Source organism: Lygodium microphyllum, chromosome 5, assembly GCF_053477565.2.
Source record: "Lygodium microphyllum isolate KBCC chromosome 5, Lygodium_microphyllum_v1.1.10, whole genome shotgun sequence".
Lineage (NCBI taxonomy): Eukaryota > Viridiplantae > Streptophyta > Polypodiopsida > Schizaeales > Lygodiaceae > Lygodium > Lygodium microphyllum.
In genome coordinates, this window is record NC_141139.1 from 27,528,866 (window position 1) to 27,673,044 (window position 144,179).

The 144,179-nt window shown below is 40.3% G+C and overlaps 1 protein-coding gene across 1 annotated transcript; it reads left to right on the plus strand.

Moving 5' to 3' along the window:
• The first annotated feature begins 109,058 nt into the window (after positions 1–109,058).
• Positions 109,059–111,935, plus strand: LOC148035638 (uncharacterized). Its single transcript, XM_087677632.1, has one exon. The coding sequence runs from the start codon at positions 109,296–109,298 to the stop codon at positions 110,808–110,810; it is 1,515 nt and encodes a 504-aa protein (XP_087533758.1). The 5' UTR covers positions 109,059–109,295; the 3' UTR covers positions 110,811–111,935.
• Positions 111,936–144,179: the final 32,244 nt, after the last annotated feature.

Genomic DNA, 144,179 nt, shown 5'->3' on the forward strand with positions numbered 1-144,179 from the left:
ATCCTAAAAGATTCATATTTCTTTTTCACTAACAAGACTGCAGATGCATAAGGTGAAGAACTAGGTTTAACGAATTCCATTTCAAGAAGCTCCCTGATTTGCTTAACTACTTTTTCACGATCACACTTAGACAATTTGTAGGATGCCTTATTAATTGGATTTGAGTTGGGCTCCAAAACAATAGGGTGATCTATTGCTCTCTTAAGAGGCAATGAAGTAGGTACTTCAAACAAATCCTTGTACTCCTTAAGGAGAGCTTTCAAAGCTGGATGATTTGTTGAATTTTTGATCTTCAACCTCTTTATTCAGGTGCAAAACAAAAATTTGTGAGTGCCTCTTGTACTCCTGAGTTGTTGAATGGTTAAGTTGAAAATCTAATTTACTAGAGATTCCTTGCAAATGGATGAGGAGTCCATCAAAGATAAACTGCATATATAGTTATGGGAAATCCATAGCAAATTTTCCCAATGTCATTAACCAATCACACCCGAGTACAACATCTATGGGGCCCATTTCCAAAGTTATCAAGTTTACTTTTTCTTCATAATTTTTAGCCAGTTATAAAAAGAAACCTTTGGGCATATTTGAGTGCTAATTTTTTCTTTACCATTGACAATTTGAACTCTTATGGATTGTTGTAAATCAGTGGGAAGACAATTCAACTTATCCACAATGGACTTATTCACAAAATTGTGTACCGCCACTATCTATCAAGATGAACACATCTTTCCCATGAACATTACCCTTCATACAAAGTGTATTAGGGCTCCTAGAACTTCTCCAAGCATCCATGAAAATGGAACAATTAGTGGCAGCAAGCAACTCATCATGAGTTCCTCTCGGATCAAAAGGAACACTACCACCCGAATCAAAAGGAAAAGTGTCGATAGGATCATAAAAATGTTCTTGCTCAACTTCCTCCTCAACATCCTCCTCAACATCTTCATTTTCAGTGGTAGTTACAAATGCATTAACCTCATCAATGTCATCATCTGAATCTTCAAAGACTAACATACTATGAACCTTGGCTTTTGCATTTTTGTATACACACTTTGTTGCATGATCAACTATATAATTTTCTCCACATTTGAAACATAAGCCCTTTTCTTTCCTTTCTTTATATATGTCCATAGGAATGGACTTTGGATTCATATTAGCTCAAGTAGATCTAAACTTACGATCCCCTTGTTTAAAATCCACTCTTGGAGTGTTTGTTGTCTTGAAGCATTGAACGATGGATAAGTTGGCACTCTTAGGCTCCCACTTGGTGTATGATTATTGCCATAAATATTTCCAACTTGTCCTTGTTTTAAAATAGTCATTGACTGTCCATAACTAGACTAACATAAAGACTCCCTTCTATACTTTCTTCCATAATGTTTTGCAAGCTCAATAGCTTTGAAAAGTTTTTTAGGGTTTTGCACCATAACATCAGGTGATAAAGAAGGTTCTCTAAACCACACATATACTTGTGGAGCTTAGTCTAATCACTAATGCTCTCTACATATATGGTAAGATTGAGGAATTGGTTTGTATAATCCCATACACTTAGGCCTCTTTGCTCTAATCCATACCATCTCCGTGCTAATTTCTCTTTTTTAAGAGGAGAGACAAAGACTTCAGGCATAAGTGTCTTGAATGCATCCCAATTCTCTACAAGTATGTTTTCTTTCTTGATGTATCTCCACTAAGTATGTGCAAATCCTTTCAAATGTAAAGTTATAAAGTGAATCTTCATATCATCAATTCTAGGGAATACATCAAAATAGGATTCTAATTTTGAAATCCATTCCTCTAGATCGGATGGTGAAGATGATTGCCCATTGTATTTTGATCGGATGGTGAAGATGATTGCCCATTGTATTTTGCCAAAATGATCTTATCCTTCAACTCTTTCATGAAAGAGTTGCTGTCCCAAAATAGACTACTCATGATTAATAGGCATTGAACCTCCAAAATAAGATGGTACTCTTCCAATAGGTGGCTAAGAACAAGTGTAAAACCTTCTTGATGGTAGAGGACCTCTAGGAGGTTGGAAATTCAGCCCATAAGCTTAGGAATTAGCACCATTCAAACTATCAAAATGGTTATTATGCCTTTGTGAAGTCTCACCTACTTCATACTGACGGTTGGGAATGCCCCTTTGTCCAATGATACCATGACCTTGACCATTTTGATTAGGTGGCTAAAGTGGGACTGAAGGTTCATTGTTTGAATGAGCTTTCTCCTTAGCTTCCTTGGTTCTTCCCATTTGCATTTGTGTACATTGGGAGAATTGAGCCCTTATTTGAGTATTGGATTCTACTAATTTGTCAATTGAAGCCTTCATTTAGGTAGTGGAATCCACCAACTTCTCAATGGAAGACTTCGTTTGATTAGTAGATAATACCATATGTTCCACTCTAGATAATAGCTCCATATACCTTTGAGCATACCTATTCTCATGTTCACACATGGTATTATTAAGTGCATTGATTTCTCCTTGTATTTGAGGCTCTTCACGACTCTCTTGAGGTATATTTTCTAACATAGAATCTTTGATTTGCTGAGCATACTCATCTTGGGCCTTACTCTTTCCCTTATGACATGCCATAGTAGTGTAGTCTTGCAATACCCCCCTGTCAAAAAATTGGCTATAACTTGAGCTAGAAAACTTGAATTTCCAAACTTTTTAATTCATATCGGAGCCAAATATGCCTTCTTCAAGATGAGTTATAGTACATCATAAGAAGTTTAGAATAGAAAATTTTACAATTCAATCTCTAAGACTGAACTGTCCATGCCTGCACCCTGTTTTAACCTGTAAGTACCCTATTTCCACCCTATGAGAGAAAAATGGTAGTACCTAATGGTTACCAAACCATGTAGGAAGCTAGATAGGATTTGCAGGCAATGTGCAATACACTGCTTTTGTACTTCAATGATGAAGATGGTACCTATGATAACTTGTATATACCCTACAATGTCATGTAAATCCCCTTTTTCACTCTGTTTTGATCTTCAAGGTACTTGAGTCTTTGAAAGTGCTTCAATCTTCAATTATCCACTTATTGTACCCATGTGAGAGATAAAATGGCAAGACAAGCTCCCTACACAAGCTCCAAATCACTGAGACATAGGCAAAGTTTCCCCGAGTCGGTTTGTTGCACCCCTTCGGGATCTTTAATAGTGGGGGAGGGTCACCTCTCTATTGTCCCACTATCTCCCTCGGCATCCATGTTTTTTCTCAGTGGGAATATCAACATGGCAGTAGCATGCTACTCTAATCAACTAACGTGATATGCATTACTAAAATTTTCATTCAACTCTTTCAATGAAATGCAAGAGAATTGTAGTTTGGCAAAATGAATGGGAAGAGGGTCTTACCATGTAGTGACTCACTACTGACTTACCCTTTTACAATGGATTATGATATATTTTTTCCATGAATGAATAATCATAAGCAAATCAATGGATTAGAGTAAGAAATCTTATCAACTCAATTGCACTTTAATCAATTGGATTGAATATAATTTTGAAACTTCAGTCAAGAGCTTCTAATTCACTAATTAAATCCAATATGAATCAAGTAAAAAATTGCATTCCATGAGTGGACTAATTTAAGAAATGATTGGTTGAGATTTGATGGAAATTTTACAATTCTTTAATTTCTCAATCAATTGCATGAAGGTTGGGAATTGGATGAATGAGAGAGATTAAGGATTGAAGAGGAATAGCTTTTGTTAGTTTGGTGAATGCTTGAATGATCCTAAAGTGCTTGATGGAGCCTCTAGTTGCCCAATGTTGTTGAAATAATCTTCAATCATTGTGAATTTAATGCTTAGAAGCAATCTTGAAGCTTCAGAAGTTTGAGATTGAAGCATTAAACCCGTTTTCCCCAAATTTTAACTCCATAGAAGCTCTTGAACTTCAATCCTTGGCCATTTGTGCTCAATCCTTGTCAAGAATCTTTAGTAAAATGAATCCCGGGCTGAAATAACGAAGAATATTCAAGAAATTGAAGAGAAATTGAAGCTTGAGGTTAAGCTTTCACGACTTTCTATGGACTACATAGTTAGGGTTTCAAAAGAGCAAAAGAATGAGAAATAGAGCTTCATTTGAGAGTCCAAACATCACAAAGACTTGAAGTATATTGTGCTAATGATAGATTAGAAGCATCAATGCTGTTTAGGAGGTGAAGAAATCATGAAAAACATAGTGAAAAAGTCAATGCAAATTTTGGGTTGCTGTCTACACCACGTGGCATCATCCTAGCTGGTCAAAATGGTATGCAACCTATATAGTTTGATCCCTCCCGTATATTTTGATCCCTAGAAGCTTCATATACCATCCATTCTTGAAGAGAGGCAAGATTCATGGAGAATGATGAGGTTGAAGAGCTGAAGTTTCCAAGTCTGGTTAACTTCTATTTGACCATGTTACCTTCAAAATTGCATGAAAACTTGATGACAACCTGCTATTTTGTCCCTTCATTGCCATATCTATCCCAAAGATCTCCAGATTTAGTCTTCTTCTAACTATAGATGTCTTGCAAGCCACTGGTAGTCACTGTCCATGTCTTGTACCTATGTAGTACTTCTTAAAAATTGGCATTTATGATGAAAATTAGGATTGAATATGAAGAAAAAGAGAAGAAAAATGGATCAAAGACCAATGATTTGATACCACTTGTCAAGGAGAGGACTAGAGAGAGAAAGAGGAGAGAGAAGCCTATTGTAATGAGAGAAGAAGAAGTGTAGAAGAGAGAGAAAGGGAGTGAAAAGGAGAGAAATACTAGAAAATGAGAGAGAAATATTGAAAGAGAAGAGAAGCCATAGAAGCTATGAACAAGGAGGTGAGGTGAGAGATAGTAACGTATTAATGTTCCAAAAAAACCTGAAATATTACATGTCTCTCCCTTTTGTACATGTGTTAGTGTGACATGGTAATATTAGTATATCTACACTAAACATCTCTTCTTCCCAGCTTCTTACAATGACATTTGATTGGCCTTGATTGTATTTTCTCTACTGTTGGTAGCTCACTCGATCTCTTTTTGAATAGAAAAATCTACTATTAGACTTCTTACATGTCCTAGAAATAGAGTTGGCTAAAGGATATGCCCTCATTAGAGCATCCTCCAAATCTATAGGTCTCATTGCCTCCAATTGATCATTGATACATGAATTCAACCCTTGGCAATAATGCACCACTTGCTATTTCATTACATGTGAGGAGCATACGCTTATAAAGTCACAAAGTGAGAGTAGTACCCCTCCAAAGTCAATCTTAGTTGAAGGCCAAAAATTTGAGAGTCTAATAAGTAAGGGTCAAATAACGATTTTGAATGGCCTCTTTGATTTGGTTCCATGTAATAGTCTATTTAGAGACAATCTCATCCCAACATCACTATTTCCACCAAAGTTGAGCTTTCCTTGTAAGGCTCAACTGTACAATCATCACCTAATTAGCCGCACTTGTCCTAGCAAAGCAAAGAAGTAGTCCTCCATCTGCTTTATCCAAGTTGCAACATTAATGGCAACCTTTATTCCTTCACCATTAAATTCCGATGGCTTTACTTGTTTGAGTAGAAACTTCATTTCTTTTTTCTTTGCCACCAAGCCAGTGAGGGACAATAGCAGTTAAAGGTGTAGCAATGGAAGGAATCTAGAAATCATTATTTTCTTAGTATCAACGTAATTAACAATCTATTGGCATGAATAAAAATGTACGTCATAATTAAGAGACCATAAATATTCGTAATTATAAGTATCAATATCTTTTGTTAATTCAAACATGTCATCATATTGCCATCTTGACAAGAGTTCTTCCTAAAAAAGAGAGTACATATATTCCCACACCACTTAATCAATAAAAAAAAATAGGTAGATAAGTAGGTGACTGTCCCCATTCTTCATGTAAGGCCTAACATTCAAGGTCGACAGACTAATACTCTCGAGGAATAAAAATGTTTTCCATGGTGTGGAAAATTTCCTCCCTCAGAGAGATAGGACATTGATTTCCTTGTCGATAAACTATTTGAAACATTTTACACAATCATTGCAAATCATCATACACATGTTTCTGAACAACATAATTTATTCAAAATCTCAACACAAAGCTTATAAATATTTTATTAACTGATGATCACTTAATTCTTGGCCTAGAACTACATCCATATTTTCCTTAGATCCTATTCGTATATGTGCCCTATGAATTTCATTCCAGGATATTTTCTCAGGAAATCAGACCTCATGGTAGTTAGGCTCGGTAATAGACTTTACTTGTTCAATTATTATCTACCAAAATGTTTGAATATTTTACAATTTGTCAAAAGATATCAACTTGCTCTGATACTGCCACTAAATTGATTGCTTATTACGTATTCTCTATTTAATAAATTCATGTCAATAAATTAACGACTCACTTTTCTTTAAGTGTTGATGATGATCTAGCATGGCCATGAGACCATTTAGAGACCAATGTTCCTAGTGCATCACTTAATGTGGTGATTAGAGCACTGTGACGGGGATATCTGGTACATGCAGTACAAGTTATGAAGGGGGAAAGAAGTGTCTGCCAAGTGTAAGAGTGTACACAATAACCAAGGAATTACACATAAATGAAGATGGATTAAGTTCTAATAAGAGGAAGTGCATTAGCATTGTGCATATGTATTTATGTGTGCATTCAGGGACACCTAGGAACATTTACTTGTGTGTAATAAGCATTGCATTCATTTGGGGTCATCCTCCCCCTTACAAGTCAATGTTTAAGGTCTTTTCTTTCATTAACAAAGACAAGAGAGGTAATTCTCTCACTAAGAAAGACAAGAGACGTGATCCTTTGGAAGTGATTTTCTCTTTCTAAGGTCTAAAAAGACACAAGCTTTTGTATGAAAGTCAATCTTAAGGTTGAGGCCCAAGGCAATTTAGTGAACTCTCCTTAAGGTGGTTGCATGGACCACAAGTTAAGAGTGCAGTTTGAGAAGTTGTTCTTTTTAAAAAAGACATGGTGAATCCATTTTTAAAATATCTCGCAATAGAAAGACGATCTCTAAAAATGGGCCACTTGGGTTATCGAAAACAGTGAGATCTACAACTTTCGTGTTGGACATTTTTTCATCCAAACAACGCACATAGAGATATCTCAAAATTAGTGCTCCAGAGTAGGTCCTGGAATAACTACATCTAGCATGAAGATTAACTCAATTCTCTCTCCAAGAAGAGAAGCTCTTGAAAGCCTATAATCGAGGAGGCTCTCCTTGGGTGTGAGGGAGGAAAAAGGAAGCATCACTTTGCATGCATCCAAGAGGAGAAGAGAAGGTGTAAGTGTTGCGGAAGCTCTGCTGAAATCAAGTTCCAAGAGGAGAAGAGAAGGTGCGAGTGCTGCGGAAGCTCTGCTGAAATCAAGCGCCTCAAGAAGGATCAAAAGGTGCCAACTTCCAAGTTGTGCAAGTGTTAGCCGGTTGTACACCGTGCAAGGAACCGTGATCTTATTTCCAAGATCTATAAGTAAGAATTGGCTTATGTGTAATGGAGGAGCTTGCTCCTTGTCAATAATATAACTCCACAAGGGGGGGGACTGGCCCATCTTCCAGTCCCTAGTGTGTTGCCAATTTCTCTACCTCTCTCTCTCTCTCTCCCTACATCTTTCTTATCTCTCATCTATTCTCCCTCTATGCCATCATAATATTCACCATATATATTTTAAGTATATAAGAAAGTTGAGCGTGTATCTCGAATCTTATAATAGATACCCCGTGCGATGTACCCACTGTTATGCAAATGGTAATGCTTTGCGGTCGTTTAGGGTCTTTATTGCCGTCCATACTCCATTGGAATATTTGAACTTTGATCGGACTAGGAAACCCTAGGTCCACCTCGCAGCGAAGCATCTTGCCTCATCACATGAGGATCAACTTGAAAGGACTCCTAAAGACCTAACAATCTCTAACAAAAACCTAGCAGCCAATTAGGATGATCACTTTTTAATCTATTGAAATTGAGGGTGTTGCTACACTTGGTTCAAAGTAGGTGAGAGAAGAGGGGGAGTGAGACTCGACCCCTCTAACCCCTAAGACAATGCTTGATTTGGTTCTAAGACCAAACTCTAAAAACTAGTCAGCATAATGGGATCTAGACTTAAATAATTCCTTGTTAGGAAAGCACACGACTCATTGAGTCCACCCAACCACCATTGAACACCTTCTGTTGAGAAGAGACATTTGCATGCTTCCCTTTTAGAAAAATGAGATCTACTTTACTTATCTAACAAAGCATTCTATGACACAGTTAGACATTTAAAAGTAATTTCTTTCATTATTCCTTAACACAAGGTTTGTTACACATCTTTGGTAGGCACAATACAAAAACAAGGAAAATAGCCTTTTCCAAACATATTATAAAATCATATGTATTATCAACTCATAGATCTTTGTATAAACTCCACCCTCAAAACTAAAGAAGTGATAACCAACCCATAAATTCCATACTCCCAATGCTAAACCACATCAAATAGTACGAGTTTCTTCTCCTTTATCGGATTGACTACATATTCTAAATATTTTCTAGACTAGAGCCCCTCATGGTTACATGTCACCATAGGAGGGAACCTTTTGTATTGGACCATCCATCCTAGGTGTTGGTTAGACACTTATAGGTGGATCCAAAAATAATTCTAGCTTATACTTGAGCCCTAACAATTGACCCTACGGGGAGTGCAACTACTTATACATCCCTTTATCTAGGAATAAATAGAAAATGTTTTATTAGTGAAAGTTACAACCACAATCACTTTTCAAGCAAAAATCAACTAGTTCTTTCCAAGAAAATAACATTGTTTTTCATGTGGCAAATCATTTTAATTCATTCATCAGTGATGACAAGACAATCTATTTTTCAATGGACTCTAGAGTACAATTCATAGAGTTAATTATTTGATTGACTCGAGAAAACTTAGGGCCTTCTTTATCAACTAGAATTTCTCATAACTCTATCATCTTTTTCCCCAATTATATACACAAGTTTTCACTTTTTTCCCTAAGACCTAGAACACTATGATCATTCAAAGTCACTTTGAGCAATAAGTTTTTGTTCACATCCTAGGTTTTAATAAGATAAGTTCTTGGTGGTTGTGGTTTTTCTAGAGAAAAATATTCGTTAAGGAAAACTAGAATTGCTATCATGATCAAATATCCCTATGCTTTTAACGGTAGGGATATCTTTTATTTTATTAGAACAAAAAATTCCTAAGCAATTTGCAATCATAATGGAAGATTCTAAGTGTTGAACTACTAGTTATCAAAGCCACTTAATAATTGATTCTAATATTAATTTATAAATTTCATGTTGATGGGTCCTTCCTAAGGCAAAGTCTTACACAAAGAAGTGAGTAGGAATTCCTAGGCATTATATGCTCTAAAACATTAGTGTGTCATTTTTATTTATGATCTCAACTTTTGTTAAAATAATTAAATATATAATTTAAAAAATTAAATCTAATTAGGATATTATAAAAACATAAATGAATTTTTTCTAATACATTTGAAATTTCTCCTAATGTATCTATAATTATATGAACATGAAAATTTCTAACTAATTTTTAATAAAAGAACCTTGGGACCAAACTATTAAAAATGCAATCCTATCGTTCTTTTAAATTTACTGCCTTTGTTTATAATAGAATGCAAAAAAAAAAAACGTTTAAAAATAAAATTGGAAGCTAAGCTATCATTTTTAAAAAGTTCTATGATGTTTAGAACCTTATTTATTCAATTTTAAGTGTAAATTTTTTTAAAACTATAGATGGACCTACTACAGGTATTGGAATTGATGTTATCGTTACTCGTCCCCTATAATAGGAGTTGAAGAGGATGGGCCCGCTACGTTGGACCTCCTTTGCTCGAAGGTCCTGCCATATTGATGCACTTGAAAATAAGTAGAGTAAAGTTGATTTAGGATAAAGAAATAAGGATTCACCTTGGACGCATGGAGTTGGTCTAGATGCTCTTACTCTCTTTCACTTGCTCACGAGCTCATTGGCATAGCTTTACCTTTTGATCCACACCTATTCTACAACTCCCTTGGCCCCTTTATTTATGGGGAGGTGAGATGTGCTACCTATGTCATCAAGCTTGTGAGTGTCATGTGGGGACATTAGTATAGACTTGATTTTTAAAAGATTTAATGTGTATCATTTGGTAATATTTTAGATTGTTTAGCTAAACATAAAATTATCATTTGGCATATAATATCTAGATATTTATACGTTAAGTGTCACTAAAAATGGATTTTAAATAAGAATAAAAAATTATTTTTTGATTTTTCTATTAAAATTTGTGGATGTATAATATGTTAGCTAGAGGTGACGAGAGGTACAAAATATCCCAAATTTTTCTACTCAAAAAAATAAGTTTAAGGGACAGTACTCTGACTAACAATACTTCCTCTCCGTCTCCTATCATTCTTTTTCTTGCTTTTCTTCTTTGTCATCTCATCTCTCTCTGCTTCTCTTTTTCTATATTATTTTCTTCTCTCTCTTTCTCCCTCTCCTTCTTTGTTATTATTTTTTTGTTACAATTGTTTGCATGAGGCCTTACAAAAAATGGGTCCATTACACATAGTTCTGCACCATCAATTAGTATAGTCAATTACACATTGTTTGACTTAGTAGGAAACTTTTTTAATATCGTATCTTATTTGTACTTGTTGTATACTGTATTGTGTGAAAAAAGAAAAAGAAAAAACCAGTAAGAAAATGTTTTGGCCTCCATCTCTCCTTTTGTGTTCTTGAGTGAGCTTCCTCTTGTATGTAGGGTGTGTGTTTGGCATAGTAGCTTAAGCAAGTCTCCCCACCACACATGATTCATGATATGGTATCAAAGCAACACCACTAAGAGAGGCTAGTTTTGATGGCTGAAGTAAAGGAGAAGAAGCAAGGATTTGAGCAAGTAAGAAACGAGTAATAAGTTATCCCATTCTTCCACTCTTTCTCTTGGTAGATAGCACATGTGGAGGCACCGGAAGCAGGACATAGCAAAAATCTCAGGTTGCTATGAGATTTGGTTAGCGACTAGGGCACTATATATATGTTGCAAATGGGCCCTTTAGAGCATTCCCACTACTTTTTTAGACATCTAAGACCATTTTAGGCCCCATTTTAGATCCACAAGATTGTGGATAGAAGTTTCAAGGTATATTACAAGTTTGATTATGTCGAGAAAGAGGGTGCACATGTCATAGATTTCAAATCAGAAAGTTTTGAGGTATTTTCTTGGAAGCAAACATAAGTTTTATTTGCTAATAGATTACAGATTACGCGTATTATTGAGAAGTTAGTGAAAAAGATTGCTTCATGTATTGTTTTATGCTTGTTGTGAAGGGTTACATAAGACTTATTATTTTGTATCAATTTTGTGATAGTGGCATAGAATAATGGAAAACCTATCACTGAGAAGCTAGAGAAGAACAACTACCCATTATGAAAGTTTCGTGTGACAAAATTCCTTATTAAAAAAGGCCTCTATGAGTCCAAAGCTAATATATTGGCTATTTGCAATCATTACATGTAGCTTGGATAATATTTGAAAATATATTTCCAGTAAAAATAAAGGCATGAAATATTTAACTCAAGCAAGAGTTGAATACTTTGAAGAAAGAGAAGATGTATATAAATGAGTATGTTTTGAAAGTGAGAAGCATTGCAAATGCCTTATCACCTATCGATGCAATGCCTAATGATGACGATGATTTGGTTTCATCTACTTTGGGTGGCCTTAATAATGAAAAGGCTTGGAAATCCTTAATAACTTCTATATATATATGGGAGCCAGTTCTAGTTTTTGATAAGTTAGTCTCTCTCACGATCACTAAAGAGATTGATATAAAGGGTGAATTATCTAAAAGAAGTGGTGAACATGTCCAAGCATTTTACTCAAGTTTAGGAAGGTGACATTGTAGATCCGCTTCAAGAGGCCATTGTATGGGACATGTTGGTGATAGCATACAAAATAAGTTAAATAAGCAACTCGATGAAATATAGGTTTCAGGAGGGATTGTGGAAACTTTAGAGGCAGGGGGAAGCTCTAGAGAAAGAGCTGGATGACAAAACATAGGTTCTAGTAGTTTTGCTATTGTTTGTCATTATTGTAGAAAACATGTCATATTGTAGCCCATTGTTATGCTAAGAAGAATTATATCCACAGTGGTAAACATCAAGGAAAGTATGCATCGTCTTCCAAGTTGGAGACAAAAATGAGCATCTATTTTTTATGATGGATGATGTTATAAGAAAGGGGACACATGATGATGTGTCCTATGTTGATTCAAGTGTAGCTAATCATATGACCAATTATGCTAAATGATTTGGGGAGATGTAGGATTTACAAAATCCAAGTTATGTGCAAACATGTGATGATTCATGCCACCCAATCTCACACATTGGAAAAGTTCATTTGTCCTTGCATGATGGTTACACAAAGAGCCCATCAGATGTATTACATGTGCCATCCATTACAATGAATTTAGTGTATGTTGATCAAATGGTAGAGCAAGGGTTGCAAGTCTAATTTAATGCAAGATGTTGTTTTGTGAAAGATTTTAATGATAAGTGCAAGTTGGTTGTAAAAGGAAGTAGAGTTGGCCGCATGTTCACACTTTAAATACTTGAATTCTTGCTATGAATGCTATCATGTATGTTCAACAAAAAGGAGTGGTTAAAGACATTGAAATATAACACAAACATATTGGATATGTAAATATACAAAGACTGAAATTAATGCAATCCAAAGGGTTGGTTATAGGGTTGCTTGTTTTTAGAGTTGCAGAATTTCATAAAGTGTGTGAAGCATATTAATTTGGTAAGCAGGCAAGATAACATTTTTTACATGATAGAAACGTGAGTAGGAATATACTCGATATTATGCATATAGATATTTGGGGGCCTATACAAAATATATATCTCAGTGGTGGTAGCAAATATTTTGACACATTTATTAATTATTGTTCAAGAAAGTTGTGGATTTATTTCATGAAAGAAAAGAGTGATGTATTTGAGCACTTCAATACTTTCAAAGCTACTATTAAAATAGAAAATGGCTTGAAAGTTAAGTGATTGAGGTCAGATGGAGGGGGACAGTACCTTTCTAATGAGTTCAATGACTTCTTAAGATCTCATGGTATAAAAAGATAGTTTACTTTGTGGGTATACCTCATAGAAAAATGGGATTGTAGAAATAAAAAATAGGCATATTGTAGAAGTTGCATGGGCATTGATGATGAAAAGAATATGCCAAAATATTTTTGACCTAAAGCTATTCATAATGCTATCTATATTTTAAATGGAACTCCCATAGCTGCAATTCAAGGGATGATCCCCAAAGAATGCTTTATAGGCAAAAAGCTTGATACATCACACTTGAAAATATTTGGTTATATTGCATATGTTCATGTGTTAGTTGAGTTGTAAAAGAATCTTGATCCAAAGAATAAAAAATGTAATTTTACTAGACACTCTTTGGAGCAAAAAGGGTATCATTGTTATAACCTTGTCATAGGCGAGTTTAGAGTTAGTAAGGATATTATGTTTTATAAGATGAGCAATTGATATGCATTTCATGGTGATACATTGGATGATGATGATGATGATGATAGTTATATGTAGAAAGAAAATCAAGAATCATGGAGCCTTAGTGGATCAGAAACACCATCTGGTACTACATCGATAGTTAGCCCTTGGTCTAGCCCTTGGTATGGGAGACTGAGTAGTCCCACATATTTAGGTGTATCTACTAGTGTTGTAGGGAAAGATGAAGGGAAGAAGAAAGTGTTAGATGGTAATGATGCATCTATTTGTCATTTGGAGTTTGATGGAGATTCTACTACACAGAGAGTTTGGATGATGAGATTGGTATTCCTTTAGTGAGGATATTAGGTGTACAGAGATCACATGGTAATGTAAAGGCTTCATTAAGTGATCCAATGGTACATAGGTCTAGTAGGGTTTGATACCTTATTAAAAGATTTGGTTTTGAAGGTTATTCAGCTCACCATTATACTTATATAGTAAAGGTGATTGAGGATGTTGTACCCACTTGTTTTGAGGATGTTGTTGATCATGCTCATTGGAATGCAGCAATGGATGAGGAGATGGCTATATTAAAAGCCAATAAGTCTTGGGATTTGGTACCCTTGCCTAAGGGCAAGAAAGCTATTTGTTGTAAGTGGGTTTACAAAATCAAGCATAATGTGAATGGTTTGAATAGCACGTATAAGGCTAGGATGGTTGCAAAAGGCTATGTTCAAACATATTGTAATGTTTTTACCCGCAATAAATTAAAAATCATCTTCTCAATTCACAATTCCCCTCTCCCCCTACAAAAAAAATAATTAAGACAATGAATGTGTTAGTTATGTACCTTAGAGTATATATCCTAATACTTAAAATGAAACAAAGCATATATATTATATAAGCTTATTCATTAGAAAACGGTAGACTATAAGCTATATAATAGATTATCGAACATCGACGTAATCAATGACATCCTCATCATTGCAGACGTCAGCATCGTCCTCACTATTGCATTGCAGACTAGGAAGGATAATACCCCCCAAAAAATAAATTACACGAAAGAAAAATTAACGTGCCTTGATCAGCACCCCCTTGCAAAATTATAAATTGAGGGCATGGGTATAACCAGAAGGGAACAAGAAGGCAATCATTGATGGGGACGAAACGATGATCGAGAAGAAGGAGACTCTACTCCATCGACTCGAGAGGAGGAGACTCTACTCATGAGACGAGGAGACCCTATTCAACCCAATGAGAGGATATGTTGAAGGTCTCTCGTCCTGTTCTGCTCTCTAATCCATGAAGAGAAGACATTGAAGAACCCTATGCTATTCACTTAGTAAATTATAGGCTAGAAACTGTAAGGAGAACTATGAAAACCTAGAAGTCAATCGAAATCATGAGGAATTTTAATGTTAACCCCATTTAAAAAAAAAAAGACTAGTGAATTCAAGACGAGTTTACTAAGAACAAAACCCCGAAGAAACTAGCCAAGGATATAGTTTTAATCTAGGAGCTTTGATAGAAAATTTCAAAGATCAGAAATAACTCTAAGTTAAAGAAACTAACTTAAGGCCAAGAAACTTGGGTTACAAGAATGTCATCATAAACCTTAAATTGGGAAGTTAGAGACCCCAAAATCTAGATACCCTAGTTAAATTCCAAGGGAAAGAGCTCACTGCATGAAATTCAAAGGTCAATTACTACAAGATTAATCATCACTTGAAAGTTGCATGATTGATTGAAGTCATAACTACTTGAAGACATCAATCTTGTTTGTGATTTTCTAGATTAGATCCTGATTGAATTAAGTATTGGAACATATAAAAATTGAGGAGCCCTATACCTCCCCCAAGGATAGGTGTTGAATCCCCATACCAAGAGGGGATGTTTTTTTTTACTGCCATGGAAGCATGGACCGGCTCCAATGGCAAGAGGTCTCCTAGTAGGGATCGTATTAAGTAGGAGGTGGTTAGGGTGCCAGGGAGGTTGTGGGTAGTAAATCCTTTACATGCCTACGAACTACTTGGTCCCTTGTATGACTTGAGTTCTACTTGGGACACCTAAAAACACTAGCCTTAGGTGGATTTGATCTTGGTGACGCATAGATGTGTCGGATGAGGCAACACGTGAAATTGTAATTTTTCTTGTGTATATGGGTGGGAGAACACACATTATGGAATATAATCAATGAAATTTTTTTATTCTAATTGTATGTTCGTGAGTAAATTACGCGGAGTGTGCATTAAAGGATCTTTAATTAATGGAGCTGTTTCTATATGTTTCATATAATGTGGTAGGTAATTAAATAACTAAGAACTTCCATAGAGGAAAGTGGATGGATGGATTCCCAGGCGAATCCAATCCTATGGTAGGGTGGTCTTGGTTAGCCGAGAGGTTTCCCTAAAAACACATGCTAGGAAGAAACTCTAGGAAGGGCCGATTCGCTGACTTACCTGGGGTTTGGTCTTAGAAGCCAAACTGTTAATTATCTTAGGGGAAAGGTATAGCGGGCGGCTGTGCTAGAGCACTACAAGGGATTTCATAAATCCTTCACTTGCTATTGAAAAGAAGTGTTGTACTCCATGAACCAAGGGTAATGGTAGTCGCTCCTTCTGGACAAGAAGCCTCTCGAAGGACACCTTTGGATGTGAGCTAGTTGTTGATAGGTGATTTTTAGGTCAATTAGGAACCTTCAGGTCAGTTCTCCGTGGATAACGGAAGGATGTTTCCCTTGCGAGGTATACCTAGGGTTAACTAGTAGAACAAAATCCTATCATTCGGGTTAGAGTACAAATAGCAAGGGTTGGAAGGTAAACTCTGGGAAAGTACTAAAACATTATCCATCACATAATCAACGCTTGGTACGTTACAACTGGTATCAGAGCCAAAAGAAATCAATAACTTGGAAATTGTAGCCTGAGATATGAGTTGTTTTTCCCTTCTCTTGCTAATATGTGTTTTTAATCTTACCCAAAGAAACGAAGATTGGGAGTGATTCCTAGTCTTTGGAGCAATGTTTACATCGGCAATGCATTCTGCAGATTATGGATTAAGAATGCAAGTAATGCCGATTCTGGATCGCATCTACGATCCTTCTCCACTATTCCAGGAAATGCGCTAGATGATAAGTGGTGGATATTGCTATATCGACACAAACCGTCTTGCCTTCCTTCAGACCAATTTGAAGAGGATAAGATGGATGGAAAACCTTAAAGTCGTGAAGGTTTATTTATTCTATGAAGTCAGAGTGAATTCAACATTATTCACTAGAGGCTGGGAGGTTAAACTAAATCGATATTTTACGAGGATGCAGAAAAGGTCATCCCATCAGACCAAGTTATGGTTGTTGGTCACTCTAAACGTCACAACTACATCAAAGATGGACTTCTTGATCTTCCTCTAAAGTATCAATTTTTAGATATCCATTCTTCAAAGCTCGATTATTACCCAATGGATGTATTCGAATGCCATGCTTAGATTGGAAGAAAGAAATCATCTCTCTCAACAAATAACTAGCCATCTCAAATAAACCATGTATTTTTTCCTACGATGAAAGAAATTGTTTTGTCTATCCATTGTATATGAAATTGGTTGCCATTCTAACAACTATATATATATATATATATATATATATATATATATATATATATATATATTCCCTTAAGTCTTGTGCAAATTATTTAGTTGATAATGATTTTTTTCCAAGACGACGATGCTTGGAAGAAATTTCTAGTGCTTCGTGCTATGTTCACATACACTATGCATTCTGCAGCTTATGGATGGCAAAAACGTTTCATGACTATCTTAGAAGGGATATACAGTTTCTTTCCTTCCTATCCTGAGTGGTGGTGAAGGAGATACAATACAGACTATTACATTGAGTCTAATCGTCTTGATTATCTCCATGTTAACCTAAGACGAGCTCAATGGATGGGAAGCCTGGAGCTCATAGAATTATTCCTTTTGAAGATTCTGATCCAAATCCCATTCATCATATTGAAGGACATCAGATTCACTGAAATCAATATGTATACAAAAAATTAACCAAGGTTATTCCAATTGATAGGATTGAAGTCGTAGGTTGAGATCCTCAAGAGGGATATCTGAACCCTTCTTCGAAATATTGAGTATTGAATGTATATGTTGAAAAACCATCTTATGAGTCAGTAGATATATCTGAAATCCATGGTTAGATTCCTTAAGTTAATTCAAAAAACTCTATCATGATGTAACCTTCTTTGAAAATGTAATATAAAGTATTTCTTTCCTTCTGAAATGATTTCTCTTTTTGAAATGATATGAGCAAATTGTATGATAACATTTGTAGAGCTGACTAGAGAAAATTTTATGATACCACAGGAAATTGTTCCTACTCTTAATGTTGTTGAGATCAAAGCAAATCAAACCACCTAAGTTTGATGGCAAAGGCGAAAACATCGAGGCTAAAACGGAAATATGGGTCGAGTCCATGGAAGATTATGTCATTGCTGTTGGAATTGCCCGATCTAATTAAGCGATGATTAGCAAGTTAAAGCTAGCAGGAGAAGCCCTGATTTGGTGGAAACAATGGTGTAAAGACCAAGGAATCTCCGAGGCGTTTGTTAGTTGGGACGCATTAAAGGATGCAATGCAAGGCCAGTATCTTTTGCTAGCATACTGTACACAAAAGATAAATGAATTCGTTAGTTTAGAGTAACTTGGAATGATGTTGGAAGCCTATTACTTGAAGTTTGTAACACTTCTCAAGTATGCACCGTCTATGGATATTGCGTAGAAAGTATCCAAGTTTTGCCATAGATTGGATGATCCCCTGAACACACGTTTTGAAGAAATGCATCCATTTGACCTCCAAGACGCATTGATAAGAGCAAGATCGATTGTGCAGGAACTCTAGTCCAAGCCAAGAAATAATAAGCCTTGGAATAGTAAGTTCCAAAATAGAAATATGTCTAGGGGCTATGCAAAAAGGGCCCAAGGTCAATTCCAATATGTTAATAGCAAGAAGGTTAAGATGCCTACGATGGGAAGCTTTATTCCATCTATTGGTGGTAATAAGGATACTTTCAAGTGCTATTATTGTAACGAGCCTAGCCACATCCAAAGGCGATGCCCAAAACTCGGATAGAACATATGCCAAAGGCAGTTCCGTAATGACCAGAGTCGGTGGACAGCCACAAGTAGAGGAAGAGTTGCTGACATAACCCTCAAGGAAGTAGAAGATGATGAAGGTCCCACCTTGGAAATTGACATGGAGAGAGCAAGAGTTTACACCTCTCTCAACAAGAAGGGACCAAATCGACAGTTTTCAATGATTCAAACGCCATCAAGCTATAATGGTAAACCCTTTAAAATTTTGATTGATTGTGGAAGCACATATTCATTCATATCACCAAGGTGTGCTAGAAAACTAGGCATAGACACAATGCATGCACCTAGACTAATAGTTGAGTTAGCTGATGGAAAATAAGTTTTCTCAACATAGCAAACAAGTAAGGTGGAGTTTAATCTAGGTGGCAATTAGACCAACATGCATTTCAGAGTGATGAACTTGGGAACCTATGAGTGCCTATTAGGAATGGACTAGTTAATTTCCAATGATAGTCATATTCATTGTGGAAAGGGCCAAGTCACATTCTTGAATCATGTAGGACAACAAGTGACCACACAAGGAGAAGTAGGGAAACCAAATATTCAATTAGTGAAAACTTCTCAAATCATTAAAGGTTTAAGAAAAGGCTTGCCTATATACCTAATCAAATTAAATAAGATTGAACATGATAAAGAAGTCGGAGATGAAGCGTCATGGCTTAGGGAATATGTTGACATATTTCCTGAAGAATTAACTAAACTTCCACCACAGAGAAAAGTCGACCATGAAATCAAGCTAGTACTAGGAACTGCACCAGTTGCAATATTGAATGTCCATTCCAAAAGCCATAAAACTAAAGGAATAACTTAAACAACTCTTAGATCAGGGATACATTAGACCCAGTAACTCACCCTGGGGAGCTCCGGTGTTATTTCAGAAGAAGAAGGATGAAACTCTCCATCTTTGCATTGATTATCAAGGGCTAAATCAGGTAACGATCAAGAATAAGTATCTGATTCCAAGGATTGACGAACTACTTGATCAATTACAAGGAGCGAAGATTTTTTGCAAGATTGATCTTAGATTAGGGTATTACTAGATTAGGATCAAGGAAGAAGATATTCCAAAAACCACTTTAGCACAAGGTACGGTCATTATTACGAGTTTATCGTAATGTCATTTGGATTAACAAATGCCCCTACTACCTTCAATAGATTAATGCAAGATATATGCAGACCTTATCTTGATGATTTTGTCCTTGTATTCTTTGATGACATCTTAACATATTCCATGGATGAAGGAAGTCACGAGTCACAACTGCGGACAGTTCTTGAGACAATGTGGACTCACAAGTTGTATGCTAAGAAGAAGAAGTGTGCGTTCTTCAAGAAGCAAATTGAGTATTTGGGGTTTATAGTTTCAGTAGAAGGAATTTCAGTAGATCCGCCAAGCTAAGGTTAAGGATGTACAAGACTAGCCGCCTCCAACCACTATAAGCGAAGTTCATAACTTTTCGGGTTTAACAGGATGGTATCGGGTCTTTATCAAGAATTATGCCTTGATTGCTACACCCCTCACCGACCTACACAAGAAGCAGGTTGCCATTCAATGGACCCAAGTTGAACAGTCTAGCTTGGACAGGCTCAAGTTAAGCTTAGTCATGGCTCTAATCCTCAAACTACCCGATCTTAGCAAAGAATTCAAAGTAATGACCGATGCGAGTTCTCTTGCCTTGGGATGTGTACTCATGCATGAAGGACATCCAGTAGCATATTCCTCTAGAAAATTGAAGACTCATGAGAGAAATTATGCTACTCATGACCTGGAATTACTTGCAATTATTCACACTCTTAAGGTATGGAGATATTATTTGCTCGGGAAGAAGTTTTCACTGGTAGCCGACCATAAAAGTCTTAAGTGGATCTTCGCTCAACCTGATTTAAATATGAGGCAACATTGTTGGATCGAAGTCCAGATCAAATATAGACCAGGCAAAGAGAATGTAATTGCAGACACTTTAAGCCACAAATCATTTCTCAATGCACTTATCTTAGAAGAACCTCTTAGAGCTCAAACACTAGCTACGTATTTCTTAAAGTCAAGAACTTAAGACGAAGATACTATGGGAAGCTCATGATTCCCCATTCTCAGGACATCTTGGCTATGCCAAAACTCTAAATGTAGTTAAGAAAAGCAATCATTGGGAGAAGCTCAAAGGTGACATACTTAAATATGTAATCGAATGCTTGAGTTGCCAACGAGTAAAAGCCGAACGAGTTAAGTTGCCATGAAAGCTGCAACACTTGATATTCCTCAGATGAAATGGAAATTCATCAGTATGGATTTTGTAGTTGGATTACCCTTAGTTTAAGGAGGATACAACTTGATCATGGTAATTATGGACATGTTGATTAAGGTTACCCACCTTATGCCAGTCAAAACTAGCTACAAAGCCTTAGATATTGCCAGGTTATTTGTCAGGGAAATCTTTAGACTTCATGGACTACCAAAGAGAATTATTAGCGATCGTGATTCTCTATTCAATTTGCATTTTTGGAAGGGATTATTTGAAGCTCTTAGTACACAGATTTATTTAAGTACATCTTATCACCCTCAAACTGATAGGCAAACAGAGCATGTAAATCAGGTCATTGAAGATATACTTAGGGCATATTGTTGTAAAGAATCTAGACGGTGGATATAATATCTACCTTTTCTTACAATGCATCCTATCATCAGAGTATTTAGATGACCCCATTTCAATCTCTATATGGATAAGAATGCCTAACTCCGATAAACTTCTCCCACCCTATCTTGAATGTTGAAGCTTCTAAGAAGATGCTTGAAGAGATGGATGAACAAGTCAAAACCATCAAGCAAGATATACGAGCTGCCAAGGATTGGTAGAAAGCCTATGTTGACCTAGAGAGACAAGAACGAATCTTCTAAGAAGGGGGCATGGTTTTTATCCGTGTACACCCAAAGAAGAGTTTTTTATCCTTGGAAAAATTCAAGAAGCTAACCCCAAGATATTGTGGTCCTTACAAAGTCATAAAGGCTCTTGGACCTAATGCTTATAAGCTGCAACTTCTTGAAACCCTAAAAGTGCATGATGTATTCCATGTAAGTCTCTTGAAGCCCTATGTAGCCAATCCTGATCATATTCTCAATGATCAACAAGTTGTAATGCCAAGCCAAGGTATAATTGAACTTCAACTTGATAGAATTTTGGATGTAAAAGAAAGAATCCTTAGGAATAGGACCCTTAGAGAATATCTATTCTAGTGGAAGGATTATGTTGAGGAGGATGCCATGTGGATTGATGAAGAAACCCTACGTAGACAACACCCCCAACTTCTTTCGAGATGAGGACATCTCGGTTCCTCTAAGGGAAAGAGGATGTAATATTTTGATCCGCAAGAAATTAAAAATCATCTTCTCAATTCACAATTTGCCTTTCCCCCTATAAAAAGAAAAGACAATGAGTGTGTTAGTTATATACCTTAGAGTATATATCCTAATGCTTAAAACGAAATGAAGCATATATCTTATATAAGATTTTTTGTGAGAAAACGACTGATTAAAAGCTATATAATAGCTTGTTGAATGTTGACATAATCAACGATGTCTTCATCATCACAAACGTCAGCATCATCCTTACTATCACATTGCAAACTGGGAAGGATAATAACCCCCCCCCCCCCCCCCCAATGAAATAAATTACATGAAAGCAAAATTAATGCGCCTTGATTAGCACCCCCATGCAAAACTATAAATTGAGGGCATGGGGATGACCAGAAGGGAACAAGAAGGCGATCATTGATGGGGATGAAACGATGATCGAGAAGGAGGAGACTCTACTCCCTCGATTCGAGAGGAGGAGACTCTACTCATGAGACAAGGAGACCCTATTCAACCCAAGGAGGGGATACATTGAAGGTCTCTCATCCTGTTCTACTCTAATCCATGAAGAGAAGATGCTGAAGATCCCTATTCTATTCTATCAATCTGATAGAGGTCATACCTCTACTCTTGTCCCTACTCTCTCGAGTAGAGAGAGAGATCATACCTATTCTCTCGCTCTTGCTCTATACTAGAGAAAGAGCTACTCTTGTTCTTACCCTTGCTTTCCAAGGAGAGAGAGAGAGAAGTATTGCTCTCCGCAAAGCAAGAAGAACCATCCGCAATGCCTACATTATCTAATCCCACAATAACCATTATCATCATTGAGAGTCTTACACCTTTGCTAGCCAGTATTATTGTCGTGTTATTGTACTTCTACAAATGATATCTCTGTCATGGTCCCAAAGAGAAGGAATTCAAAAGTAGGAATCACAAGTAGCCCTGCTAACGTGGAAGCAACGGTTGGAGTTGCGAGTGCGGGAGTTAGTAAAACAGAGTCAGAGTGTAGACAACAACCCTTTACCAATCACGATACCACAAGTTTTTCTAAAAATTTCTATTCAAATCCAATAGGAATAAGATAAGTTTATTAAGAAATATAATGATCTTAGAGCATTCACTTGGTAAATTATAGGCTAGAAACTGTTAGGGAAACTATGAAAACCTAGAACTCAAAAGAAATCATGAGGAATTCTAGTGTTAACCCCATTCAAAAAAAAAAAAGATTAGTGAATTCAATATGAGTTTACTAAGAACAAAACCATGAAGAAACTAGCCAAGGATATAGTTTTAATCTAGAAGCTTCGATAAAAGATTTCAAAGATCGGAAATAACTCTAAGTTAAAGAAATTGACTTCAAGCCAAGAAACTTGGGTTACAAGAATGTCATCATAAACCTTAAGCTGGGAAGTTAGAGACCGCAAAATGTAGATACCCCTAGTTAAATTCCAAGGGGAAGAGCTCACTGCGTGAAAGTCAAAGGTCGATTGCTATGATATTAATCATCACTTGAAAGTTGCATGATTGATTGAAGTCATAACTGCTTGAAGACATCAATCTTGTTTGTGATTTTCTAGATTAGATCCTAATTGAATTAAGTATTGGAATAGATAAAAATTGAGGAGCCCTATACCTCCCCAAAGGATAGGTGTTGAATCCCCATACCAAGAGGGGATTTTTTTAAATTGGACCGGCTCTAATGGCAAGAGGTCTCCTAGTAGGGATCCTATTAAGTAGGAGGTGGTTAGGGTTCCAGGGATGACTCTGGCTAGTAAATCCTTTATCCGCCTAGGAACTACTTGGTCCCCTATATGGACCGAGTTCTACTTGGGACACCTAAAAACGCTAGCTATAGGTGGATTTGATCTTGGTGACGTGCATATGCGCTAGATGAGGCAACATGTGAAATTGTAAATTTTCTCCTGTATGGGTAGGAGAACACACATTATGGAATATAATCAATGAATTTGTTTTATTTTGATTGTATGTATGTGATTAAATTACATGAACGAACAAGTGTGCATAGAATGATCTTTAATTAATGGAGTTGTTTTTATATGTTTCATATAATGTGGTAGGTAATTAGATAACTAGGAACTTCCATAGAGGGAAGTGGGTGGATGGATTCCTAGGCAAATCCAGTCCTATGGTAGGGTGGTCTTAGCTAACCGAGAGGTTTCCCCAAAACACACGCTAGGAAGAAACTCTAGGAAGGGTTGTTCACTAACTTACCTAGGGTTTGGTCATAGAACCCGAACTGTTAATTATCTTAGGAGAAAGGTACAACAGCTGTGCCAGAGCACTACGAGGGATTTCATAAATTCTTAGCCTGATACTAGAAAAAAGAGAAGGACACCTCTGGATGTGAGCTAGTTGTTGATAGGTGACTGTTAGGTCAATTAGGAACCTTTAGGTCGGTCCTCCATGGGTAACGGAAGGACTTTCCCTTGTGGGGTAGACCTAGGATTAACTAGCCGACGATCATTCTGGTTAGAGTAGAGATGGCGATGGCTAGAAGGTAAACTCTGGGCGACTACTAAAACGTTATTCGTCATGTAATGAAGGCTTGGTACGTAACACATATGGCAGAGATTATGAAGAGACATTTAGTTCAATTGCTAGGGTGGCAACTATTAGATGCGTGATTGCTTTGGCAACATCCAAAGGTTGGAGTCTATAACAAATTGATGTTAAGAATGCCTTCTTGCATGGTGAATTGCAAGAAGAGCTATATATGGAGCAACCAATAGTAGGTTATAAGGATTTAGAGCATCCTACATATATATGTGCAGGTTAAAAAAGGCACTCTATGGGCTGAAGCAAGCACCTAGAGCATGGCGTAACAAGATTGGAGAGTATCTTATCAACATTGGCTTTTATGTTTCTAATGTTGATCACTCACATTATGTGAGAAAGGGAGATACATGTTTGGTTATCATAGTCATCTATGTGGATGACTTGATCATTATATGTGACAATGATAGTGGGATTGCAAAAGTCAAGAACCATTTGAAGAAGAAGTTTGAAATGAAGGATTTGGATGGGCCATGGTACTTCCTTGGTATTGATGTGATTAAATGTGATGAAGGTATATGGTTTTCCCAAAGGCAATATAGCTTAGATATGCTATCCAAGTATGGTATGATAACATGTAAGCTTGTTTCAATGCCATTGGAGCAAAATGTGAAGTTGAATGCTAATGTAGGAGATGAGATAGAAGACCCTACTATGTTCAAGAGGACAATAAGGAGTCTAATTTGCTTTTACATGACTATCACAAGGCTAAACTTGAGTTATACTATTGGCCTTGTTAGTCAATTTATGTAGATGCCTAGAAAGCCTCATTTGGATGCAGTTAGATGCATATTGAGCTATATGATGTCCACTTTACATTATCAGCTTTTTTATAAGGCAAGTAAGGATATGGAGGTATTTGGATACACAAATACAGATTGGATTGGTAGCATGTTTGATCAAAGATCTATCAGTAGATTTATGTTTTTTCTTAGTAGTGCACCACTTACATGGAGCAGCAAAAAGCAACCTATGGTTGCTTTATCAAGTAGTACAAAGGTCGAGTACGAGATATTGCTATGGCAACATGTGATGTGGTATGGTACAAAAGTTATTGGGTGATTTAGATATGTAGAGAGATAGTCCAAGTGTCATTCATTGTGACAACATGAGCAGCATATAGCTAGCCAGAAACCTAGTGTTCCATGTTGGGGCAAAACACATTGAGGTGCATGAACACTTTGTGAGAGAGAAGGTACTTGCATGCGAGATTGACTTGGTATATGTCAAGCACATGGGATCAAATAGCTGACATTTTCACAAAGGCATTGGGTAATAAAGAAGCTTCAAAAATTTCGAAGATTACTTGGAGTTGTAGGGATACATTTGAGCTTGAGGGGGAGTATTGAGATGGCAAGCTCAATACGTGCAGAGATTGATGATGGACCACCTTGTTAGATCAGTCAACATATCTACACTTAGCATGTCGGTGGTCATTATGATCCCCACATGTCCATTAACTTATCACTTATTATATTTAGTTTGTTGCACCTACATACAACTAGCATAGTTATAGTACCGATCGATTATTATAGTTAGTTACCCACCGTCTGACTTAGTAGGCCACTTTTCTTTATACTGTATTTTACCTATACTTTGTGTACATTGTATTGTTGAAAGGTGAGAAGGATCGAAGCTTGCACGCGAGCTATGGCGGGAGAGCAAGAGCAAGAAAGAGAGAGACAAGAAATGGGAACTCCAACAGTCACGATGTGTGACCGGGCCTTCATTTATTCAAACTGTCACTAAAAGAATAAAGAATAAAGTGACGTGACGGGCGCCCGCCACCTGCAGTGTGCAGTGGCGGGTACTGTCAGTGTAGTAATACACGGGGCGGCACGGCGGAGGCGCCTTTACCCCCAACAACCTCCCACTTAAAGGCGAATCTGCCCTAGTGAGAGAGAAAAGAAAAAGAAAAGACAGTACAAATGTACATAGGTACAAGGGATGAGGAAAGGTGACATCTCATCCAACGCCCATCAACCTCCTGAGGAAGGCAAAGCGCTCAGTAGTGAGGCTCTTCGTGAGCAGATCTGCAGGATTCTCGTCAGTGGAAATCTTGACAAGATCAACAGACTTGTCCTCCACGACACCACGTATGAAGTGATACCTCACCTCAATGTGTTTCGTCTTTGCATGGAAGACCGGATTCTTAGCCAACTGAATGGCACTCATAGAATCCGAATGCAGTGTAGGTGTAGCATCAATCCCAAGGTCAGCAACTAGACGGCCTAACCATATGGCCTCCTTGCAAGCCTCAGTGGCTGCAACATACTCGGCCTCAGTGGTAGACAAAGCCGTACACTTCTGAACCCTGGACATCCAAGAGACAGCCCCTCCAGCATAGGTGAATACATAGCCAGAAGTGGACTTCCTACTATCTGCATGTCCTGCATAATCGGAGTCAGTGTACCCCACGACCCCTGTATCCTCGCTGCCATAGCAAATACACATATCTGCTGTGCCCTTCAGGTACCTCATGATACCCTTCACGGCATCCCAATGTCTGTTGCCAGGTGTAGCCATATAGCGTGCCACAACACCAACTGCATGCGCAATATCTGGACGAGTGGCTATCATGGCATACATCAAACTGCCCATGGCTGAAGCATAAGGGATCTTGGCCATCTCGGCCCTCTGCTCATCTGTCTGCGGACAATCGGCCTGTGATACCTTCACATAAGAAGGTAATGGACAACCAATAGGCTTTACGTCCTGCATGCGGAAGCGTTCAAGGACTTTATGAATGTACTCCCGCTGTGAGAGATACAAAAGCCCCTGATGCCTATCGCGCTTAATGCGCATCCCAAGTATATGTGAGGCCTGTCCCAAATCCTTCATCTCAAAGCTCTTCTTCAGCTGAGATTTAAGAGCATCTAGCTCATCATGAGCTTTCCCTGCTATCAGCATATCATCAACATAGAGTACCAAGATAAGCAAACTGCCATCACGGGCTTTCTTCGTGTAAAGACATGGATCCATAGCACTCCTGCTGTAGCCCTGTGACTGCATAAAGGCATCAAACTTATGATACCATTCCCTAGGTGCCTGCTTCAAGCCATACAAGCTCTTCTTCAACTTGCACACTAGGTGTTCCCTGCCAGGTTCTGCAAAGCCCTTAGGCTGATCCATATAGATCTCATCATGCAAGTCCTCATGTAGAAAAGCCGTCTTGACATCCATCTGATATAGATCTAAGTCAAGCTGTGCAACCAAAGCCAAGACTAAGCGCAGGGTGGTCATCTTAACCACAGGAGAGAAGACCTCATCAAAGTCCACACCATGTTCCTGCTTAAAACCCTTTGCTACCAATCTAGCCTTGTATGCCGGCTTGGGGTGTCCAGGGGTACTTTTCAGCTTGTACACCCACTTGCATGGCAAAGCCTTCTTGCCCTTAGGCAAGGCAACCAAATCCCAAGTCTCATTCTTATGCAGGGAGTCTATCTCAGACTGCATAGCCCTCTCCCAGGAGTGACTGTCACCCCTGCGCATAGCCTCATCATAAGTGAAAGGCTCTCCTGCATCTGTAACCAAAACATAATGCATAGAGGGCTGAAATCTGTCAGGTGGACGTCTGTCTCTAGCAGACCGTCTCACCGCAGGCTCTGCTGCCTGTCTAACTGCCTGTCCAACACCCTGGCCCTGTGGAGGAACTGCTGCAGGCTGTACTACTGGCTGTGCTGGAGCTTTAGGCTCCTCCTGAAAGATCACTCTGCGGATCTCAACCACCTTCTCAGGTTGCCTGTGCATCTTGTCTTCATGGAAGACGACATCATGGCTGCGTACTATTTTTCGTGCCTGCGGATCCCATAGGCGATAGCCCATCTCTCCTGACTCACCATAGCCAAGGAATATGCATTTAATGCTCTTTGGATCCAATTTACTCCTCTTGTCCTTGGGCACATGGCAGAATGCCTCACATCCAAAGACACGGAGATGCGCATAAGAGGGTGGCTTACCAGCCCAAACTTCCTCTGCAACCTGGAAATCCAATCCACTGGAAGGCGATCGGTTTATGACATGCACTGACGTACTAACTGCCTCAGCCCAAAAACTCGGGGGTAGGCCTGCATGGCTAAGCATAGAGCGCACACGCTCCTGAATAGTCCTGTTCATGCACTCAGCCAAACCATTCTGGGGTGGGGTGTAAGGGGCGGTCAACTGACGCTTAATACCCCTGTCATCACAAAACTGCTCAAAAGCATGCGAGACATATTCTCCCCCATTATCTGTCCTAAGGCATTTCAGCCTATACCCAGTCTGGTTCTCAACAAGAGCAAGCCATCTCTGAAAAACTGCCAAGACATCGGACTTCTGCTTTATGGGATAAGCCCACACTTTCCTAGAAAAATCATCAATGAAGGTAACGAAGTACTTCGCGCCACCCATAGACATGCAAGGCATAGGCCCACAAACATCGGAATGCACCAATGCCAAGGGCTCACTCATGCGTGGCCTATTCGATTTCTTATGCGTAGACCTATTCTGCTTACCATAAAGACAATGATCACACGAGTCAAAACATGCATAATCCAAAGGTGGAAGATACTGCAAACCAGATAACATTTTCATTCCTTTCAAAGACATATGCCCCAAACGGGCATGCCAAAGTGATACATGTGGGATAGAGCCCACTGCCAAAACATGGTCTACAGAAGACCCAGATACAACAAGAGGATAGAGGCTGCCAGCCTTGGCGCCTCTAGCAAGCACAAGTCTGCCTTTGGTAATCTTCCAGGCAGAATCCCCAAAACAGACATGAAATCCTGCATCATCCAACTGTCTTGCAGACATAAGACTACGCGTAAGCGCAGGTACATGACGTACATCCCTGAGCAAAAAGGAACTGCCAGTGGAAAACTGCAACTGAATATCTCCACAGCCCACAATATCAAGAGACCTGTCATCTCCAAGTCTGACTGATCCAGATACAGTACGGTAAGAGTGAAACCACTCACGGTAAGGCGTCACATGGAAGGACGCACCTGAATCCAATAACCAGCACTGTGCATACATACTAGGTGTCTCAGTCAAGTGTGAAGCATCAGAAGAACTAGCTGCAAGTATAAACTCATCACCACCATCGGACTCTTCAGTCTGCGTGACATTAATTTCCTCAATCTTGACGTTGGACTTCGCAGGTACTATGCTGCGATCAGAGGACTTCTCCTGCACTTTATCTTTCCCCTTATCCTTGCGCTTCTCATTGCGCAACTCATGACACTGTGGTCTAATATGGCCCTTTTTCCCACAATGATGACAAGTGACATTTGCATTGCGTCCACGCGACTTACTACGCGACTTGCCACCACGAGATTTAGACCGACCCTTCTGCGAGTCACGGCCTCGGCCATTACCACGGTCATACCTGTCATTCCTGCCTCTAACTGTCAAAGCATGACTACCACGAGAGGCATCCAAGTTTTTGCGATTCACCTCTTCCTGAAGAAGAGCACTCTCAACATCTGCCAATTTTAGAGTAGCACTAGAGGCACAAAGGGCAGTGCGGAATACATCCCATGACTCATTCAGAGTTCCAAGCAAGAAAAGAGGAGTTACTTCCTCTCCAAAGGTGATATCCTGCGAAGTCAGGTTCTTCAGTATAGCATGGAACTGGCTCAAGTGAGCAGACATAGTCGCATTATCCTTCATGCGCAGATCCATAAGCTGCTTCAACCAGTACATCTGACTCGCCGGACTTTTCTTATCATAAAGATTCTTGATCTTATTCCATAGATCCCATGCACTCTGTGCTTCCTCAAATACATTATAATGTACCTGTTCAGTGAGAGACAATACAATCGTGGACTTGCATAGCTCATCAAGTTCAAGCCAGTCGTCAATGTCCATAGTTTCAGGCTGCTCCCCACTCAACCGAAGTGGCTTAATCTGAGATTTCTGCACCAAAACCTGCCATATTTGACTCTTCCAGTAAGAGTAGTTGGTACCATCCAACTTTGTAATGTTAAAGATGGCACTATCATGCGAAGATGACGCCATTATGCAGGCTGGAAATGCCCAAACAGTCCAAAACTGCTTGCTGTTTTACTGCAGAAACTGCCCAAAAATGACCAAAACGGGGTCCAAAGGGTGAGCAAAGTGTGCCAAAAGTTGCTGCCCACTTAGTACTAGGTGCGGTACACCAAATCAGGATATTTCAGCATGAAAAGTACACCTCAGTCCACCAATAACTGCTTGCTGTAATAAATTGCAGGTATGCAGTCTAGAGAGCAAACTGTCCCAAAATAGGATCCAATGTCAAGCAAACAATGCTAGGTCCACAGCCGGCATGAAACAGACATAAGCAAGGCCAATGACAGTGAAAAGAACATGAGCTCAACACCAAGCATGTCAAAATAACATCTGCCAGTGAAAGGCACACCCCCAGACACTCTAGGCAAAGTGTTCCTGTAATTGCCAAAACCTGACACAAATAGGTATCTGCTCAAAGAGAAAGATCCAAATATGAGACTCAGCTCATAAGCATCCTGTGAACCAAGAGTACATCAATGCATATCCATAAAGATCGGAGTATGATCCCAAAGTCTCAATGTGTATGTAGCTGCTCAAGACATAAACTGCTCCAAATACATGTAAGTGCTCCAATAGCATGCAACTGTCAAAGGTCAAGAAAGCATGTAAAATGCTCCCACTGGCACAAAAGGCGTACAAAGCGAGCTTAGAAGCTCAAACAACCCAAGAGAAAGCACCAGTGATAAGTGACCCTGTCAATGCATCAAGTGCATCCGAGAGAGCATGACATACATGAAGCACCAGTCGTATTAACCATGAAGCAATACATAAGCCCAAATAAGCTCTCGGTCAACTCAATGACATCCAAATAGCAACCAAGATCAGTGATCAAGTAAGCCGGGAATGCTCAAATACATCCAAATCCAAGCTCCAAATGTCGGTATGGCATACACGAACCAAATAGCATATGTCACGAACCAAAGCATGTAATGCAAAAGCCTAACTGTCAAGCAGAGACATGAGGCATAGGCGGTCCACGAGCATGCCGAGTCGGTCCAAATGCCAGTGAAGACGGAGCTAATGCGAAGCTCAAAAGCATCCCATAATCTCATACATATGCTCCAAGTCGTCCCCAAATGTCAAAGATATCATGCCAAAGCTCAAAGCATACATCCGGTATCGGTAGGTAAGTGCCAAAGCATGTAAAGTACCTTCAGCCCATTGTTATTCCAGCATGTATTTACTGTTCTAAACAGTAGATTTCAGCCCCAAATTCAAGCCAAAATCATGGTCAAACCAAATGCATACATCCCCAATACATCCGGGTAGGAAGTAGACCGCATACGGGCATCAAACAAGGTAACCGGAGTAGAGTATAAGCATTAAATGCCAATGCCAAGTGTGGCTGCCCTGTTTCCAGCACTATATAACAGTAAATAACAGTCCCAAATCAGCCAATATTTCAAGCCAAAATCATGGCATAATCATGTGCATACATTCCCAAGGCACTAGGCATCATGTAGACCGCATACGGGCATCAAATAGCACAACCGGAATGGAGTATAAGCAACAAATGCTAATGCCAATGGTGCTGCCCTATTTTCAGCCTGTTATGACAGTTTATGACAGTCCCAAATCTGAAGAAATCAGCCCCGAAAGATCAAGACCAATACCCAAAGCTTGAACGACATCAAACATGAAGTCTATAGCCCTCTTGATCAAGGTAGAGAGCAAGAAGCAATGGCCAAGTGTGGAGCTGAAGTAGATGAGTGCTCACAGCCTGGAAAAAATGATGCAATCTGCCCTGTTGGTGCTGAACTTGCTGTTGCTCCACATGGGCTGAAAAGGGGGTAATGGGGGGCTCAATGATGGCCCAAGGTAGGCACATACCAAGCCATGAAGGCCCAATGCAAAGGGGAGGGAAGATATGAGCTATGGAGCTCAAGAAGAGTGGCTGCCCTTTGTTCCTGCCCTGTTTCAATCTGAGAATACACTCAAATGCCTACAAATGCTGACGCAATACCTCAAGGGCAAGGCCCTGATGAAGCTCAAGAAGGCCAGGATGGAGCTCGGGAAGCCGGGGAGAGTCGGGAGCTCAAGAGGTCGGCTATGGCTGCCGGGATGGAGACCCAATGCGTGAAGCGAGTCGATGGGAAGGTCGGGAAGCACCGAGTCGAGCTCGAGCAAGAGAATGCCAAGCTCTGATACCAGTTGAAAGGTGAGAAGGATCGAAGCTTGCACGCGAGCTATGGCGGGAGAGCAAGAGCAAGAAAGAGAGAGACAAGAAATGGGAACTCCAACAGTCACGATGTGTGACCAGGCCTTCCTTTATTCAAACTGTCACTAAAAGAATAAAGAATAAAGTGACGTGACGGGCGCCCGCCACCTGCAGTGTGCAGTGGCGGGTACTGTCAGTGTAGTAATACACGGGGCGGCACGGCGGAGGCGCCTTTACCCCCAACAATTGTGTAAAAAAAGAATGTGAAAAAACCAACATGAATACACTTTGGCCTTCCATATCTCCTCTTTTGTTCTTGAGTGAGCTTCCACTTGTGTGTATGGTGTGTGTTTGGCATAGCAACTCAAGCAAGTCTTCCCACCATGCAATTCGCGACACAAATGCTCCTTGATGATGTGGGAATATAGATATATAGAAGAGCTATCATTCATTATGACAACATGAGCAACATATAGGTAGTGAGGAACCCAATTTTTTGTATGCATATGAAACTTATTGAGGTTCATTACCATGTTATCAGAGAGTGTGTCTTCGCTAGTGACATTGATCTTACATATATGAATACAAAGGAGCAAGCTACAAGTATTTTCACCAATACCTTAGGAATAGAAAATCTTTGATGATTTTGAAGCTTACTTGGAGTATAGGTCATGGAGTTGAGCTTGAGGGTGAGTGCTAAGATATCAAACTCAACATGAGCTAACACTCATATACTTGGATGACCATTTTCACATTCATATATCACTAGTGTGATTGGTACTTGGATCAGCATATGCTTCTAGTGATACTTTATAAAATTGGACATCAAGTTAGTCCACCTACCCAAGTTACAAGATATTGATCTAATCATATTTTTAGTTAATGTGTTAACACTATGACAACTTGTATATTATGTATAGTGTACTCTTTATTCTAGTAGACTATCATAGTGGAGAAAAAGAAGAAGAAGAAAGATTAGGGTTTTTAGCATTCTACTTGTATTCATTTTCTATGTGTTGTACATCTTGCAAGAGCTCTCTCTCTCTCTCTCTCTTTTCATTGAGTTCCCTATAAAAAGAATAACATGTACCAAGTAGCTCACCAGTGAGCTTGATTAGGAGCTTCCATAAAAGAGATCTCCAATGCCAATGCCACCACAAAAGAGGTATTTGCTCTAGTATGGATGAGCGAGATCAATGATCGTCGAACAAAACACTTGTATCATGTAGCATTTGGAAAGGATCTCTAGTAGTAACCAACTTGAACTCAGGATCCACAAGCATTAAATAGGCCAACACTATGGTATGCCAAAGTTTAAAAGAAGATTGGAGACATACATGTGTTGAGAGATGAAAATGCCCTTTGCCTGAAAGGTGAGAAGGATTGAAGCTTGGTTGGAAGAGCTATGGTGGGAGAGCAAGAGCAAGAAAGAGAGAGAGACCAAATGGAAACTCCAACAGTCACAACGTGTGACCGGGCCTTCCTTTATTTAAACTGTCACTAAAATAATAAAGAATAAAGTGGCGGTGATGGGTGCCCACCACCTGCCATGTGCAATGGCGGGTACCGTCAGTATAGTAATACATGGGTGGCTAGACAAAGGCGCCTTTACCCCCAACAACCTCCCACTTAAAGGCAAATATGCCGTAGTGAAGAGTGAAAAGAAAAAAAAAAGATAGTACAATGCACACATGTACAACAGGATGAGGAAAACTGTCATCTCATCCAACGCCCATCAATCTCCTGAGGAAGGCAAAGCGCTCAATAGTGAGGCTTTTCGTCAGAGCAGATCTACAAGATTTTCATTAGTGGAGATCTTAACAAGGTCAACAGACTTGTCCTCCAAGACCCCACATATGAAGTGATACCTCACCTCAATGTGTTTCGTCTTCGCATGGAAGACTGGATTCTTGGCTAGATGAATAGCACTCATAGAATCCGAATGCAGCGTAGGTATAGAATCAACTCCAAGGTCATGAACCAAACGGCCCAACCATATGGCCTCCTTACAAGCCTTAGTGGATGCAACATACTCAGCCTCAGTGGTAGAGAGAGCTGTACACTTCTAAACCCTGGACATCCAAGAGACAACACCTTCAGCATAGGTGAATACATAGCCTGAAGTGGACTTCCTACTATCTGCATGTCCTGCATAATCGGAATCTATGTAACCCACAACGCTTATATCCTGACTGCCATAGCAAATACATATATTTTTTGTGCCCTTCAAGTATCTCATGATACCCTTCACAACATCCCAATGTTTCTTTCCAGGTGTAGCCATATAGTGTGCCACAACACCAACTGCAAAGGCAATATCTGGATGAGTGGCTATCATGGCATACATCAAACTGCCCATAGCTGATGAATAAGGGATCTTGGCCATCTCAGCCCTTTGCTCATCTGTCTGCGAACAATCATCCTGTGAAACCTTCACATAAGAAGGTAATGGATAGCCAATAGGCTTGATGTCCTACATGCGTAAATGCTCAAGGACTTTATAAATGTACTCCCTATGTGAGAGGTAGAGTAGTCCTTGATGCCTATTGCACTTAATACGCATACCAAGAATGTGAGAGGCCTATCCCAAATCCTTCATCTCAAAGCTCCTCTTCACTTGAGATTTAAGAGCATCTAGCTCATCATGAGATTTTCCTGCTATCAGCATATCATCTATATAAAGTACCAAAATAAGCAATGAGCCATCACGGGCTCTCTTCGTGTAAAGACACGGATCCATAGCACTCTTGTTGTAGCCTTGTGACTGCATAAAGGCATCAAACTTATGATGCCACTTCCTAGGTGCCTACTTCAAGCCATAAAGACTTTTCTTCAACTTGCACACTAGGTGCTCCCTGCCAGGTTCTGCAAAGCCCTTAGGCTACTCCATGTAAATCTCATCATGCAAATCCCCATGCAAAAATGCAGTCTTGACATCCATCTGATACATGTCCAAGTCAAGCTGTGAGACTAAGGCCAAAACCAAGCGTAGGATGGTCATCTTGACCACAGGAGAGAAAACTTCATCAAAGTCAACTCTATGCTCATGTTTAAAACCCTTAACAATAAGTCTTGCCTTATAAGCCGGTTTGGGGTGTCCAGGGGTACTTTTTTTAGCTTGTACACCCATTTGCATAGCAAAGTCTTCTTGCCAGCAGGCAAGGAAACCAAATCCTGAGTCATATTCTTATGCAAGGAGTCTATCTCAGACTGCATAGCCCTCTCCCAGAAGTGACTATCACCCCTACGCATAGCCTCATCATAGGTGAGAGGCTCTCTTGCATGTGTAACCAAGACATAATGCATCGAGGGCTCAAATCTATCAAGCGGACGTCTATCCCTAGTAGATTGTCTTATGGTAGGCTCTGCTGCCTGTCCAACACCCTGGTCATGTGTACCAACTGCTACTGTAGGCTAACCATCTCACTGCACAAGCTGTACTAGAGCACGTGGCTCCTCCTGGAATATAACCTTGTGTATCTCTACCACCTTCTCAGGTTGTCTATGCATTTTGTCTTCATGGAAGACTACATGATGGCTGTGGATGACTTTCCGTGCTTGTGGATCCTAGAGGTGGTAACCCATCTTGCCTACATCTCCATAGCCAAGGAAAATGCATTTGCCACTCTTAGGATCCAACTTAGTCTGCTTGTTCTTGGGCACATAGTAGAATGCCTCATATCCAAAGACACGTAGATGCACATAAGATGGAGGTTTCCCAGTCCATACCTCCTCTCTGCAACTTGGAAATCCAAACCACTGGAAGGTGATCTATTGATGACATGCACAGTTGTACTGATTGCCTCAGCCCAAAAGCTCTATGGTAGCCTTACATGGCTAAGCATACTGTGTACACGCCCTTGGATGGTTCTATTCATCCACTCAGCCAAACCATTCTAGGGTGGGGTATAGGGGGTGGTCAATTGACACTTAATAACCCTCTCGTCACATAGCTACTCAAAGGCACATGACATATATTCTCCCCCATTATTAGTCCTAAGGCATTTCAGCCTATGCCCAGTCTGGTTCTCAACAAATGCAAGCCATCTCTGAAACACAGTCAAGACATCTAACTTAAGCTTAATGGGATAAGCCCAGACTTTATGTGAAAAATTGTCAATAAACATCACAAAATACTTTGCACCACCCACAGACTAACAGGGCATGGACCCACATACATCCAAATGTACCAATGCCCTGGCTCACTCATGCGTGTCCTACCAGGCTTCTTATGTGTATTCCTAGTCTGTTTGCCATAAAGATAATGATCACATGAATCAAAACATGCATAGTCAAGGGGGGGCTGTAAGTACTGCAAATCAAAAAGAATTTTCATTCCCTTCAAGGACATATGGCCCAAATGGGCATGCCAAAGAGATACATGTGGGATGGAATTGATTGACAAAACATGGTCAATAGAGGACCCATTAACTACAAGCGGATAAAGGCTGCTAGTCTTGGCACCTCTAGCAAGCACAAGTTTGCCAGTGATGATCTTCCAGGCAGAATCCCAAATGAAATGTGAAATCCAACATCATCAAGTTTCCCTACAAACATAAGATTTCATGTAAGCATAGGTACACGACGTACATCCTATAACAGAAAAGTACTGCTAGTAGAGAACTACACCCGTACATCCCCAATGCCAACAATAGCAAGTGAGCTATCATCACCCAAGCGAATTGAACCAGAGATAGTATGGTAGGAATGGAATCACTCACGGCATGGTGTAACATGAAATGAAGCACCAGAATCCAAAAGCCAACACTGCGCATACATAGAGTGAACTTTGGTCAATGGCGTAGCATCACAAGAACTAGCTGCAAGTATGTACTTCCTATCGGAGTCATCAGTCTGCATGACATTTATCTCCTCAATTTTCACACTGGATTTTGCATGCATAATGTTGCGATCAGAGGACTTTTCCTATACTTTGTCTTTTCCCTTCTCTTTGCGCTTCTCACTGCGCAACTCGTGACATTGTGAGCATATGTGATCCTTCTTGTTCCGATGATACCATGCACATTAGCATTTCTTCCATGAGACTTATTGTGAGACTTATCGCGTGACTTAGACCTAGACTTCTACGAGTCTATGCCACGTCCATACCCATGATCATTCTTTCCATTACCATCCTTGCCTCTAACGGTCAAAGCATGCAACACACGAGAGGCATCCAAGTTCTTATAGTTGATCTCTTCCTGTAGAAGAGCACTCTCTACATTAGGCAAGTTCAAAATAGTAGTAGGAGCACATAAGGCAGTGCGGAATACATCCCATGACTCACTTAGAGTCCCAAGCAAAAAAAATGGAGTAACCTCATCATTAAAGGTAATGCCTTGCGAAGACAAGTTCTTGAGAATAGCATGGAATTGGCTCAAATGAGCAAACATTGCCATATTCTCCTTCATGGACAAGTCCATAAGCTGCTTCAGTCATACATCTGACTTGCCGAACTTTTCTTGTCATGGATGTTCTTAATGTTATCCCAAAGCTGCCAAGCACTCTGTGCTTCCTCAACCACATTGTAATGCACTTGTTCAGTGAGAGACAAAATGAAAGTGGACTTGCATAACTCATCAAGCTCATCCCATTTGTCATCAGTCATAGTTTTAGGCTTCTTGGCATGCATCCTTAGTGGGTTTATCTGCGATTTCTACACCAATACCTGCTAAATTTGGCTCATTCAATAGGCAAAATTCATACCATCAAGCTTAATGATGTTGAAGATAGCATTGTCAGTGGAAGAAGATGCCATATTGCAATCCAAAACGGTGCATACAGTTCAAAATTGCTTGCTTTTTTTTTGCTGTAAACAGCCAAAATATCACCAACACCAAGGCAAAATGACCACAAATTGATAGCTGATGATGTTGCCCACCAAGTACCATCAAAAGTACATAAAATCAGGATGATTCAACATGAAATTTCCATGTTAGTCCATGCACAATTTCTTACTGTAATAAATTACAACCAGGTATAATGAGAGTAAACTATAGGCAAAATGAATGTACCAAGTCAACCACTGATGACTGTCAAAGCACTATCAGCATCAAGCGGGCATAAATCAACATGTGACAGTCATATAGACATCGAGAAAACACCCAAGCATGTCAAAAGAATTCATCAGTAAGCCAGCACACCCCCTATGTAATAGGGCAAAGTGTACACAACACTGGCAAGACCTGACACAAAGAGGCTTATGCTCAAGGAGTGCAAAGCCCAAATCAGCCCAAGTACATCTATGAGGGCCATCGCATATCAACCATGCAACATCCAAGTGAATATCCCAGTCTCAAGTATCCGAATGCTCAAGTAGCATAAACCGCTTGCTCAATGTCTGTCAAGTGTATCAAGATGCTCCCATTGGCATAAAAGCCATAAATATCAAGCAAAGAGGCTCAACAAGGGCATATGATAGCACTAATGCCAGAAGATCCAAGATCAAGCATCAATAAGACCGTATGAGCATATAGGCCGTGTAGCATCCATAGACATCAAGTACATCCAAATTGTATCTTTGGAAAGCCAAGAAATAGCCAAAGTAAGCTCCATGCAATAAAATGTCAAGCCAAAGCAAGGCTCAGTAGCATCCAACTCCAAACAATGTAACTGGCATGCAGTAGTGGCATAGGCCAAGCATGTCAAGACCGGTCAGACATAAGCAAATTACATGCCATAAGTACATTAGAGATGAAGATCCAAATGCTATGTGAAGCAAGCTTAAGCTCAACCAGTGATTTGAGACCAAATCCAAGCTCTATGTCAATCCCTAAGAGTCACTACATCAATGTATACATCCAAGACGTAGCCCGAATGCAATAGGCATATCCAAACATAAGAAAAAGAGCTTCAGCCCTGAATATTCCAGCAACAAATAAACATCCAAAACTAAGCAAACAGTGGCTTAATCCAAGCTCAAAACCATAGATAAACCACAGGCATACTTTCTCATATGTATAGGCACCAATCGAGCATAATCGGGCATCCAATGACTATGTAGCATGAGTATAAAGTGTAATGATAGAGGACTGTCCTGATTTGGGCTACCTGTGGACTGTGTAAAATAGTCAATGACTGAGTAAATTCAACCCCAAAAGCATCTCATATCATAGGTATATATTCCCCTAGCATTTGGGGAGCATTCGGGACCAACCGAGCAACCAATGTGAATGCCAACCAAGCATAAACATAAAGTATTGATGCAACATTGTTTGTGGCTACCTGTGGACTATAGAAAACAATCCTGGACTGAGGTAAATTAGTCCACAAATCAATGCCAATGATAACCACCAATGTCGAGCATAAAGGGGGTGTTCCCAAGTGCCAAATGAAGTGTTTTCAAGTTGCAAATGAGTGCCAAGTTAAGGATCCCTAGGAGCTCCCTCGTGAAGGGAAAAGTCACCGATAAAGAGTAGGCATCACAAGAAGCAAGAGGACATGGCTACCTTGCTTCACAAAACCTGTGGACTGAAGTAAAATAACAAAAGAGAGCTCCAATAGCTCTAAAGGAATGCCTTGAGGGTGCCAAAATGGGCCGAGTAGGTGCTCGAGAAGCCGGGGAGTGATGAGAGCTTGAGAGAGTCAGTTATGGTTGTCAGGAAGGAAATCCAACGAGTGTAGGTAATCGATAGGAAGCTGAAGGAGTCACAAACCAAGTCAGAATGCTTGAGCAACCATGCTCTGATACCAGTTGAAAGGTGAGAAGGATCGAAGCTTGCTTGGAAGAGCTATGGTGGGAGAGCAAGAGCAAGAAAGAGAGAGAGACCAAATGGGAACTCCAACAGATAGAATGTGTGACCGGGCCTTCCTTTATTCAAACTGTCACTAAAAGAATAAAGAATAAAGTGACAGTGACGGGTGCTTGCCACCTGCCGGTGTGTAGTGGCGGGTACTGTTAGTGTAGTAATACATGGGCAGCTAGGCAGAGGCACCTTTACTCCCAACACTGCCATATGATAGAACTCTAAACCAAATAAAAAGTGAAGGATCTTGAGGTCTGTGATGTCAAATTCATACCACAAGATCTCTCAAGTCCAATCAATTGCTTGTGAGTAATTTCCTATGATAATCAAGTCATCCACATCCAAGATGACTAAAAGACATTTGTCACCCATAACCTTATAATAAATGTTGGGGTCATGATCTAATCAATGGAAGCCACTTTGTAAGAGAAACACATCAACACTCTAGTACCAAGCCCTAGGAGCTTGCTTCAAGCCATAGAGGGCCTTTCCCAATCTATAGATATGATTCTCCTTTCCTTGCACAAGAAAATTAGAAGGTTGTGAAACATAAATCTCCTATGCAATTATGCCATTTAAGAAGAAAAAATTCACATCCATCTAAAAAATAAGCCAGTGATGATGGGTTGCAAGAGCCAATATAGCATGAATAGTAGACGTATGAACTGTAGGTGCAAAATTCTTTGAATAATTCAAACCTATATGATGTGCAAAACCCTTGATATCTAGCCAAACTTTATACTTTTCCAAGGAGCCATTAGCTAGATATTTAAACTTAAACATTCACTTCACACACCAATCACCTTCTACTTATGTGGACATGGAACCAACTTCCAAGTTTGATTACACTCAATCAGATTGAGCTCTTCTTGCATGTAACAATACTAAACATCTCATCAACTCTAGTAGGATCATGATCCTAAAGAATCCATGATATAACCTTCACACAAAGTGAACTATCCCACTAGGCCTATATCATGCCTAACCATCATGAGCTTGAAGGGGTCATAGGAAAGTGAGTAACACTTGTATACTCCATCATCCATTGATACTATTGAGGAATGGTAATAGGCTCATCATGCTGCAAGGGAGATTGAGAGGTCTCCATTACCTGTAATGTAGCTATTTGGTAAAGGGATTCCCTCTTATTGTGTAAAGCTACATCCCCATCGTCAAATGAAAAAGGTTCCTTCTCAAGTCTCCCAAAAGACACCTAAGGGGATGGGAAAGGAGTAGAAATACTCAATGAAGAAGGAATAGAAGGAGCTACCAAGATGGAAGAGGAGCAAAAAGGGGAGAATAAGGGGATATGAGAGGAGTCAAAGACCTTTTAAAGGAGGGGTACCAATAGGTAACCTAGAAGGAAGCGGTAGAGCTAATGGCGCGGGGGGGGGGGGGGGGGGGGGGGGTCAATCAATGGGATCATCCAAGGCCACAACTTGTAGAAGGAGGGGATAGAGGGAGAGGAGTCAAAGACGAAGGAGGGGTACCAATAGGTAACCTAGAATGAAGCAATGCAACTGATGGTGGAGGGGTCTGCCAATGACAAAGAACCACGTGTAGAAGGAGCACTATTAATGGCCACAACCTTATCAAAGTTCACATCCTTGTTCACATCAATGTTTCATGTCTTTGCGTCATAAAGCTTGTATCCCTTCAATATCATGGTCTAATCCACAAGATAAGCTTTTGTGACTTTGAGTGAAATTTGCTATCTCATTTCTTCTTGTCCACATAGACATAAGCATTGCACCCAAAGATGTGAAATTGGACACAAAAGGCTTCTTCCCAAAGAAAGCTTCATAAAGAGTTGTATCTTGCAATATGGAAGTCAAAGATTTGTTATGTGAATATGCACCATTGTAGCAACTACCTCACTCCAAAGAGAGCAAGGTAGACTTTGATGTTCTAGGCCATCTCAAGCATGGTATGATTGAGACACTCCACTACATGATTCTCTAGTGGTGAGTTTGGATGGGAATAGTCCACTCGAATTTTGTGCTCCTTGCCAAACTTAGAAGAAATGTTAGAGAAAAACTTGCCGTTGTGGTTAGCATGTACATCTCAAACTTGAATGTCTTTTGCAGTTATAAATCCCACCCTCTTAGCTATTTGTCCAAAGAATAGAACATGTAGAAGAATGCTTAATGTTCATATCATCTCGGGTAAAGATCACATGAGTACCACTTCTTCTACAAAGTGTCCACTACAGAGCTCGTCATCATGGGAAGCTTTTAAGACAATCCTGATCTCATTTCTCGCATCACATCTTCACAACACTTCTTTGCCTTTCTTGTACAGAGTGCTACCTAACAAGGTGTAGGGGGTTGATTCCAACAAAAGCTTCTTCTTCTCACAACTGGAGATGCTAGGAGGATACTCTGTGTGACCAAGAGGTTGGCTATGTCTCCATACTAGGGAGTTATAGTTTCAACCAAGAAACAAGGAAGCATCATGGAAGCCTAGATCATCTTGCACCTCTTTGTTAGTCTAAGGTATTTGTGATAGATGATCAGCCCCATGACATGGGAGCAACCAAGTTTGACGATTGCCTCAAAGTCAAACTCTTGGAATAGAAGGAGCCACATCATCATTCAACCTTTCACATTTGCTTTATTCATCACAAAGGACAGTGCCTCATGGTCCACATAAATTTGAAATGCATCAATAATAGGTATGATCAAAATTTCTCTAAGGCAAACACCATTGTGAGGCACTCTAACTCCATCACTATGCAGTTTCTTTCTCGATTAGTGACCTTATGGCTTGCATAGTAGATAGAATGTTCTAGCTTTGAGGAGACTTTTGGAATAAGACCGCTCCTAGAACTTCTATAGATGCATTAGTGTGCACATGGAATTCCTTCGTCCAATTAGGAGGCTGCAGGATGGGTGCTTCAATCAGACACTACTTCAAAGTATTGAAGGCTTCATCACAAGCATCAATCCACATAAATTCTACATCTTTCCTCAGGAGCTTATGCAAGGGGGTTGCTTTGGTTGCAAAGTGTGCAATGAACCGTCTATAATAGCCCACATGGCCAAGGAATCCCCTCAACTATTTGAGGTTGGTTGGCACAGTTAGAATTGCAATCTTCTCAAACTTGGCAGGGTCTATTGCTATCCCTTGTGAAGAGACAATGTGGCCAAGAAGAACTCCTCCATAGCTAGGGTTTGAAGCTTGAGTAAGATCCCATTCCATGCTTTGGGAATGGTAATTATAGGTTGAGATAAAGGCTTAACCAAGCTATATGCAAGCTCTTATGAAGAAATGGCCTACTATCTTGAGAGATTATAGTAAAGAACTAAACAAAACCTTTCAATAAACCTTGAAATTTCCTTCCATTGTGCTTGCTCCAACTAGTAACCTTCTTCAAGAAGCTTTGAAGGCTATTGCATAGCCATTAGAGTAACCATTAACAATCGTGTTGATTAGAAACCCTTCAATAGCTAGGTAGCACAAATTTTTAGCAACATTATAGGCCATTTCAGTTTAGTAAAACTCCATAAATTGTTGCTTTATTAGTAGCAAATGAAGTGAGGAAGAAGGTTATGCAAGCCTTTGACAAAGGAGAGGTCTAGGTTGAGAGGTATGAGCCTTGGAGATCCATGGAGGTGGAAGAAGCTTGAAGAAGAAGAGGAAAATAAGGGTTTCTTAGAAAAGTAACCATAGTTTCAACCTTCTTCAAACTCTATGAGTATTACTTTGTCCAAAAATGAGTCCTCAATGAGATGATTTGATTAATGACCAAAAGATAATGGACATGTGATTTTTCACAACTTTATATACCCTGCATGTCCCTTCTCTAACACTTAGTCATATGCTTTGTTACATTTTATAACACTCAGATGTTGGTTTGATACTTGGAAAATATTCTTGGATCGATTGGAACTTGAATAGCTTGGCATTTGAAGGATTTATTGCTATAGCAAAGTTTGGATACCAAACATTGACATTGAATGTCTATGTATTGATTGCCCACATGCTATTCAAGTATGCTACAATGGTTGTGTTAATGCTTGGCATTGTTGTTTATGCTTGGATATGCTTATATTGAGCTCTACATCTTGGATTTGAGCTTAGTTGGTTATATTTTAGGCAATGGCTATTTTTTAGTGACTTCCACTTACAGTGTCGTGCCGCTATAGTGTGAAAACCCTGGAGTGCATCATCATCTTGCTTTCTTATTAATCTAGAGAGACAATGTCATATTAGTCATTAATGTCAGTGTCCATTGAAGGGGATGCAATGGCAGTGGAGAAGGAGAAGAGAAAGATGCGGGAGAGAAGAGCACACACAATGTAGGTGTTGTCAAGAATGATATGACAGCCTTATTGCACTATCCCATATATATGAATAAAGAATATGTGAGAGCGGAATTTAGGTGACGGGAAGTGCTTAAAAATAGCAAAAAATTATGAATATCAAGGGAAAAATATTCACTGTCAAAGGCGGCGGCTCGATCTAGGACGATTTTAAGCGTCAAGTGCTTGACGGGCGCCTGTACAACACTCCGAGAATTTTCATAATTTCTCCGTGCACCTATGCCAATCAGTGGAGTTGCCAGTCAGTGCGGGATATCGAGACAAGCTCACTGAAATTTTCAGACTGACGATCGGAGTCCGTATGCGGAAACTGGACGGAAACCAGCCGGGGTGCCCACAAAGGGGGCCAAACTTGAAATTTGAAGGGGTGTGATTAGTGGGGGGTGCCCTTTGGCCCCTCCACCCCCCTATTTTTTTCGTGGGGGGGAAGGAAGTGACGTGCATGCAACGGCGCGAAAAAAACGCCCCCCCCCCCATAATCGAGATGCCAGCCTCCATGTAAGGCATATGAGAGAGCACACAGGCTGACTACATCTATCCTACGCTCCGTATCGCCAGTCTCCGCTCCCCCAATGGTGGACTGTAGAGAGAGAGAGAGAAAATCAGTCTTTCTCTCTCCTCCTTCTCTCTCCTCTTAACCCCTGTTCGTGCGTGGAAGAGTAGAATGGAAATGGATGGCCGGATGGATGCCGATTCTTGACGAGACTGAAGGGCAATGCCAAATCATTGTAGATTGTTGATTCCAAGCAGAATTCATGGCTGGAAATCAGTCGTGGGACGTGCCAAATTTAATGGAAAAACCCGCAAGACACGGTAATAATTGTTTTTACAAAGAAAATGGCCTTTTGATGCAAATTTGGTTGATAAAAATGTGTTCATATGGATTGAGTTTTGAGTATGTCGTGCTTTGAGTTGTTTTCTGGCTGTTCATCATTTAAAAATCAGAAAAAACATGTGTGGGATGGCAGAAAATAGAAAACCGAGACACGAAAAACCATAAAAATGAGGGAAAATAGGGTTTTTGGGCTAAAAATGATGCAATAAATTAATCCACACCTACTAAAATTCTTTTTCTGCTGAAATGAACTAAGGGACACAGCCCATAAACTGAACTTAATTTTCAGCAATTAAAAAATGGGAGAAAATGGGGAAAATTGTAAGAAAATGCTGAAAAAAACCCGTAAAATGGGGAAAATTTATATTTTGGGCTTTGGAAAATTAGGAAAATTATGAGCAATGTCCGTGAATGTATATTAAGGCTGAGGCATGAAGATTTGCTTCAGATCAGCCTTGCTTCCGTGTTTTAGTTCGGTTTTTTTCCGCTTTTGTTATGAAAAATAATGGAAAAAGCCGTAAAATGACATGCAACGAAGCAGTACTAAAACGGGGGAGGGTAGAATAGATAAAAAGTGTCTAAATGCTACTTGAAATAATGGAAAAGTTGCTGATTTCTATGCATAGCATTTAGGACGAAAAATAATTAAAATTAAGAGCCTAGTAGCACGAGGATCACCTCGGTGCTAGGCCCATGCAACGAAGCACGATCGGTAGTTGGAAACCATTAAAAGGATGTTTTTGCACTTGTGCACAATAATATTTTGCTAAATGTTTGAGCACTAGGCATCCACCAAATGCATAGAGCATGAAAAGAATTTAAAAGTATCGGTGATCAGCTCCCGGACATGCATTGCAATTGGTTTTTAGAACATGACCTACGTTGAGAGGCAGTGAGGCACCCATGCGGTAGGTAGACGGGGATCCTAAAGGGGAAATTAAGTAAGGACAATGGTACATTCCTGGACACGTTTATTCGGTACCTTGAGCGACTTTTGTGCGATGTGTCTATTTGTTGAGCGACGCACTGAGGGGCCAATCCCCAAGGTGTAGGAGAGTCGCAGAGGGTTGACGGCATTCAGCCGTAGGAGGAACCCCATGTGTATGTGATTCGAGCCTTTTGGCTATGTGAAAGGAACTCCCTCTGAGGAGTAATATTGGGTTAGGATCAGTTGGACTACAACGTATTACAAACGCAATGTTTAGGAAGGCAGAGATTTTGATAGACGCTCCTGGCCGTGAGGCCGAGGGGTTGTCTTGTGCGTAGTGGCGAGGCCCGGCTAGTGCATGAGCCAGTGTCGACCCGTTTTTAGGTCCATCAGTGGTGCGTCTGCCGGGAGCCGCTTAAAAGTGGCGGTTCTCGAATCCTGGTTGTTTAGGGACCAACTAACAATTTATGCCAAAGGATACTGAGATTGATCCGTTATTTATTGATAAGCATCGTCTAGCAGAAATCCAAAAGCAAGAAAGAGACGAAAGAGCTAGGCGACGTGCTGAAATTTTTAGGAGATATTCCCCTAAGCGTAGCGGTGCTGAACCCTTACGAGGGAGTGGATCTAGTGGTCTTGGGGCCACAAGCAGTAAGTTAGGAGAAGGTGGAAGCTCTAGTGCTCCCCTTCCTGCCATAAGCCAGTCCACGTCAATTGCGGGAGGTGTAACCCCACCGTCCCCTATTCCTAGTGCAAATCCAATCCGCGTCATGGCGCAGCCTATTGCAATTCTAGCAAGAACGACGGATTTGCCGGCTCTAGGTTACCCGCTACCCATTTTTAATGGGTTAGTTGAGGAAGATGCGGAACTCCACATTAGGGAGTTTCAAAAGCTGATGTTTAATTGCCGCATCCAAGAAGAAGGACATTTAATGATGTTCTTCAATATGACTCTCAAAGGAAGAGCCGCTATATGGTATCATGGTTTAGAAGCCGGAACCATATTGAACATTGATGCATTTTATGGAGCTTTTCGAAGGGAGTTTGCCCCTGAAAGGGGTGGGCAATATTGGTTGCGTGTACTCAACGTGACCCGCCAAGAACCACACAAGGATATTCGTGCTTATGCGAAGAAGATAAAAGAGGTTTTCCGTAAGTTGGACACCTCTATTCCTATCCCCGCAGCTGCCCAATTGCAATATTTCCTTCATGGTTTGGACTTTAATATCCAATTGCAGTTGAGTAGTGTTCCCTTGGGGGATATAGATACTGCCATTACACGAGCACAAGAGGTGGAATCCCGACTACAAGCAGCCTATGCTTCTCGAGGCAATTCGAATATGGGTTTAGTATTGGGAAACAATATGGCAATGGCCAATGGCAGTAGTGCTCAAGGGATAGCGATGGCTAACCCTAATGGGAGAGGGAACATGATACAGAATGTGCCTTTATTACCAGCTCCCCCTAGCATATCGATGCCTACGAGCAGTCAAATGGCTCCAAGTGGTGGAAGCCAGGCGGTCAATTCTAACACCATGCCTGTGGTTCAACAACCAGTGCCTAATCGAATTGTTAGGCCGATGGAATGACATGGTAATGACCAAGGCTATGAGTCGAGTTCTTCTAATGTTCTTGGCGAGGTTAAGGACATGATGAAGCATTATACCGACATGATTACGGAGCAGTATCGGCAAATAGCCGTTGATGTCAACTTCCTTAAAAAACAACAAAATTTGATAGGAAGTAGATACCCAGAGGAGGGTGCACCTTCGAGGTTTAGTTGCAAATGGTGTGGTGGGCAGCACTATCCAAGGAATTGCCCGAATGTTTAAGTGCGACATCTGTGGAAAATCCGGCCATTTAGCAGCTACTTGCTGGAGTAAGATCAGTTCCCTCCAGCGAGGAAGTCGGCAACCAAGGCCTGTTAATCATCGTGCCCAAGGAAATGATTCCCAGCGAGAGGACGGGCCTAAACAAATACTTCAACGACCAAAGACTACAGTGGAGGAGCTACCAAGTGGTAGTGGGGTTAGTTTGATTGAGGTTGTACGCGTTAATGATGCTGAAACCTCTAATCTGCGTGCTGTTCTTACAAGAGGTCAAAAGGGTAGAGAAGCCGACAAGGATAAGCCTGTCGACGGAAACCCTAAACAAGGCGACAAAGGAACGCAAGTTTTGGATCCTGCCATGGAAGGGGGACCTTTGAAGCCCATAGAGAGTAAAGCTAATAAGGAACCACCAAAGAAGAAGGTGAAAGTTAAGAAAGAGGCAATAAAGCCGGTTCAGCGACCTAAAGAGCGGATGGTTTGTCGTGAAAAGCGAGCTCTATCGAACTATCATGAATTCGATTTGGCGAGCTCTCTTTGCGAAGTCAAGCCGGATGAGAATCTTTTACAACTTATTAAGCTTTCCCCACGGGTACGTAAGGAATTTAGAAAGATTCTACGTACCGGGTATATCGTAGAACCTTTGGGTATTGCATGAGTTGGTGATGACTGGTTCGAGCATGCTGAGAAGCATTGCCCAAGGGTTGCAGCCTATGTCGATGGGATATTAGTAGATTATGCCATTGTCGACACGGGATCATCTGTTAACATTATGAGTTCTGAACTGATGGAAAGGTTAGGTCTTGCGATCCAGAAAGATACCTCCACAATTCTCAGAATGGCAGATGATAGTTTGAGACAGCCGGAAGGCTGCATTACTAAGGTCCATGTCACTGTTGCAAATGTAGAATGCCTGTTGGACTTTAGGGTGATTCGTTTTGCAGGCCGGCCAAGTTACCAAGTATTACTCGGACGACCTTGGATCTTGCAAGCGGATTGCCAAGTAGATATACCTGCCGGTCGACTAATATTCGGCAGAGGTGCCCAGCGTGTGGTGGTTGATGCTTATCCTGAGTCCCCGCAGAGTGAGAGAGCTCCTCTGTCTTCTACAGAATTGGAGACATTAGAAGATTTATCTGGCAGTGAGACATCATCGAGTGATGAGTCCAAAGAGGGATCCACCACGGAGGACATCTATCAGATCACTTTGAATGAGCCGATAGAGGGCCAAGATCGTATAAGAGATGCAAATGTTATCGAGCTAGACCTTGGTACACTTGATGATTCGCGGCCAATCAAATTAGGTTCTATGCTCAGCTCAGCAGAAAGGGAGGACTATGTGGCCCTGATCCAGGAATTCCGTGATATCTTTGCCTGGAGTTATGATGAGTTGAGAGGCATTCCTCCTAGTCGTGCTGTGCATACAATTCCGTTGAAAGAGGGCAGTCGTCCGGTACGGCAGAAAGTAAGGCGTATGCCTTTTGAATTGAGGGACGGGCTGTTTGAAGAGCTACAGAAGCTTCGAAAAGCAGGTTTGATTTTTCCTGTGCAACACACGGAATGGTGTTCGCCAGTTGTGATAAGAAAGAAGAAGAATAATCAAATCCGATTATGTGTAGACTTTAGGGAGCTGAATAAGCAGACAGTTAAGGACTACTACCCGTTGCCATTTATTGACTAGATTTTGGATCAATTGGCGGGTAGGGAGATATATTCGTTTATGGATTGCTTTGCAGGATATAACGAGATGGCAATTGCAGAAGAGGATAAGTTGAAGACAACTTTTATCACTGTATTTGGTACTTTTGCGTACCATGTGATGGCCTTTGGTTTATGCAATGCGCCTGGTTCGTGGCAACGAACAGCAGATAAGACATTCAGTGACATATCCCCTGAAGAGTTGAAGGTGTTTATTGATGACTTAGGGGCCGCCACCATGAGAGTGAGGCAGTTGATCATTTTAAGAAAATGCTTTGAGCGCTGTAGACAATTTTGCATCGCCTTAAACCCACGGAAGTGTGTTTTTGGAGTACCTTATGGGCTATTGCTGGGTCATGTGGTCAGTTCGGTAGGAATTGCGACAGACCCCGAGAAGGTCAAAGTTATAGTTGCCATGGGTCCACCACGCACTCCGAAAGAGGTTCATAGCTTTCTGTCTTCGGTTGGTTACTACCGTCGATTCATCAATGCCTTAGCAGAAAGAACGTTGCCGCTTACAAATTTATTGTCCTTTAGCTGTTCGTTTGTATGGGGTGACCTTTGTAAGGTAGCATTCGAGGATGTGAAATAGGAGCTAGCAAGAGCGCCCGTTTTAAAAGCACCTAAAAGAGGTGAGGTGTTCTATATATTTTCGGCAGCCACCATGTATAGTATCAGTTGCTGTTTAGCCCAAATTTGGGAAGAGAAGTGGTACCACCCGATTGCTTTTGCTAGTCGGAAGCTAGGGGTATCGGAAATCAATTATACTTACATGGAGAAATTGTGTCTAGCGATGGTCTTTGGGACCAAGAAATTCAGGCATTACATTCTCTATGAGAAAGTCGTGCTTTATATGAAGGCGGAGGGGCTTCGATTATTGATGAATAAGCTACAGCCGCCTGATCGTTTAGCAAAGTGGTTGATCACTTTGCAGGAATTTGATTATGAAATCAAGAGTAAGCCACCAAGGTTGCAAGGCATCGTGGAATGTCTTGTGGACTTTAGGGAGCCGAAAGAATCTGTGGCTGAAGGTAGTGACATGGAGTTGTTATTTAAAATAGATACGGCATCTATTCCCTCCTGGTATGCTGCAATAACACATTATTTATCGACGGGAGAGACGGGATCCGAATTATCTAAAGCTGAGAGAAGGAAAATCAAGCAACAAGCATTAAAGTTTGCTTTGATCGCAGGTACATTATATCGGCAAGGGGTTGATGACATCTATCGCCGATGTGTGATGCCTGACGAGGTGCCATTCATTTTGGAAGAGTGCCATGATTCTGCTTGCGGTGGCCATTTTGCTGGACGGCTTACAGCACAAAAGGCGTTAAGAGCAGGTTATTGGTGGCCTGCCATCTTCCAGGATGCGTTTGTGTATGTTAAGAGATGCGATATTTGCCAATGACATGATAGTCGAGAGAATAGAAAACGACCACTCAACCCTATTATGGCGATACTTCCATTTGAGAAGTGGGGAATAGACTTTGTGGGTCCTATTACTCCGTCGTCGACTACGCAAAAGAGGTACGTCATTGTCGCAACTGACTACTTCACAAAGTGGTCAGAAGCACGTGCAACAAGGAAAGATGATGCTAAAGAAACTGCTAGTTTCCTTTTAGAGCAGATAATATGCCGGTTTGGTCCGCCGAAAGAGTTAGTGTCGGACCGCGGAACCCATTTCCTGAATAAGGTGATCAAAGGTTTGACAGAGCTGTGGCAAATCAAGCATAACAAGACAACTCCATATAATCCGCAAGCTAATGGGCAAGTTGAAAGCACCAGCAAGCAGCTTGTGGGCATCCTGTCCAAAATTGTGTCGGAAAAGAAACGAGATTGGGATAAAAAGTTATACGTGGCAGTGTGGGCCTATAATACGACCTTCAAACGGGCCACTGGCCATACCCCGTTCAAGCTAGTATATGGGGAGGAGTGTGTCTTGCCTTTAGAAATTGAGCTCCCGACTATTCGGTTCGCCATCAATCATTCTTTGAGCGATGAAGATGCACTTTTTGAGCGTTTAACGACACTGGCATATTTAGATGAGCTTAAGTTGCAGAGCTTATTGCATCAAGAAGTGGCGAAGCGCCGAATGAAGCAGCTACACGACCTCAAAGCCAAGAAATACACCTTCAAGAAAGGACAGCTTGTTCTGTATTATGATGCACGACGTGAATTATTTCCAGGCAAGCTAGAGCCCAAATGGGATGGGCCCTATAGAATCGTTAGAATAGGAAAGAATAAATCCACAGTCTTGTTAGTTGACCTGGAGGGGATAGAATTTAAAAATAAGGTTAATCTTAATAAGATTAAACCTTATTATTTCTGATTGCACTAATACTATGACTGCCTTGCAGGTCTAGGCGTGATCTATCAAACATCTGCAAGGAAATTGTGATAGAGGTTGATGGGTCGTCTGATCCCTTATTTAGAACACCCATATTTGGAACAAAGGTATCATCAGGGAAAGCTCATTTGGTGGAGCAAAGGATACAAGGTGGTTGAGCAAGAAGGCGGGACATTTATTTGGGAGATCAAGGTCTTCTGCCATCACTGCCTACAAATTTTGACGAGCATCCCTGTTGAATTCAATGATGATGGAGGGATGGAGCCTACAGTCCACCCGTTGAATATGCTGAATTTCGATTACCATAATTACGAGTAGAGTTTCGGATGGCGGGATATGTAAACCCTTTATGGACGTACACCTTGTACTTTGATGGGGCATCCAGGGGTCCATGCAAAAAAGGAAGTGTAGGAGTTGTCATTCGAGACCCCCGACGACGCATTGTCATGAAGTTAGCTGCTTATCTCGGGGCGAATTTTACCAATAATATGGCAGAATACAAAGCCCTGATTATGGGTTTGAATATTGCGAAGAAGGGTGGTATCCGCCAGTTGTTGGTGAAAGGGGACTCTTAGTTGGTTTTAAATCAACTCAATGGGACGTACATGGTACGAAACCCCATCCTTTGTATGTACCATCATACTGCCATAGCCGTGCTAGACGAATTCGATAGAGTGTCTTTTCAGCTGATTCCACGGAATTGGAATCAGTTTGCCGATTCTTTGGCTAATCTTGCGTATGAAGAGGACCTCTTCTTTAATTGTGGCCCTTGTCCCGATATATCTATCGATGGTGAGGCAGGACCCGGTCGTTTGTGGGGTATGCTTTCTAAACATGCCCTTTTTGGCAGATGATGGTTGATTTGGGTGATGCAGAGGGTAAGCAAGACTCATCTACCTTTATTATCTGGGATGCATAGACTGATTAGACGACATGTGATGCGAACACCTCTTGCGATATACGCAGGACGGATAGGTCATAATTTAATGCACCTAGTTTAGGGCTACGCGCCTTTGTTCCCCTGGGAATAGTATGCTTTGATGTCTATCATGGTTGTTTCCAGGTGGATGTTCTGTATGGTATTGTTTGATTTCATTAGGCCAAGAGGGCCGATTCAGTTTTGTAGCAAAGTCATGTCTGATTTCATTAGGCCAAGAGGGCCATTTCCCTGTCTAGTGCAGGTACGTTTAATTGGGTTTTGTTTAAGTGTTGTGCTGGACAGGTTTTGTGTTTCATGGAATTTGGTGGAGCCTTTGCTGCGATGGACGCTTCTTGTGGTCAATCCAGGTGATATTTCTCCTTTACGAGTACCTTTCTTTCCTGTTATATGTGTATTTGTACTTGTCGAGGGGATCCATTTTTGTTGGGAAGTCGGCAACCAAGGCATGAAGTTCTAGGTTTAGGCTAAGTATGTTTGAGGGAGGTCGGAGTAGTCATTGCCTCCTGCAAAGACATTGTTAGACATCGAAAGACCTGTGTTAGCAGGAAGTCCTAGTGGCTTTGTCCTGCTAGCCTGCTAGGCAGCCGTTCTAGGAGTTCTTGTTCATAGTGAGGCAGTTAGTGAAGCCTGCCAAAAGATAATAATGATGATGCCCAGAAACTCTGTACATCCTAAAAGATGAATATAAATACGAAGGTGTGTAAAAAGGGGTTCTAACCCCTCTCAAAGTAAAGAAAAGAAAAGAAATGAAAATGTGTAAGCAGTTGATCATCGCCTTGCGAAGGCCTGGTAGGTTCTTGGGGACGAATCAGACCCGGGGCCGATACCTTGTCTTCCTAGGGGTGGCTTCTTGCCAAATATAATACCGAAACAAGGACGGTTGGAGCGAAAATAAAAGTGTTGAGTGTTGAAATGACTTGTTTTTTGGCTGATTTTTGTTGTTTTTGAGAGCTGAATGGTTGATTTTATGGGATGATTGATTGATTTGGAAGTGGTTTGAGAGTGTTTTAGATGATAATGATTATGTTTTGGAAGTTCATGATGTTTGTTGATGGTTCTGTGATGTTCTGATAGGTTCTGATTGGTTCTGTATACCTTCTGTTTTGCTCTGTTTTGGTCTGTTTTGTTCTGATTGTCTTCTGTGAAGAGGAATGGAGTATTGATTGATGAAGAATGAGATATTGTGAAAGCTTATTGAATGTTTTGTGAGAGTTTGGAATGGGTTGAGAGTGAGTTATGAGGTTTTGATAACCTTCTGTAACCTTCTGTAGGTCTTCTGTAGAGCTTCTGCTTCTGTTCTGTCTCTGTTCTGTTCTGTACTGTAGCTGTTCTGGTACTGTTCTGTAGACTGTTCTGTATGCTTCTATAAGTGTTCTGTGGAATGTATGTGTGACTTTGGGAAAGTTTTCTAGCCTTGGAAAGAGGTGAATACAAGTGCAAAAGAGCTGAAAGAAGTGGAAGAAGTAGCTGCTGAAGACTCAAGAGAAGACTAGAGTGAAGTGACAGTAGTGAGATGTGAAGAGACACTGTAGTGGCTCTGGTGACTCTTCATATCAGACATACCTCTTGGGAGGGGTATCCATGACCTAAGAGTGATTATTGAGTGTGATTTTTGAGAGATTGTAGTGAGGATATGATGTATTATTGATAGAGTGAGAGAGAGAGAGTCAGAGATAGCCAATTCTATTCAAACAGAGTGATTGTATATGAGAGATTGAGAGAGAAGACTATGAAGATATTGAAGATGAATACTATGTGATGTATTTCCATTCAAAGATGGTGTATTTCTTTGCTTTCTTTGTTCTATTGATGGATTTTGTGAAGATGTTGAAGAATATGGTTGATTCTATTAAAAACCGTGGGAGATCTACATGATGCTGCATGAAGATTTGTTGTGCCTGGTGTTCTTTTCTTCATTGTGATCATATGAAACATGGTAAACAAGCTTGTTGATGTTATAAGATAGATTTTCTTGCAAGAGAATTCCCTTTTCCTTGGTGTTCCTCTTGGGGCTCCATGTTTTTGGTGCGCAGCCGGGGAAACTTGCCAGCAACAAGCACCGGAAGAGGCTGAAAATGAAGGAAATGGCATTGCCAAGAAGAGAAGAATTCAATGGATGTTTGTAAAGTTCTTTCTTCCACTGAAGAGTTGGAATTTCTCATAATCAAAGCCACTTTCCACAAGAAGTTCATCCCACAATGGCGGAAACATATCACCATCATGATGCATGCTCTATGTAGTGGACAGTTTCCTCTTCCTGTTGAAGCAGCAGAAACTTGCATCTTGGTGGCAAACTGTTTGGGAACAAACTGAAGAGCAGAAACAGAGAGAATGAACATCCATGGAAGATTTGGCATTCGTTGAGAAGTTTCCAGACAACATCAAGTGGGAGATTGTGAAGAAGCTTCAGGAGTCTTGGTCTGTAGAGGTTCACAAAGATAAGAAGGAAAAGAGTTGGAATTTGTTCGTGGATGCTCAACAGCAAGATACATGGGATGCTTGGTGTACTGATAATCTTCTGTTTGTTCAATTAGCAACCCACTGGAAGTTGGTAGACAGAGTGTTTTTCACAACATACACTATTGAAACCATCAGAAGCTGGCATTACTATAATGATGGCACCACCACAATGCTCAGACGTATGCATTTTTGACACCTTCAGAACCGAATACCTTCCTCTGTGCAGTGGCATGAAAGCAGAATTTAGGGACGTTGAAAAGAAAGAAGTAGAAGAAATGTTGGCAAGAGAGTCCTCCAGAGACTGAAGCCTTCTGTTAACCCTTTGTGGAGCACTAACAACATAGTGGAGTCAATCCCCTGATGAATGACGCAATAAAGAGGCAAGCGTTAGAACGAGTCCAGAGGTACGTGAGAAGAGAGAAAGCAAGAATCAGAGCCGAGAGCGAGCTCACAGCAGAAGCCGCCTTTGACGCCCTTGCGGAACTCTTTACAGAAGTCCCAATGGCACATCAAGCCCTTCCTCCTCCTGCTGGAGGTCCACTTCCAAGCCAGATCCGTCCTGGAAATATTGATGATAGACCAGCGAATGTAGTCCCATTGCCAATTTTTAAGGGAGAGTACAATGAAGACCCTGATCTTCATGTAGCAGAGTTTGTGGTAGCGTGTGTCGCTAACAATGCCAGAACCCCTGAGCATTGGTTAGCAATATTCCCTGCCACTTTCAAGGGCGCGGCGTTTCAGTGGTATGAGAGACAAGCAGCAGGAACTTTTGGCACATGGGACGACCTGAAGTTGGCCTTCCTCACTAAATTCAAGCGTGAAGGTTTTGAAGAGCGGATGAGAGAGGAATTTATGAACCTAAATCAAACCTCTGGAGAAAGAGTAGAAGCCTATGTCTCACGAATGGAATCCATCCTGAAGAGATGGACTAACCATAATCTAGATGATGGCATTCAGAAGGGGGTGTTTCTCAGAGGATTACAACCAGAAGTCCGTAAGTTTGTGGAGCTGCAAAGACCAGCCACACTACAAGCTGCAACAGAAGGTGTAAGACTGTACGATGAAGTGGAAGCTAGACTAGCAATGAATACAGGAAGAGGAGTCCTACCTCCTCTGGTGCCAGGAATGATATACCCACCAAATGCAGTCCCAGGGACTGTTCCCTACCCCTACCAACAGATGCCCTCGGTATCACAGTACAATGCACCAAATCCACAGTGGCCACAATCCATGCCTCAAATGATGGTTCAACCACAACAACAATGGTCCCAACCAATTTCTTCATTATCAAATCAGCAGCAACAGTGGAACCCTACCAACTGGGGTCAACAGCCAACAGTTCAAACAGGAGCACTGAATCAGAACCAGAACAGAGACCCCTCTGTACCAGCCCAACCCGTTTATGCAGTAATTACAGAGACTCCTCAAAACCCTCCTGCCAGTACGTCCGGAGGAGAAAGCTTGAAGGATTATTTATCCAACTCAGTTGCAAACATTAAAAAGGAGTTGATGGATGTGATTACAGAACAACTACAGACGCTGAAAGTGAATACCGCGAGCATATCCAACGTTGCAGGAGCAGGAAGAGATGTGATGCGGTCAAACACTTGGTGTGGTAAGTGTCATCAAGCAGGCCATTTAGCCACTGAATGTACACGAAAACCAACTATCCCTGGAGCCTTCTGTTCCTACTGTTTGCGGAAGAATCATACAGAGGACATTTTCTCTCTGAAGGAGATGCATGATAGGAGAAGGAAGGAAGAAGACGCAAGATTCAACCTGCTGGAATCCAAAATGACAACACAAGATATTGGACCCAAGCCTAGAGAGTTTGGTCCTAATTTCAGACCCAGAAGATTTCCTTCCCAAAGTTACAGAGGCATACAGTCTGGCGGTGGTCAGAGATCAGAAGTGGAGTGTTACAGATACGGAGAAAAGGGACACGTCTCACCAAATTGTCCAAATCCTCGAAGGTCAGTGGATTACAAGCCCTTATGCAGTCGATGCAAAGGAGAAGGCCACACTGCAAAAGACTGTCCAAGCCCAGCCCCAGTGAAAAACAGTGCTACTGATAGTCCAGCCAAGGCCCAAGAGCCTACCTCTAATTTGGTGGAATTGGAAGTTGCTGCCATCACGCGTGCAAAGCAGAAGGAACCACCTATCCAGAAAGAAAATAACCCCCCTGCCAGAACAGTGAAGTTCAATCTTCCATCAGAAGAACAGAACAGAACAGAGCCTAACAGTGCCGTACAGAGCCCTATAGTGCCACAGAGAGTTACAGAGACAGTTACAGAGACAGGACCAGAGGTCTAGGATACAGAAGAGGAGGAAGTGCCACAAGTGGCAGAAGAAGTTCCAGTAATTCCTCTGATGGAAGAAAGAGGGAAAATGAAAATGGGTGTTGCCCCATTCCCTAACAGATTAGAAAAGCCAGTGGATCCTATTAAGGAATACGATCTAGTTAGAGATCTAGATACCTTTAAACCAAACCTCACATTCCGACAATTATTGATGTTGTCTCCCAGTTGCCGGAAAAGATTCAAAAGTATACTGACAAAAAGACGTGGTTTAAGGATTGCTCCCTCAACAGTGACAAAGTCCAACAAGGCTCCAGAGCCTGTAAAAGAAGTGGACGTGGCTAATGCTTTTCTAGATCCGGGTACTCCAGAGACTGGTGTGTGGATAGAAGGCTGCTTCATTGCAAATGCTTTGATTGATGGAGGTTCATTAGTAAACATTATGACGGATGTGACGATGAAGGATCTAGGCTTACAAGGTGTGCAACCAACCCAATGGCTCATCAGACTAGCGGATCAGAGTAGAATCAAGCCTTTGGGCATTCTTCCATATGTGAAGACTACAGTGGCTGAAAAAGATTATTGGCTAACCTATCCGGTGGTGAAGCCAAACTCTTATGGTACATCCTATCCCCTGTTACTGGGCAGACCATGGCTTTTTGAAGCCCGAGCAAGGACGGATTAGTTCAAAGGAACCTTGACCTTGGGCAGAGGACCCAATAAAGTGGTGTTGAAACTGTATGGTTCTCAAAAAGGACATGGATCCACCTCCTTGGAATTATCTTCTGATTCCCCTAACGAGGCTACAGATGGAACATCAGCAGACGAAGATGCTGTCAAATAGATCCTTCCCAAGAAAATAATGGCACATTCCTTAACAGTGGATACTGTAAGCCGACTTCCAAAAGATGCAAAGCCATTATCAATGGGTGAATACTTCCTGCCTGAACCAGAAATGACTTCGGAAATCACTTCTGACAGTGAGATAGAAGCATGGATGTACTGCTCTCCCTGTTACATGGTCACAGCAGAAGCAGAAGCAGAGACAGAGGCAGGAGAGGAAACAAAGAATCTGTTCTTCTGTTACAGAGCTCCTACAGAAGTAGAAGCAGAAGCAGAGACAGAAGCAGAAGCAGAAGTAGAGACAGAGACAGAAGAGGATGAATATGATATGGACGAAGAAGGTGATGAAAGTGAGCCAGAAGAGTCTATCCCACCCGAAGAGGATACATTTGAGGAAGAAGTTCCAGAAGTATCAGAAGCCGATGAGCTCATGCTATGGGACAGAATGGCGATGGTACCATTTGGTCTGGTAAATGGATCTTCTCATATGCAAAACTTTTATAAGGGATGGATTAAGAAGAACAAGCCGTCTTTCAAGAGTGGCTCCTGCCGTCCTAACCCATCCTTGCCAAAGAAAGATGATGATGATGCACCGTGCCAACAAGCACCAGTCCCACCAACCCAACAGGCATCAGAGGGTCCCTGTTATGTGACGTTCCTGGATGTATCATCAGAAGATGAGTCTTCAAGCCAAGAGGTAATTAATTTTGAAACCAAACCCGAAACAGCTCTAATCCCATTCCAACGTCTTAAGGAGCAACCTAAGTCTCCACCAAAAGAAGAAGTGGGTTCTAGTGGGACATCAGAAGAGGACACCACTCCCTTGAAGGAGTCGGATCTCTACCCAGAAGCAGTCCACGGGACCTTCATCCGGGAAGTAGAAGGTGAAAGGCAGTTAACCTTTGTGGATGCAGATGGCACTGAACGCCACTTGAAGGTGGGTAGCAGTCTCCCAGAAGAGGAGTTGTTAACCTTGTACAACTTGTTGAAAGAAAATTTGGACGTGTTTGCATGGTCTTACAAAGACCTAAAGGGGATTGATCCCACAATATGTCAACATCATATTGACTTGGAGCCTGATGCCAAGCCAGTACGGCAACGACAGAGGCAAATGAACCCGAATTATTCCACATTGGTGAAAGCAGAGCTGCTGAAGCTTCTGGAAGCCGAGTTCATCTATCCAGTGGCAAATAGTGAATGGGTTTCACCCATCGTGGTTGTACCCAAGAAAAATGGCAAATTGCGAATATGTGTGGATTTCCGGAAGCTTAATTCCAAGACAAAGAAGGATCATTTTCCTATCCCTTTCACAGACCAACTGTTGGACACAGTGGCAGGACATGAACTTTATTCTCTTTTGGATGGATTCAGCGGATACAACCAAGTCCAAATCGCAGAAGAAGACCAATCCAAAACAACCTTCACCACAGAATGAGGGACCTACGCTTACCGAGTGATGCCATTTGGGCTCTGCAATGCCCCTGCTACTTTCCAACGAGTCATGATGGCCGCATTTCAAAATCATCTGCACGACTTCATTGAGGTATATTTGGATGACTTCTGTGTCTATAGTTTGATCCGTGAACACTGGGAACGTCTGGAACAATGCTTTGACCGATGCCGAGAGTATGGGATTTCCCTCAACCCCGACAAATGCATCTTTGGGGTCTCTTCTGGAGTTCTGTTGGGCCACATTGTATTCTGCACAAGGGATATCAACAGACCCTGCAAAGATTGAAAAGATTGCAGCTCTGGCAGCACCCACCAACCTCAAACAGTTGAGGGGATTCCTAGGCCATGTGGGTTACTACAGAAGGTTCATAGCTCACTTTGCAACAAAGGCAACTTCCTTGCGCAAGCTCCTGAGGAAAGATGCAGAGTTTACTTGGACAGAAGAATGTGACAAAGCCTTTCACACTCTGAAGCAGTGTCTGATTGAGGCACCCATTCTGCAACCTCCTGATTGGACGAAAGAGTTCCATGTACACACTGATGCATCAATTGAAGGCTTAGGTGCTATCCTCTGCCAGAAGGGCTCCTCGAAGTTGGATCAACCGATCTATTACGCAAGCCGAAAAGTCACTGATAGGGAACGGAACTATACAGTGACCGAGCTGGAGTGCTTGGCAATGGTGTTTGCCCTGGAGAAGTTTCGCCATTACCTCCTATCTACCCACTTTAAATTTTATGTGGATCATGAGGCCCTGTCCTTCTTGATGAACAAAGCAGATGTGAAGGGACGGATGGTGAGATGGCTCCTTCTATTCCAGGAGTTCGACTTTGAGGTGATTACTAAGCCTGGTCGTTCCCATGTTCTGGCTGATCATCTGTCGCATATCCCACAAACTGCAGACGAGGAGCAGGATGATCCAGACCTCCCTGATGCTTCCCTATTCTTGGTAGAAACTGTCACTCCCTGGTATGCGGACATTGCCAATCTGTTAGCAACCCAACAGTACCCTCCTGGTATTTCTAGTCGGGAAAGGAAGAAGCTCATGCTAGAATCAGCCCCATACACCCTGCTAGGCAGTGCATTGTACAAGAAAGGCAAAGATGAAATGCTCAGAAGATGTGTTGCAGGGGATGAGATTGGGATTGTTCTGAAGGCTTGCCACAACGAGCCATGTGGAGGTCACTTTGCAGGAGAAGCTACAGCCAGGAAGGCTCTGCTAGCGGGATATTGGTGGCCTACCATCCACAAAGATTCCTATGATTACTGTAAAAGATGTGATGCTTGTCAAAGAATGGGGAAACCCACCAAGACAAGTGCCATGCCACTGCAACCTATCCTTCCTTTGAAGCCGTTTGAGAAGTGGGGCATTGACTTCGTAGGTCCGATCGACCCTCCCACCAGAAGGAAACAGAACCGATACATCCTCGTATGTACGGATTATGTCACAAAGTGGTGTGAAGCTAAAGCCCTAAAGCGGGACGATGGTAACAGCGTGGCCTTGTTCATGTACGAGAAAATCATCACCCGTTTTGGTAGTCCCTTAGAGCTGGTAAGTGATAGAGGCACTCATTTCCTCAACAAAGTCATGGAAGAGTTGACAGAGTTGTATAAGATCCGCCATCGCAAGTCCACTCCCTATTACCCCAGAGCCAACGGCCAAGTCGAAGTCACCAATCGCATCCTCTGCTCGATTCTGACAAGAACAATTGCTGCACATCGTCGTGATTGGGATGATCGACTTACAGAGGCCCTCTGGGCGTACAGAACCTCCCATAAAGCAGCAACAGGACAGACACCTTTCTAGCTCGTGTATGGTACAGAAGTTGTTTTTCCTGTTGAACTGGAACTACCCTCTTTGAGAGTGGCTATCAAAGAGCGTTTGGGGGATGATGATTCACTGCAACGCCGTCTCCTGCACTTGGAATGTTTGGACGAAATTCGTCGGATGGCTCTACAGTGCATGGAAGCCACGCAGGCTCGACGTAAGGCTTACCATGACAATTTCATCAAGCACAAAGAGTTCAAAGAAGGTGATTTGGTCCTAGCTTATGATTCACGCTTTGGCAAGTTTCCTGGCAAGCTCCAGCAGCGGTGGATGGGCCCCTATAAGGTACTTGCAGTCAACCCTAATGGTTCTGTTCAAGTGCAGACCGTTGATGCCTCTGATGATCCCTTTCTGATCAATGGATATCGCCTGAAGAAGTACTTCCCTCCTTGGGGATCTTGACAATTACGGACACTTGATCCTTCCCCTCGTTGGCACGGCACTGTACTTCTTATGATGCTACTTTTGATAGCCGTTCTTCAATCACTCCTGATGAAGAGGACGCAACCCTCTGTCCCCTCAAAACCCCCTTCCAGCCTCGATTTCTTATCCTCTATTTTCCACCAGCGACAGTGGCGAGGTGGGTTCTGACAAATGGTCTTTCTACCATTCCCTTGCTCAATATTGAAAAGAAAAAAAAACATATCGGTCATGGGAGAAAAGGACTAAGGTCCCTGTCATGTCGACCTATTCTTCGAGAAAAGGTGGAAACACCCTCGGGAATAGGGGAAAATAAGAAAAAGAAAAAAAAAACAAAGAGAGAGAAAAAAAACAAATAAACAAATCTGTTATGAGAGAAAAGGAAGCAATTCCCTGTCATAGCAGGCCTCGTTCCAAGAAAAGGTGATAAACACCCTTGGGCGAGAAGCTGGCTGTGGAAAAGGTAGTAACACCCAGCAGTCCAAAAAGTGGATTCATTATTTGATATCCCTAGGATCCAATTCCGACGCTGCCTCCCTTGGTACGCTGTGTCATGGGTCTCTTTGCAAAGTGACTAATTGTCCTCTAGCAGACGACATGTTCTTATCCAATACAATGTTCGATTTGATGGCTACCTCCCTGGGTATGCCTCTTCAACAACTGATGATGCGATCTTCATCGACAACCCCTTGAGTGATGTGAGCTTTCATCCTAACCGGATGGGGAAGTGAGTACGGTTGCCCTCTGTATCTATCAACAGAGAGTGAGACAGAGGGTGGGGCGAGAGACCAATCTTTTCCCTTCAAATCAAATGAGAGGTGAGAAGTGTGAATGAAGAGTTGCACGCACGGGATGGGCCTCTCAATGCACAAAGCACAATTTGTTTCTGTGCACTGCACCATAAGGCTCCCTTGCCTTCATTCTTGCACTGTATGCCGGCACAGGGCGGGATGCACTGTTGCACCATCAACTGCGCACAAGGCATACACCCTTTGCACAAGTGACTGTGAGGATTACATCAATGGGTTTCAGGAAAAGGCTGCCCTCCTGTATCTATCCACAGAGCGTGAAACAGCGGGTGGGTTGAGTGTGGCTGGAGTTCTTCAATCAATTACCGAGAGGTGAGATTGAGGGACGTTACGACACTTGGAGTCAGGTATGTTCCACTTTCCCTATGCACCCACGGGATGGGTTTTAACCGTCAACACAAGACACATCACCCTGTTCTGTACACTGCACTGTAAGGCTCCCTTGCCTTCCTCCTTGCACTTATGCCAGACGGGTTGGACGCACTAATGCACCATCAACCGTGCACCCTGGCATACTCCTTTTGCACCATTTCCCCCTTGACGATTCCTCAACCGGGTATGCGATATGGGTTTAATCATTCTTCCTCAAGTGATATTAGTCATGGGGCGAGTGACTGATCTTTCATTCCAATTGAGTGACTGTGAGTTGAGTGTAGTATCCCTCATCATCATCGACGAATTTCCTGCGATTCCTTCCATCAACTACCTCCCTGCGTGCTGCCATGTGGTCCCTGCCATGACGGACGTGTGCCGAGAAGATGCCTTGGTCCCTCCAGCGCCGACAACCACACTGGACGTGCCGTCGACACTCAACCTTGATTCTTGACGAAACGGGCCAAGTTTTTCTAACCCTACAACTTCTGTTTCTTAGTGATGGTCATGTTTTAAGTGTGGGGAAGTTAGTGGATGGTCTGTGGCGTGGTCCTAGGTCCCTGTTGCTCAGTTAACCCTATCCGTTAAGGTCTTAAGTGTGGGGACGCGTCCCTGCGCGTCTATGTTGCATACCCCTCTGCATATGCCTTATCTTGCTCATGCATGTATACCATGACTTGCTTTTACCCTAATGGGATCCCTTTCCACCCATCCGGTTATGTTTCACCCACCCTTGGGGCTACTTCCTTGCAGTTTTCATTCATTCCCTGATTTTGAGGTCCTGCCATGTGAATGCACCCTACGTTCAACAAAGTCCTCATCCAACCTCATAGCCCTGTTCCCCCCATTGAACTGATCATTTTTCCTTTTTACCTACCCCTGTTCCGGTGCACGGTTTTTGAGTTATTAATTTTTGAAGCATTTTACGCAATTTAGACGATTTTCCATGTGAACGCACTTTTCTTGCTTCCGAATCATGCTCTGACGTCATAGCCCTGACTAGTGCTTTTCCCTTGACATTTTTCCTTTTTATTCCGCATCATTTCGATACATGGCTTGTCCGTTATTAATTTTCCGGGTTTTCACAACTTTTTCGTGTGTATTTTTGACATTTTTCCATGTGAACCTACCCTATCTGCATCCGAATTCCAAATTAATTTGACAGCCGTGTCCCCTGTGCCTTCCCCCACCTTTTTCCTTTTTCCTCCACCCTTTTTTGACTTCTGGATTTTTACTTATTAATTTTTAAATGAGTTTTCGGGAGTATTTTTGGAGTTTTTCACATGTGAACCCCTCCTATTTCCGCCGGAACTGCATTTTAACGTGATAACCCTGTGCCACCCCTTCCTGCGGACATTTTTCCTTCTTACTGCATGTCATTCCGGTGAATGGTTTGTTCGATATTAATTTTCGATCCCATTTTCGGGTTTATTTTTTGGGTTTTTCCCATGAGAACGCGTCTTATCTCAGTCGGAATTATGTTTTGATGTGATAGGATTGTCGGGCACATCTTTCTGCACAGTTTTCCTTTTTTCTGCACCTCATTCCAATGCACGGATTTTTCGATATTAATTTTTAAATTGCGTTTTTGGTTCGTTTTTTGTGTTTTTTGCACGTGACTGCCCTTTACCCCTCCCGGAACCCCCGTCCCGTATTTTCCTTGTTTTCCCCCTGTCGTCCTGCCCACTTTTTGTTTTTACGCTATTTCGTTTTGACGTCCGGATTGGGAGTTATTAATTTTTCTTTATTTTTACGTTTTTTCTCGCACCCGTTTTGCGCGTGAACGCACTCGTTTTCGCTTTTCCGAGTCTCCACGACCCCGGTCGTGTCCGCGTAACCCGTATCGTCTTCCCCGCGCCATTTCAATCCCTTCACGGCAAATTTTTTTACCCCACCCCGCGCACGCGCGCGGGACGGGGGTACGCGCCCTTGCCCCCCCACCCCTTCCCCCCACCTGCCCACCCCATGGCCGCCCCATGGGCCCCCCCACCCCTTCCCCCTAACTGCCTACCCCTGCCCCCAACCGCCGGTTTTTCTTTCTCTTTCTCTCTCTTTCTTTCTCTCTCTCCTCCTGCGTTCTCCTTCTCCCGTGCCTCCTTCGCCTCCTACCCCCCCGTGTCTCCCTCGCCTCCTACCCCCCCGTGCAACCCTCTTCTCCCTCGTCTACTCCCTCCCCCGCCGCCTGCTGCTCCCTCCCTCAGCGCCTGCTGCTCCCTCCCCCGCCAGCACTTCCTCTCCCTCGGCGCCTGCTGCTCCCTCCCCAGCGCAGCCTCCTCCTCCCTCCCCCGTCCGCCTCTCCTACTCCCGCCCGCAGCCCCTTCGCCACAGCCGCCGCCGTCGCGCCTCCTTCCTGTGGCCAGCCGCCGCCGTCGCCGCCGCGTGGAGCCGCCGTCAGCCGCCGAAACGTCCGCCACCACCTCCCTTCTCCTCCCCCACCCCCACCACCACTTCCTCTACCCTCCTCCTCCACTAACCCTCCTCAGGTTAGTCACTAACTTAATTTCAGTTAACTAACCTAATTAGTGTTAATTAACCCTAGTTACTAAACTAACCTAACTAGGTTCAACTAACCCTAACTTAACCTTAGATAGGTTGACTAACCCTAACCCCACCCCCTAACCCTAACTTACCCCTAGCTAGGTTAGTGTTAACCTAACTATAGTTACCCTAGACTAACCTAACTATAGTTACCCTACACTAACCTAACTATAGTTAACCTAGACTAACCTAATCATAGTCAACTTACTTAACTAACCCTTACCTGGTTAACCTAACTTAGTTGATTAACCTAACTTAGTTAGTTAACCTAGCCTAGTTGACTAACCTAAGCAACCTAGACTAACCTGACTAGACTTAGGTAGACTAACATGACTTACCCCACTAACCAGACTTAATTGACTTATGCTTAACTGACTTATTTGATTAATGTGATTTAGGTGACTTAATTAATCACTACATTAATTTTTCCATTAAAAATTTTCAGAAAAAAATTCAAAAATTCATTTTGCCTTTTGCCAATTTTTGGAAATTTGTCTGCTGGAAATTGCCTACCCTATAATTTCTGAAAATTCCACATTTCCTAAATTTACCCCTAAATTGCCAATAAATGTAGAAAATTCATTTAAAAAAGTGCAAAAAATTCTAAAATTTTCTAAAAACATTCTAAAAAATTCCCCTCACCTCCCTTGCTCATTTTCCATTTATTCAACCATAAATAATCACAACTAAAAATAAATATAAATAAATAAAAATAAAAAAACCAACACAAACCAAATCCACCCATCTACTAAGGTGTTGTGTTTGTTGTTTCATCAGTGCTCTTTACTTTTCCTTTACTGGAACTCTTCCGTGCGCATTCCTGCATTACATACACACCCCTTCCAGGTATTTATTTTTTGTGCTTTATTTATTTTTCATTTTCCCCTTAATCACAAATTAATTGTTAAAATAAACCCTTTAATTCACCCACAGTTTCCACGCGCATTCGCACTAAACACACATTTTTTTTAAATTAAAACTAACCAGCCGTTCACTTAGCACGCGCTACGTGCGCTACAGAGGCACTTTAACATTTTTTAATTAAAAAGAACCAGCCGTCACATGAGCACGCGCTGGCAAAAAAGCGCTCCACATCACCTTAATTTGTAATCAATGAATTGCATTTAGAGACCCAGTCGGGAATCGAAGTCCGGGAATCGAATAACTGCACCGCTTAACCTAATAATTGGTAACTAAATTTATAATAAGGAACCGTCGTTTTCTTGTTAAGGTTTATCACCTAATAAAAATTCGCCCATTTTTAATAAATGATTAAAATCAACCCTTCATTAAATTAATTCCCCCCTCACTGCACTTAATTCCCTTTTTTTTAATGAACCGTTTCGTGGGATGGGTATGCGTCGTCATTAATGTTATTTTCCATGGTCCAGTCTTGGTTCTATCACAGATGTCGTATTGATATGTGTCGGATGTGGTATTATTTTGGTTTCATGTCTTAGTTACGGTTAAGGGTATGGTATGCAGTTTTTTCTTTTATTGCCTAATACGGGGTTCAGGGTGTTTGTCTGATGCATCGCATGAAGCTTTCGGTCGCATTTGTCTCAAGGTCATGTCAAATTTTTTCTAGGATGTGGTTTGCTTGGGGTTAGTTGGTCGTGTCACGTCTTATTTGGTAATTCTCTTATCCTTGGTTTTTGTCTGTTGCTTTGCAGGCATTCTCCTTGATTGTCTGTGTTTGTGGTGTGTGTGTAACCATCTGAATGGCGCCTTCTCATGCTCCTCCCCCTATCCAGTACGTCCCACTAGTTAGTAGGGATTACTCGTCCCTACTTACTTTTGAGCCCCTCACGAAGGCGGGACTTGCTGCTTTTGTGGCCACTCCTTTTCCATTACTTCCAGAGGATCCGTCCTTATGTGATGAGTTCCTGGCCTCTTACAGCAAGAAGACAGGCGTCGTCCAGGGCATGTCTATGACTTTGACATCTCGCGGCTTAGGGAAGGCTCTGTCTTTACCCTCCAAAGGAGAACCTTTTGTGACCACTCGTCAGCTCTTCTCTAATGAAGAGATTCTCAAGCTGTTGCAGAAGCAGACAAGGGAAGTCCTTGATGTTAAGAAAGTGATAAACTCTTCAGGAGTTTCGTTTTCTATGATCACTGATCCCGTATGGAAGACGATGTGTCAGTTCCTTCAGGACAGGTTTATAAGCCTGCCAAAACGCCATCCCACTATTTGTCCAAAGAGCTTTTCACAGCTTCCAGGATGGTGCTGAAAGGAGTTGCTATTGATTGGAGCACTTACCTCCTTACTAAAATGGATCAGCATTTTGTCAAAGTCACCAGGGATAATGTTACCAATGTTACCTACGGATCATATTTGTCTGCCTTCTTGACCTATTCAGGTTTACAGAAGACTGTACCTCCACCTCCTCCATCAGATCCAGTACCTCCTCCTCCACCTTCAGAAGAGTCAGCACCTATTGACATTGAGGATGATGATTCTCCGCCTCCCCTGGTCATACAACGCAAACGCTTGAAGAGGGTAGCGGATAAAGCCCCTGTTGTACTTCCCTCAGTGCCTATCCCTGCTACTTCTGGCAGTGAACTCCCTGGGTATCTCACTTGCAATAACCTGTTCAGAGCACATCGAGAAGGATCCTTGGAGATCTCAGTTCCCTCCCTGAACAGTCTCGTTTCAGGAGATGCCATTCCTTTCCTCTGCAAGGATATTCAAAGTTCCATTGAGTTGTCAGTGACAGCCTGTGTTCAACAGCTGTACGCATCTTTCTATGAGGAGCTCATGCAGTCCAAAGACCAGTTGCATAAGGCAACATCTGAGTTAGCTTCTGCTAAAGATACCCTAGCAGATCTATTTAAGCAAATGGAACAGCAAACCCAACTGGTTGCCATCCAAAGCGATGAGATTTCTTCATTGAAGACCCAGTTATTCGAGGCTCAGTCACAGGTTACTAGCCTTTCAGCAGAGAAGGAGAGGATGTCCAGCGAAGCGAAAGAATTCCAAGTTCTCTTAGATGACAAGCTTTCAGCTTTACAGATGGCTAATGACACAGTGGCCAACCAAGCCTCCCAAATCTAGCAGTTGCAAGATCAGCTTGCAAAGTCCCACTCTGTTCCTCCAAGCCCTCCTGTTCCATTAATTCCTACTCTTTCACAGCAGGATTTGGCTGCCTTACAGAGACAGGCTACTTTGTGCCCTCTATTCTAAGATAAAGTGGAAAGATTACAGTCCAGAATGGACTTGTTATGGTCTACCTTTGAACAGTTTCAGGACTTTGTCCTACTAGACCATTCTTTCTTTGTCCACTACCACTTGCAGAAGTTGGTCTTCTATATGAAGCTTTCCACGATGGATTTACCTTTTCCAGAGGATGGCTGGAGTGGGGCTTGGTCTACTGAGTTGTTGACAGAGGTAGTCAGAATGGTCTTTGAAGATTCTGTCACGCCAGATACCATGTTGATGTCATACATGTATCTCCGAGGAGATTTGTTAATTCCAGATGAGGTAGATATGGCATGGTATGTGGGGGATGTGGTCTTACAGGCTGTTCTATATGTCAATCATTTGGAGTTGCGCATAGCTGATATGTTCCAGAGTTATTCCTCCAAAGTGGCTGATTGTCAGGATAGTTCGTGGCATCCCATGATTGATTCGGTGGTCCTCAATCAAAGACAAAACACAGCTCCTACCTTTGCCCAGAGTACTAACCAACTGAGGATGGATCTCTTAACTTATCTTTCCAAACATAATCCATTTGATGCTCCCTTCTTTGATGCCTATCAGAGACGATCTCTCTTAGGACCTTCTGTTCCTACCCTCCTCTATTACCAACAATTGGCTCACCGCTATGCTATATATTTTTCCCTTTGTCAAACTAATTCCACAGTAATTTTACCACTTCTTTTCCAACCTTCCAATTTCCCTCAAATTCCCATTTTCACTTACTGTTCCTTTATTGAGGATAGGGTATTTTCCCCTTCTCCACCCTGTTCTTCACCCCTCATAAATGTACCCTCTACATTTCCTATTTATCAGTTAACACCGTTCCTTAGTGATTCCTTACAAATTTCTGCCACTCCTTCTTTAACTTTTTCTTCTTTTTATGATTTTTCCTATCCTTCCCTTCATCCACTTTCCCTTATTCCACTACCCTCTCCTAACACTTCCATATCTCAACCACCTCAGTTGGTTAGTGACTGTGACGGTTTTGATAATCAGATTTCCAGAAGAAGGGGATGGAGTTCGGATGATTGCCTTACAGGACCGCAGATTAATTGGCCAGTAATTCCAGGAGAATGGACAGCTTCTAGTCAAGCTTATCAAAACTATGTTCATTTTGCCCAACAATATTCACAGTCTGCAGATCCCTCAGTGAGATTAACTGCTCACTTTGCTTGGTACCTGGCATATATGCATAGGCACTCTCATACTGATTCAAAGCCTATTCCAAAGCTGTGCATGAATGTCAATGTTAGCATTGATTCCCAACAGCTGGAGATACTGTATTTTCATGCCCTCTGTTTGCCTAGCAGATACTTGGTCTTGTTGGAAAGGATGTGCTGTCTCCAATTTTTCCAAAATCCTCCTAAAAACTTTGTAGATGAATCCTTATCTATGGATCGATTCCGACAACATCAATCTTTTAAGAGGGATCATCTTCATTGGATACCTTTCCAATGTATCGTGGAAGCTTTCTAATGAATAACTCTCTTTTTGAAGGAGTCATTCAGATGGTTGTGTTGTGTATTAGTGTTTGTGTTGTGAGTTCATGTATGTCAAACGAACGTGGTGGTTTCCTATTGGATTTTGTGTACGAGCTATGTTTTGGAGATTTGTAAAGATGGGGTCGTGGTTGGAGAGTTGAAGCTGATGCTGATGAAGAAGAAGCAAACTCTTATATCCTTTACAAATTTGTTGGGATTTTTAGTTTGATAAGAGGTGTTAATTTCAAAAGAGTTTTCCTTTCTTTGTATTTTTATATCAGAAACAGGTTATAAGTTGGGGTCGTGTTGGATGGATTCTTTGTGAAAAGATATTGAAGATCAAAGTTGAGCTCTTTTGAACTTGTATTCCCTTTTTCCTGGGTCGCGAGGACGCTTCCTTATTAAGTGTGGGGATATGTTGAGTGTTGAAATGACTTGTTTTTTGGCTGATTTTTGTTGTTTTTGAGAGCTGAATGGTTGATTTTATGGGATGATTGATTGATTTGGAAGTGGTTTGAGAGTGTTTTAGATGATAATGATTGTGTTTTGGAAGTTCATGACGTTTGTTGATGGTTCTGTGATGTTCTGATAGGTTCTGATTGGTTCTGTATACCTTCTGTTTTGGTCTGTTTTGGTCTGTTTTGTTCTGATTGTCTTCTGTGAAGAGGAATGGAGTATTGATTGATGAAGAATGAGATATTGTGAAAGCTTATTGAATGTTTTGTGAGAGTTTGGAATGGGTTGAGAGTGAGTTATGAGGTTTTGATAACCTTCTGTAGGTCTTCTGTAGAGCTTCTGCTTCTGTTCTGTTCTGTACTGTAGCTGTTCTGGTACTGTTCTGTAGACTGTTCTGTATGCTTCTGTAAGTGTTATGTGGAATGTATGTGTGACTTTGGGAAAGTTTTCTAGCCTTGGAAAGAGGTGAATACAAGTGCAAAAGAGCTGAAAGAAGTGGAAGAAGTAGCTGCTGAAGACTCAAGAGAAGACTAGAGTGAAGTGACAGTAGTGAGCTGTGAAGAGACACTGTAGTGGCTCTGGTGACTCTTCATATCAGACATACCTCTTGGGAGGGGTATCCACGACCTAAGAGTGATTATTGAGTGTGATTTTTGAGAGATTGTAGTGAGGATATGATGTATTATTGATAGAGTGAGAGAGAGAGAGTCAGAGATAGCCAATTCTATTCAAACAGAGTGATTGTATATGAGAGATTGAGAGAGAAGACTATGAAGATATTGAAGATGAATACTATGTGATGTATTTCCATTCAAAGATGGTGTATTTCTTTGCTTTCTTTGTTCTATTGATGGATTTTGTGAAGATGTTGAAGAATATGGTTGATTCTATTAAAAACCGTGGGAGATCTACATGATGCTGCATGAAGATTTGTTGTGCCTGGTGTTCTTTTCTTCATTGTGATCATATGAAACATGGTAAACAAGCTTGTTGATGTTATAAGATAGATTTTCTTGCAAGAGAATTCCCTTTTCCTTGGTGTTCCTCTTGGGGCTCCAAAAAGTGAGCGGGAGAAAAGGATTAAGTGTCGCCTTGCGAGGGCTTGGTAGGTTCTTGGGTGCCGAGACAGGTCCTGAGGCCGATGCCCTGTTCTCCTTGGGTCACTACGCTCAGCTCCCTCCTTTTTACATGCCCAAGTATGTTCATCCAATAACAACCCTAAAAGAAGAAATGTACTGAAAGGAAATACTCTTTGATCAGGCTATAGGAGTCCTCACCTTGCAGGAGCTCCTAGTTGTGTTGTCTTTAGTTGGTAAGTAGTGCAGACTACCATTTAGGGCAACCTCTTTGATAGGGTTTTTTAGTTTGGCTGCGTTGGAGCAGCTGGTTCGTGACTCACTTCGGATCTTCTATTAGATTATGCTAGGCCTATTCCTTGTGGATGTCATGCCTTGGTTCTGTCCAGGGGTAGGGGGAGCATTGTGCTGAGTTTTATTATATATTTGTTTTGTATCAGTTTGATGCTTCTTTGGTTGTTTATGTGCAGATATGTTCGTGGATTCGACGGGCTGAGTCGCCCTATCCCGTGGTCGCCAATGAGAGCGGAATTTAGGTGACGGAAAGTGCTTAAAAATAGCAAAAAATTATGAATATCAAGGGAAAAATATTCACTGTCAAAGGCGGCGACTCGATCTAGGACGATTTTAAGCTTCAAGTGCTTGACGGGCGCCCGTACGACACTCCGAGAATTTTCATAATTTCTCCGTGCGCCTGTGCTAGTCAATGGAGCTGCCAGTCAGTGCAGGATGTCGGGACGAGCTCACAGAAATTTTCAGACTGACGATCAGAATCCGTATGCGGAAACTGGACGGAAACCAGCCGGGGTGCCCACAAAGGGGGCCAAACTTGAAATTTGAAGGGGTGTGATTAGTAGGGGGTGTCCTTTGGCCCCTCCACCCCCCTATTTTTTTCGTGGGGGGGAAGGAAGTGCCGTGCAGGCAACGGCACGAAAAACACGCGCCCCCTCCCCCCCCCCCCCCCCCCCCCATAATCGAGATGCCAGCCTCCATGTAAGGCATATGAGAGAGCACACAGGCTGACTACATCTATCCTACGCTCCGTATCGCCAGTCTCCGCTCCCGCAATGGTGGACTGTAGAGAGAGAGAGAGAAAATCAGTCTTTCTCTCTCCTCCTTCTCTCTCCTCTTAACCCCCGTTCGTGCGTGGAAGAGTAGAATGGAAATGGATGGCCGAATGGATGCCGATTCTTGACGAGACTGAAGGGCAATGCCAAATCATTGTAGATTGCTGATTCCAAGCAGAATTCATGGCTGGAAATCAGTCGTGGGACGTGCCAAATTTAATGGAAAAACCCGCAAGACACGGTAATAATTGTTTTTACAAAGAAAATGGCCTTTTGATGCAAATTTGGTTGATAAAAATATGTTCATATGGATTGAGTTTTGAGTATGTCGTGCTTTGAGTTGTTTTCTGGCTGTTCATCATTTAAAAATCAGAAAAAACATGTGCGGGATGGCAGAAAATAGAAAACCGAGACACGAAAAACCATAAAAATGAGGGAAAATAGGGTTTTTGGGCTAAAAATGATGCAATAAATTAATCCACACCTACTAAAATTCTTTTTCTGCTGAAATGAACTAAGGGCCACAGCCCATAAACTGAACTTAATTTTTAGCAATTAAAAAATGGGAGAAAATGGGAAAAATTGCAAGAAAATGGTGAAAAAAACCCTTAAAATGGGGGAAAATTATATTTTGGGCTTCGAAAAATTAGGAAAATTATGAGCAATGTCCGTGAATGTATAGTAAGGCTGAGGCATGAAGATTTGCTTCAGATCAGCCTTGCTTCCGTGTTTTAGTTCGGTTTTTTTCCGCTTTTGTTATGAAAAATAATGGAAAAAGCCGTAATATGACATGCAACGAAGCAGTACTAAAACAGGGGAGGGTAGAATAGATAAAAAGTGTCTAAATGCTACTTGAAATAATGGAAAAGTTGCTGATTTCTATGCATAGCATTTAGGACGAAAAATAATTAAAATTAAGAGCTTAGTAGCATGAGGATCACCTCGGTGCTAGGCCCATGCAACGAAGCACGATCGGTAGTTGGAAACCATTAAAAGGATGTTTTTGCACTTGTGCACAATACTGTTTTGCTAAATGTTTGAGCACTAGGCATTCACCAAATGCATAGAGCATGAAAAGAATTTAAAAGTATCGGTGATCAGCTCCTGGACATGCATTGCAATTGGTTTTTAGAACATGACCTACGTTGAGAGGCAGTGAGGCACCCGTGCGGTAGGTAGACGGGGATCCTAAAGGGGAAATTAAGTAAGGACAATGGTACATTCCTGGACACGTTTATTCGGTACCTTGAGCGACTTTTGTGCGATGTGTCTATTTGTTGAGCGACGCACTGAGGGGCCAATCCCCAAGGTGTAGGAGAGTCGCAGAGGATTGACAGCATTCAGCCGTAGGAGGAACCCCATGTGTATGTGATTCGAGCCTTTTGGCTATGTGAAAGGAACTCCCTCTGAGGAGTAATATTGGGTTAGGATCAGTTGGACTACAACGTATTACAAACGCAATGTTTAGGAAGGCAGAGATTTTGATAGACGCTCCTGGCCGCGAGGCCGAGGGGTTGTCTTGTGCGTAGTGGCGAGGCCCGGCTAGTGCATGACCCAGTGTCGGCCCGTTTTTAGGTCCATCAATATGGGTGGTCATTGTATATGGGTAGACCCAAGGGCCTTTTACCCCAACAACCTCCCACTAAAAGGCCAGTGTGGCTGGGGAGTGAAAACAAAGAAAAGAAAAAAAAAAAAGACAAGGCAAGGAATCATGACATTTCACCCAATGCCCAATTGGCAAGCGAGCTATGCAAGAAGTGTCGGGAACCTCTGCAAAAAAAGAGTCAAGCATCCTCGAGTCCATGACATCTAGGAGATAAGCGATCCCGCAGCTCCATACAATGGAGAAATCCAAGAATGCTTCTCATGAAGCAAGCATAACTGATCAGTGCATGACTACAAAGCATTAGAGTCGCACATAGCATCAGCATGGCGCATACAAGACAACTAAGAGCAGTCAAACTCTCCAGAGGCAATCACTAAAAGAGAGCCAACATCCCGGAGGTTCATCCAATGAGGTCTCAAGACTACATGTGGCCTCAGCGAAGCAAAGACTGACATGCAAAACTACAAGAAAACGACTCTCATGAGCCTAAGGGGTCTAGCAACAGACCACCAGCATCCTGACCCTGATTACTATGCATAGCTACGTCATCTAGGCCAATAAGTACCTCATTTTCAACATAAACAGCTTGTTGTAATGGTACTGTAGTTACTATAAAATCAGCCATAAAGCACATTGAATGCTCATCAAGAGGCCTAAGAGGTGTTTGCATCTCATAGAAGACAAGATGACGGTTGCCTATGACCTAGTAGGCATCCAAATCCCATAATTTGTAGGCCTTAAAGTCACCATCTCCATAACCAAGGAGGATACATCTACCTGACATAGGCTCATGTGGCATACGTATAGATGCCTGATAGCCAAATATCCTCAAATAATCATAGGAGGGTTGCATGCCACTCCATGCCTCATGGGGTGTAATATGATCCAAGGTTAAGCACGACGTCCTATTAACCAAATAGACTACCGTCATAAGGGCCTTAGCCCAAAATCCATAAGACAACCCATCTGTGGTAAGCATAGAAGCAACCTTTGCCTGTAAGGTCAGGCACATGCCATGAGCAATCCCACAATACCGTGGGCACAAGAAATCAATGCTGTACTGCTGACAAGAGGTCCAAAAGCTAGGAGAGAGAGCATGACTCTCATAATCCATTTGCAAGCATCTAGGCTTGCTACCAGTAGAATCCATAAACTTGTCAAGCATAACTACAACATCCTCAATCTGCACTAAGGGAAAAGCCCAAACATGGTGGGTAGCATGATCAACAAAGGTCACAAAGCATGACGCTCCACCAAGTGACTGGGAAGGCATAGGTCCATATACTACACAATGGACAAGATCTAGAGGAGCATGCCTCGTACGATCGCCATAAGCCAAGGGGGCTCTGCAAGGACCAAGAGTACAATCAAGGCAAGCATCAAGATCTATAAGTGACATAGGAGGTAGCAATGAGTCTGAACAAAACAAGATCTCCATCTCTCTATGCTGCATATGGCCTAGGTGATAATGCCATAGCAATGCATGTGGTATCTGGATAATTGCAACCATAGAATCTCCCACATGAGAGACATGCACTAGGTAATGAGAACCAACTCTAGAACCTCTGGCCAAAACCAAGCAACCACGACAGATCTTCCATGACCTATCCTGAAGAGAAACAGAGTAACTTGCATCATGCAACTGACTGACAGAAATCAAGCTCTTACTAAGCATGGGAACATGTAAAACACCCCTAAGCATAAGTGAAATCCCATTAGGCAAAGCTAGGTGTATGTTCCCTATACCAAGAATAGCATAAGTTTGTTGAAGGTCCCTGTAAGTAGAGAACCATGCTATATGTGGAGTAACATGACAAGATGCCATAGAATCCAATAGCCAATTTGAGGCGTAGGCCGTATCACTGAGCAAGAAAGTTGTAGGGAAACTAGATGATAGGAGTACATGCTCAACTACATCATCATGGGTAACAACATGTACCTCACCACTAGTAACAATGGTAACACCCACTGCATCTTTTGTATCTCTGATATCTACTCATGTCGAGTCTATCTCTGTCTCTGTTGCTTTTTAATCCATCTGAAACATTTTCTTTTAACATGCCCAAGCTGCCCACAATGAAAGCATACATATGTAGAATAAGAATCTGTAGAAGACGATGCCATCATGAATAGGGTTATCCATAGCATCCACGGAGCTCAAGGAGTCGAGGTTGTGTCCCAACAGAGGGAACCTACTCATAAAGACAATCATCTGCAAGTACATCAGTCGTAGAAGCATATTGCAAAGGCTCATGAAACCTCAATGGATGGAAGGACATAAAGGCAACAACCAAGGATGCAAAAGCTTCCACATGAAGAAGAGTCGTAGCCAACTGCATGACATAACCAACCACAATTATGTAAAGCATAAGACATTTGTCATAAGAGCATACAGTATTCAGCCATGAAATCAGCCCATAACCATACACATAAGCATAGCTCTACAGTACATAATTCCATCTGGAAAAAGCCAAGCCAAGCCAAGCCAAGACCGACAAGACGCAAAAAAACCTGCAAGAGTCAAGCTCCAGAAAAAGCCTAAGTATTTGTACAACAACATCCAAATAAGTAGCTCTGTAAAGTACATGATAGTAGATAAAGTGCATAGCCCGGTAAGCATCAAGAGCAACTACTCTCTGACTTGTATGGTCAAAAGCAACCCAACTAACATAGAAGCTAGGCAACACAGAAGCAACAAAGCCATAACTGCTAAACCCAAGCATTGTCAAGAAGTCCATTGATCAAGGAGTAACCTGCAAAGAACCAAGCATCAATGAGCAATGAAATCTCAATAACCAATAGCCAAGATAATGGAGCAAGCACTAGTCAAACATGTATCTACATTCAAGTAAATCCAAGATCCTTAATCGGGGGATTAAGGGCCAAATAGCATCCAAGCTGCATAAGTGATAAGCCAAGCAAATGCAAATTGCTCCACAAAATTCTCAAATGAAAATCAATTCAAGCCCAAACATCTGCTATACTGCAGCCAAACCCAAAAGCATCCACATTAGACATTAGTCGCATAATGGATAGTAGGGGGCATAAACCTTGTCAAGTGAAATGGCAGCTACAAAGAAAATGACAGTGAACTAAGAATTGAGCTCTACTCTTTGCTCAAGAAGCATTCGAGAGCATAAACATCAAAGTGGCATCATCCAAATACATCAGCATATCATCCCGAGTAGCCAGGAGCACCCGTAGACCATAGGGATAACCAAACTGGAGGTAAAACAACCTATCAACCAAGGCAGTATAAATCCCAACCAACAATGAAGTGTCTGCACCCAAATTATTGAATGCTGAAATGACTAGATTTTTTGGTTGATTTTTGTTGTTTTTGAGGCCTGAATGGTTGATTTTTGATGGATTTTGAGTGATGATTGGTTATTTTGAAGTGTTTGAAGGTGTTTTTGGATGATATTGATTATGTTTTGGAAGCTCGTGATGATTCTTAGTAGAAATATGAGGCTTTGTGATGTTCTGATTGGTTCTGATACCTTCTGTTTAGCTTTTGTTTTGTTCTGATTTTCTTCTGTATGAAGCATGGATTGATGATTGATGAAGGTTCAGGTCTTTTGAAATATTATTGAATAGTTTTTGATATTTTGGGATGGTTTTAGTATGATTTATGAGGTTTTGATGTTCTCTGATGGCCTTCTGTTAACCCTCTATAGACCTTTTGTAGAGCCTCTATTCCTGCTCTGTTCTTCTTCTGTTTTGTTCTGTAGATCTTTTGTAAGTGTTCTGTGATATGAGGGTGTACTTTAGGAAATTTTTTTAACTTTTGAAAAGGATGAATCTAAGTTCAAAAGAGCTAAAAAAAATGGAAGAAGCAGATGTTGAAGACTTAAAGGAGGATTGAAGTGAAGTGATAATAGTGAGCTATGAAGAGATACTATAGTGGCTCTAGTGCCCTTTCATACCTCCCATACCTCTTGGGAGGTGCATCCATGACCTAAGAAGGATTATTGAGAGTGATTATTTATTATTATAGTGAGAAGATGATGTACTATTGATTGATTGATTGATTGAGAGAGAGAGAGAGAGAGAGAGAGAGAGAGAGAGAGAGAGAGAGAGAGAGAGTCAGAAATAGCCCATTCTATCAAAACAATGTATCTATCTATGGGAGATTGAGAGAGAGAACTATAAAGACAATGAAGATGAATACTATGTGATTATTTTCATTCAAAAATGGTGTATTCTTTTGTGTTTCTTGTTCCATTGATGGATTCTGTGAAGATGTTGAAGAGTATGGTTGATTCCATTAAATCTGTGGGAGATATCTACTATGTTGTTGTGTGAAGATTTGTCATTTTCCTTGTTGTGGTTCTCAAAAGAATGAAACAAAAGCTTGTTGATGTTACAAGATAGATTTTCTTGCAGTAGAGACCCCTTTTCCTTGATGTTCCTCTTGGGGCTCCATGTTTTTGGTACACAATCGGGGAAACTTGCCATCAACAAGCATCAGAAGAGACTGAAAATGAAAAAAATGCCATTGCCAAGAAGAGGAGAATTCAATGGATGCTTGCAGAGTTCCTTCTTCCACTGAAGAGTTGGAGATTCTTATTGCCAAAGCCACTTTCTACAAGAAGTTCATCCCACAATGGCATAAACATATTACCATCATGATGCAAGCTCTATGTGGTGGACTATTTCCTCTTCCTGTTGAAGCAATAGAGATGTACATCTTGGTGGAAAATTGTTTGGGAACCAAAGTGCAGAAACAAAGAGAATGACCATCCATGGAAGATTTGGCATTCATTGATAAGTTTCCAAACATCATCAAATGGGAGATCTTGAAGAAGATTCAGGAGCCATGGTCAGTGGAGGTTCATGAAAACAAGAAAGAAAAGAGGTGGAAGTTGGTAGCAATTAGCAACCCACTGGAAGTTGGTAGACAGAGTGTTCTTTACAACATATACTATTGAAACCATCAGAAGTTGGCATTATTATGATGATGGCACAACAAAAATCCTAAGAAGAATGAGTTTTGATACTTTCAGAATGGAATATCTCCCCCTTTGTAGTGGTTTGAAAGCATAATTCAGAGATGTTGAAAAGAAGGAAATAGAGAGATGTTGGCCAAAGAATCCTCCAAATACTGAAGCCCCCCTCTAATTCTATTCTATTGAGTACAGACCAACTAGTTGGAGCCAACCCCTTGATGAATGACATAATCAAGAGGCAAGCGCTAGAATGATTCTAGAGGTACGTGAGAAGAGAGAAGGCAAGAATCAAGGTTGAGAACGAGCTTGCAGCAGAAGCCTCATTTGACACCTTAAAAGTACTCTTTACGGAAGTTCCCATGGCAACTCAAGGTCCCCTTCCTAGTCAAATTCATCCTGGAAATATTGATGACAGGCCAACAAATGTAGTCCCATTGCCAATTTTTAAGGGAGAGTACAATGAAGACCCTAATATTCATGCAGTAGAGTTTATGGTAGCATGTGTTACTAACAATGTCAAAACCCTCGAGCATTGATTAGCAATCTTCCCTGCCACTTTCAAGGGCGCGGCGTTTCAATGGTATGAGAGACAAGTAGCATGAACTTTTGGCACATGGGACACATTCCTCACTAAATTTAGGCATGAAGGTTTTGAAGAGTGGATGGAGAGGAGTTCATGAATCTACGTTAGTCCTTTGGAGAAAAAGTAGAAGCTTATGTCTCGCGAATGGAATCCATCCTAAAGAGATGGAGCAATCATCATTTAGATGAAGATATCCAGAAGGGAGTGTTCCTTAGAGGCCTACAACCAAAAGTTCACAAGTTTGTGGAATTGAGAAGACCAGTCAATCTACAAGCTACAGTAGAAGGTGCAAGACTGTATGACGAAGTTGAAGCAAGGTTGTCAATGACTCCGTGAAGAGGAGTCTTACCTCCTCTTATGGTAGGAATGGTATACCCACCAAATGCAGTTTCAGGGACAGTTCCCTACCCCTACCCCCAGATGCAAACAGTGTCATAGTAGTACAATGCACCTAATCCATAGTGGCCGCAAACGACAATGCCTCAAACGATGGTTCAACCACAACAGTAAAGGCCTCAAATAGTTCCTCCAATGGCAACTCAACAAGAGTGGAATCCTACCCACTGGAATCAACAACCCCAAGTCTCAACAGGAGCTCTGAATCAGAATCAGAACAGAGGACCTCCTGGATCAACCCAATCCATGTATGCAGTAATAACAGAAGCTTTCGAAAACCCTACTACAAGTACTTCAGGAGGTGAAAATTTGAAGGACTACTTGTCCAATTCAGCGACAAGTATCAAGAAAGAGCTTATGGATGTGATTATAAAGCAGCTACAGACGCTGAAGGTGAATACCGCCAATATATCCACTCCTGCAGGAGGTGGGAGAGATGTGATGTGTTCTAATACATGGTGCAGAAAGTGCCATCAAGCGGGACATTTAGCCATTGAATGTACCCGAAAACCAACCATTCCTGGAGCCTTGTGTTCATACTGTTTGAGGAAGAACCATACAAAGGATATCTGCTCTCTGAAAGAGATGTACGAACGAAGACAAAAAGATGAAAATGCAAGATTCAACTTGCTAGAGTCCAAAATGACAATGCATGACATTGGACCAAAGCCTAGGGAGTTTGGTCCTAATTTCAGTCCAAGGAGGTTTCCCTCTCAAAGTTACAAAGGACGACAGTTTGGCGATGGTCACAGATTAGAGGTGGAATGTTACAGATGTGGAGAAAAGGGTCATATCTCACCGAATTGTCCAAACCCTAGAAGATCTATGGATTATAAGCCCTTATGTAGCCGATGCAAAGGAGAAGGCCATATTGCAAAAGATTGTCCAAGTCTAGCCCCTATGAAATCTACTTCTGATACCCAACAAAAGACCCAAGAACCTGCTTCCAATTTGGTGGAATTGGAAGTGGCCACAATGAGCAAAGAAAGGAGAACCTGTAGTTCCAAAAGAGAACGTTCCTTCTGCCAAGACTGTGAAATTCAACCTCCCTCGGGAAAAACAAAACAATGCAATCCAAAATAAGGAAGTACATAGCACTACAAAGCCACAGAGGGCTACACAGACAGTTGTAGAGATAGGACTAGAGGTCCAGGAAATAGAGGGTGCAGAAGTACCTCCTCGGGAAGAAGAAGCATAGATGTTACCGCTCCTGGAAGAAAAAGGAAAGATAAAAGTGGGTGTGGCCCCATTTCCCAGTCGATTGGAAAAGCCTGTGGATCCTATCAAAGAGTATTATTTGGTCAAAGACCTAGACACCTTTAAACCAAACCTAACATTTCTATAGATGCTGATGTTGTCTCCCAGTCTCCGAAAAAGATTCAAAAGCATCTTGACAAGAAGACGCAGCCTAAGGATTGCTCCCCCAACAACAACAAAGACCAACAGATCCTCAAAACCTATGAAGGAAGTGGATGTGGCTAACGCCTTCCTAGATGCTGGAACCCCAGAGATTAGTGTATGGATAGAAGGATGCTTTATTTCAAATGCATTGATTGATGTAGGCTCATCAATAAACATAATGACGGATGTGACAATGAAGGATCTAGGTTTTCAAGGAATTCAACCTACACAGTGGCTCATGAGATTGGCAGACCAAAGTAGAATCAAACCGTTGGGCATCCTCCCATACGTAAAAACAACCCTTGCAGGAAGAGACTATTGGCTGACATATTTGGTGGTCAAACCAAATTCTTACGGGACCTCGTACCCTCTGCTATTGGAAAGACCTTGGCTTTTTGAAGCAAGAGCAAGGATGGACTGGTTTAAAGGAACCCTAACCCTAGGCAAAGGACCCAATAAAGTGGTGTTGAAATTGTATGGATCACAAAAAGGCAATGGATCCACATCCGTTGAAGTCATAACGGACTCCTCCAATGAAGTAACAGATGGTACATCAGGAGAACAAGAGATTGTCAAATAGATCTTTCCCAAGAAAATAGAGGCACAGTCCCTAACAATGGGCACTATAAGCTAACTACGAAGTGAAGTAAAGTCTTTGTCCATTAGAGAATATCTCCTGCCTCAACTCAAATTGACTTCTGAAATCACCTTTGATAACAAAATAGAAGCATGGATGTATTATTCTCCTTGTTACATGGCAGTCGCAGAGTCAGAGACCGAGTCAAAAGCAAAGATAGAAGCAGAGACAAAGCTAGAGACAAAGGCAGAAATAGAAGCAAACACAGAGACGGAGGACATGTTCTTCTCCTACAGAGCCTCTACAAAAGCAAAGACAGAGCCTCTAGAGCTTAGGATGAAAATGATGAGAAAGAAAAAGAAGCAAATTATGAAACTGTAGTTGAAGAAGTTCCTCTGACAGCAGATGATCTTGTTGATGTACCTACAGAGACCTCAGAGGCCGAGGATCTCAGGGTGTTGGATGGAATGACCATGGTTCCATTTGGGTTGACCAATGGATCACAAAGCATGCAGAATCTGCATAAGCAATGGATCAAAGATATAAAAATTAAGTTCACCAATGGCTCCTGTCGCCCTAACCATCCATTTTGGAGAAAAGATAATGATGATGCCCCTTGTCAACAAAAGCCAAAGCCATCAGAGCCACGGCTTATGGAAGGCCCGTGCTATGTGACATTCTTGGACGCATCTTTTGAAGATGAATCCCTAATTCTATAAGAAATCACCACTCACACAGAAACAAACAAAGCTCTTATACCCTTCCAACAATCCCAATAGACAAATGAGTCATTTGTTTGAAAGGAGGACATTGGTTCTAGTAGAACATCAGACAATGACACTACTCCCTTGGAGGAGTCGTCTTTACCCAGAAGCAAGCCATGGGACATTTATCCGTGAAGTGGAAGGTGAAAGGCAATTGACGTTCTTGGATGCTGATAGTATTGAACGTCACATGAAAGTGGGTCTAAATCTTCCAGAAGAAGAACTAGTGGTCATGTGAGACCTACTAAAGGAGAACTTAGACGTGTTTGCATGGTCGTATAAAGATCTAAAGGAGATTGATCCCATAGTATGTCAACATCACATTGACCTAGAGCCATATGCCAAACCTATGAAGCAAAAACAGAGGTGCATGAATTTCAATTATTCTACTCTAGTGAAGGTTGAATTATTGAAGCTTCTTGAAGCTGAGTTCATTTATCGCTAACAATGAATGGGTTTCACCCATTGTGGTCGTATCCAAGAAGAATGGGAAACTTTGAATATGTGTGGACTTTTAAAAGTTGAACTCCAAGACAAAGAAGGATTATTTCCCTATCCCTTTCACAGACCAACTGTTGGACACAGTGGCAAGCCATGAGCTCTATTCCCTCTTGGATGGATTCAGTGGATACAACCAAGTCCAAATCGTAGAAGAGGACCAATCCAAAACAACCTTCACCATAGAATGGGGGACCTATGCCTACAGAGTAGTGCCATTTGGGCTCTGCAACACCCCAGCTACTTTTCAGAGAGTGATGATAACTGCCTTCTAAAACCATATGCATGATTTCATTGAGGTGTATCTCGATGACTTCTGTGTCTATAGCTTAATTCGTGAGCATTGGGGACACCTAGAGAAATGTTTTGACATATGCCGAGAGTATGGGATTTCTCTCAACCCCGACAAATGTGTCTTTGGCATCTCATCAAGAATTCTTCTGGGCCATATTGTCTCTACACAAGGGATCGCAACAGACCGGTGAAGATTGAGAAAGATTATCCCCTTGACAGCACCAATAAAACTCAAGCAATTGAGAGGATTTCTTGGCCATGTGGGCTACTATAGAAGATTTATTGCACATTTTGCAACCAAGGCAGCCCCTTTACACAAGCTCCTAAGGAAAGATGCGGATTTCCTTTGGACTGATGATTGCAAAGAAGCCTTTAATACCCTAAAATAGTGCCTCATCAGAGCACCCATCCTGCAGCCTCCTGACTGGACAAAAGAGTTGCATGTTCACACAAATACATCGGTCGAAGGGCTAGGCGTTGTCAACCAGAAGGGTTCTTCCAAGTTGGATCAACCGATACATTATGCAAGCCGAAAGGTCACTGATAAAGAATGAAACTGCATAGTATAGAGCTTGAGCACTTAGCAATGGTGTTTGCATTGGAGAAGTTTCAACACTATCTACTATTGACGCATTTGAAGTTCTACATGGACCATGAAGCCCTGTCTTTCTTGATGAACAAAGAAGATGTCAAAGGACGAATGATGAGATGGTTGCTTCTGTTCTAGGAGTTTGATTTTTAAGTGGTTGCTAAGCTTGGCTGTTCCCATGTCCTAGCCGATCATCTGTGACGGATCCCTCAAATTATAGAAGAGAAAGAGGATGATCCGGACCTCCTTGATGCTTCCTTATTTTTGGTTGAGACTGTAACTCCTTGATATGCAGACATAGCCAACCTCTTGGTAACTCAACAGTATCCCCCTGACATCTTGAGTCATGTGAAGAAGAAGCTTTTGTTGGAATCAGCCCCCTACACCTTGGTAGGTGGTGCACTGTACACAAAAGGCAAATATAAAGTGTTGAGAAGATGTGTTGCAGGAGACAAAATCGGCATAGTATTGAAAGCATGCCATGACGAGCCATGTGGTGGACACTTTACAGGAGAAGCGATAGCCAGAAAGGCTATGCTCGCAGGATACTAGTGGTTGACCCTCCACAAGGATGCCTATGACTACTGCAAGAGATGTGATGCTTGTCAACGAATGGGAAAGCCTACCAAATCCAGTGCCATGCCACTACAAACTATCCTTCCCCTAAAGTTGTTCGAGAAGTGGGGGATTGATTTCATAGGTCCCATTGATTCGCCCACCAGATAGAAGCAGAATAGATACATCCTAGTATGTACGGATTATGTCACCAAGTGGTGTGAAGCTAAAGCTCTGAAGCGGGATGATGGCAATAGCCTAACCCTGTTCATGTATGAGAACATCATCACCCATTTTGGCAGTCCCCTGGAGCTTGTAAGTGATAGAGGTATGCACTTCCTTAACAAAATCATGGAAGAATTGACAAAACTATATAAGATCCACACATTGCAAGTCCACCCCTTATTACCCCAGAGCCAACGGCCAAGTTGAAGTCACCAATCGCATCCTCTGCTCGATCCTCATGAGGATGATTGCCGCACATCGCCGTGATTGGGATGATTGACTTATAGAGACCCCTAGGTATACAAAACCTCTTATAAGGCTGCTACAAGAGAAACCCCTTTCCAGTTGGTGTATGGCACAGAAGCTGTCTTCCTTGTTGAGCTGGAGTTGCCCTCTTTGTGAGTGGTAGTCAAAGAACACCTCAGAGATTATGAGTCTCTCCAGCGCCGCTTGTTGCATTTGGAATGTTTGGATGAGATTCGGTGGATGGCCCTACAGTGCATGGAAACCATTCAAGCGCGACGCAAGGCCTATCATGATAGCTTCATCAAGCACAAGGAGTTCAAAGAAGGTGATCTTGTCCTAGATTATGATTCCCAATTTGGCAAGTTTCTTGGCAAGCTTCAACAATGCTGGATGGGTCCCTATAAGATACTTACTGGCTATCCTAATGGTTCTGTCCAAATGCAAGCCATCAACGCTTCTGAGGCTTCCCTCCCTAGGGATCTCGACAATCACAGTCGACCCACCCTTTCCCTTTTGGGTGTCACACTGTCTCTCTTTTCGTGCTTATGATAGCCTTTATGATCTTCCTCATGAGGCCATCTCATTTTGCTAGCCCCTCCCAGACACCTCCCATCCTTACTTTGTTCTCCCAGACACCCTCGGGAGTAGGAAATAAGAAAAAAAGTGAGAAAAAAAACAAAAAAAAAACAAACTGCTATGGGAGAAAAGGAAGCAATTCCCTGTCATAGCAGGCCTCGTTCCAAGAAAATGTGACAAGCACCCTTGGGCAGGAAGCTGGCTATGGAAAATGTGGTGACACCCCATAATTCAAGATAGCTGACTCACCAATAGAACTTCTTCAGATACAATTTCAAACCACCTCCCTTGGTGCGTTGTCCTTACAACTTCATTAGTCCGTCTAATCCTCTTTAATAGACGATCTTTCATACAACCCAATCGAAGTACCAGATGTGTTGGCTGCCTCCTTGGGTACGCCTCATCTTCAACACCCTTATGACAAAGCGATCTTCATCGACAAACCCTTGAGTGCTGTGAGCTTTCATCCTAACCGGATGGGGATGTGAGTATGGTCTGCCCTCTATATCTATCAATGAGTGTGACACAGAGGGTGGGATGAGTGACCAGTCCCTTCCCTTCAAATAGTGTTGTACGCACGGGTTGGGCCTCTCAATGCATAAACCACAATCTGTTCCTGTGCATTGCACTATAAGGCTCCCTGGCCTTCCTTCTTGCACCATATGCCAACACAGAGTGGGATGCACAATTGCACAATCAAATGTGCACAAGGCATACAACCTCTGCACAAGTGACTATGAGGCTTACATCAATGGGTGTAAGGAACAGGCTGCCCTCCTGTATTCTCCAACAGAGTGTCAGTTAGAGGGGGGTTGAGTGTGATCAATGTGTCCTCAAAACAATCATTGAGAGGTGCAAATTGAGGGATGTTACGACACTGGAGTAAGGTATGTTCTTGTTTCCCTATACACCCACGGGATGGGTCTCTACCACCATCACAAGCCACGCCACCCTGTTCTATACACTGCACGATAAGGCTCCCTAGCCTTCCTGCTTGCACCTATGCCAAATGGATGGAACACACAAATGCACCATCAATTGTGTACACTGGCATACTCCCTCCCAATCATTTTCTCCTTGTTCCATTCTATACTGAGCGCGAGTTATGGAATTCATGTTTATTCATTGAGCAATGTGCATCATGGGGTGAGCGACCGTTCTATCATCCTCCTACGTGCCCATGCGCTGAGAATTCTATTCTTCGTGACATTAATATCTAAATCGACGTACTCTATCAATAAAGTTACCACCTTGGGTGCTATTGTATGGTCCCTGCTATGTTAGCCGTGTTCTATGGCGTGCCCAGGTCCCTCCTGCTGCCCGACGATGGCTTTGATCTTCCTGCATCAACAACGACGGTTCCCTTCAACCATCTATGAAATGGGCCAAGTGTTCCTAACCCTACCTTTCTGTTTGGTAGTGCATGTTATGATTTAAGTGTGGGGACGTCAGTGCCCAGTCGGTTGACAAGTCCTAGGCCGTGTCGATCAATCTACTCTAACATGTAAGGTCTTTAGTAGTGTGGGGATGCGTCCTTGTGCGTCTGATGTGCATACCCCCTGCATCTGGCATTAACCAATCACGTGTGTCTACCCCGTACTAGTTTTGCCCAGATGGGGTCCCTTTACCACCCACCCACCCTTGTACCCCCTGTCGTCGAGGCCATTTCCCTTGCAATTGCTTTGCGCCCTACATTCACCATACTCTCGATCTAGCTTTATAGCCCTCTTCATCCCTTTGCATGACACACTTTTTCTTTTTACATCCCCCTGTTTTGGCTTACTATTTTTGCGTTATTAAATTTTGAAGCAATTCTCGCCAATTGGATGTTTTTCCATGTGAACACTTCCTTTATTGTTTTGGAATGCTGATCTGATATGCTAGCCATGTCCTTCGCCTTCCCTTGGATATTTTTCCTTTTACCCGCATGTCATTTCGACGTATGGTTTGTCCGTTATTCATTTTTTGCATGGTTTCGTGCCTTTTTCGCATACGTTTTTGAACTTTTTCCATGTGAACTTGCCCTATTCTCTTTGAAAGTCAATTCTAACTAGATAGCCTTGTCTGGACACTTTTCCTACACAATTATCATTTTTCCTCCACCGTGTTTTGCCCTCTGGATTTTTTGTTATTAATTTTGATTGGTGTTTCGAGCTCCATTTTCTTGTTTTTCCATGTGAACGCATCCTAACCCCATCGGAACTGAGATTTGATGTGACAGTCCTGAAGATTATTTGTGTCCTGACATTTTTACTTTTTACTTCCCTTCGGTCTGGTGCACTGATCCTTCAATATTAATTTCTGAATCCATGTGAATGGATCTTATCTTCATCAGAACTGTTCTGACATGATAGCCATGTCTGACATGCCTTTTTGCACATTTTTCCTTTTTTTTGTATTTCATTTTAATCCATGGATTTTTAGATATTAACTTTTGTATGTTTTTCAGGCTTGATTTTTGTGTTTTTCCCATGTGAACGCCCTGAATTGTTCCCTGACACCCCGTTGCCTTCTTCCACTATCTCCCCCTTGACTTCCGGCATAGTTTTCCTTTTCTCTGCATTTTGTTTCGGTGCACGGTTTGGGTTTCATGAAATTTTCTGGCTAATTTGCCTCTCACGTCGCGCGTGACCACCCATTTTTTTGCTTTTTACTCATGACATCACGTCTATTGTGTCATCTCGCACCCGTGCCGCCATGCCCGCCCCTATTGCTTCCCGTCACTGCAAATTTCTTTACCTTGCCCCGCGCTAATGTGCAGGACGAGGAGGGCAAGCTTCCTTGATTTAATTTTTTCTAATTTTCTTATTATTATTGTTGTTGTTGTTGTTTGTTTTTTTTTACTTTTTATTTTTAACATTTTCCCCTCCCTCCCCGATGGTTCCCTCCTCCCCCTTCTCCCCTCTCCTTCCTCTTCCCTGTTTCTCTCTCCTCGACCCCTCCCTCTCTCTCCTCTCTCTTCCCTCTCTCCTTGCTCCTACTCTCCTCTTCTTTCTTCTTCTTCTTCTTCTTCCTCCTCCCCCTCCTGCTTCTTCTTCTTCTTCTTCTTCCTCCTCCTCCTCCTCCTCCTCCTTCTCCTGCTTCTTTCTTCTTCTTCTTCTTCTTCTTCTTCTTCTTCTCCTCCTCCTCCTCCTCCTCCCTCCTCCTTCTTCTTCCTCCTGCTCATGCTCCCCCTCCTTTTCCTCCTTTTTCTTCTTGTTCCTCCTCCTCCCTTACCTATGCCGTCAGCCACCCGCTACCCGTTGGCCGCCATCCGCGGCCTACTGCTTGCCGTCAATGGTTGCCCCTTGCTCGCCATTCGCCTTCCGCCACCGCCACTTGCCATTACACCCCCAACCCCTCTCGCCCACCCGTCGTCCCCCTTGCCACCACCCTCCTTCCTCACCCCCTTGCCCACCAGCCCTGCCCGCCCAACCCCCTAACCTAACCCAACCCCCCTCCCCCCCCCCCCCCCCCCCCAACTTAACCCCACCCCCCATTCACCTAACCCCCGTTCCTCTAACCTAACCCAACAACCCCAACTAACCCTTCCCCCCTCCCTTCCCCTTAAGCCCCCTTTCCCACCCCCCCACTCCCCCCTCCCACCAACCCCTCTTAGCCCCCGTTCTTCCGCAGCAACCCACCAACAACCGCCACCACCACGCTAGCATCCTTTTCTCCCTCTACGTGCACCAACGGGTCCACACCACTACCTTCTCCCCCCACCTTATTTGCGGGTATTCACACGTCGTCGCGTGTTTGTGTTCGTGTTCCCATTCATGAGCTGCATGCAGGTGTTCACGTGTGAGGACGCGCATCTCAACTTGTCCGTGCGGTGGTGCGTGCCATCCGAGCACAAGCTGCTGTTCACACGCAACTCGAGTACCTCCTTTTTTTTTTATAGAAACCTATTTTAACACCCGAAAAAATATCTAAAACCCTAAAAAATCATAAATATTCAATTAAAACACAAAAAATAATTGAAATTATCCTTACTAAATTGGGAATTTTTTGGTTTATTTTGTAGGTTACAATGTAGAGAATTAATTACAAAAAATTAACAACCCTTAAAATCCTTCAAAATTCATTGAAAATTGAGAAAAAAATTAATAAAAATCCGAATTAAATAAAAAAAATAAAAAAATTATACCAATTCATTTGACTACTTTTGGAATATTTATAAGTTGAAAAAGCCTTGACACATGATCATCCTATTATTTCAATGCCAAAATGTTAAAATTTTGCCTAAATTCATAGAAAAATTGTTTTAAATTCCAAAAATAGACTGAAAAAATATTGAAAAATACATATCCATTGTTGAAGCTTGATGGTTCAATTCTCACTCATGGTTGATTGCAAAAAGCTAGTTATTAATTTTTTTAATCATTAAAAAAACAAACAAACAACGAGAATAAAAAACACATAATTAACAAAAATAATAATAACAACACCCCAATACTAATCAAAATTAACTAAACCAAATATGGCCCCACTAACCTTGCCTTGATTTTTTTTTTAAAATAAGGTGTTTCATTTTTTTTCAGTAGTGGCTTTTATTTTTTTTGTTGAACTCATTGCATCTTGGGACCCATCCGTGCACCCTCAGCCTCTTGAATACACACCCCTACTAGGTATTTATATTTCCTACTTTATTTATTTTTTGTCACCTCTTGACCACAAACTTCAATCACCCACTTTTCCACACACTCGTGCCAAACACACATTTTTCTAAACAATTAAAATGAACCAACCATTCACTTAGCATGCACTTCGTGTGCTACATGCATATCTAAAGTTTATTAAAATGAACCCGCCATCATAAGTGCACGCACTACATAAAAAGTGCTAAACACACCCTTAATTTTTAATCAATAAATATGCATTTAGAGACCTGAGTCTAGGTACCGGAGTCCGAGTTTCGTTTAAAGCACCGTTTTTTCCTAATAATTTGTAATTAACATTTTAAGAAGGAACCACCGTTTTCTTATTAAGGTTTACAACCTAATAAAATTGCACCCATTTTTAAATAATTTCTTAAAACAAACCATTCACTAACTTAAGTCCCTTCACTGTACTTTTTTCCCTTTTCAATAAATGCGCTTCGTGGAATGGATACGTGCAATCTTTCGAGCTGTCATTGCTTGCAAAAGTCTGGTTATGTCCTAAGTGGGTTATTGATGTATTATGGTTTGATTGTATGATATGATTATGGGTGCAGTCTGTAGTTTCCTTTTTTTGCCTGATACGGGGATTCAGGGTGTTTGTATGTATTGCATAGCATGAAGCTTTCGGTCGCATATGTGTAAAGGTAATGCCAAATTTTTCTAGGATGTGGATTGTTTGGGGTGGTCAGTCAGTTAGTCACATCTATGTGTGCTTATTCTGGTCGATTTTTTTTAATGGATATTCTGTTGTTTTGCAAGCATTCACTGTGATTGTCTATGTGTGTGGTGTGTGTAATCTATTTGAATGGCGACTCAAGCTCCTCGTCCAGTACGTCCCATTGGTATCTCACGATTATTCTTTATTGCTGGAGTTTGAACTTATTGGCAAAGCAGGCTTAGCGAAGTTTATCACACTCTCATTGCCACTCTTTCTAGAGGATACTGATACTTGTGATCAGTTTCTAGCCTCTTGTAGTAAGAGGTCCGGTCCTGTCAAAGGAATAATTGTCCAATTGACACCTAAAAGTTTGGGCAAGGCTCTATTCTATCTCTACCCTATCGGGGAGGCTCTTTCCCTACTGCTAGCAATTGTTCTTGAATGAGGATATCCTTAAATTGTTGCAAAAGGAGACACAGGATGTGTTGGATCCAAAGAAGGTTCTTACCACTTTTGGCATTAGTGTCTCCATGATCTCCAATCCTGTATGGAAGTAGCTATGCCAGTTCCTTCATGATAGGTTTATGCCTACCAAGTCACCCTCTAATTACCTTTCAAAGGAGTTGTTTACAGCTTCTAGAATGGTGTTGAAAGGCATAATGATTGATTGGAGTTCCTACCTTCTCTCCAAAATGAATCAACACTCTGTCAGAGCCACCAGGGGTAATGTAACTGATGTTACATTTGATTCCTACCTTTCTGTCTTTTTGGCATATGCCGCCCCTTTGAAGAAAGTTCCTACCTTGATAGTTGATCCACCAGATGCTCCTTCCCCCTACTGAACACTTTGATGTCATCATTGAGGATCTTGATTCTATCCCTCCTATGGTAGTTCAACAGAAATGCTTAAAACAAGTGGCTGAATCAGCCCCAGCTCCTCCTCCATTCTCCGATCCTAATCAATCTAGCAGCCACCTACCAACTTTTCTCACAACGTCGAATCTTTTCAGAGCACATCGTGAGGGTACTCTAGAGATTTCCATCCCTTCAAGACAACACTTGGTAGCTGGAGATGCAATTCCCTGCCTATGTCAAGATGTTCAGCGTTCTATTGAGCTCTCATTGTGACCGCATGTATCCAGCAACTCTATTCCTCTTGCTATAATGAAGTCCAATAGACCAAAGAAGACCTGACAAAAGCAAATGTAGAGCTAGCTTCTGCTCATGAACGCTTTTCTTATCTTTGTACCCAAATGGAGCAACAGACTAAGATAATTGATGCTCAGAAAATGGAAATTTCTAGTTTGCACACTCAGTTGGTTGACACTAACACCAAGTGGTTAATGTAACTAAGGAACAAGATAGATTGTTGAAGGAATCTCACGAGCTTCAAGCTTTGCTAGCTACTCAGACAGAGGAGCTTAAGATAGCAAATACCACCATAGCACAGAGCAAAAACCAAATTCAGCACCTTAACGAGCAACTGCTCCAATCACGTTCTTCTTCATAGAGCCCTATTGTGCAACCAGTTCCTTCTTTGACCCTTGTGAACTTGGCAGTTCTCCAAAAACAAGCCACGTTATGTCTGTTGTTTCAAGCTAAAGTGGAAAGATTGTAGTCCAGGATGGATTTATTATGGTCTACATTTGAGCAATTTCAGGAGTATGTTCCTCTCGACCATTCCTTTTTTGTCCACTATTAGCTGTAGAAGTTGGCCTTCTATATTAAGCTCTCAATGATGGATCTAGCTCTTCTAGAGGATGGTTGGAGTGGAGCCTAGTCTTCTAATTTTTTGACAGAAGTTGTCCGTATGGTCTTTGAAGATTCTATGATGTTGGATACAATGTTGCTGTCTTATATGTATCTACGAGGTGATCTGTTAATTCTAAATGATGTAGATCTAGCTTGGTATGTAGGGGATGTGATCTTACAAGCTACTTTATATGTCAACCATTTGGAGTTGAGGATAGATTTAATGTTCCATTGTTATTCTTCTAAAGTGGCTACTTGTCCTAACACTTTATGGCATTCAATGATTGATTCTGTAGTCCTAAACCAACGACTGAATAAAGCCTCTACTCATATGCAACACTAACCAACTGAGGGTGGAACTTTTAGCTTATCTTTCCAAGAACCATCCATTCAATTCAACATTCCTTTGATGCCTACCATCGATGATCTGTTTTAGGTCCCTCTGTTCCTAGCTTATTTTATTATCAACAAATGGCCCTTCGCTATGATGCTTATTTTTCCCTTTATCAATCCAACTTAGCAGCCTTCTTACTTCTCCTTTTCCAACCTTAGGGTGCTCCTCAAATTCCAATCTTTACCTATTGTTCTTTCATTGAAGATCAAGTCTTTTCCCCTTCTCTGCCTTGTCCTTCACCATCTATCCATATTCCTTCCACTTTTCCTACTTATCAATTAACACATTTCTTAATCGATTTGCCTAAATTCTCAGCTAATCCTACTTTAGCTTATTCCTCATTTTATGATTTTGCCTACCCATCTCTTCATCCTCTTTTACTCACTCCTCTTCCATCTCCTACTACTTCTATTTCTCAACCCCCTCAGTTGGCTAGTAGGTATGAAGGATTTGATCACCGGATTCCAAGAAGAAGAGGATGGAGCTCAACTAATTCTCTCATGGGACCACATATTGATTGGCCAGTAATTCCAAGGGACTGGACAACTACTAGTCAAGTGTATCAAAATTATCTCCATTTTGCCCATGGATCGTTTTTGTAATCATCAAGATTTCATCTTCTATGCTTCTTAATGATATATCTCTCTTTTAGAGGTGCCATTCAGATGGTTGTTTTGTGTTTGTGTTGTATTAATTTTTATGTGATGAGTTTGTGCTAGTTGAATATTGGATTTGTTTGAGAGCTCTCTTTTCGACTATTGACACTGATGGTGATGGTGGATGGAAAGCCTATGATGCAAAGTTGAGGAACCTCTTATCTCCTTTACAAATTTGTCATGACTTTCTATTGTTTATAAGATATGTTACTGGATAACGATATTTTCCTTTAGTTGTATTCTTTCTTAGACACAGGTGATATGTTGGAGTCGTGGTTGGGTGGATTAATGAAGATGCTAAAGAAGATCGAATTGAGCTCTTTACTGGACTTATATTCTTCTTTTCCTTAGGTCGCGAGGACGCTTCCTTTCTAAGTGTGGGGATATGTTGAATGTTGAAATGACTAGATTTTTTGGTTGATTTTTGTTATTTTTGAGGCCTTAATGGTTGACTTTTGATGGATTCTAAGTAATGATTAGTTGTTTTCGAAGTGCTTGAAAGTGTTTTTGGATTATATTGATTATTTTTTGGAAGCTCATGATGATTCTTAGTAGAAATATGAGGCTCTATTATGTTTTGATAGGTTCTGTTGAGGTTTTGATTGGTTCTGATACATTCTGTTTAGCTTCTGTTTTGTTTTGATTTTCTTGTGTATGAAGCATGGATTGATGATTGATGAAGGTTGAGGTCTGTTGAAAGCTTATTGAATAGTTTTTTATATTTTGGGATGATTTTAGTATGAGTTATGAGGTTTTGATGTTCTCTGATGACCTTTTGTTAATCCTCTGTAGAGCATCTGTTCCTGTTCTGTTATGTTCTGTAGATCTTCTGTAAGTGTTCTATGATATGAAGGTGTACTTTGGGAAAGTTTTCTAACTTTTGGAAAGGATAAATCTAAGTTCAAAAGAGCTAAAAAAAAATGAAAAAAGCAATTGTTGAAGACTCAAAGGAGGATTGAAGTGAAGTGGCAGTAGTGAGCTATGAAGAGACACTATAGTGGCTCTAGTGCCCTTTCATACCTCCCATACCTCTTGGGAGGTGCATCCACGACCTAAGAAGGATTATTGAGAGTGATTATTGATTATTGTAGTGAGGAGATGATATAATATTGATTGAGAGAGAGAGAGAGAGTCAGAGATAGCCAATTCTATCAAAACAATGTATCTATCTCTATGAGAGATTGAGAGAGAAAACTATGAAGACAATGAAGATGAATACTGTGTGATTATTTCCATTAAAAAACGGTGTATTATTTTGTGTTTCTTGTTCTATTGATGGATTCTGTGAAGATGTTGAAGAGTATGATTGATTCTATTAAATCCATGGGAGATATCTACTATGATGCTGTGTGAAGATTTGTCATTTTCCTTGTTATGGTTCTCAAAAGAATGAAACAAAAGCTTGTTAATGTTACAAGATAGATTTTCTTACAGTAGAGACTCCTTTTCCTTGGTGTTCCTCTTAGGGCTCCATAAATCAAAGCTCAATAGCTCTCAAATAGCATATCTGGGCATAAACCATAATGGCCAAGCATCAATACATCCAAAATGACACCCGAATGTCAACAAAGGGCATTATGCATAAGCCGTCCCTGATAAAACCTTGCTTCCCAAACAATGTACAACAGTAAATCCCTACATAAATTGAGCTATGGAAGCTTAAACCAAGTTCCAAAGCATCTCAAAACATTGAGCAAACATCCCCAAAGCATCTAGGCATCAAATAGCAAGCCTCGAGGGCATCACATAAGCTAAGAGCATGACATTTTCTTGATGTAAATCAACTCAGATCTATTGCAAAAAATTCTGTGATTAGAGTTTGGCAAATCTAACATTGCCATTGCATCCAAAGCGTGCCAAAACCCCAAGTTAGACTCTTACCTTGCCTAAATCGCGTTTCGGATGCATGAGATATGAGAAAAAATGGGATTTTTTAGTCGGATTTTGAAACATGCGCAAAAAAAACGTGAGTTGCTATTGTGGGGCCTGCTAGTTATCCTGAGGATAAGGGGCATATGGGGGCATACAAGGTGCCCAATGAAGACAAGGAACACTTGCAAAGAGCCTATGAGGGCCGGGGAGAGGCGAGAGATGAAATCTTACCTCGGGGGGAAGAAGCCATGGCTGGCATTGAAGCTCCAAGCTCTAGGTCTTCAATCCGAGCTAAAGTAATGCTGGGCCAAGCTCCACGATCAAGCTCTAAACCAAACCTCTGATACTAGTTGAAGGGGATGCAATGGCAATGGAGAACGAGAAGAGGAAGATGCGGGAGAGAAGAGCACACACAATGTAGGTGATGTCAAGAATGATATGACAGCCTTATTGCGCTATCTCATTTATATGAATAAAGAATATGGGCGGTCACAGTGGTACATGGGCAGACCCAAGGGCCTTTTACCCCAACATCCATATTATGGATGGTTCAAAATATGGGAGTTTTGGATCATTTTAGCCTATTTTTGATATTTTGGATATTAATTCTTGTAAATATCCTAAAAAGGTGTAAAAAACTTCTAGAATAGGGTGACCTGTAAAAAGCAAGTTGCTTTTCAACCAGTTTGGGAGATGTCATGCAAAAAGAAGGGCTCTCGAATTCACATTGCACGATTGCAATTTTCAGGCAACAAAACAACACTTTGAATAAGAGGAGAGAAGGAGCAATCTCCAAGAGAATTCTAATCAGGCATCGTGAAGTTTTACCCTCCCTTTTGAAGCCAACACAACCATTGAATTTGCCATCTGAGTAGCAGAGAAGAAGCTAGTGTTTGGTGCACATTTTTGGTATAACAAGGATGCCCATGAGATCTAATGCTTGGAGATTACTTCCGAGTAGTAGTAGACATTGTCTAGATAATCCAATAACCAAATGTCTTGGAGTTTAGCCATCAAATGATCAGCTCGTGACTACTATAATAACTAAGAATACACAGGGCTGAAGTGTATTTGGAGTTCCATACAAGGATATTGTTTACCTTCTCAGGTTCTATCAATACATGGGGCTTTTGGGAGAAGTACTTGGGCTTCTCCTACCAAGCAATCATCTAAACCTATTGACTTTTGGAGTGTTTGGACTCTTTGTCTTGGATGTATAACGGAGTTTACATGTAATACATGCAAAGTCTAAATCATTGGGCTTTGTCTTTATATTGTGTAAAGTCTTTGGCAGACTTAGCACAAGGTTTTATGATTGATTCATGTCTTGAAAATAACTTGATTTCCAACATTCTTGGGATTTATTTGAATCTCCTAGCTATATTTTTTCTTCTCTTCTATCACTTTTTCTCAACTACCTTCTCTTTTTTATCCCTAGTGGATATGACCCTTCAACTAAAATCCCTCGGACATTGGTGAACCCAATGTGAATGGTTGTCAAAAGGAAAGACAGGATGGGAGAACCTTCAAACACAGTTTCTAGTGATGGTTTATAGCAGTTAATGCAAAATATAAACATGCTTATGTAGGTATGACAATAACAATAGGTGATGCAAGCTTTTGCTCAAACAAAAATTATTGTGATGAATACTCTATAGGTAGTAGAGTGTGAGATGAAGTTGTTTAATGGCAGGAATGTATCTGCATATGTGCATGTCTATGCTTAAAAGATGGAGTTCTTTAGGGTGGCTCAACTTGCATGGAGCTGGTATTTTGTATGGATCACTATACATAAATTGAAAACCCCTTTGACAACAGGCTCAAAGACATATTGAAGGTATATGCTTGTGGATGTATACATAATGTATTTTGAGCACCTGGATGCTATGAGCTCTATGCATTGAGATTCCTTTGCTACTTTGAATACTTTGGATTTTCTTGAGTGGAAGTACTTGGCATTTTAATTGTAGATCTTGGTTCATTTGAGTCAGTGGGAGACTCTCTTATACTTTCTTGGTTTATGCATATTTTGTCACTACAGAGTTTTATAACTATGGGCTAATTTGCCTTTGACTTGGACACCTTGTATTTCTTATTATCAATGGGTTGTCAATGATGGTGGATACATGCTTGATATACATTGTGGTATGTATCTATATACTTGACACCTTGTATGTTTTGATAGCCTTTGGTACTTGGTGGTTCATGCTTTGATTTTACATTGTGCTTCGTGCTTTGTGCTTGTGGAAAGATGTCTTCCTCATACCATACTCTTTTTGGCTTGGTTTTGAGCATGATTTGCTACTAGCATAGTAGCCTACACTCTCTTTGTTTGGCAAACATAATGGCAGGTGCTTTAAATGCTTCCAATGATAGTGCTATCTTCAACATAGAGAATTTGAATAGCAATAACTTCTAGTATTGGAAGACTAAGATTTGGTAGGTATTGCTATGAAAGAAGCAAGTTAAGTTGTTGAAATTAGAGGGCATAAAGCCAAAACTTTATGATGTGGAGGAATGGGAAGAGCTTGATAAGCTAGGTAAGTCTACCATAATTTTGTCATTGTCAAAGCATGTATACTTCAATTTCATTGAGGCTAAGTGTGGTGCTTATGCATTATGGAAAAAGATTTGTGATCTCTATGATAATCACATTCTTGCAACTCACATGTATTGGCTTAAGAACTCGTGGACCTTTGTATAAACGAAGGGACATCTATGTCTTCTTGCTTAAATGAGTTTCATTTCATTTGAGTTAGCTTACTTTGCAACGTCTAAAGTTTGAGGATAATGTCAAGTTTTTTTTTAAATTAAATTGTCACATTGCCTGAGTCTTGGGATACATTCCGCACTACCATGAGTAAAAACCCCTCCTGAAAGGTGGCCTTTAGCTCAAGGATGTAAAGGATGATTTGCTTTGAGAAAGCGAATAAGAAGAATGTCGATGCAACCCATACTTCTCATGCACTTATAGTGAGAGGTAGACAAGGTAGAGACTCATAGCCCAACAAAGGTAAGTCTAAGTCTTGTGAGCAATCACATAGTATAGTAAGTCTTGTGGTCTGAAGTCCTCTCTTTTTTGTCATTATTGTGGATAGTAGGGTCACATAAGGTTGCAGTGACATAAGATGTGCAATGATAGGCACAAAAAAAGAAAAGGGAAAGCACATGATAATGGCAAATCTTTTGATGAATCACAATATTGTTTCAAAGTCCAATGTCAAGTTAAAAGGGATAAATACTTTGGAATATAGCTAAAATGAATACATACTTATTGCTTCATCACTTTATGCTACTTAGTTGACTGATGCTTTGTCTTCTTACTCGTAGTGTTGGCTTCTTAATTCGAGGGCTTCATTTCATACTACCCCACATCGTCATTTGTTTTATACCTACCATACTATTATAAGTTTGGTTAGACTAGGAGATAACACTACATTGAATACCATATTAGAGAATTTGGGAATCTCCCAAGTTCCACTTTCAAATAAGGAGTAAATATTTGACCAAGCGGCTAAATCTTAACCCCATATTTGAGAGTGGGACTTGGGGGGATTTCTTATATGGTATCTAGGAAAAATTTCACCTTTAAGTAAGGGGATAAGATTTGACCATGTGTCCAAATATTAGTCACATTAGGAATTCCCAAACTTTATGAAAAATCCCAAATTCTTGAATATGTGATTAATGGATATTATTAGTATAGGTGATATGAGATTGCAATTTAGTACTGGTGCTCCATTTGTGATTCATGATGTACATCATGTCCTTGCTTTGACTAAAAGTCTTGACTTTGCTACTAGAGATAGTTGGATGATGACATGTATCATGTCTCTTTTGGTGATTTTTCATGGAATATTACTCATGGTAGTCTTGTTTTTACCAAATATGCCAGGGTTGGCAACTTATATATGCCCCATAAAGGTATGAAAGTACTCAATCATTTGCAATATATTCTATCCTCTTAACTACTCATGTGTTGATTATTGTGATCATTGTTTATAGGCCAAGCAAACTTGTAACTCTCATAAAAAATTTGATTATACATGTGTAGGTGAGCCGTTGGCTCTTGTGCATTTAGATGTTTGTGGTCCCATGCCTTGTAGTCATCAGGTGGTGCTAAGTACTTTATGATGTTTATTGATGATTAATTGCATAAAGTTTGGGCCTATCCTATTTAACAGAGGTCAGAGGTGTTAGCTACACTTTAGCACTTTCTTACTATAGTTGAGAACTAATCTAGGTATAAGGTGAAATGCCTAAGGTCTAAAAATGGGGGTGAATATATCTATAATTTGTGATGAGAGGGGTATTCAATATTAGTTGACCGCCCTGTACACCCCACCCCAAAATGGTATTAAAGAACACATGAATAGGACTATTCAAGAAAGAGTTTATAGTATACTTAGTTAGACATGCATATCATAATACTTTTGGACTGAGCTAGTTACTATTACAACTTATTTAACTAGTAGATTCTCAGGCACTACTCTCCGTGGTAGAGTTGCAAAGGAGGTATGGTCTGGTAAACCTCCCACATATGCATACTTGTGTGTCTTTGGATGTGAAACTTTCTTCCATATTCCCAAAGAAAAATGCAATAAGTTGGATCCAAATTCTATCGAATGCATCTTTCTTGGATATAGTGATACAAGTAAGATAGGCTATTGGTTTTGGGATCTATAGTCTTGAAAGGTTATTCATAGCCATGATATTATATTTCACAAGAAAAAGATGTATATGAGACTAAAACAAATAGTTGAGATACACAAAATAATCTTTTAGGAGGAGTCCCCTATTACAGTATTGCAAGTCCCAATTAGATAACTTGTTGTTGTAGCTCTACCAATGATGTAGTGGTCTAGGATCCAATTGTTGTGCAACATCATGATGTTAGAAGCTATATAGACTCCATAGTTAGACTTGAGATGCTTCACTGGAGCCTATGTTCTCTTGATCATTTTAACCCCTCTATGCATTATGCCATGGTGACCAAATTTGGTGAGCTCCTTACTTATGGGGAGGCTATACATAGAGGTGATAGTCACTCTTGGCAGAGAGCCATGCAGTCTATGTATGATTCATTGCAGAGAAAGCATACATGGTATTTGGTTCCTTTACCCAATGTGAAACATATATTGTTATGCAAGTGGGTGTACAAGTTGAAAAGTACCCTTGGTTGCCTTAAGCCAACATATAAGGCTAGATTGGTTACTATGGATTTTAAGCAGGAGAAGGGAGCTGATTTTGATGAGATATTCTCTTTGCTAGTCAAGTTGACTGCCCTATTGTTGGAATTGGCCTTTGTTGCATAGATAGATCTAGACTTGTAACTAATGGATGTGAAAATGACTTTTCTTCATGGGGACCTAAACGAGGACATTTATATATATCATACTAAGGGCTTTGAGGAAAAGGCAAGGAACATCTAGTGTGCAAGTTGAGGAAGAGTCTTTATGGACTTAAGTAGACACCTAGGAAATGGTATCATAAGTTTGATGCCTTTATGCATTCACAGGGTTACACCTATAGTGATATGAATCTTGTCTTTATAAAAAGAAGATGTGTGAGGGTAGCCTTATCATTTTGATGCTATATGTTGATGATGTGGGGTATGCTTCTCACATTCTTGATATACACATTACATACACTTGCTCTAAAGGACTCTACTTATCAAAGAAGGAATACATTCATAAAGTCCTTAAGCGGTTCCATATGCAAGGTGGTAATCCTATTGCATGTCCATTACCTTTTCATGTGAAGGTCAGTCAAGTAGATTGTCCGCACTCAAAGGATGAGAAGTCCAAGATCCCGTATGCATCCATGGTGGGCAACTTGATGCATGCATGTGATAATAGCCACTAGACTTGACATATAATTTGTAGTGGGAGTTGAGGCTCATTATATGACGACACCTGACTGGTGACATTGGGATGCCATGAAGGGCATCATGAGATACCTTAAGGGAACTACATATATGTGCATTTGTTATGGTGGCTAGGATAATGGAGTTGTGGGCTATACAACCTCTGATTATGCAAGGCATGCAAATAGTAGGAAATCCACCTCTGGCTTTGTCTTCACTTTTATTGGAGGTTTTATTTCTTGGATGTCTAGAGTGTAGAAATGTACAACCTTGTCTACTAAGATTGAGCACATTGCAATCACTAAGCCTTGCAAAGAGGCCCTATGGTTGGTAAACCTTGGTATGACTATGACTCCTCATTACATTTGGATTCTATGAGTAATACTCAATTGGCATGTATTCCATGAGAAGACCAAGCACATTGATATAATAAGAAAACGTAGGCCATACGTTGTGACTATTGGAGTTCCCATATACTATCTTGCTCGAACCTCCATAGCTCTTACTTTTCTCTTGTTTCCACTTGTGCTTCCACTCCTACTCCACCTTTCAAGTAAGAGAGAGTGAGAGTGAGAGGTGCATTTGAGAAAGGGACTAAGAGAAGGTGAATATCTACATTGTCTTATTACTCTTATTTTTCTTTATTAGCTTCTGTATTCATTGGTATGTGTGGTGGTGGATGCAAAGGAGCGATGATATCGGATCATGTTTCTTGGGTTGTGGAACCATCTTTGAGACTTCAAGCTTTCAAACTACAACACGAGAAGGTAAGATAGGTGAGTTCACTACACCTTGAAGCTAGTCTTGTGTTCTTACATTTTGGGAATAGAGAGAAGGATGTATGGTTAGTTAGCATGGAGTATCGATAAGACAGGGTGAGAGACCGTTGTTGAAGGATGCATGGTTAATTAGAGTAGGATAGAGAGAAGGATGAATGGTTAGTTAGAGAAGAGTATAAAGAAGACAATGTGAGAGATTGTCACTGAAGTAAGGGTGGGAGGTCTCAATTGATTTTACCTTTTTGGTGTGTAGGCTTTGCTAGTGCAACTATTGAAGCTTTCTATTCACTTCTTCTATTCTATTATCTTGCCTTCATTATTGAGAGGGAGAGGTTCCAAATTGAGGGAAGATGAAGCTCTATTTCATCTTCTTGCTCTTCTTCTTTTTCTCTATAAGCTTCTATATTTGTTGGTGTACTTTGGTGGTGGATGTGAAGGAGTGTTAGAATAGGATCGTGTTTCTTCTTAGTCCTGGAATCATCTTTGAGCCTTCAAACTTTCAGACTAAAATGTGGAAAGGTAAGACATGTGAGTTCATGACAACTCAAAGCTACTCTAGTACCCTTGCTTTCTTAGGTTGGAGAGAAGGATACATGGTTACCTGGAGTGGAGTGTCGAGGGAAGACAAGGTCAAAGATTGTTGCTAAAGTGAGTTGTAGCTTTTGAAAGAATGAAGTCCAACTATAAGTCTCTTAATATAAGGGGATCCTTAATACAATATAAAATGTAAGTAAATGAGATTTCTTAATACATTTTGAACACACATGATGTGGATGGTCTTTTATAGGTGTACCCCTGAGGTAATGCCTCTCTTCTTGCTTTTGTTTCTTATCCTCGCATCCGCTTGAAGCCTTTTCCCCCTCTTCATTTTTCTATAATGTTCATCTTGTTGCAATATCTGTTCTAGTAGCAGATGGGACAATGATGTCTTATTTTTTCTTCACTATGGGGTGATCTTATTTTGTATTGTTTCTACCTAGGTTCTAGATAATAGGCCATCAAGAAGGCATATTATATCACCACTTGTCATGTGATTGGAGCTTTTGACACCATCTATCCCTTCTCCTCTAGGATTCAAGTCTTCGTCACTCTACTATTATTTCTAGTGGTGGTTTTGGTATGGGATAGATGGATGGATGGATGGATGGATGGATGGATGGATGGATGGATATGGATATGAATGGATGGATTGGTAACTCCTCTTTGCTTTTTTTTCAAGGCCTCTTCATGTCACAAATTTGTGGCCTTTTTCCACAACAAAGAAAACTCATTTGTTAGCCAATGTAAGATTTGAATGTGATTGGATTAGTAGCTCCTCTTTGCTTTTTTTCAAGGCATATTCATGTCACAAATTTGTGGCCTTTTTCCACAACAAAGAAAACTCATTTGTTAGCCAATGTAAGATTTGAATGCGATTGGATTAGTAGCTCCTCTTTGATTTTTTTTCAAGGCATCTTCATGTCACAAATTTGTAGCCTTTTTCCACAACAAAGAAAACTCATTTGTTAGCCAATGTAAGATTTGAATGTGATTAGAATCATCTTAAAAAATATTTTATGGGACATATTCAAACTTGCGAGAGTGAATTTAAAGGTGAAAATATAATACACTATCTCTCACCTAAGATTTAAGGAGGGGTTGATAATTGTCATAAATTTGGCCCACTTATCCCAGGGAGGTGTATAATAAGGTCTTTGATATCTAGGTTGAAGAGTTAAGAAGTTTTTGGAGGGCACATAGGGCTCATCTATGTATCTAGAATGTTGGAATTCAAAGGATATCTTTGAAAATGAACTTTGCCTTTAGTAGGAGTTGGTAATTATTCCTAACATATACCATTTTTTAGTTCAAAGAACAATGGTGTCCATGTGTGTGCATGACAAGTTGGCAAATGTGTGTGTGGGTGCATCTACACAACATGCTTTTGTACACATGGCATACACATATGTGTGCTTGCATACATGCATTTGATTGTGTCTAAGATTGAGATGTTTGGAGTGTGCACATTGTAGCTTTTTTAAAGGTGGACAATGATATATGAGCTAAATTATGTAAAAACCTTACAAGTTATAATATAAGCACCAAGCTCTCAAGATAACTTAAAAGACTTATGTGTCTTGGTATAGCCATGCTTGGAAAGTAGTTGTCCACTCGAAGTAATTTGCATTAAACTTTTTTACATCAATACACTCATTTTTCAATTGGAGCATGTCTTCTCTATATGGACTCGAGTGGAGCATGGTGAATAAACAAGCCTGAAGAGAGGACAACTTGTCAAAAGTCACATCCTCTTATATGCAATCTCTAAAAGTTGGCTATTTACCAAGTTTCTTCTCTTTGACATAGTCAAAATTCATATAAACATATAAACGTGGAAATATACATCCAAAGTTGTCTCATGTTGATCTATGTCTTTTGCTATGTTTCAAGATGTCTTTATTTCAACATGAGATATGGCCCTAAATTTTCTTGTGTATGCATAAGCTTACAAAATGTTCTGCACTCAAGGTCCTCACATGTGCAACTTTCGTGCACGTAAATGAATGACATGTTAAAAAATGTCTTGCTTTACTGCTCATGGTTAAACTAAAGATATTGAGACATGCTATACACTAACATTTTTTGAATCCTACAATTAGTCCATGCTAGGCATTCACATCAAAGTCACTCCCAAACTCACCTAGAATGAGGATGACTAGATCACATGTCCTTTAGATCCCTACCTAACAATAAGACTTATAGGTATAGATAAGTCATATCACCTCCACAAGAAAGCTAAGATCTCATTATTATAAACATGTAAACAACTTAAGAATGGGAAAGTGTAAGTTTGAAGAAAGATGATATAATAGGGTCTAAAGACATATCCATGATTAAAGTTTACAAAAATGTTTGCTACTTTTTCTTGATGTCAAGGAAACTACATGGGTAAGAGAGCAAGTAGTGTGGCAACCATTAGAAACCTTGTAAATCTTTTCAAAATCTACATTTTTGCCAAGAGTAATTACAGAGCACCTTTTACTTGAGCTATGGAATGCTATTAATTTTTTTTTGAGGGCTCATGGTAGAGGAGTGATGGACTAATGACTAATTTGAAATCATGTCATACAAAATACCCATTAAACATGGGCACATATAAGAACATCACAAAAAAGGGTAATGGGTGCGAGAAAGCTTGTAGGTTACTAAAACTTCCTACCCAATAGGTGAATGACACTACACATTCTACAAAACCACTTTAACTTCCCCCATATCATGGAGCTTGCTCTAGTCTATATCATTAAAAAATACCACATTACTAGGGCCACAAATTAATTGCCCCCCTTACCCTAGAAGTAAATGAAGTTGTTGTGTCAATGTGTTATGGAATATCTCATAGTTTGATGGAAATCTCTTAACATAGAGTAAAAAATTAGAGGGTCTTATTAAAAACAGGACAAAGAGTTCAAGGATTGAGATTTATTATGGTGATCATATATTTGGGGCTTGAAGGTGGGGCACAATGGATAGGTAGAATCCTTCTTGGAGAAGTTGGCACATGTGTAGAATGTAGTGCTAGAGTTTTGAAGGCTATGTCCTTGGTAGTCAAAGACTCTAGAGAAAGCAATTTCATGTATTGGCATTAACACTCATAATGCATTAGGTTAGCATAGTGCTTTGCTTGGAAGCCTTTAAGTTTTTTGGCTTAAAATCTGTGTATTGATTAGGGCAATTCTGAAATGGTACATAATATGTTTCAAACATGTTCCAATAATAATTAATGTCTTTGACTAGCATAGATCTCCATTTGGAAGCCATTAATTTGTTTGGCTTGAAACTTACATATTGATTAGTCTAATTATCAAATGATAATATTTTTCAAACACATTTCAAGAATAATGTCTTTGACTGGAGTAACTCTCTCCGTTTGGAAGCCTCTAATTTGTTTGGCTTGAAACCTACTATTGATTAGTCTAATTATCAAATGATACTTAATACGTTTCAAACGTGTTCCAAGAAATATCAGAGATGTTATTGATATTTTAGTGGACTACAACATTGCACTATTCTTTCTAACTCAAATAGTGGGAGCACACACTTCCTTATGTGTCGGTTTGTAATTTATATACATTAACTCATTATGTAAAGTGAGCGATTCAACTAGTATATATTTCCTTCATGTATTAAGAGGACTAAAACCATGTTAGAGTTGCTAGTGTTTATTTTGGGATGTGAATTGTAGAGTTGCCTTTAACCATTTGTTGCTTTAGATATATAAAGAGTAGATATCCCTTTGGATAAAGACAAGAGAAAAGGAACAAACTTGTTCAATTGTAGCGGTTCTTAATACATAGGGCAACTGTTTATATGTCTTTATCATGGCAGACAACTTTCTTTGAGAAGAGAGGCCATAGTCATGGAGAAATAGGTGAAAGGAAGGGATTTCTATTTGGTGGGAATGATATGCACAGATTTGGAAGCAAATAAAATGGACATGAGAAAAGTAAGTGCAAAAAAGGAGGGTTCCAAAAGCCTTGCTAAGTGCTTTCAGTGGTGGGGTTTGGAACTTTCTTCACCTTGATATAAAAACTAGAAGTGGGCTTTATTTTGAAAACCCTTACTCCATTGCAAAATTTTTTTGCCCATTGTTTTGTACTTAAACAACACTTGTTTTATCACACATTATGCCTTGCAATCCATTCATGGAACAACCGAAAAAACAACCCATTATTATTATCTTTGTTTTTAATTGATTTCTGAAATGTGATTGAGGTAACATAATCATAAAATAATGTATCCACTTCAACTAAGAAGTCATGTGTCTTCATAGTGAGTCATCTTACTTATTAACAACCAATTTATGTAGCTCATTGTGCTAAGGTCAACTTATCTCAACGACTCTTCTCATCTTACATATCCAACATGATGTAAGATGTTTATTCATCTTGTTAATTCCAATGCCTATGCCTTCTATGCTCTCTTTATGTATTTTGGGGTGCTTATTATGAAAGAAGGAGAGTGGCTTAGGGTCTTGAAAGTTGAGGAACAAGTCATAGAGCAACGGATGACTAGGTCATTAACTTTAAACATACATCATTATGGAGGTATGACCTCATCTAGAATACTTTCACATTTGAAGAAAACTTTAGACACGCAATGTTAATGGAGACATAAATGAGTTAGTAGAAGGGGTTACAAAAAAGCAAACCAAGTACAAAGAGCTTTTAATACTGACAAACTACCATGGGTGAATTTGAAGTTTTGCCTAAAGGAATAGTATAATAGTAGTAGCAGTAGATGAGGCAATAGTGGGGAAGAATAGTAAATGAAGCCTTTTTGGGTTTTTAATGGAATTGATGATGGTGAGATTATTTGATGATGATGATGATGATATTGATAAAAGAAAGAGAAGGGATCCTCCTTTTTTCTTCTTTCTTCTTCAAAATCAAAGTGTCCAAATTGGCCATCATCTCTTTCCTTCCCTTCCTTCTTTCCTTCCCTCCTCATAATAACAAGCCAAGTGATCAAATGATTTGCCTTATTCTCATCTCCTTTTCTATTCACCTTGAGCTGTGCCATTTTGCAGCCTTTGTGGAAAGCTCCTCTGCCATCTTTGCCACATTGTTAGGCAAGGGAGGAGCAACTTGGTCTTGTGATAGTTTCACCCTAAGCTGCACGCGGCAAAGCCCATGGATATTACGACGACTACCACAACCACAACCACTACCAACACATCCTCTACTACTTGTACAACTACAAGCAGTAGTGAGGCAAGTCAAGAGAACCCAACAACAACAACAACAACAAATTCTACCTCCCCCTCTTCCAAAAAACCCTGCAGGCAACCCTCTCCCACTCACAAACTTACTATTTCATCTTGTGATATCAGCCCGCCAACTCACAGACTTTCCACTTCTTCTGCCCCTGCACCTGCAAACCCTAGCCAGAGTCTTGCACTGATACCCTTCACAGGAAGCTTCCCCCTCTTCCCCCTCCTCTTTGCCTCTCCTTCCTCATCTGCTTCTGCTCCTCCTCCTCACGATGATCGGAAGCCTCGCCGCACCGCTCCCGACGGTGCCCCCCGCCCCCCAGAGGCCGACGGCGAGGAAGAGAAGAAATCTGAATCATACAGGGAGCCCAAGAAGAGGTCCAAGAACTGGACACGATTCGAAACCCTAATCCTGATCAGGCTCCGGACTGAGTTTGCTCCTCGCTTCGCAAAGCAGGGGCGGAAGAGCGAGCTCTGGGATGAGATCTCTGCTGGTCTGCAGCGGAGTGGCTTCTTGCGCGATGCGCAGCAGTGCAGGGACAAATGGGAGAAGCTCATGGCAGGCTACAAGGAGGTCAGTGATGGCGGCAAGCGCAGAGAGGACAACCCGTACTTTGATGAGCTCCATCCACTGCTCTCACGAAGGCTTCTAAAGCGTGAGAGGGAGACATCGCAGGAGGCACCAGCTCAATCCGATGACAAGCTGCCCGAGGCCCCCCTCAGAGATTCCTCAAATTTGGATAGGCCTGATGGCGGAGGGGAGGACAAAGAACAGACAGGCTCTGTGGGGAAGAAGAGGAAAGTCGGGTTAATGGAGCTGCATGCGGTACAAGCCCTGCTTGAGACCATCATAGTTAGCCAGCAGACATATTTCAATGAGCTTCTGGACTCGATCGAGCAGAAGGAGCAGCTCAGAGAGCAGATAAGGCTTGAGAGGGAGGAGAAATGGAGAGAGGAGGAGAGAATCCAAAGAGGGGCCTTCACAAATGCTATGATGATCCTCACCCAAAAGCTCACTGATGGTGACAGAGCTGCTGCACCGATGCCACCTCCGCCCACAGCAGGGGCTGTGGCAACTTCTGTCACGCCATTCCCTGCAGCACCAGCTCTCCTGCCTGTGTTGAGCCCCACCGAGCAACCTGGACCAAAGAAGCGGTCGAAAAACTGGAAAAGGGGTGAGGTTTTGCAGCTCATTGAGCTGCGAGGTGAGATGGAGGACAGATTTGCCAAATCTACCAGAAGGGCTGTCCTGTGGGAGGAGTTGGCGGAGTCGCTCAGGGCTCGAGGGATCAAAAGAGATGCCAAGCAATGCCGGGAGAAGTGGGACAAGCTAATGTCCGAGTACAAGGATGTGTGTGATGGCAAGAAGGACAAGGGTGATAGCTCTTATTTTAGTGAAATAAAAGCATCCCTTCCAGGAGGAAGTGCAGCTTAAAGTGCTTCTTCGAGTCTGCACACTCGCAGATCTTCGATCTTCCCCCCTCTTAGGGGCAGGTACAATATACACAGGGAGAGAGGCACATTCTGTAATATTGTCAATTGCAACTCTCAGATTGGAACATTACTGAGAAGATTGGGTGTCAGCCCATTGTTAAGGGCCATTCCAGACAAAGGTTATAAAAAAGTAGTCCTCAGAAGCATGAAAAGGATAGACCATTTATATAGTTGCTTTATACATCTATAGGCTTATCATTATTGGGTGGTCACTTGCCACCCACTGTACAGTATGCTGCTAAGATTCTGATCTATCCAGACTAAATAGAAGGTGCAATAGATATTTTGCATGACACAGATTCAAATAGCAGTGTGATTTGCTTGAGATTTGGTTTTTATCCACAGTATTTGGGGAGCTTGTCTGAGATGTTAAGGTAGTGACATCATGCATGTGTATAGTCCTGTGTGAGTGGACTGTGTCATCTAGAGAATGCCTTAACTTTTCATGGGCATGTGATAAATCTTTTTCCCAATGTTGCGCTGTTTTGTAATGCTTACCTGGGCTTGTTATTGTAGGGGCATATTCTGTGTATTTTACAACTCTCTGTTGTGATTAATGGGTGGAATCTTCCTCGGGAATACAAGGTTGACCCATTATAATGAATGAAAGTAGGGTATAGGAGTCAGATGCATTAATTTGCAAAAAAATTTACTAAACATTAGCGCTGGATGCATTTTTGCTCGAGAACAACAAAAATGTTTCATATATCCTGTCTATGCTGAAGATAGAAGCCATATTTTGGAATTAGTTGAAGAAAAATTGACCTTTGAAGGGTTGCGGAGGGGAGCCTTTCCAAAATTTATCAAGGGACCTGAAGTTTGACAGATTTGAACCGCTGCAAGTTAGCCTTTGATTCTGCCACGAAATAGCTCTATTGTGTTACCTCGTTGGTCCCAATCATGAAGCCTTGGTAGTACTCAAAAGTGTCACACGACTGGCACCATTTTCTAACTGGTGCCTTTAATCTATATTCCACAAGCAACTGCAGAGTCTTTGCAATCTTCAATATAGTGCTAATGAAATCTAAAGGGTGAGGACAATGTTTCATAGTTACAACTTGTGGAAGCTTCAAGATTTGTATTGCAATTTGCAAGCTGTAAGTTTCTGCAATTTATGATGCTTGACATGTTAGACAGATTTTCCACAATTGTGTACTACTAATGCAAATCCTGTCAAAGACAGACAGGAACAAACTTAATGATTTCTGCCTTACTGCCCTTTTTAGTGCAAAGGTGCAATGATCCATCTTCATCTCTAAAAGTGTTATAAAATGTTTGAAGTGCAAAAGTGCAATGATCCATCTCTATCTCTAAAAGGGTTGCAAGATGTTAAGATGCCAGCTGGCTGCTGCATTGAAATTACTGGACTGCCATGTATGGACCACATGGACGGAGGCAACCACCTGAGCTTGTAGGTGGAGGGTTGCCATATTACTGGTAGTGTTTCATACAACTGCAGTAGAGTAGATGGGCTGCTAATGGAATGGGTGCTAGCCTAGTTGTGTGGCAACATTGAGTATTGGTGCCCCTAATTGATTACTGAAAGTTTACCAACCTTGGTCCTTGTGTATTTGCTTAGCTCTAGACTAGAGGGGGAGCATTACACCATGCAGCTTCCACATAGACTAGCTTCCAATCTTTTGGGAATATACATGTCTTTGAATGTGCTCTCTTTGTTGATGTCTGGGAGGAGCTCTTAGTTTGCGATTGGTCTCTCATTGTTTTTTTTTTTGAGGTGTCTAATTATGACTAAACACTTGATCACCTTAACCTATTCAATAAGCTCGAATACATGATTTGTGATATAGGTTGACTAAACACTTGATCACCTTAATCTATTCAATAAGCTTGAATACACGATTTGTGATATAGGTTGACTTGCTTGGGTCTTTCAGGGAGTTGTCTTGACCATCATGGACTTTGAGACACAATCTACACTTTTGGAGAGAATAAAATTCTTGTTGTTGAGGAAGTTTAAAACAAAAGGGGTGGCTAAAGGTCTCGCTAATGGATGAGGTGATCCCTTCTAGAATGGAGTGGATTCCAAGTATAGCAAGCCTTGGATCTATGTGAGACGGGGGTTGGAGGTGGTGGGCTTATGTTTTGCTCATGTGTAGTTTGTCGTTGAATCATACTTGGCCAATGTGGGATGCACTGGTAATGAAGGTAAGAGTGCATTTGTATTTTTATACTTCCAAACACAAAAGAAGGGTTGGGTCTGATTGGATGTAGTTGTGAGGGTTGCATGGGTTTAGAATTGCAAACAATTTTGCATCGATTTTTAGATTTCAATCCATAGGCACATATCGTTGTGGGTTTCAAGTTTTCCCTCGTGTGAAGTTAGGTGGGCACATTGTGTGGTTCCAATGGAGCGGTTGCATAATTTCTTCTATTGCTATCATTATTGTTGGCCAACATTGTCCTTTCAACTATGATAAGCTAGTCTTGATTGCCATGCTAATGTTTCTTAAGAGCACCTAATGCACTTGATTGAAAGGCTTTCATAATCGCTTAAACATCTAAACTCTAAAACCTCGAGGTGTTGGCGTCTTGTGAATCAAGATCCATGAGCTTGACTCATGCATGGTGTGAACAACTCAACCAGTGTGTGCCTGTTGGCCATTATACCCCATCAATCACATTGCCCCCCATATAGTTGCATATATGTGCATAGACATGTATACGAAAATAATTCATGAGCAGTAGGATCTTCCACCTAGTGATAATCTCACCTAGATTCATGTTTACTATACTTTGGAAACCACTCTATTCTAAGATGTATCCACCTCCAACACTAACCATTAGTTCACCCAAGAATCCTTTGAACTCAACCCAAGGATGGCTTAACCACTCATCCTAGTGTATATCCTCCAACCACTTTAGCATACTAGCCATCTTGTCCACCATATAGTCATGCTTACTTGTATAGCCACATGCGACTAAGGTACATGCATTACAACTTATGTCACCCTTCTCTCCCTTTGGATGTGCTTTCTTCCTCTTGAACAAACCAAGGACATCTTTGTTGGATTGCTCACCACCCTCTCCTAGTAGAACATTCCTTAGGACTGATCTTTATAGCTAACTAGACACACTTTATATAATAAATGCGTAGTTCTCTACTCCCTATGAGTGAGGATGCATTTTGGTTCATGTGGTAGTAAAGTGTCATAAAATAGTTTATCAAGATCCTTATGAGTGACCAAATTCTCATAATCTCCCAACTTTCACTTTAGCTTACTTGAAATACTAGACAAGGCAAGTGTCAACTCTTCCTTGCTACTCCAACTCATAGTAGCACAACCAAAGAAAAACATAAAACCACTAGTAGACCTCATGTTTGAAATACTATCAGTCTAATCTGCATGTGTAACCAATGGTCATGCAAGTCCAATGGTATGCTTGCACCATAGAATAAGGCATAATCCAATGTTGACTTGACATTGTGCAATGTGCACCACGCTGCATCCAAATGTGGCTTCCATGGAAGCTGCACAAATTGACTCCCCAAACCAATCATGTGGTTTAGGTATGGCCTAGTGATCATCAAATAGATAATGCTACCCACAATCTTCCAATACATAGTGTCATTCTCAATCAAATCATCCTCATGTGCACTAAGCTTAGCATTAACATCCAAAGGCATAGAAATAGACGTGCAATCAACCATACCATACTTCAATATATCCAATGCGTACTCTCTATGACAACTATATACATTTTGGAGTCTTGATTATATCTATGCAGAGAAAATAATAGAGCTCTCCCAAATCTTTCATCTCAACTTTAGTATTGAAGATACCCTTCACATGGTCAATCTCTGTCTCACTAGCACCCACAATGATCAAATCAACCATATATATACTAATGACCATAATACTTGCATCACTCTCACATACATTGAGTAAGTGATCAACATGTGCTTTGTGAAATCCAATGCTAACAAGGTATTCTGCAATCCTATCATGCCATGGCCCTAGGTACTTGCTTCAACCTATATAAGGCCTTACAAAGCATGCATACATAATTTGGATAATTCTCAACCACATAACCAAGTGGTTGCTCCACATAAACTTCCTCTTGCAACTTTCCTTGTAAGAAGGTATTCTTAGCATCCATTCGATGCACAATTCCACCCTTTGATGTAGCCACTACTATGACAGCCCTCAATAGTGGCCATTTTAGCCATTGGAGCAAAAGTCTCCTCATAATCAGTACCATGAGTCTGTGCATACCCTTTGGCAACTAGTCATGCCTTATAGCACTCAATAGATCAATGTGACTTATACTTGACCTTATAGACCCATTTGTAGTCAATATCTTTCTTGCCTTCAAGTAAAGGCACCAACTTCCATGTGCCATTCTTCTTATATGCAGTCATTTCTTCATCCATAACACGATCCTAATACTCATTACCCATTACATCCTCAAAACGAGTGGGTTCCACATCCTGCATTTGTCACATTGGCTTTCTTACTCTACTTGACCTGCATGGACTTGGATCACTACTAGGTGCTTTAGCATTCTTTTGTATCTTTCGCACACCAATTGTTTTAATAGACGGAATCCCAAACTTCTCATTTAAGATATGCTCAGAGCAATTTGAATCAACATCAATATGAGAGAAACTTGATGATATATTTGTTATAAGAGTTGAGTCCCTAACTTTCTCTTTACCTTTTCTTGACATGTGTGATGTACTTGGTAGAGTAATTTGTGACCTCAATCTATTACTCAAGGGTCTATCAATAGAAACTATGACTAGGAGACTCTTGTGGTCCACTCAATCTTTGTGACTCCTGGCTTGTTTTTTGCACAACCTACCTCTTCTTGAAATTCATTGTAATGGCTGACATTAATCCCCTACCTTGTCTTATGATCTTGGATGAATAATAGCCCTCTCATGCTCATTAGCTCCAATTGCATTCTGCACATTACTATACTAGCTACTCATTTCATAAAAAACATTCATGCTAACTCTCAGCTCACATATAACAAGATTATAATACTATATTTGTTCTGGTCAAGAGAATATCCCACAAATACACATTCTCTGCTATTGACTATGCAACTAATCAGGACTATCCACATCAGCAATACATCCAAATATTTTGAGATGGGACAGATTTGGCTTTCTACTTGCAACCTTCTCTTTGGGTAGGTATCATACCATGTACAGTAACAATGTCCTATTTATAATGTACATAGTAGTAGCAATTGCTTTAGCCCAATAGTAATAAGGAAAGTTTCTTTTTGATATCAATGCATGAGCCACCTTTGTAATATATCTAATTTTTTTGCACATAAGTCCATTTTGATACTTAGTATATCTACATGTATACTACCTATGTATACCATTTTTCTATATGCAATATGTCTATTTTTCCACACAGTAAGGCCATTTTGATGTGGAGTATATCTATATGTATACTACCTATGTATACCATTTTTCTATAAGAAATAAAAAAACTCAATGGATAGATTTTTCCCCTCCATTCGACCTTAGGTATCTAATATTTCCTTCTTAACCAAGGCCTTAATTAAATCTTTTAAAGTGAGCAAATACCTCACTTTTCTCACACATAAAGTGAACCTATACTTTGCGAGAGTATGATTATCAATAAAGGAAACATAACACTTGCAACCACTCAAAGTTGCAGTCTTTGTAAGATCCCACACATCAGAATGTATCAATTTGAGTGGCTTCTTCTATACATGCATTTCATGTAGAAAGGCATGCCTTGCTTGCTTTTCAAATTGATATGTTTCACATAGTCAAACAACTGTTCAGATTTATTATTGCTTTGAGAAGAAGAGGAATCCAAGCCAAGGTTCTTCTCCTCTAGTATCAACGTAGAAATAAAGTTTGGAAAATCAAGGATATCATCCCTTGTATTCATAGATGACTTGAAGCTCTTGTACTCATCTCCAAGTCCATCTAAGCATTCACGCACAACATCATCATCATCAACTACCACACTGATAGATCCAAGAGCTTCCACAATACTCTTGATCTTCAATGCATAATCATTAATAGACAAGTTTTCTCTTTTCACTTGGTTAATATCTAACTTGAGCTATAGCTTTTTGGCCTTTGTCTTTTATGCAATAGCGGGGGTATCAAATTCTTACAAATAGCCCATTCTGCTATTTGTGACACAGACAGACAACCAATTTTTTTCCTCACTTATCTCACCCTTTCAAGCATGGTACTCATTCTTTATGAACTCAATTAGGTTTTTCACAAGATATCAAAGCAATCATGTGCTCTTTAGAGTCAACAATCATTCTTAGGCATCTAAATCACCATAAGTAGGTCACATATGCTTCACTTTCTGAAGATCACTATAGGTTGTCAAAGAAGGGTATCAAGATCAACCTATTTCTCACTCTATATACACCAACCCCATAGATTTCAAGTTTAGATTAAAGTAAGTGTTAAGAATTTTCTCGGAACATAACTAGGTGAGGCTAACATTGAAGCACTCCAAGCAAGAAGAGTTTTCAAGAAGCCATAGCCAAACTAAAGACACATTTAATAAAGTAGATAATATGCACTCCATGGTGGATAATTTGTAAATAGCTATAAGTCAAAAGAAAAAGCACATGATTATTTTCCTCACTACATCCCCTTCACATTGCTTGTGCATTGGTGGTCATGCAAACTAGAGACTCTCTATCAACAAACTTTTCACTTTTTGTATGCCATACACTTATCGTCCCTATAAATTATGAGTTAAAGAAACCCTATGAGATGCTACTTCATCTTAATACAAAACACTTGTTGATGAAGTTTAAACTTCAAAAATTTAGCACAAAATAGGAAATCATTCATCATTGAATCATTGGTATTAGAATCCAAGGTGAAAGCATCATCTCAATATTGTAAAGTTTAGGGTATCTTTCCAAGACTTGAGAGCAACTTGTCTAATCTCATTGAAGAGGCTCAACTCAAGTTATTGTTGAATTTTGGAACTCCTAGTTGTGGTGTTAAAGTCTTCCTAAGTGCTCACTTATTGATCTAAAGCTCAATAACTCATATGACTATTCATAGCATTGTATCTTTTGAGTGAAGTACATTGTGAGTGTTGAAAGATGTCCCATTAGATTGTAGAAATTTGCACCAACAAGTATGGTAAGACCTACTCATAAAATCTCATTGCATAAGTGTGCACAACCAATTTCAATCCATAACCATCACATATGTGCACTATAAGATGCGAAACATGTCATGAGAATGCCAACAAGATATGTAACTATCAATGTAATTGTGATGCATTGAAGTATGTGGAAAAAGCCTTGAATTAGCAAGCCAAATGTCCTGAAATGAAGTATTGCAATGAGGTCAAGAGTCAATATCAAGCCCACGATCCAATTCATATACACCCAAGATAATGATGTTTGCAAAATCCATGCCATAAAATCAAATGATCAATGAGCTGAATGACCCAACAATGTGAAAACATTTTAAATTATCATGCTACACCAATGGTATATTTGTCAAAGTATCCATTGGAATAGACACATTGGAATAAGCATTGGAATGACCATCAAAATTTCTGTCAACACTGTGATGCTTTTTTTTGAGAGCCTAAACAAGACTAGGGATGGAATGGTCATACATGGACAAGCCTGAAGGCAAATGAAGGACTAGATTTGTGCCTGTTGGGAGCACAGATCTAGATGGTTTTAGCAGTTAGAGTTCTTATGTTTTGTAGGAGATATTTTTGGGGCTTTCTCCCAGGCAGCACAGATCTAGATGGTTTTAGCAGTTAGAGTTCTTATGTTTTGTAGGAGATATTTTTGGGGCTTTCTCCCATGACTAGTAGGGTTATTCTTGGACTCACAAATATCTATAGGAGGATTTCTAGGATTTTGGACTTCATGCAAAGACCATGATTGATATAGAGGTTTGAGACTTGATAGCTTAGTAATAAAAGCAGGTGTTTCATCACATAGTTGTATATGATATCATTTGGATTTGAGAATAATAAGTTGGGGGACACAATGTTAAGAGGTATAAGAAGACCGTACATGCGTGTGTCACTAGTAACTACAAGTGCATTCATGGAGGTGTGGAGGTAGCTCATAGAGTTATCCTTGCAAGTTGTGAGATGTTAGAGTTGAGAACTTCTGAAAGGTGATGAATTGGTTTTGAATTGCCAATTTTCTTTGGAGTTGTAGAGGATTGTGATGTTGATGGTCTTGATGTGTGAACCTTGGGTGGAGAGTTTGGCCACATCATCGATATATGCAATGAAATATCCACTAAAATAGACATGTTGGAACAATAGTTGAAATGATTTTCAAGTAGCCATTGCTATATAATGGCAATCATATTAGCGTGAAAGCATGTTAGGCGGTCTACATTTGGTGCTAAAAGGTAGGTAGCTGTTAGGGGTTAAAAAGTGGGTATTTTAGGATTTTGACATATAAATAGCGGTTGCTCAAAATACAAGTTTATTTTTCAAAAATTCTTAGATCTCAAACGTGTGAAAAGAGAGGCCAATATGTTATGTAACTATGTTACGACCTCAGGCACCAGTGCCACAATGAATGCCAATAATCATTGTCAACTCCCTCTCTCTCTCTCTCTCTCTCTCTCTCTCTCTCTCTCTCTCTCTCTCTCTCTCTCTTCTCTCCTTGATCTCTCATATGATAATTTAGCATTTTCATAAATATATGTATATATATCCCCATATGCTATTCTTTGTCTCTCTCTCATGGGGCCAACTTCACGTTATTCCATCTCTCTCTCTCTCTCTCTCTCTCTCTCTCTCTCTCTCTCTCTCTCTCTCTCTCTCTCTCTCTCTCTCTCTCTCTCTCTCTCTCTCTCTCTCTCTCTCTCTCTCTCTCTCTCTCTCTCTCTCTCACCATCACGAGATCTCTACTAGTAGCTAAAGCAATTCATTTTTGAAGCAAAAGTAGTCTACTTTGGTCTTCTCGAATGTTTTGGCTCTTGGTTGTGCACATCATGTAGTTAGTATAGGTGTGGGTACATATCGGTTTGAAGATTTTCTAAGCATTATGTAAATATTATGGACTATATGCATGCTTATCGGAATCATCATTTAGGTTTCGAAAGGATGAAGAACTAGGCTAAGAAAGGGTCTTCCTTAGAGTCAAGGAAGGGTATGCCTCAGAAGGGAAAGAACACTGCATAAGGGTTGCCTAGCAGGATAGGTTTGTTGCATATGCAAATTTGTGTGATTGGTATCCTTGCCTTGCAAAAGAGGCATGTCTAATCAATCAATCTATTTCAATTTGACAAAAGAGTCATGCACGTATGTATGTACAAATAAGGTAAAGGTTGTCCAAAATATAGATCTTGGATACTTTTCTAAATCTTGTGACTAAAGTGCTCTATAGTGGTTCTTCATGTTCAGATTGTGGTATTATACCACTATAGAGGTGTAGAGCACTGCTAAAAAGTGGTACCTACACTAGAAAGTGGTCCATTGATTATTGGTTCGGACCAGTAAAAAGTAGTATAAACCATTAAAAAAGATCCTTTGTGCTAAGATTGTGGTATCAAACCACTATAGAATTGTAGAACGATATGAGAGAAGTGGTACGCACCACTAAAAAATGGTCCACTAATTAGTGGTTGGACCTCTAAAAAGTGGCAAGACCAGTAAAAAGTGGTCCTTCATGTTGACAATGATATTGAACCACTCTTTAAATGTATCCACCACTAAAAATTGTTCCACTACACAGTGATTTGGACCTCTAAAAAGTGGCGATACACAATAAAAGTGGTATAGACCATTAAAAAGTGGTAACCACTACAAGAAAATGGTCTTGTAAAAAGTGGTTTCCATCACTAAAAATGATATGCATAATTAAAAAGTGGTATAGTCCACTAAAAAGTGGTAATCACCCCCTTAAAGATGATCTCATAAAAGTGGTATGCACCATTAAAAAGTGGTGCCCACCAAATCAAAAGTGATGCCTACCACTAAGTCATGGTATCGACCACACTTAAAAGTAGTACATAGTACTAGAAAGTGGTAATAACCATAAGCAAATGTGGTGGCTACCACTAAAGAGTAGTAGTGGTAACAAAAAAGTGGTTTTTGCAACATTGATAAGTGATATATATAAAGTGGTACAAACGACAAAAAAGTGTCCAAGCCACTAAGAAATTGGCACATATCACTTGATAGAGGTACCTAGCACTAGAAAGCTATCTTCCATCACTTAAAAGTGGTACTCCAACACAAAAGTGGTGTTATATAACTTGCACTTCCACTTTTGAGTGGTACACTCTACTTTTTTGGGGTGATCACCAATATAGAGTGGAGTAAAAACATTTGAAAGTGGTGTGCAACCTCTCTTACAATGTGAAAAAAGTGATGTTCATGATCTAGTGGTTAAGTATAAGTTTCCATAAGTGTTCTCAAGGCTTTGTATAAACACAATTTCTATGTGGTAGAACCAAATTGGACAGCAGCAACAGATTGAAGAATTGGAAGACAAGGTAGATGGCATGGTCAATGATACTCGAATAGATGCACACATGCAACTGTATGAGGTAAAGGAAGATTTAGATCATGCAAGCCACCTAGAACCAATAAGATTTCATTGGATTGCTAAGAAGTATATGGTTCCAAACTTTTGAAGGATTAAGAAACTTAATTATTCTTAATCTAAACAGGCTACTAATTAAATGATAATTTTAAAAACATAAAGAAATAGGGACAATTATAAATCCACAATCTCATGTGTCAAAGCACATTTCTACAAGATTGACGAAATGACTTTAGATTTATCACATGCAAGACATTCAATAGTTTTTGTGGGATGTGAGACAAATTGCAGATGTGACAATCTAGAGATCCTATTCTATGCAAAACATTGAATTATCATCAAGTTATACTAGCCATAGGTTTTCATGACATGGCTTTTTACTTTTTGGACATTTTCAGCTCTAGGTCTATCATAGGCAGGATATCAATCATTTTTTGTGGAATTCGAGGCAAATTGTGGATGTGTTGATCTAGAGCTTTTGCTCTCTACACAACATTGAGTTCATCGTCAAAGTCATGTTGGCCACATGGTCTTCAATGACATGGCTTATTTCTTTCTAGCTTATTACTTTTTGGACATTTTCACAGAGTGGCACTATGAGAAGTGGAGTTTTTCAAAGGTGATTCTCGATGCTCTAAAGAAGATTGGAGATAAGCTAGTGTCTTTAAAGCCACTTCATCATGTCTAGAACAAGTTTCCTTAATATGATGCCAATTGCAATTGCTAGTTTATGACTTCATGTACAAAAACCTCTACATAATGACTATGACAACTCCATCACTCCTCCCACTTTTGATCCCATGGATGAGGAGCAAGACCTGTACTACCTCTCTCACATGCTCTTGCCATGCTTGTGGTGATGGACAATAAATAGCCCTAAACTCTCTATAGTATACAAAGAGCTGCCCCCTCAACAACCCCAAGGATCATTTGTCTGCTACATGTTTTTTATTGTCTAAGACAAAAAAGTGCATGGTCTTCTTTATTGCACTCGATGAGATGTGGAGATAAGTAATCATGACAAAAATAGTAACTTGCTGAGTGTTCTCTCAAAATCGTTGACTAGACCTCATTTTTCTTCTTAAAGGAGTAGTTCTCTCAAAATCTATGACAGAGACCATTGCCTCATTTGGAAACAAAGAAGTGCAATTCTTGAATTATTGTACTTGCCACTTGAATATGATATTGCGAATGACATACTTCTTCAAGTGGTCTCAATACACTTGTAGAAGTTTAAAAGGCAACATTTTCTTCTTGACACTATCTTTTATGGTGCTCTTCCTGCCTTTATACTCAAGACATTCTCTTGGACAGAATTAAATTTTACTTATACCACATAGATTACATGTTCCTATTAAGCATTTTTGGTGATGGAAACTATGATCAAAAGGAATAGGGTAGAGGTTAGACCCTAAAGTAAAGTGATATTCTTACTTGTGTTCTTGAACACAAGGCATCCATTACTAACAACTCCATCATGATAAGCACATGAAAAACACTTGCATGTGTAGTGAAAATCTTGAAGATCAAAACTTTGAGTTTGGATGTGACTTACAACTTCTTTAAGGGAAATCATCTATACATGCATAATACACCAACACATGTAAGAATCACTAAATTTTCAGAAAAAGAATGGTTTCAGAGACATAAAAAAAGGTCAAAAATTTTGGATATTTGTATACATTACTTTGAACCTAATATAGAATTTAACTTGTAATATACAAATATAATAGTGTTAACAATAAAATTAGAGATAATCAATCCTAGATCACCAACTAAAAGAAACTTGTACCTCTAAGAACTACATTTAGACCTAATGTTTAATTGTTAAACTAACACAATATAAGAAGTATGGAGGCATCACTAAAAAAGTGTTATGATAGCACTATCAAGAGTGGTTTGTATCATAAGAGAGTGATATGGAAACATTAAAAGAAGTATCACAATACTTGAAAGTGATGTTGACAATATAAAGAGAATGAGGACACTTCCAAAAGGTCAAGAAATCATAGGGGGTGATGTTCAAAAGCAAGCGGTGATCATTGACAAGTGATCTGCACCCACGTGAGTTTAGGCAACAAATATTTACAAGTGGCTTACCATTGGTTAATAGAGTGACAAACCTTTTGTTAGTGGCAGTAAGACTCTTGGAAGTGATAGATACCACCTTGAAGTGGTAGAGGACAACTTGGAAGGTGGTAAACCACTTGGGAATAGTGGTGCATTGCCTATCACTAGTAGGGATCTAGTTGTAACTAGTAGGGGACCACTTTCAAATGGTTTTGCACTTGAAATGATGATCTTAAGTGGTAGAGAACCACTTGAAAGTTGTATATACACGACTTAAGTGGTATGGGACCACTTATAAGGCAAAGCAAACCATGGTAGTCACTACCTAGAAGTGGTATTGCTCCAATTATAAGTTCTATGGGAACACTTGGGAGCCATAGCACACCATGTGTAAGCGGAAGGGAACTTGAACACTGCTTGCAAGTGGTAGGGGACTAGTTGCAAATGGTACAGGACTCCCTTGCAAGTGGTAGGGAAAAATTGTAAATTTTTGAGGAGCACTTGGTAGGAGACCACTAATGGCGGCATATTGCATGTAAATAGAGACACTTGCATGGTGGGCTTAAAGCTTTTGTAAGTGTAGCAAGGTGCTCCAAATGATGACCTTGCTTCTATAAATGGTAGTAGACGACTTGAAAGTTGTATGTAACAATTTGAAGTGGTAGGGGACCACTTGTAAGGTGAAGCAAACAACTTAAGAATGTTAGTTCACCACCTAAAAGTAGTAGTTTTCCACTTATAAGTGCTACAGGAACACTTGGGACTTGTAGCACACCACTTGTAAGTGTAGGGGACTAGTTGTAACTTGTAGATTACAACTAGAAATTGGTGGGGAACCAATTGCAAGTGGTAGAGGACTAGTTACAAGTGGTAGGTGACCACTTGCAACGAGTGGTCATGGATCGCTTATAAAGTTTAGAGGAGCAATTGTAAATGGTAGGTACCCACTTTCAAGTGATTTTTTGAGGAAATATTTTCAAGTGGTATACTATTTATAGTGGTGTTGGACCTTTAGTAAGAGGTATTGGACAACTTGAAATTATTTTACAACACTTTTGTGTGCTACTAGACCATTTCTAAGGGGTGCAACATCACTTATGAATGGTAGTGCCCCACTTTTAAGGGGTAGCGTTCTAGTTGGAAGTCATTGAGGGGAAAACTTACAAGTGGTAATGAACCATGTGTAAGTGGTAATGATCACTTGCATAGTGTCGCACACCTTTTCAAATTATGGGAGCTACATAGCTTCTAAGTGGTAGCACATTGTGGTGAAGTGCTTGTAAGTGATTATTAGTGAAGCACAAAATCTTTGATGGATAGCATAGCACTTGTAAGTGATAAAGAATCACTTGTAATAACTGACCACGAGCCTCTAGTTAATGGTATTATAGTAGTGTTAGTGCTAGCAACCACCTGTGAGTTATAGCATGCCACTTATACCTAACTCCAATAAAATGAAAAACTAGTTCAAAGATAGAATTGTAGTGTATAAAATAAAACACTTGTTTAGATACAGAAAATAGTTGTAGTGCACTGCTTATAACTAGTTGCAATAAAGGAAAAGTAGTTCAAATATAGAAAGGATTGATATATAAGTATAAGAATAAAGTGCTCTAGAAATACATATAAATATTGAAGAAAAATAACATTGTAAATTATTATAAACTAGTATCCTAAAATGTCAAATGCAAGTCACAAACCATTAGCTTCACTTGCCACTACTAAGTGTTGCTTGGTTGTATATGAGTTACTTTCATAGATTCCCACAAGCTTGGTAGCTTGCGCTTGGCTCATGTTGAAGCTTCACCTCGCTTTCACCATTTACTAATATTGTTGCTTAAGAAACATAGATTTACTAAAGCAAAAAGTACATTTGGGATTGTTGGATACTAGTATAATAATTGTTTCAAAACTTCTTAGTACTATAGCAAGACTAGCAAGTGGTGCAAAATAGCCAAGCTATGTTGAAATACTAGTAAACAATGGTATGTATAAACTAGCTCCTTGGTCTATCCCTCATGGTTAGGTTGGGTGAGAGTTGTGGTTGTGCTCCATTGTGTATTCTTATTTGTAGCAGCTTAATGCTCTTTATGGTTTTTGTTTGTGTAGATCGATTCGTGGGTTCAATGGGATGAGTCGAATGAACTATCTCCTGGTCATGAATGAGAGCTAATTTTAAAGTTGAAGTTCAAGTATAAAGGTGGCTCGAGATTCATAAAAGAGGCATTTTTAGTGAAAAATGGAATGATCATGGATCAAAGAGCTAGAGTTTTTCTAAATGAATTTCGATGCTAAGAACCCAATGTAGGTGTCCATTCATCGATCAGAGTCCATTTGACCCCCCATTTAATGGCCACAAGGTTTGGCATCTATTGGATTCGAAAGCCAAAAATTGCGTGATGGAGGCCATGTGATAGATTTTGATGCTAGAAAGCCACCTTTCCACTTGGTGTGAGGTGCTCACCAATGTCAATCTAAGGGACACCTTTTAGTAGTCCATTAGTGGGTTTTCCAAGATGACGCTGCTCGGTGCTCCCTTGGAGTATTATGGGGTTTGTCACTTAGGCCCTACCGAGTCTACATCGCAATGGAAGAGTTCCAACCAAACCCACTAGGATTCACCTGAATTTCTGGGTTCCTAAAATCAGATGGGTCTCCTAACAACCAGCTAGTGTTAATCATTTTGATTTTCCACTTCCTATAGGATTAATCGAACTAAAGCGGACTTGCCATTACACTTGGTTCAAAGAGCACAAGAGACGAAGGGGAGTGCAATATGTCAACCCTCTTGCCCATAAGGAAAAATCACATTCCAGCCCTCTAAAACAATACAAGTTTTTTAAATACCTACAGCATATTTATTGGAACATATACAACCAGCTTCCTTAATTAGTCCGTTAAATCACACATTCCTTCACGTAATTTATATCACAGACACACATACAATTCAAACAACCCTTGAGTAAAATAAATTTCTTTATTATATTGAAATTTTATTACAATTTCCATCTTTTCAACCTTGTGGAAGATATACAAAATTCCATGACAGTATTCTGCTCACCGCCAAGATTCCACCCTTGTAACTAGTATATAATAGGATTTCACGATCCCATCCTGGGTCATGAAGGGGCTCGTTAGATTCTAGGAGTATTGCAGAATTTACAGCGAGACCCCCCTTGGCACCACATTTCCTACTGCGCGAGGCTATTCCTACGGACAAACCTTTTGCTATAGAGCCGGTCTAAGCATGTTGAAGCAATAACCATGACCCCCACTACAAGGATATGAGGGTATAGCAACGGCCATTTGCGACGAGAAATAGCGGCGTCACTATTTGCGTCGCATTTGTATCGCTAATAGCGATGCAAATAGTGATGGTACTCAGATGAAAAAAATGCTAGCCGAAACTCGAGCATGTTATTTTGCATGCATTCACGAAAGAGAGAGCGAAAGGGAGAGCGAGAGGGAGAGTGAACATCTTGCATTTGAGAGGGAGAGAAAGAGAGAAAGAGGGAGAAAGAAGGCTTCTCACCGCGACCGCCGCTGTTCGCAAAGAAGAGGAGGAGGTGTATGGAGAGCGAAGAGGAGCCGCCGTCGCAAAGAGGAGCTGCCAAACCCTTCTTCGAGCCATTACGGTGAGTGCATTGTCCATTCTTACTTTGCTTTTGTGTTCTCTCTCTCTTTTTTGCTTGTTTTTGGTATAATTCGTGTGTATTGAGAGAGGGAGAGGAAATGAGAGAGAAAGAGAGGGAGAGGGAGAGGGAGAGGGAGAGGAAGAGAGAGGGAGGGAGGGAGAGAGAAAGAGATGGAGAGGGGGAGGGAGAGGAAATGAGAGAGGGAGAGGGAGAGGGAGAGGGAGGCAGAGGAAGAGAGGGAAACATTAAACATAATAGGGAAAGAGAGGGAGAGGGAGAGGGAGGGAGAGGGAAACATTAAACATAATAGGGAAAGAGAGAAAGAGAGGGAAAGAGAAAGAGAGGGGGAGGGAGAGAAAATGAGAGAGGGAGAGGAAGAGAGAAAAAACATTAAACATAATAGGGAGAGGAAGAAAGAGAAAGAGAGGGAGAGAAAAGAGAGAGAAACATTCAACATAATAGGGAAAGAGAGAGGGAGAGGGAGAGAGAAAAAACATTAAACATAATAGGGAAAGAGAGAAAGGGAGGGAGAGGAAGAAAAAAACATTAAACATAATAGGGAAAGAGAGAAAGAGAGGGCGAGGGAGAGGGAGGGAGACAAAATGAGAGAGGGAGAGGAAGAGAGAAAAGGAAATGAGAGAGGGAGGAGAGAAAAAAAAATTTAAACATAATAGGGAAAAAGAGAAAGAGAGAGAGAGGGCGAGGGAGGGAGAAGAAATGAGGGAGGGAGAGGAAATGAGAGAGGGAGAGGAGAGAGAAAAAACATTAAACATAATAGGGAAAGAGAGAAAGAGAGGGTGAGGGTGAGGGAGGGAGAGGAAATGAGAGGGGGAGAGGAAGAGAGCAAAAGGAAGTGAGAGAGGGAGAGGAGAGAGAAAAAATGAGAGAAGGAGAGGAGAGAGAAAAACATTAAACATAATAGGAAAAGAGAGAAAGAGAGGGAGAGGGTGAGGGAGGGAGAAGAAATGAGAGAGGGAGAGGAGAGAGAAAAAATTAGAGAAGGAGAGGAGAGAGAAAAAACATTAAACATAATAGGGAAAGAGAGAAAGAGAGGGTGAGGGAGGGAGAGGAAATGAGAGAGGGAGAGGAGAGAGAAAAAACATTAAACATAATAGGGAAAGAGAGAAAGAGAGGGAGACGGTGAGGGAGAGAGAGGAAAGGAGAGAGAAAAAGAGAGAAAAAATATTAAACCTGATAGGGAAAGAGAGAAAGAGAGGGAGACGGTGAGGGAGGAAGAGGAAATGAGAGAGGGAGAGGAAGAGAGAAAAGGAAATTAATTGTTGTTGTTTATTGTTGTAGTAGTGGTAGTAGTTTTTCTTTTCTTTTCTTGTTTATTGTTGTTTTTTTTCTTGTTTATTGTTGTAGTAGTAGTAGTAGTTTTTTCTTATTTTCTTGTTTATTGTGATAGTAGTAGTAGTTGTTGTTGTTTTTTTTTTCCTTCTTTTCTTGTTTATTATAGTGGTAGTGGTAGTCGTGGTTGTGGTCATGGTCGTTGTTTTTTCTTTTTTTCTTGTTTATTATACTGGTAATGGTAGTGGTAGTGGTAGTGGTAGTCCTAGTTGTGGTCATGGTCGTTGTTTTTTCTTCTTTTCGTGTTTATTATACTAGTAGTGGTAGTGGTAGTGGTAGTGGTAGTGGTAGTGGTAGTGGTAGTGGTAGTGGTAGTGGTAGTGGTAGTGGTAGTGGTAGTGGTCGTGGTTATCGTCATCGTTGTCATCATCATAGTCGTGGTCATGATCGTAGTCGTAGTCGTGGTCGTGGTCATAGTCGTGGTCGTGGTCATGGTCATAGTCGTAGTCATAGTCATGGTCGTGATCGTGGTCATGGTCGTAGTTGTGGTAGTGGTAGTGGTAGTGGTAGTCGTCATTGTGGTCGTGGTCGTGGTCATGGTCGTGTGGTCGTGGTCATGATCATGGTCAAGAAAAAAGAGAGAAAAAAGAAGAAGAAGGAACGAGAGAGAGGGAATAAACATATAACGTAATAAAGAAAGAGAAAAAGAGAGAGAGATGGAAGGAGAGGAGATAATGAATGGATAAAAAACAAAGAGAGAGTGGTGGCGAGGTCCGTTGCAACACCATGAGACAGGAAACACTCCAACATATATACGTTAATTTGTGGGTGGGTGGGTGGACACTTTACATACGTTAATTTTTGCTTCGTTACAAGAGAAGAAATCCCTTCTCAAACAATTTAAGAAAGAAAAAAAGAATGATAACAAAAACAAATTGTTTGTCGTAACGTAGACAAAATGGAAAACGATGAAGGTCTTGTTGTTCAAGATCGCGAGGCATATCTTAATCAGCATGTTCCATGTCCTTGCTCTCAATGCAAGCTGGCAATTAGACGAAAACGTTGATTGTCTATAGAACACGTACGACGCTTCGGCGAGTTTCAATCTGAGATCATTGATCGGGCGATCTTGGATTTTTAGTAAACGGTAAGAAAAGTTAATATCAATCATGCATTGTACTCGCAAGCTAATTGAATACCATATACAAGCTAATTGAATACCATATATAAGAAGATTGGGTGCGCCTAGCAAATTTTCTATCCAGGAAGGTGACGTCTTGTCCCAAGGAGGAGTGCACCCTTTGCGGCCAATTAGAAGAGTTCGTGGGTGTGCGATGGATGGAGTGCCTAAGCCAATCCACCACTTGGAAGGTACTACCCAATCTATATCGTACATAAAATACGTGCTTGGTGGAGCGCTCACACAAGGCATGGGGGGAGATTGCACCCAATTGGTCTCTTGTTCATGTCGTGCAAGTCTTCTACATTGAGTTTTGTGCAAAAAGTAGAGTTCTTTTGTTCTTGGGGACCTTCTGACACTCACTACGCGCGCTTACGGCATCCGATCTGTGCACTAGCGGTATCAGAGCGAAGCTGAGATTGAGAGCTTCCAATCTCTACCCATCTTGCACGAAGGCGGAGCTCCTGAAATGATCAAGCTCTACAGTAAGTTTTATCGCGAACGGTCGATACAGGTGGATTCCTGGCGGTCAAGAATCTCTGTCTGCAGCCTCTGATCGTGAAGGACCGGCCTGAGGAGGCGGAGGACCACGTCAATATCTCCTTCTTCAAGACGTTTTTTTTCCACAGTCACAACAGTAAGCTCCATAGATGCCAAGTTATAAAAGCTTAATCTCAAAGCTAATTAGGCTTAGTAATAAGCTTTAAATAAGCTTATTAAAGCTTCAAGCTACGAATTTCACAACGGGTGGCAGAGGCATCTTCTGGACGAAAACGGCGGAAAAAACGCCCCCTCCTCAAAATTCGTCGAATCAGTCAGTCCTCCTAAAGCCTAAGTCATTAAAGCTTTACAAAAGCTTAATCACTAAAGTCTTCCAAGTCTACAAGTCAACTAAATCCACAGAAGTCACTATTGATTTACTTCAACAACTCCCATAAAGACTGTTCCTGCGCAGAAGCATAGAATTACAAAATTGCCCCTGCAAGACTCTGTTCACATACGTAGACTTGCTGAACTAGTTTCAGCACATACAGAAGGTCATACACAGTTTTTACGAAGACTACGAATACCGCAACCGCAAAAGACAAGACCATGAAAGCCAAACAAAAATATATAAGCCTTGTATACCCGACTTTGAGCTACGCTCATCCCGCTAATTGGATTTCGAGAGTGTGAGTTCTTTTGGATTTTTACAGGATGACGGAACAAAACATGGACGATTTAATAGTTGAAGGCGATCTTCCTAAACCTACGATGGAACAAAAATTGGATTTAATTATGATGCAGCTTGATGAAGAACGAAGAGTCCGACAAGCTTTGCAAGTTCAATTGGCCAATTTACAATGATCTACTACCGACAAAGATGGACCACAATCCGAAGATCTTATCCGATGAACCATCGATGTGACACTCGAAGCTCAATCCATCCGCAAAGAAACAAAGATAAGTAAAAGAAATTTTAAATTTCGTACTTTCAATGGAACTCGAGATGGAAAGACTGTACTTGCATTTATCAGTCAGTTTGATGACTACTTTCATGAAGAGACATACACTGAAAAAGACAAAATTAAATGTGTCACTAATCATTTAGTCGATTGAGCATCTCTTTGGTGGACTGTGGTTCGCAAGAGCATTGATTGTCTCGCTACCTGGGAGAGTTTCAAAAAGAAGTTTCTGCAAAATTTCCTTCCTCCTCAATTCCATGAAAAAGTCATAAAGCAATGGGATCTTCTATAGCAAAGAGATCGTGAACCTATTTTCCAATACACCGAATGTTTTTGGAATGCCCTACTGCAACTTCGAATGCTTGAAGATGTACCTAAAGCAACTCACAAACGCAAGTTTATGTCTGGATTACTTGGACATTACTAGACTGAAGTCAATATGTTCAAGCCTACAACCCTTGAAGATGCAATTTCTTTGGCTCATGACACTGAAGACAAGATTCGAGGAAGAGACAAGCGTCCACAACAATTTCAAGCAAATGGTAACTATGGTTCCAAGCAAGTCAATTCAAATTTTAGAAGATTCAATCAAAGTCATTTTCTTCCATCATCATTCCATAAGTCTTGGACAAAACCACCTGCTTTGCCATCAAATACCAATCCAAACCCTAAGCCATCATCACAACCAAATCCTAATATTCCTAGACTTCCTGCCATTGCCAACAATGTATCTAAAGCTAAACCTATAATTTGTTACAAATGCCATCAACCTGGACATCTAGCGGCCAATTGCCAATCGAAGAAACCACCTGTCCATATCATTTATCTTGGAGCAATGGAAGAAGAAGAACATGAGGAAATGCCTGACTTTACGGAAGATGAGGACGACATTGCTACTCCTTCAGATACTTTGCCAGGTATGCCAACTCCACATTCTTTGTTGACAATGAAATGTTTAGTGCATGGAAAAGAAAAAATTATTTTGCATGATGATGGTAGCACACATGATTTTATTTTTGCAAAGTTAGTGAAAGAATTAAAATTACAAACTATTTCTACACATTATCGCATTAAAGCAGCATTCTTAGGCACAAGATATAATGGAACACAAGAGGTGTGTAACTTAGAAATTAAAATTGGTGAATACACTGAACGTAGAAAATTTTTAGTTGTACCTTTGCAGTCTAGTGATATTATCCTAGGTATGCCTTGGCGTCATCAGTATAATCCTGACATAGATTATTCCACGCATTCAATTAAAATTCATTTCCAAGGAAAACAAATTATATTGCATGGTATGCAAGCTTCTAATAGTTTTCCACTGCTTATACTCAAGCTAAACGTGCATTACGTAAAAGTAAAAAATCTTATTTAATTTGGGTGAATGAACTTCAAGCAAAAGAAAAACATATGCATCCTGGGCATAAACAATTTCTTGCTCAATTTAAAGATTGTTTTGCTGATGATTTACCACTTGGACTACCACCTTCACGACCTGAAGATCAAAAAATAGATTTAATTTCTGATACACAACCACCATGTAAAGTACCATATAGGCATAATAAAATTGAACAGAAAGAAATTCAAAATCAAGTAGAAGAATTGCTAAACAGAGAATTAATTAGACCTAGTAGTTCTCCATTTGGTGCACCTGTTTTATTAGTAAAGAAGAAGAAGAATACTTATCGCATGTGCATTGATTATCGTGCCCTGAATAAGATTACTGTTAAGAATAGATATCCAATTCCTAGGGTAGATGATCTTATGGATAAACTACAAGGTTCTGCCATATTTAGTAAGATAGATCTTAAATCTGGCTATCATCAAGTGAGATTAGATAAATCTGATATATTCAAAACTGTATTTAGAACACAATTTGGACATTATGAATTTCTAGTTACGCCTTTTGGATTGACTAATACACCTGCTATATTTAGTCAAATGATGAATCACATATTTTTTAAATATCAACATTGTGTTATAGTATTCTTTGATGATATATTGGTATTCAGTAAAAATGAGAAAGAGCATTATGAACATCTGTCTTTAGTTTTCAAGTTGTTAAAAGATAATCAATTGTATGCTAATCTGAAAAAGAGTGAATTCTTTCAAACAGAAATTGAATATCTATTTCATATTGTTTCATCAGAAGGTATTAAGGTTGACCCTAAAAAGATAGAAGCAATATTGAATTGGCCCATACCCAAAAATGTGCATGAGTTACGTTCTTTTCTAGGTCTTGTTGTTTTTACAGAAAGTTTGTGCAAAATTTTTCATTACTTGCTTTGCCTTTGACTAAACTTTTAAAGAAAGGTATTGTTTATCATTTGTCTGATAATCAACAAAAATCTTTTGATTTATTGAAACATGCATTAACCCATGATCCTGTATTACAACTACCTGATTTCAATAGGCCATTCTTTTTAGTAGTTACTGATGCTAGCGGATCTGGAATAGGAGCCGTACTTATGTAAGATAATCATCCCATAGCCTACTCTAGCTGTAAACTGAAACCATCCTAACTTAAATATTCTACATATGATAAAGAATTGTTAGCTGTAGTACAAGCCTTTACGTTAATGGAAACATTACTTAATGGGTTCTGAATTTATGATTAAGACTGACCAACAAAGTATTAGACATCTCCTTAGTCAACCTTAAATGTCTGACCAACATATCAAATGGGCAGCTTTTATTTAAAGTTTTCATCCCCTTATCCAATATCAACCAGGAAAAGAGAATGTAGTAGTTGACGCTTTAAGTAGAAGACCGACCATTCATTATATTTCTGTGATATCATTTGATTCTCTTACCCCTATGAAAGATACTTATCATCAGGATATTACTTTTCAAGCTAATTGGAATAAATTAGTTGGAAATAACTGGATTCCTATTGATTCACTATCTTACAATGATGGATTCATGTTTTATGGAAAGAGATTATGTGTTACAGTTCCATTTAGATCTTTTGTTTTGAATGAGATTCATTGTCCTCCATATCAAGGTCATAGAGGTATTATATCTACTTTGTGTACATTGACTGAAGATTTTTATTGGCCACATATGGACATTGATGTATCTAACTTTGTTTTTGAATGCTTAGTTTGTCAAAGAGTTAAGAGACATCATGGTAAACAAGTTGGTTTACTAATGCCTTTATCTATTCCATCACGACCATGGGAATAGATTTCTATGAATTTCATTACTGGTTTACTAATGCCTTTATCTATTCCATCACAACCATGGGAACATATTTCTATGGATTTTATTACTGGTTTACCTAGCACTAAAGCTAACCATGATATGATTTGGACTGTTGTAGATAGGTTTAGTAAACAAGTATATTTCATTCCATGCAAGAAAACTTTAACAGCATCTCAAGCAGCTCAATTCTTTTTGAAAACTCTTTTTACTAATCATGGCTTACCAAAAGTTATTATTTCTGATCATGATTCTAGATTTTGTAATAATTTTTGGATTACTTTGTTTGCTAACTTAGGAACAAAGATTGATTTTTCATCTGCATTTCATCCTAAAACAAATGGTCAAACATAAGCTACTAACAATACTATTTTAGATATTTTACGTGCTTACACTATTTCTAAACCACACACATGGGATACACATCTACATTTACTTCAATTTGCATATAACAATACACCACACACAGCTACGAAGAAAGCACAATTTAAAGTGATTTATGGTTATAGATTGTCTATACCTGTTGCATCTTTATCAAATAAATTCAGAGTGCTGATGATATTGCTAACATGCACGCTACTATTTTTGATGAAGTTAAAGACATGATTGCCAAAGCCCAGCAATCATATACAAATCAAGCACATAAGAAAAGATATGCCATGAATTTTAAAGTTGATGACTATGTTTGGTTAAGAATAGAGAAACGTAGATTACAAAGTGTAGATAAACACCCAGTTGTGAAATTAGCACCTAGATTCTATGGACCATTCAAAATCATACACAAAATCAATGACAATGCATTTAAACTAGAACTACCACCACATTGGAAAATCCACAATACCTTTCATATTAGTTTATTACGACCCTTTAGAGGCCAATTACCTATACACCCTATCTATGAAAACCCACCTTTGTTAGATGAAGAGATTGAAATCCTTGAGCCTGAAGCTATTATAGATACTGACTTTATGACCACCAGAACTGGTCGTAGATATTCTAGATATTTGGTCAAGTTTAAAAACCATCCTGTTGAAGAGGCCCAATGGATGCACGCTACAGACTTAAATGCTTTCCCCACTCTGTTAGCTCCACATTGAGCTAATAGCAATTGAGGATAATTGTTATCCCACCCTGGGGGTATGATGCCAGGAGGCATATTTCACGGTGGATTCCGTGAGGTTTTACGGTGGATTCCGTAAACTTTTATTACCGGGCCTCATACACAAAGTGGATTCTTTGTGCGAGAAGTCGATGGGGGGACGCCTATCCTTTTCGGGCATTTTTGTTAATTTAGTGTGCACATGGGTGATTCCATAGCGGGTGATTCCGCAAAATACATATTAAATTAATAAACGTTTATGAGTTTAGAGTGTGCACTCGTGATAAATTAAGGTTAGGATTGATTTCTAACCAATTGATTTATTTATGTAGCTGAAGACTGCTAGGTATTCATTCACTTTTGTTGGTTTAATTATATTATTTTACTAACGATTGTGAATGCTTCAGTTGATGTGTAGAGATAGCAGCAGTGGCGGTGGAAAGCATTGGAGGATAGCGTGTATTCGAGTTATCGTCAATATTTTGATGGGTGCATACCTTAGGCATGGCGCCTATATTTTATTGCGCCTATTTATTAAGGCATTGGATATTTATTTATTATTTTTGTATGCACATGGGCACACGATTTAGATATTTTATTTGGACATTGTATTGGGTATGCCTGACTTCTTGGGCACCCGCCCATTAGCTTTATTTCTATTTGGCACTAAAGCAAACTCAAAAGCCAAAAGCGTGCTATTTTGTAATTTGGGCTATTATTTGAGCTTGAAGATGATTAATACATAAAATACATGCTTGGTGGAGCGCTCACACAAGGCATGGGGGGAGTTGCACCCAATTGGTCTCTTGTTCATATCGTGCAAGTCTTCTACATTGAGTTTTGTGCAAAAAGTAGAGTTATTTTGTTCTTGGGGACCTTTTGATGCTCACTACGCGTGCTTACGACATCCGATCTGTGCACCATTATTAGCATCGCAAAGCGTCGTTATTAGCGTCGTTATTTGGGTTGGTATCAGCATCGCAATACCGATGCAAATAGCAACGCTGATAACGATACTAATACTGACTATTCTGTGGTATCACCGATAATGATACTTTTTGCGAAGACGAGGAAAAATTTCTTTATTTACATTTTCATCGCTTTTAATGTCGGTATAAGGACTATATCTTGTAGTGCCCCTTGGAGTAGGGTCTCACAGCAACTAGCTTGGGGGTAGCCTAGTGCGAACTTTTCTTTTATCCTGTTTTTCAATGTTTTTAATCACAGATTTAGCTTCTAGCAAATATAAACAATCCTTTCAAACAATGACAATCACACCATCACGCAGTTCACAGCTCCCATAGCCAAGGTAGACCTTATCCTAAGGTAGCCTTACATTTTAACGAGGATTCTCCTCCCCATAAAGAAGTGTTGAGTACATACGCAAGACATGAATTTTCCATTTGGGGCTAACTTACCCAACATAAGTGAATTTCCCATTTTAACGAGAATTCTCCTCCCCATAAAGAAGTGTTGAGTACATAAGCAAGACATGAATTTCCCATTTGGGGCTAACTTACCCAACATAAGTGAATTTTCTTTAGAAAAAATATGCAACAATAATTTAACGAGATGATTTACAAGACCCTTAAATAGACATTCACTTTTCATAACAAGCGTTAATAAACCTTAACCTTGTCGCATTGACAATGTATCGAGTTATTTTATTAATCTCAAGTGTGCGTATAGTCTTTTACTCACTTCGTGCAATATCCTCCTGCAACTATTTCCATCATGATCTTACGAATTATAATCTTGATTAATCTAACTACAAATCATAGGTAATAGTTAACCATTTATGCGTATATTAACACTCTCTTTAGATAAAATAGTCAATTCGTGTAAGTGAAAAATATGGAAGCTAATGTATATATATAATTTGGTACTTAAGTCTTTTATGGATGCTGTCCATGCAATCTAACAAGTAGATCTTGTACCATTTAATACAAGGGCTAACATTTTATGTAAAAATTTGGTATAAACTTTATTCTTTTATGTGGCAAAATAATAACTTGGTAGTGAATAACTTGATTTGGCATGATGACATTGGGAATTTTGTCTTTTCTCACACCCGTGTTCGCCACACCTGATGTTCTAATGGTAGTGGCAACTCCAACAACCTCAGGCACTCCCCTATCTCTGGCAATATCTATTTCTCGATCGATTATTGCAATGGTTCCCATGATCCTTCTATCTCGTTGCTTTGGAGCCATCATCTACGAGCGTGTTCGAGAGATAAGGGGGAATAAATTCGAGATGGGAGAGCATAAGAGAATATGGCTTAGTTGAAGACCAAGAAAGGGGGGATTAAGCTAACTCTCTCCCTCACATCCTCTCGACGTAACTCCTCTCTCTCTCTCTCTCTCTCTCTCTCTCTCTCTCTCTCTCTCTCTCTCTCTCTCTCTACCTCCGTCTTGCAACCTCTTGGAGGGGTATCCTTCTACCTCCCTCTCTCTACCTTCCTCTCGCAGCCTCTCGGGGTCTCCTTGTGTCTCTCTAAACTTCTCCCCATGCCTCTTATTTATAGATGAATTAGAGAAGAAGGGTTGTGGCTGAGAAGAAGAGCTCTTTATGGAGGGGATCTTGGCAAAGTCAGCAATCTAAAACTTCTCAGATGCAATCCGATGCTCAAATCACGAAAGGGGAGGTAAAACCTAGGACATTGACACCTGGTCAGAAATATTCTAGATCACTCCTTCTTTTCCCTATTCGGAGTGTTGTTTGCTGCCTGCAAACTGCGATCGCGACATGCGCAATTTCACCAATCATTCTTTTTTTTGTATTAAATCTCCAAAACTTACTGAAAAAACCACTTACTTTTTGTACATGATACCTTGTTCTAGAAATTTCTATAGCTTTTTAGAATATTTACAATAAATCATATCCAAAATATAAAAAATATACTAGTTTGTCTAAAAATCTAGTATTTTTGGACCATCCATACTATACACATTGACATTAATGACTAATATGACTCATAATATGGCTCATAAATCTCATTCACGTGGTAACATCCGTGATGGGTGGCTACAATCCTTGTCAATCCAAAAAAAGAAGTCAGGTTACGATCCTTGATTTTTTTTAAAAAATTGTTATGTAGCTATTAACGTTAATTAATTTTTACTTTAGTTAGTCTTTAGTTAGTAACCTTACTAACTTACTAATTGACTAACTATCTTTTCAACTAACCAACTAACTTTTAATTGCATGGAAGTATTACATCCTCCTCTCCTTAGAGAAATCGAGATGTCCTCATCTTGAGAGAAACCGTGGGTATTGTTGATAAAGAACATTCTCATGTATCCATGTCGCGTCTTCTTTAGGATAATCCTTCCACTGGACAAGGTATTCTCTAAGGGTTCTAATTCTCAATTTTCTCTCCCGTACATCAATTACTCTGTTAGGTTGTAGATTAGGGACACCTTGGTTAGGTATTACAACTTGTTGATCATCAAGGATATGATTTGGGTTAGCTACGTATGCTTTCAATAAGCTAGCATGAAATACATTGTGAATTTTTATATTCTTAGGGAGTTGTATCTTGTAAACACTTGGTCCTAAGAACTTGAGAAACTTATAGGGTACACAATATCTTAGACTTAGCTTCTTAAATTCACCTACAGACAAATAACTCTTCTTTGGATGGACACAGATGAAGACCATGTCTCCTTCTTTGAAGATTCGTTCTTGCCTTTTCAGATCAGCATACGCCTTTTGTTGGTCCTTGGCAGTTTGAATATCTTGTCTGATAATCTTGATTTGATCATCCATATATTCTAATATTTTTCTTGAAGCTTCTACCCTTAGAGTAGGATCGGAAAAATTAAGTGGCATACGGCAATCTTGAACATATAGTGCTTGAAATGGAGTCATCTGAATACTTCGATGATAGGAGGCATTATAAGCAAATTCCACTAAGGGCAGATACTGAATCCACCTTTTAGGTTCCTTGCTGCAATATGCGTGCAAAATATCCTCAATCACTTGGTTAACTCGTTTTGTCTGCCCATCAATTTGTGGATAATAAGCAGGACTAAAACAAAGTTGGGTCCCAATGGCTTCAAATAAACTCTTCTAGAAATGTGATTTGAAAAGAGAATCACGATCACTGATGATCCTTTTAGGTAACCCATGTAACCTAAAAATCTATTTTACAAAAAATCTTGCAAAATTTGAAACTTTGTATTTGGTTTTTGTTGGAATAAGATGAGCGACATTTGTTAGCATGTCTACTATTACCATTATTGAGTTATATCCTCCTTGCATAGAAGGTAACCCAACTACAAAGTCCATGCTAATAAACTCCCATTTCATTTGGGGAATGTCAAGTGGCTGGAGTTTTCAGGGTAACTTGACATGTTCAGATTTTACCCTTTGGCAATTTAGACATTCAGTAACATACTTAAGTACATCACCCTTGAGTCTTTGCTAGTAATAGCTTTTCCTGGTAGTATTATGAGTTTTTGCATTCCTTGGGTGTCCTGAAAAAGGAGAGTCGTGTGCTTCCCAAAGTTTCCTTCTCTTGAGAGTATGACTTGAAGGATTCTGAAATAAACAAGTCCTTTGTCTTCATCTATGGAGAATTCTTGATATTAGTCTTGAGTTTGGGATCCTGTTCCTTAATTTGAACTTCCCAAAACAATTGTTGATAGTCTGGGTCCTTATTTGCTTCATCCTTAGTCAACCGATGATAGGATTAGTTGGCATTGATACCATTGTAGCCAAAGTTTCTGCCCTAGATGGTTCTTTAGTAATAATAGCATTAAGGAAGGCTTTACGACTAAGGGCATCTGCTACTACATTTTCTTTACCAGGTTTTAACTTAATTTCAAAGTCATACTCCTGCAAAATTTTGATCCACCATCATTGCCTCATAATAAGATCAGACTGAGTAAAAATCCACTTAAGACTTTTATGATATGTGACTAAGGAAAACCTATTTCCAAGAAAGTAATGTCTCTATGATTTGAGAGCGTGAATTATAGCTAACAACTCCAAGCCTCGTGAGTAACATATCTCTTTTCATGGGCTTTCAACTTTCTTGAAGAGTAAGCTACAGGCTGTCCTTCCTGTAGTAGTACGCATCCCAATGCAAGAGAGCTGGCATCTGTGACAACTTCAAATTTCTTGCTTAAGTCAGATAGCCTTAAGATAGGAGCAGTTACCAAACTACACTTTACTTGCTCAAAGCTAGACTGTTCAATTGGCATCCAATTAATGGCAACTTGCTTTTTGAGTAGGTATGTAAGAGGTGCTGCAATTTGGGCATAGTTTCTAATGAATCCCCTATACCATCCTGTCAGACCTAGAAAACTTCTCACTTCCTTTGATAATGGTTGGGGGTGGCCAATCTTGAACATCTTTGACCTTTGGCAGGCATTTACTGATATGCCTTCAGCAAACACTATGAATCCCAAGTGTTCAATCTTCCTTTTTTGAAGAAGGCATACTTCTTCTTCTTGACATACAGCTTGTGTGTTCTCATTGTCTCTAGGATTATGCGAAGATGTGGTTCATGATCTATCCTCGGGATTGGGTACTTATTCTATACTGTTACCTAGTTTAGCCCTCGGTAGTCAATACAAAGATGGAGAGTCCCATCTTTCTTCTTTTGGAATAATACTGGGGCTCCCCATGGTGAACTACTTGGCCAAATATACCCTTGTTCTAGCAGTTGTTTGAGTTTCTATTTTAGTTTGATGGCTTCAGGAATAGACATTTTGTAAGGTCTTTTTGCAGTTGGAGCGGCTCTTGGAACAAGTTTGTTGATCACATGATTGACTTCTCTTTTCGGAGGTAACTCAATTAGCTCTTTAGGAAATATGTCAGCGTACTCTTTTGACCAATATGGTTCTTCTTCTGCATGACAATCTTGATTTACCTTGTTAAGCTTGATCAAGTAAATAGGTAATCCTTTCTTCAAGCCTTTCACAATTCAAGAAGCTTTTTCTAATTAAACTTTAGGTTTCCCTGTTTCACCTTGTGTAGTTGTTATTTCACTGTTCAAATCTTGAAATGTGACTTGAACTTTTCCACAATGGATATGAGCATCATTGGGAATCAACCAATCCATTCCCCGTAAACATTCATAAGCTCCTAAGTTCATTACTCTAAACCTCATACTTGAAAGGTTTTCTCCTAGGTTAAACTCTACCTTGGGCAGTTTGCTATGTAGAAAGTACTTTCTTTCCATTTGCTAATTCCACAAGCACTTTTGATACATTTAGTATATCTACTCCTAACTTCTTAGCACACTTGGGTGAAATAAATGAGTGCGTACTTCCACAGTCAATCAAAACTTTAAATGATTTGCCTTGATGACTAGCTAGTGTATGTATTACCGAATATGGACAATTTGGACCCTTCTTATGGAATGCAGCATGAATAGTAGCTCTTTCAATATCTTCTTCCATAGTAGGGTCTTCCTCCCTATTAGTCTCTTTTAGGGTAATATTTGTTGTTCTTCCTCTTGCCATAACTACTTGACCACGGCCTTGGGCATCTCTGCCTTGACCTCAAAATTGGCCTTGGTGATGGTTTCCACCAAGATTTGGACAATCTCTTTTGAAATGTCATGGCTCATTACAGTGAAAGCACCTAAGACTATCCATGTTTCCCTGGGTAGGAACAAAATTTCCAATTGCATTGGATTTTTCCTTTTTCTTCTAAGCTTGGTAAAATTGGCCTTGGGTGCTTTTTTCTTGACCTTTGGATCCTCCTTTATTCTGGTTATTGTAGCTCCAAAACTTATTATTTTTAGGGTTTGATTATACTTCTCGCATAATAGGAGTAGCTTGAATCAAAGCATCTTGGAGGTCTATTGGGTGCATTGATTCCAAACGAGTATTCATATGAGAATTTAGCATATTACAAAACTTGGACACTTGTTGAACAGTATCCATGGGGGGTGCATATTTAAGAAGAGAAACAAACTTGGAGTAATATGCTTCCATAGTTAGTCCCATTTGCTTCAAATTAAAGAACTCATTCACCTTCTGGATGCAAAAAGGTGGAGGTAAATATCTTCCTCTTACGGCTTCTTTAAACAAATCCCAAGTAATGGTATTTTTAGGGACACCTTAATCTCGGCACCACTACTTTCACCAGAGTTGAGCTTTGCCAATTAGTTTTAGCTTAGCTATCATGGTTTGGTTGGCTGGGATAGTTCGAATAGCGGTTAAATAATCTTCCATGGATTTGATCCAAATTTTTGCATCAACTTTCACATTCTCCCAATTTTTTGTCAAATTCCGGAGGCTTGATTTGCTTCAAAAGACTCCTTTTCTCTTGGGCTTCATTGTTGGGAATTATTGTGGGTGCAAAATTCTGGGAAATTTTCAACAATTCCCAAGTCAAATTTTAGGAAATTTATATAGCATTAATATTAGAGTTTGATCCTCAAATTATTTCTCGCTTAATTTACTGAAACAATTTTCAAATAAAATTCTCTTTCCATTGCTAAAGTTAAACTGCAATGTCATATGTTCCAAGGGAAAATAAGGTTCCATTATTTCTCTGATTGATAAAGTATCAATCAATCTTTATTATAACGGATGTATAAGGTAATCAGATAGCTTAGAAGTTCATCTTATTTTTTAAAGAAAAGGATTCCCTATTACAATTTAAGTATGGCATTTTGATACATCCTTCATGAAGTAACTTGGATTCTGAGAGTAGATATCTAGGAATCTATATTTTTTAGGGAGTTCAGGAAATCCGTCCTTTTTGTAGTTGCAAGGGCTAGAGCGACCTAAAAATTTGATTCTGTCGGCTGGAAGGATCTTCGTAACTTCCTCATAGATATACTAGTTTAGTTTGATCTTCTTGCCTCTAGTATATAGGGTTGAGTTTACACTGGCCTCATAAAATAGATAGATCTCCATAACTTTAAGATCTTCAATCCATTTTACCCTTTTGAGATTATTCTGAAGATAAGCTAGACATCTTGCATCGATATAGTAGTATCCTTTGCTAATCATCCACCGTCTTTCACGATATAAAGGTGAGGGGTTGTACAACTAATCTAATATCCACGTCATCTGAATTCTCCAGGAAAAATTGGATGAATGCATAGCTGACATAAACATTACTCAGAAGATCAAGAATCATTTTCAAGATTCATTATTCTGCCATAATTCAAAAATATACGTTAACAAAGAGAAAAAATCATGTCCTAGGTTGTATTGGAAAAAAAAATATTCTTCTTAAGCTTACATCATATTCTATACTTACATGTGCTCTGATACCAACTGTGAGGTGTCCACCAATCTCAATCCAAGGCGCAGATTTTAGTAGTCCATCAGTAGGTTTTTCAAAATGAAACTGCCTGGCGCTCCCTTGGAGTATCACGGGGTTTGTCACTTAGGCCCTACTAAGTGAGTCTACATCGCAATGGAAGAGTTTTGGCTGAACCCACTAGGATCAACCTAAATTTCTGGGTTCCTAAAATCAGACGTGTCTCCTAACAACTAGCTAGTGCCAATAATTTTGAGTTTCCACTTCCTATAGAATTACTCGAACTAAAGCGGACTTGCCATTGCACTTGGTTCAAAGAGAATGGGAGATGGAGGGGAGTGTAGTATGTCAACTCTCTTGCCCATAAGGCAAAATCCTATTCCGCCCCCCTAAAACAATACAAGTTGGTTCTACCTAATGACTAGTTGGTCAAATCGTCCTATTTTTATCGCCAATTTAGAAAAGCTTCCAACTAACTGGGACCACCCTACCATTGGACGGACCCGTCAGGGGGTCATGCCAACCCGCTTTTCTCTGTGACAGAATCATCTTTAGTCTTTTAATTACCTACAGCATATTTATTGGAACATATACAACCAACTTTCTTAATTAGTTCGTTAAATCA

Coding starts and splice junctions, on each gene's coding strand:
- LOC148035638 (XM_087677632.1), top strand. CDS start 109,296: ATGGATATTACGACGACTACCACAACCACAACCACTACCAACACATCC.